This window comes from Aquarana catesbeiana, linkage group LG08 (assembly GCF_042186555.1).
Source record: "Aquarana catesbeiana isolate 2022-GZ linkage group LG08, ASM4218655v1, whole genome shotgun sequence".
In the NCBI taxonomy this organism is placed as follows: domain Eukaryota; kingdom Metazoa; phylum Chordata; class Amphibia; order Anura; family Ranidae; genus Aquarana; species Aquarana catesbeiana.
This window is the reverse complement of record NC_133331.1, coordinates 5,989,437-6,133,615: the sequence shown is the minus strand read 5'-3', so window position 1 is coordinate 6,133,615 and position 144,179 is coordinate 5,989,437. Positions and strand designations below refer to the sequence as shown.

The 144,179-nt window shown below is 45.8% G+C and overlaps 2 protein-coding genes across 2 annotated transcripts; one reads left to right on the top strand and one right to left on the bottom strand.

Annotated features, from left to right (window-relative positions):
- Window positions 1-67,196: 67,196 nt before the first annotated feature.
- Window positions 67,197-114,223, top strand: LOC141105561 (solute carrier family 2, facilitated glucose transporter member 3-like). The gene is made up of 10 exons (XM_073595453.1): window positions 67,197-67,389; window positions 79,242-79,340; window positions 90,801-90,961; window positions 100,311-100,551; window positions 102,059-102,221; window positions 104,944-105,131; window positions 108,165-108,269; window positions 111,022-111,123; window positions 112,917-113,120; window positions 113,832-114,223. The coding sequence occupies exons 1-10, from the start codon at window positions 67,375-67,377 to the stop codon at window positions 114,030-114,032; spliced, it is 1,479 nt and encodes a 492-aa protein (XP_073451554.1). The 5' UTR covers window positions 67,197-67,374; the 3' UTR covers window positions 114,033-114,223.
- Window positions 114,224-136,740: 22,517 nt separating this feature from the next.
- Window positions 136,741-138,008, bottom strand: LOC141105207 (C3a anaphylatoxin chemotactic receptor-like). The gene has a single exon (XM_073595096.1). The coding sequence runs from the start codon at window positions 137,952-137,954 to the stop codon at window positions 137,040-137,042; it is 915 nt and encodes a 304-aa protein (XP_073451197.1). The 5' UTR covers window positions 137,955-138,008; the 3' UTR covers window positions 136,741-137,039.
- Window positions 138,009-144,179: the final 6,171 nt, after the last annotated feature.

Here is a 144,179-nt window from a genome sequence, read left to right as displayed (position 1 = left end):
CCATGTCTTTATGGACCTTCCTTTCCCATAGACACACTCCTAAACTTTCTGGACGGCCTTCCCAGAAGAGTTGAAGCTGTTATAGCTGCAAAAGGTGGAGCCAACTCAATATTGAACCCTACGGACTAAGACTGGGATGTCATTAAAGTTCATGTGTGTGAGAAGGCAGGCGTCCCAATACTTTTGGTAATATAGTGTATATACACACATTGGTACAGGACAGTTCAAGGATGCAGGGCTTGCATACAAAAAGATGCTCAAGGCGTGCTTCCTTAAGCATGTCCCCGAGGCCTCTCAGAGGTGGCTTCTTTGAAAGAGTGATGGCATAGTCCAGTGATGGAGAACCTTGGCACCCCAGATGTTTTGGAACTACATTTCCTATGATGCTCATGCACTCTGCAGTGTAGTGGAGCATCATGGGAAATGTAGTTCCAAAACATCTGGGGTGCCAAGGTTCTCCATCACTGGCATAGTCAATGCAATGAAAAAATGTAATATAGGTGTGGTGGTTATGGCACTGCTCTGTGATAGTGCAATTAAACCTTGAATAAACCAATATATAAAGTGACACATGCAACTTGAGAGACAAATAATTAATGAATTATGTGGTACAATTGGCATTGCTGAGCTGATAGTAATAAAATAATTGCTTTTGTTTTTGTTTATATGGACTAATATTTTATTGCTATCAGCTCCGCAATGTCAGTTGTACCACATCATTAATTAATTATTTGTCACTGAAGGTCCATAATTATAATACTGATTAAGGTCCATTAGCATGTGTCACTATATATATTGGTTTATTCAAGGTTTAATTGCTCTATCGCAGAGCAGTGCCATAACCACCACACCTATATTACAATTTTACATACCTACACCCTACTTAGGTAGGTGTCACAGTGAAGGCAGCAGCTAGCATTATGAGTAGGGTGGCCACCTTTTCTTCAAGCCAAACCCGAACACTTTTGTGGCACAGGGCAATTTTTTAAATTTTTTTTTTTTGGCAATAACACTATAGGATTATAAAAGACCTGGGACACATTTGGGTGCCAGAGGCGTAACTAGAATCTTCAGGGCCCCGGTGCAAGAAACCATGAAGGGCCCCCACCAGTGGCATTGCTAGGTCTACAAAAGATCTCGGGCTAGAGCCCATAGCAGCTAAGTAAGAAAAGTCATACACTTTGGCGGGCATACACACACATATACATATATATATATATATATATATATCTCTATCGTTACATATCTGAATGCAGATCCCCCACTTAGATCAGGGTCCCCAGGGATCCACCACCTACATCAGGGTCCCCAGAGAGCCCCCCCTTACATCAGGGTCCTTAGAGAGCCTCCCTCCTTACATAAGGGTCCCCAGGGATCCCCCCCCTTACATCAGGGTACCCAGAGAGCCCCACTTACATCAGGGTCCCCAGAGAGCCCCCCCTTACATCAGGGTCCTTAGAAAGCCTCCCCCTATATTATGGTCCCCAGAGATTCTCCCCTTAGATCAGGGTCCCCAGAGAACCCTCCTTACATCAGGGTCCCCAGGGACCCCTACTTACATCAGAGTCCCCAGAGAGCCCCCCCCTACATTAGGGTCCCTAGAGAGCCTCCCCTTACATCAGGGTCCCAAGAGAGCCTCCCTACTTATATTAGGGTCCTCAGAGCCCCCCTCATTACATCAGGGTCCCCAGAGAGCTCCCCTTAACATCAAGGTCCCCAGAGAGCTCCCCTTAACATCAAGGTCCCCAGAGAGCCCCTCCTTGCATCAGGGTCCCCAGAGAGCCTCCCCCTACATAAGGGTCCCTAGAAAGCTTACCCTTGCATAAGGGTCCCCAGAGATCCTCCCCTTACATCAGGGTCCTTAGAGAGCCTCCCCCTATATTAGGGTCCCCAGAGAGCCTCCCTCCTTACATCAGGGTCCCCAGGGATCCCCCCCTTACATCAGGGTCCCCAGGGATCCCCCCTTACATCAGGGTCCCCAGAGAGCCCCACTTACATCAGGGTCCCCAGAGAGCCCCACTTACATCAGGGTCCCCAGAGAGCCCCCCTACCTTAGGGTCCCCAGAGAGCCCCCCTACATTAGGGTCCCCAGAGAGCCCCCCTACCTTAGGGTCCCCAGAGAGCCCCCCTACATTAGGGTCCCCAGGGAGCCTCCCTCCTTACATCAGGGTCCCCAGGGATCCCCCCTTACATCAGGGTACCCAGAGAGCCCCCCCCAAGACATCAGGGTACCCAGAGAGCCCCCCCCCAAGACATCAGGGTCCCCAGAGAGCCCCTTCTTACATTAATGTAACCAGAAAGGCCCCCCCCTTACATCAGGGTCCCCAGACTGCTGCCCCCCCCTCCTTCAAGAAGTTCCCCATGTACCTGGCTTGTGGAGGTGGGAGGCGGCGACCAGCAGCTCTATGGTGTCCACAGGCAGGGAATCTCCATGTGGCTTGTAGTTCTCCTGAGTATACAGTGGAGAGGGGAGGGGCCTCTGACCCGGTGTCTTGTCGAATACAGTCCCCTATCCAAAAGTGTCCGCCCTGTACTGCGCAGGCGCAGTACGGAGGACAAACGAGACGCCGAAAGTCTCCGAAGTTCAACAGCTGATCGTCAGCTGTACACGGCGCCTGCGCATTTATTCTTACCCTGTGTCCAGGATCATTCCCTACTATCCAAGTGGACATAGAGTTAGAATAAATAGTTGCCGAGCGCAGTGAGGCCGTGCCCGAAGCATGGCGAGCGCAGTGAGGCCGTGCCCGAAGCGTGGCGAGCGAAGCGAGCCCGCGAGGGGCCCTCTTGCAAAGCCATCACTAACAAGTGCCGAGCGCCGTGTACAGCTGATGGTCAGCTGATCAACTTCGGACATTTTTGACATCTCCTTCTCCTCCGTACTGCGCAGGCGCTGCGCCTGCGCAGTACGGAGCGGACACTATATGATAGGAGGACAGTATATGTCAGAACACCGGGATGTATCAGCAGCACAAGCAGAGCCGACTCACTGAAAGTGAAACTAATACCTGCCCGGGCCCCTCCCCTCTTCTCTCCACTGTTTACACTGACACTGGGAAGAGAGATCCCACCGCATACAGGCACAATAGAGCTGCCGATCGCTGCCTCCCACCTCCCCCCCACTGCATTACAAATGGCAAGCCAGAGGTGCAGGGAGAAATGCCAGGTCTTGGGCCCCCCCACAGCGGCAGAATGGAAGGGCCCAATCGCAAGTGCGACTGCAGCGACCCCTATAGTTCCGCCACTGTTGGGTGCCCCAAGGGGAGTAGCAATGTAGCGCACAGAGCGCGCCAGTGGGTGAGCATTTGCAAGAGCAATTTGGCCAATAATCTTTAATTATGTAAAAAAAATAATAATAATAATTATCGCAGTAAAGTGTCAAAATTGCATTCTAATTTGAAGCGGAAGTGGTGAAGGGAAATACTTATACTAGAACAAGCCTTTGATGTTCCTCTCTAGACCAGTGTTCTCAACCACCAGGATGTGGCCCACTGCCAGGCCACATCCTCCCTCAGCTTTGGCTCCCAGCCACCTTCAGATACCCAAGCCTCCTTCAGATACCCTAGCCTCCAACAGTGCCTCCCAGCTCCCATAGTGACACCCAATCATCTGTAGTGGTCCACCTTGTCCTTCAACCTCCCACAGTCCCCCTGGGAGCCTCCAGTGCCCACAGTTTCCCCCAACCTCCCACAGTGCCCCCCCAGTCCCCTGCAGTGAATCTAGCTTGACGCAGAGCCTCCAGCCCCCCTCCCCCACAATGCCCCCAATTTCCAATGGTGTCCCATAGTGCCCCCCAGTCCCTTCAGTGCACTCCAGTCAACTACAAAGCCACCTGGAGGGAGACGCTCAGAGCCTTCTCCAGGGATCCCATCCCCCACAGTTGCCACCAGCTCCCTCCAGAATCCCTTACAAAGCCACCAAGTTTGATGCAGAGTCCCCAAACCCCATCCCCCCACAGTGACTAAAGCCCTCTAGACTTTTAATACATATTTTGTATCCCCATACATTTATTGTCTTAGTGTAAACTTTGTCTTTTACTGTCGGGACATGGAGGTTTTTGGCAGAATTTACCATTCTCAGTAAGTTTGGGAACCACTGCTGTAGAAGTTGTGTCTGAGGGACATTTGGCATGGACAAACCATTTGCACAGACTGTGCAGCCCCATCAGGATCCTCTGGAACTTAAGGGGCCATTTAAACTAGATAAACTAGGTGCTGGGACCCCTCCAACTTTAATGTAGACTTGGTCATCGCTTATTTCTAGGAAGGATGAGAAGTGGAAGGCATTGTACATGATGTCCTTATCCTGCTTTTATGTAGTATTGGACAGAGAGAACCATCTTCATTCCATGCCTACTAAGAGTCATGCAGAAAACTCCACACATGTCCTATTTACTCTAGTTAGATGGTAAGAAGAAGTTTTTGCTCCATCAGATCAGAGCCCCCCTCCCCCTCTTCGCATCAGAGGCCCCTCATTATATCAGAGGTCCTCCATTATGTTAAGAGGTCCCCCCATCACATCTGAATTCCCCTGTCTTGGTCAGGGGTCAGGCTCGGAGACCAGTAGCTGTAGCAGAGGCTCCCACCGACCAGCTGGAAAAGTACAGAAGCAGGTCACCCTAGTGGATGATGTAGGCTCACCTGAGATGCGGGGTCTAAGCACTAACCGGTGTTCACCAGAGCTCCTGATGGTGGAGATGGGCCTTGCTCTGTGTTAGTACCAGGTCGTGGTCCTCAGGGTCTCCCCACCAGGAGGTAAGCAAGCCGGGATCCATTAGCAGATATAACAGGAAGTGATCAAGCAGAAGCGTAGTCAGTAAACAAGACAACGGTTGGAAAAAAGTGGTTGCAGGTTGGGATCAAGCAGAAGTGTAGTCAAGGAATAAGCCAAAGGTTGGTAACGAGTGGTAGCGAAGATATGGACGGCACAGGGAGTGACAAGAGCAAGATATTTCAAGCAGTGTAGCGCTATATCAACTATACCTGCAAAAAACGCAGATTTTGAAAGTACAAATAATACAAATAATGCAAATTCATATAACCTATTAAAGTGCTATTAGTGAATTTTGAATTCATAAAATATATACCCACTTTATTAGATACACCTGTTCATTTGCTTGGTAACACAAATTGCTAATCAGCCAATAACAGGGCAGCAACTCAATGAATTTAGGCATCTAGATGTGGTGAAGAAGACTTGCTGAAGTTCAAACCGAGCATCAGAATGGGGGAAGAAAGGGGATTGAAGTGACTTTGAACGTGGCATGGTTGTTGGTGGTAGACAGGCTGTTCTGAGTATTTCTGGGACTTTCACACACAGCCATCTCTCGGGTTTACAGAGAATAGTGGGAAAAAGAGAAAATATCCAGTGAGCGGCAGTTGTGTGGAGGAAAATGCCTTGTTGGGGTCAGAGGAGAATGGGCAGATTGGTTCCAGATGATAGAAAGTCAACAGTAACTCAAATAATCACTTGTTACACCCAAGGTGTAATGGAAATTTGTAAGTTCTGTATATAATTGTATTCTATTTTGTATATATTGCACACTTCCCTCACTGTGCACACGGCACTAATAATGTTTTCAGTAAATGTTTACATTCTTTTGAGTCCTGATTAGAATAAGCCTGTCTATGTAACGCCCCTTGTTACCATAAACGTACAATTGTAATATTAATGCGATACCTACGTAATCATGTGCATAAAAACCTTCAATTGCGTCATAATGAAGCAGAACAGTTATTTGGAAAGATGCTGAGCGTATCTTTTGTGTCTGTTCCCTACTGCAGTAGTTATTATTAATTTGGAACCACTAATCAATATGAGGATAGGAGTTGCCTATCATCAATTTAACCGAGTCAAAGGTATGCAGAATACCATCTCTGAACGCACAACACATTCAACCTTGAAAAAGATGGGCTACAGCAGCAGAAGACCACACCGGGTGCCACTCCTGTCAGCTAAGAACAGGAAACTGAGGCTACAATTGACACAGGATCACCAAAATTGGACAATCGAAGATTGGAAAAACGTTGCCTGGTCTGATGAGTCTGGATTTCAGCTGCAACTTCAGCTGGATTCAGATGGTGGGGTCAAGATTTGGCACATGGATCCATCCTGCCTTGTATCACCGGTTCAGGCTGGTGGTGGGGGTGTAATGGTGTGGGGGATGGGATATCACCGGTTCAGGCTGGTGGTGGGGGTGTAATGGTGTGGGGGATGGGATATCACCGGTTCAGGCTGGTGTTGGGGGTGTAATGGTGTGGAGGATGGGGTATCACCGGTTCAGGCTGGTGGTGGGGGTGTAATGGTGTGGGGAATGGGTATCACCGGTTCAGGCTGGTGGTGGGGGTGTAATGGTGTGGAGGATGGGGTATCACCGGTTTAGGCTGGTGGTGGGGGTGTAATGGTGTGGAGGATGGGGTATCACCGGTTTAGGCTGGTGGTGGGGGTGTAATGGTGTGGGGAATGGGTATCACCGGTTCAGGCTGGTGGTGGGGGTGTAATGGTGTGGGGGATATTTTCTTGGCACACTTTGGGCCCCTTAGTACCAATTGAGCATGGTATAAACACCACAGCCTACCTGAGTATTGTTGCTGACCATGTCCATCCCTTTATGATGCTCTATCCACGGCCAGCGGCTGCTATTTTGCAGGACACCACCACCCCTATTCATGCATCTGGCCCCTTTCAGGACGCCAGGCTTTAATAGGCTTTAAAATGGGGTGAGCTTGTGGCGCAGAGAATTATGCCAGGAGCCCACCCAGGTGTTACAACAGCGAATGAACATTTGCTATTGAAACACTAATCCTCAATCTGGATTTCTGGATTTCAACTGCGACATTCAGATGGTGGGGTCAGAATTTGGCGCATGGATACATCCTGCCTTGTATCACCGGTTCAGGCTGGTGGTGAGGGTGTAATGGTGTGGGGGATGGGCACACTTTGGGCCCCTTAGTACCAAGTGAGAATGGTTTAAACACCACAACCTACCTGAGTATTGTTGCTGACCATGTCCGTCCCTTTATGACTACGGTGTCCCCATCTTCTGATGGCTCCTTCCAGCAGGATAATGCACCATGTCACAAAGCTCCAATCATCTCACCACTGGACAATGAGGTCCCTGTCCTCCAATGGCCTCCACACTCACCACATCTCATCCAATAGAGCACCTTTGGCACGGGAGATTGGCATCATGGATGTGCAGCCGACAAATCTGCAGCAACTACGTGATGCTATCATGTCACTATGGAGCAAAATCTCTGAGGGATGTTGTATCTATACCATGAAGAATGAAGGCAAAAGGGGGTCCAACCCGATACTAGCAAGGTGGACCTAATAAAGTGCCTGGGTATATATAGTGCAGATGAAATCCATACATATATCAATTCATAAATAAATTTATAAGGAGGTTTCCGATATACCAGTTCGAAGTGAATGTCCCAATGTGTCAACCTAAAATAACTTATCCAACAAAGCAAGAACTTCTTTCGGTGCTAAAACTTCACCGTGCACCGGTATTATTTCTCTAACATAAGAAGATAATGGACAATTCAAACATAATGGTCAAATGTGCTAATTAAGTGCCCACACATGTAAGGAAAAGCTTCCACCATCCAGTGTTCTAATCAGATTTAATACTGGTGTCAACACCACATGAAAAAGATGAAACTGTCCCAAAGGATTTGGTTAAACTACAAGATCTAAATTACTTTCCAGTGTTCCGTAAAGTTCTAAAATCACTTCAAGGATATGATAAAGTGATACATTCATGGATGGGGAGAATTAACGTAGTAAAAATGGATATAATACCAAAACTGCTATTCAGGCAATACCTATAGTTCCCCCAACTAATTTAATGACACAATTACGTAGAGCATTGGGAAGTTTTATTTGGGAACAAAAATTCCACAAATAAAAAGAGAAATCCTAATTAGAACAAAAGAGAATGGAGGTCTAGCACTCCCAGATTTTATAAAATACTTGAGGGATTATTAATTGGTTTCATCATGCAAAATTACCCTTTTTCCGACAGACCGAGCGGGATCTGGGAAGGGTAGGGGTTTTAGGGTGGGGGAGTCACAAAGTGGAGATGCACTTAGAGTTATGCCGTGTACACACGGGCGGACTTTTCGACCGGACTGGTCCGACGGACTGAGTCCGGCGGACAATTCGACCATGTGTGGGCTTCATCGGACCTGCAGCAGACTTTTTCGGTCGAAAATCTGACGGACTTTAGATTTGGAACATGTTTCAAATCTTTACGTCGGAAGACCCAGTTCCTATCGAAAAGTCCGCTTGTCTGTATGCTAGTCCGACGGACGAAAACCGACGCTAGGGCAGCTATTGGACTGGCTGTCAACTTCCTTATTTTAGTCCGGTCGTACGTCATCACGTACGAATCCGTCGGACTTTGGTGTGATCGTGTGTAGGCAAGTCCGTCCATTCGGAAAGACCATCGGAAGTCCGCCGAAAGGCCGTCGGATAGACTGTCGGACCAGTCTGGTCGGAAAGTCCATTTGTGTGTACGCGGCACAAGGGTTAAAGTTCATGGGTCAAAGGGTTAGGGTTAGGGGTTAGGATAGGGGCGGACTGACAACTCATGGGGCCCCCGGGCAAAAGGAGATTATGGGGCCCCCGGGCAATAGGAGAAGATTATGGGGCCCCCGGGCAATAGGAGAAGATTATGGGGCCCCTGGGCAATAGGAGATTATGGGGCCACACAGTATGCACACACACACATACAGTATACACACACAGACACACAATATACACACACAGTATACACACACACACACACAGAATACATATACACACACTGAAAAGGTACTGGAGAGGCGGGGCAGCTATAGTCTTGGGATTTTTAAAAAAACACAGGTTTTTACATACTGTCCCTGGTTTTATTGAGGCTGGCAACCCTGATGGGGCCCCTTAGTGGCATGGGGCCCTCGGGCAGTGCCCGAGTGCCCGAATGGTCAGTCCGCCCCTGGGTTAGGATTGGGGTTAGGGTTTAGGGTTAGGGGGTTAGGGTTTCCCCTTGAAGAACAAGGTTAGGACTCAGGGATTGGAATAAGGACGTCCGTCAAAGGTCAGCAGGCGTGTCCCCAGAGGTCAAAGGTCAAGAGGCGTGGCTGACCCACCCCCACCAAAGTGTTTTGCCTACCCCAACTAACTCAGGGAATGAAAAAGTCGGGGAATGATCAAGTTGGGGAAAGCGCTTTGCTTTGTGGGTAACCCTTGAAGAAGATATTATTTCTTTACAGCTTAGATCACTTCCATGGATTAAACCCCCTGGGTAAAAAAGAACAAACAATTTTCGTTACATCAACACTAAAGATATGGGATACCGTGATGAAAAAGAAACGTCTGTCCACATTGGACGGGCCAATGATCCCATTATTTTCTAATCCTGAATTTCCACCTGCATCCAAAGCCATACACTATATGAAATGGAAGAGGTCAGATAATATAAGGATAGTACAGACTTTAATAGATGGCAAGATTCCTGGTTTAGCTGAACTGGGTTATGAGCAGGGACAAAAATCGATACAATACTATCAACTGTATACATATATTGGAACAAGGCTACAAATTCCCTTAATGGTTAGACCATTGATGGATTTTGAGCAAATTCTAAGACCCCTTTCACACTGGAGTGGGAGGTGCGTCAGCGGTAAAGCACTGCTATTTTTAGCGGCGCTTTACCGTCGTTTTAGCAGCGGTATTTGGCCGCTAGCGGCCGAGAAAGGGTTAAAAACCACCGCAAAGCGCCTCTGCAGAGGCTCTTTGCTGGCGGTATAGCCGCGCTGCCCCATTAATTTCAATGGGCAGGAGCGGTGAAGGAGCGGTATACACACCGCTCCTTCACCACTCCAAAGATGCTGCTAGCAGGACTCTTTTTCTCGTCCTGCCAGCGCACCGCCCTCGGGGGCTTTCACATTGGAGACAAAGCAGCGGCACTTTCAGGGTGCTTTGCAGGCGTTATTTTTAGCGCTGTAGCGTCTGCAAAGCACCCAAGTGTGAAAGGGGTCTAATACAGGAACAGAAACCGACTCATAATTTATCAGCTATATATAAGCTCCTACTTCCTTCTGTAGCAACGGGAGAAATAATACATATGAAAAAATGGGAAACCGGCCAATCTTGCTGTCAGAATGGAAGAAAGCATTTCAGGTAATACACAATCTATCGGTAGCGACTAAGCATAAGGAAAGAAATTATAAAATTATGATGAGATGGTAAACAGTTCAATCTCTGTATTTGCAGACGATACAAACCTAAGCAGGGCAATAACTTCTCCGCAGGATGTGGAAATCTTGCAAAAAGATCTGAACAAATTAATGGGGTGGGCGACTACATGGCAAATGAGGTTCAATGTAGAAAAATGTAAAATAATGGGTGGCAAAAATATGAATGCAATCTATAGACTGGGGGGAGAACCTCTGGAGGAATCTAGGATTGAAAAGGACCTGGGGGTCCTAGTAGATGATAGGCTCAGCAATGACATGCAATGCCAAGCTACTGCTAACAAAGCAAACAGAATATTGGCATTAAAAAGGGATCATCTCCAGAGATAAAACGTTAATTCTCCCGCTCTACAAGACTCTGGTCCGGCCGCACCTAGAGTATGCTGTCCAGTTCTGGGCACCAGTCCTCAGGAAGGATGTACTGGAAATGGAGCGAGTACAAAGAAGGGCAACAAAGCTAATAAAGGGTCTGGAGGATCTTAGTTATGAGGAAAGGTTGTGAGCTCTGAACTTATTCTCTCTGGAGAAGAGACGCTTGAGAGGGGATATAATTTCAATGTATAAATACCGTACTGGTGACCCTACAATAGGGAGAAAACTTTTACGCGGAGGGGGGTTTAACAAGACTCGTGGCCACTCATTAAAATTAGAAGAAAAGAGGTTTAACCTTAAACTACGTAGAGGGTTCTTTACTTTAAGAGCGGCAAGGATGTGGCAATCCCTTCCACAGGCGGTGGTCTCAGCGTGGGGCATCGATAGCTTCAAACAACTATTAGATAATAACCTGAACAACATACAGGGATATTTTGGACTTGATGGACTTGTGTCTTTTTTTCGACCTCACCTACTATGTAACTATGTATTGGAGCCCAGTTGATCTACATAAAATAAATGGAGAAAATTTGGAAACATGTTGGAGATGTCTTAAAGAAATAGGAACAATGATACATATATGGTATGAATGCCCATTGGTGAAGGACTTCCAGCTTAAAGTATTTAATATATACCAGCGGGTATCAGGAAAAGAGGTACAACCAAGTATAGGCATTTCATTGTTATTGATTTTTCCTGGGTCAATCAAAGCCAGGGGAGCAGATATTCTTCGCCATATGATCACAGCCGCTAGAACAATAATAGCTCGTAACTGAAGAAAAGCAAAACGTCCGACAATTATAGAATGGGTATGTGAGATGAACAAAATGCATTCAATAGAACAAATGTATAACTTTGAAGAGAGCCTAAATAAGCTAAACTTAAAAACATGGCAACAATGGGAAAAATTTCAGGCCTCATTATATGTCAAACGATATTTATCGATGGGACCGTGTCCTTTCATCCCCCCCCCCCCTTTTTTTTTTTTTTATGGTTGAAGTGGATAGATGTTTGAAGTATGAATGTGAGCAAATATGGATAAAATAAAGTAGAGATAGAAATAGATATGAATAAGCAAAAATTATGATGAATAAGATATGAACAATTTTAATCTGGATATATAGATCGAGATCGAAATTTTTTGCTTGTGTAGAATTCACATGTATGTATTTGTATGAATGTATTTGTTTTTTTTTAATGAATAAAAAGAGATTGAAACAAAAGATGAACCTGCAAGCCTCTTACCAAGTGTAGTGGACCGTTTCGGTTAAAAATGGTTAACAGCGCTTTAATTACACGCGCCGAGCAGCTCTCAGGATCACGGCTCCTCCGATGGCCCCCCCCCTCCCGTATGTGACTGGCAGTAAACAAAAAAGTAGTAAGTGCAGACCATAGTGTAGTCAGTCGTCTTTTATTTATATATATATATACAGTTCACATACACATGAATAACACATAATGCCGCTCACCTACATAAGTTTGAAACCAAGCAGTTTGGAACACTGGACCCACCTTGCGTTTGGCAAACAGCAAAGTGCAGAGACATGGCTTAAATCAGGAAGCTCATGGGAGGAGCAAAGGGGTAAAGGTTCAAGAGAAACAGGGTTCAAGGCAAGATCAAACCCCCACCCCCTTTCTGTGATGTAGACTTTATACCATTTGGACTGGAAATGAAGAGGATGCTGTTGCCCAACTCCACTTTCATATTAATTACTGTGAAAGAGTTCACGGTGTCACAGAATACCTTAATGCGGGGGTCAGCGCAATTGACCAGTCGACCATGGGGGGGGTCCGACAGGTGGATCGTGACCATAGCTCTGCCTCCCCCAACGCTCTCCTGTTAACTGCAGATGGAGTTGGGGGTGATGGATGGAGGGCGGGGGTGGGAGCTGCTAAGTGATTGGTTGCTAGGACCAGCTTGCTATTATGAACTCTGGCAGCTCCCGTTCCCGCCTTCCACCCAACACTAGGCTATCTCCTGATCTCCACTCTGATGAACACACGCCTGCAGGTAAGTGCTACCTACACAGCGCTGTGTGTGGGGGGCAGGGGACACTACAGGATGGGGGGGCTTAATGTGAAGGGGGGTCAGATGACACTCTTTTGGGTGGGTACAGGTCACTGCTGGTGGGGGAAGGGGGCAGAAGACACTACAGTGGGGGGTGATGTGAAGGAGGCAGAGGACACAGCATTGGGGGTATAGGACACTACAGTGGGGGGAGAGGTGATGTGAAGGGGGCAGAGGACACAGCATTGTGGGGGTACAGGCAGGGCCGCTATCAGGAGGGGGGGCAACCCATGCATATGTAAGGGGGCCGGGCATCCCAAGGGGCTCAGCATCCTGAGTGGCTCGGGCTCCGGAGGTATTTCTATCTGCTGCCTGAAGGCTGGATGATTGACAGCCACAGTTTCTACTCATTTCCGCCCACCTCCCCCTCCTCCAATCGCAGCAGGAGTGCATCCCAAGGCATCTAACCGGCGGTGCCTGTGAGGAGTGAGCTTGGCGATGCCCCGCTAACCAGGGAGTGTGGCGGAGTGACTGAAAGGAGAGTCTCACGGCCATGACAACAACATGGAGGAAAGCAAAGGGCCTGGGGGGGAGGGTCTACCACACGGTGCCCTTAAAAAAAAAAAAAAAAACTATCAAGCTTCTAATAAAAAGTCAGCATCACAGTAATTAGCTCTGTTCCCTTCACATCACCCCCCACTGTAGTGTCCTCTGCCCCCCTCCCCCCACAGTAGTGTTCTGTACCCCCCAACACAGTGCCCCCTGCCCCTTCACACCACCCCCCCCCCCCCACTGTAGTGTCCAGGGCCGCAATCAGGGGGAGGACAACCCACACACATGTAGGGGGCCCGGGCATCCCAAGGGGCCCGGCTTCCCGAGCTATCTGCTGCCTGAAGGCTAGATGATTGACAGCCACAGTAGCTACTCATTTCCACCTCCCTCCCCCTCCACCAATCGCAGCAGGAGTGCATCCCAAGGCATCTAATCGGCGGTGCCTGTGAGGAGTAAGCTTGGCATTTCCCCACTCACCAGGAAGTGTTCTTCTCCTCCTGCTGCTCCCCCGGCGCCCAATCTCCTTCACATCACAAGTGGTAGAGGTAAGCTGCAGACATTGAGGAGATTGAGCACGGGGGGAGCGGCAGGAGGAGAAGATCATAAGATGAAACAATCAGCGCCACAAGTAAACAAAATTTTGTGATGTTTAAATAAGATAACCAAATAATAAACGTGCACAGCTGCTAAACATTCCAAGTGGTACACCACACTAGTTTTAAAATGGATAGTATTTAAATAAATGTAGCGCTATGTGTAAAATTATAAATATAAACTGCAAATCTCTAAAATAAATCAATCCTACATATAAATGAATAGTCCATAAAATGAAAAAATGAAGAAATAAAACATGAAAAACTCTTCTTGTGATCAGTGTATCCACACAGTTCCACCACAGTGATTGTTCATCCTCAAAAGGAGTGCACACCACCACCAGTAAAAATGCGCGCTCACCTCCCAGATTAGTCAAAACTCATATGCGGATCTCCCCACGAGCTCTTTGCTCTCACTTCCTCTTCCCAATCAATGGTGGGTAATCCAGATGGCTCTTTTCTTAATGGTAACGGATGAGACCGGCAGATGCCCCACCCCCTCCCCTTAGTCCTGTTCCCGGGCACCAGGAGCTGCCTCATGGCTGTGAGACCCTCTATCCTTTTAGCCACTCCACCACACTTCCTGGTTAGCGGGGAAATGCCAAGCTCACTCCTCACAGGCACCGCCGATTGGATGCCTTGGGATGCACTCCGATTGGTGGAGGGGGAGGTGGGTGGAAATGAGTAGCTACTGTGGCTGTCAATCATCCAGTCTTCAGGCAGCAGATAGCTCGGGAAGCCGGGCCCCTTGGGATGCCCGGGCCCCCTACATGTGTGTGGGTTGTCCTCCCCCTGATTGCGGCCCTGGACACTACAGTGGGGGGGTGATGTGAAGGGGCAGGGGGCACTGTGTTGGGGGGTACAGAACACTACTGTGGGGGGAGAGGACACTGCTATGGAGGGCAGAGGACACTACAGGGGGGGGTGATGTGAAGGGGCAGGGGGCACTGTTTTAGGGGGTACAGAACACTACTGTGGGGGGAGAGGACACTGCTATGGAGGGCAGAGGACACTACAGTGGGGGGGGGTGATGTGAAGGGGCAGGGGGCACTGTGTTGGGGGGTGCAGAACACTACTGTGGGGGTAGAGAACACTGCTATGGAGGGCAGAGGACACTACAGTGGGGGGGGGGTGATGTGAAGGGGCAGGGGGCACTGTGTTGGGGGGTACAGAACATTACTGTGGGGGGAGGGAGGGCAGAGGACACTGCTATGGAGGGCAAAGGACTGTGGAGGGGCAGGGGGCACTGTGTTGGGGGGTACAGAACACTACTGTGGGGGGAGAGGACACTGCTATGGAGGGCAGAGGACACTACAGTGGGGGGGTGATGTGAAGGGGCAGGGGGCACTGTGTTGGGGGGTACAGAACACTACTGTGGGGGGAGGGAGGGCAGAGGACACTACAATGGAGGGCAGAGGACTGTGGAGGGGCAGGGGGCACTGTGTTGGGGGGTACAGAACACTACTGTGGGGGTAGAAGACACTGCTATGGAGGGCAGAGGACACTACAGTGGGGGGGGGGTGATGTGAAGGGGCAGGGGGCACTGTGTTGGGGGGTATAGAACACTACTGTGGGGGGAGGGAGGGCAGAGGACTCTGCTATGGAGGACAGAGGACTGTGGAGGGGCAAGGGGCACTGTGTTGGGGGGGGAGCGGACACTGCTATGGAGGGTAGAGGACACTACAGTGGGGGGGGTGATGTGAAGGGGCAGGGGGCGCTGTGTTGGGGGGTATAGAACACTACTGTGGGGGGAGGGAGGGCAGAGGACACTGCTATGGAGGGCAGAGGACACTACAGTGGGGGGTGATGTGAAGGGGACAAAGGTAATTACTGGGATGCTGACTTTTTATTGGAAGCTTAGTAGTTTGTTTTTTTAGGGGCACCGCGTAGTAGACCCCCCCTTTCCCGGGATCTTTGCTTTCCTCCATGTTGTTGCCCAGGTGGATCTCAACCTCTGAAAAGGTTGCCTCCCCCTGCCTTAATAGATGATAAAACATGTTACAGCGCATGTGTTGCTGCAACACAACATAATAAGGTATCGGAGCTTCGTCTGCATACAGTAGCTGCTACACTTTCTATTTTCCATGTCCTCGGTTATCGGGGAGCTGGTTTTTGTATTGCCCCCCCCCAAGTCAATACTTTGTAGAACCCCCTTTCTCTGCAATTACAGCTGCAAGACTTTTTGGGGATGTCTCTACCAGCTTTGCCCATCTAGAGAGGGACATTTTTGCCCATTCTTCTTTGCATAATATCTAAAGCTCTGTCAGATTGGATGGAGAGCGTCTGTGAACAGCAATTTTTGAAGTCTTGCTACAGATTCTCAATTGGATTTAGGTCTGGACTGTCAGAAACCATGAATCAGACTGAGACATAAGTTCAGTTAAATCTCACTTGTTTAATAATAATAATAAAAAAGGTAAACGGAGTAAACGTAGTCAAAACATAGCCAGAGTTCAGGAACCGGAACAGATAGTCAGACAAGCTAAAACATCGGGGAGTCAGAGATGAGCGTAGTAGAACAGCAAGCAGGATCTGGAGCCAGAAGGAATGTCAGCCAAGCAAGTCTTTAACAGGAACACAGGAGAGTGTCTCTAGAGATGTGACCAAGGCGAAGGCAGAGATCATCTGGGCTGGACGGCTTAAGTAGGCAGGACTGATGAGCAGGAAATCATCAATAGGTGAGTCACTGTGGAGAGATAGGAGCTGGCAATTAGCTGACAGCTGAGTGGCCAGCTTTGAGAAGGAAGGGCTGAGCCCAGCCCTGACATGGACTGTGACTGGGCCATTCTAAGACATGAATATACTTTGATCTAAACCATTCCATTGTAGCTCTGGCTGTATGTTTCGGGTCGTTGTCCTGCTGGAAGGTGAACCTCCGCCCCAGTCTCAAGTCTTTTGCAGACCCTAACAGGTTTTCTTCTAAGATTGTCCTGTATTTGGCTCCATCCATCTTCCCATCAACTCTGACCAGCTTCCCTGTCCCTGTTGAAGAAAAGCATCCCCACCGTGAAGCATGGTGGTGGCAGCTCACACCCAAGGGTCCCGGTATCTGACTTTTCTTAAAGCGGAGTTCCAGACACATTTTTTTTTTCCAGGTATCCGAGCATAAGGCATTATTAACATAAAGAACGATTTTATATGTGTGCTAATGGATGTTGATAATATATTTATTTTATACTCGCAACTTAGTAAATTCTCTTCTGGCCGTTGCCATAATGATTGTGGGCATGTGAAGCCCAATCGCAATCTCTTCCTGGATTCTCAATGGAGAGGTGCGTGCTGGGTAACCAGCACGCACCTCTCGATATCACGCATGCGCGATGCTCCAGCGGCCATAGTGCCGATTGTTTAGCAAGTTGCCATAACAGGCAGCGACGGAGGAAGGTCCCGACCGCGTTATTATGGCAACCACCATAAATCGCGTCATTTCCTGACGGGAAATAGCGCGATTTTTGCTCACAGTACTGCCCACTTACTCCTGGGAAATTATGGCTCACATTTCCCAGGAGCACAGGCGAGGGAGGAATTGGCAAAGAGCTCCGTGGACCAGGATGTGGCAGATTAGGAGCCACTACATAGCAACAGGGCGTTTCCGGTAAGTAAAAAAAACATTTTCCCCCAAATGTTTCTTAATACTATTAAAGGTCTGTGAATATGCAAAAAAAATTTCAGGGTCGAACTCCGCTTTAAATAGATAGATGTAGGAAGACTTCTGAGTCTTGACCTGTAGATGTGTCCTCCTACGTTGGACCATTAATTTTTTGAGAGGTTGTTTCTTCTCCCCAATGTACAATTCTTTTCATGCCTCATTCACCACTTAAGTTGTACATCAGGGTAGAGCTGCACAATTAATCGTTAAAAAATCGTGATCTCGATTCACCTCCCCTGACGATCTCTCCTGCTGAGTTTGCCGATTCTTTCATATAAACAAGTGGAGAGATTATCTGCTCACTCAGCTGTCAAAAGAAAGCATCAGGCAGTCTGCCAAGTTTAGAACTTGAAACATTGTAACCAACTTCCTTCTTAGATCAAAGATGTAGAACTTCTCTGTGTAAACAAATTACCTGGGCAATCTGCCAAGTTTTAAACCACATGTAAATGCAGGAAGTTTAACCACTTAAAGTCTAAATCTTTTTCTGACACATCTTTCTCAAGTTAAAATCAATATTTTTTGCTAAAAAAAAAATTACTTGGAACCCCCAAATATTATATAAAATGGCAATTGCTGCAATATTTTATGTCACACTGTATTTGCCCAGCTTTCAAATGCAATTTTTGGGGAAAAAATACACTTCAATAAATAAAAAAAGCAAAACCGTAAAGTTAGCACAATTTTTTTTTTTTTTTTGTTTTGTTTTGTTTTAATGTGAAAGAATCGTGAGAGAATCGTGATCTATCCTCTAAGCAAAAAAATCGTGATTCTCATTTTAGCCAGAATCGTGCAGCTCTACATCAGGGTATATGGAAGAAGAGAGACAGTGTTGAAGGTCTCCCACCCCTGTTCAGGGATGATTGTTCCAGGTTGATGTAAATGGTCTCTTTCACGCACCTTGTGACCCAGTTGTCCCCTTTTTCCAAGATGTGCACCTCACCGTCCTCAAAAGAATGTCCCTTTTCCTTGAGGTGTAGGAAGACTTGACCTGTGGATTTGTCCTCCTACGTTGGGCCATTAATTTTTTGTGAGGTTGTTTCTTCTCCCCAATGTACAATTCTTTACATGCCTCATTCACCATGTTGTATATACTAAGTTACGTTGCTTGGGTTTAGGTGTTCTGTGTTGGCTTATTTGCAACCTTCTGAGTATATTGCTGAGTTTGAAGGACACCGTGATGCAATGTTTGATTGCAGAACCTTCTGAGTTTTTTTCAAGACTCCATATGGGATGGATTTATTACTCCACGTGTTCTGCTCCTCCCCTCTGTTTGATGGCTCCCCTCTGTAATCAGTTTGTTGTGAAATGGTGAGCCCACCTCAAAAGGACATTTGACTTATCGGTTGAGTCTTGTGGGCTCAATCAGGTCTCACACATTTGAAGGTGTGGGGTGCAGCATGGTACGGCGGCAATAACACACACAGTCCCAGTTTGATGAAAGAACTTGTATTGAAATAATGCTCTTGATTATTTCCCACCTTGACTACTGAAACTCTCTCCTTAATGGTCTACCCTTACACAGGCTATCCCCCTTCAGTCTATTATGAATGCTGCTGCTAGACTAATACACCTCACTAATCGTTCCATGACTGCTGCCCCTCTCTGCCAATCCCTTCACTGGCTTCCCCTACCCCACTGTATAAAATTCAAAATGCTAACCACAACATCGCCCCCCAGATACATCACCAACCTCATCTGCAGATATCGCCCAAATCGTCCCCTCCGCTCCCCCCCGGGACCTCCTGCTCTCTAGCTCCCTTGTTACCTCCTCCCATGCTTGCCTTTAGGACTTCTCCAGAGCCTCTCCCATCCTCTGGAATTCCCTGCCCCGGTATATCCAATCAGCCCCTACCCTGTCCACCTCCAGGACTTCTCCAGAGCCTCTCCCATCTTCTGGAATTCCCTGCCCCGGTATATCCGATCAGCCCCTAACCTGTCCACCTTTAGGAGATCCCTGAAAACTCACTTATTCGGGGAAGCCTATCCCACACCCACCTAACTGTCCCTGAACCACCCCCATCAAATCATCCCTTGCATCTATAACCTTTTGTACCACCACCCCCTCCCTTTAGAATGTAAGCTCTACGAGCCAAACCCTGCTGTCCCTTCTGTATTGAACTGTACTGTAATTGTGCCATCCCCCCACTACATTGTAAAGCGCTGCGTAAACTGTTGGCGCTATATAAATCCTGTATAATAATAATAATGCAGGGACAGTCTTCCTGCCACCCGGCAACCTCACGTGGTGGCCCCCATGACGTCGGGGGTCCCAGCATCCAGCAGTCAATGACGTCACAAACCCTTTTTAAAAACGCACCAGCCGAAAAAAAGCATAGGTGTGAACGTGTGGCACTGCAAGGCAGGAAGCAGAGCCTGAGTATGTAATGAGGACACACAAATACACATCGATATGATCACTTACATCAAACTTTTCTTTTGCATTCATTGCTAAAAACCATTTGAGAAGAGCGTGGAATACAAATACAAACCGCATAGAACTGACACAGAGCTTTGTGGCTTTGTAGGACTGCAGTGATTGTATATTATTAGGTTAGTATGGCGGTTGTCTCCTGCGGTGTCATTCTTTTTATTACTATGCTAATGATGAGGTTTCTGTTGGTTTGGTTGTTTGCATTGCTCCAGTGATTGCTCGTGTCTATACTTTGGATTCCAGCCCATTTCATTTTTTTTTTTTGCAGCAGCAGCAGCCTGAACTTGAGGCTAAACAGATTGAAGGCAAATGAACAGATAAGATAAACTAACTCAATATAAGTCTCTATATTATAGGTTTTATAACTAATCTCTGAGCCTCCCTGGCTCGCCCTTGGTTGATGAGATATTGCTGGACATCAAATAAACTATATGCAATCCTGTTTTGATAGAAAATTATTTGTTTAGTTTCTATTATATTTTCTATTAGTTTCACTTCCCAAGAAATGCGTAGGCCATATGTTTGATCCATGGTCCCAGGATCAGCATGTCCCGGACCCAATTAACAGTAACTGTATTTTTACAACTGTAATATGTTCTTAACTAATAGATGAAAAATAAAGTTTAAATACGCTTTTTAAATTTGTGGTATATCTCTTTATTCAAACCCTACAATGGCACATACAAAGTCCCACCCCACTCTACTTTGACTCTTGATTCTATATCCAAAGAAATAAATGGACGCAGTTATGGCTGACAGGCATAGTCTGGGGGCTCAGGTAACTAAAAACCCATGCAATTTCATCCTTAGGTTGAGCATATACAGACGTGCCTGTGTAGGCAGGTGCAGTCTACTTTCAGCACTGCAGGTGGCGCTCTTCCGCAGCGGCACTGCAGATGAAGAGGAAGTCAGGAGGAACACAATTCCTCTATGGTTTTCTGGGTCACTGGGGAAGCATCCAATTGGATGCTGCTGCCACCCCATGTGACTCTGGCAGCCATCTTGGGTCAGGCAGAGTTTATTTAAGGCCCCGGATCCCAGGATTGGCTGCATTTATGAGTTGGTAGAGTAGGGACAGGTACTCTGTCTGGCAGGGACAGAACTGGCGGCAGGGAAAGGTTCCTAACGAAGAGGGAAAGCGGATTCACAACCTCACTGGACATCTGCCTACTTGGGCTCAAGAAGGTCAGGCTGCATTCTGCCCCTCTCTACAGAAGCCGTCAGTTTGGCTGAAACCTGCTTTCTGCAGGCTGTTGGAACTGTGAGTGTTCCCAGCTGAGCTGCTTTCCCGCCGAGTGTTTGTGAACTGTCTGCATTATTTCAATACAAGTTATTTCCTTGCATTGGGACTGTGTGTGTTATTGCCGCCGTATCATGCTGCATCCCACCTTCAAATGTATGAGACCTGATTGAGCCCACAAGACTCAACCTATAAGTCAAATATCCTTTTGAGGCGGGCTCACCATTTCACAACAAACTGATTACAGAGGAGAGCCATCAAACAGAGGGGAGGAGCAGAACACGCGGAGTAATAAAAGCCATCCCATATGGAGTCTTGCAAAAAACTCAGAAGGTTCTGCAGACAAACATTACATCCTGGTGTCCTTCAAACTCGGCAATATACTCAGACAGAAGCTTGCAAATAAGCCAACTTAGAACACCTAAACCCAAGCGACGTAACTTAGTACATGCAATGTGATGAATGAGGCATGCAAAGAATTGTACATTGGAGAGAAGAAACAACCTCACAAAAAATCAATGGCCCAACGTAGGAGGCCAAATCTACAGGACAAGTCTTCCTACACCTCAAGGAAAAGGGACATTCTTTTGAGGACGGTGAGGTGCACATCTTGCAAAAAGAGGACAACTGGGTCACAAGGTGCGTGAAAGAGACCATTTACATCAACCTGGAACAATCATCCCTGAACAGGGGTGGGAGACCTTCAACACCATCTCTCTTCTTCCATATCGACTATCTATACCCTGATGTACAACTTAAGCCTTGTAAATTGATGGATTAACACTAGGGATCGACCGATTATCAGTGCCCAGGTCTTTCCAGAAATTCATGCTCAGCACAACAAGCACTGCTGGGTTACATAGTTACATAGTAGGTGAGGTTGAAAAAAGACACAAGTCCATCAAGTCCAACCTATGTGTGTGATTATATGTCAGTATTACATTGTATATCCCTGTAAGTTGCGGTCGTTCAGGTGATTATCTAATAGTTTTTTTTTTAAAACTATCGATGCCCCCCCACTGAGACCACCACCTGTGGAAGGGAATTCCACATTCTTGCTGCATTTACAGTAAAGAACCCTCTACGTAGTTTAAGGTTAAACCTCTTTTCTTCTAATTTTAATGAGTGGCCACGAGTCTAGTTAAACTCCCTTCCGCAGAAACGTTTTCTCCCTATTGTGGGGTCACCAGTACGGTATTTATACATTGAAATCATATCCCCTCTTAAGCGTCTCTTCTCCAGAGAGAATAAGTTCAGAGCTCGCAACCTTTCTTCATAACTAATATTCTCCAGACCCTTTATTAGCTTTGTTGCCCTTCTTTGTACTCGCTCCATTTCCAGTACATCCTTCCTGAGAACACACAGGGGATAGTGGCGCTGACACTTAGTATGAAATGATAAAAATAATTGTCCATTTAAACAAATCCTTGTCATATAATTCTTGGTGCAAGATGAAGAAGGAAAAAACTGTGGGGAAATGGGGAAGGAAGTGGAAAAAACAACAACCTGTATATTTCGAGCAACAAGTCCTTGCACCAGGGCAAGCCTTCAGGGGGAAGTTGAAAGCAGACTCCAGAACATGCAAAAGAAACAAAAGTGGCGCCTCCAGATTAGAGCCAGTTGCATTTAATATATGTACAGGTGCATACATCCACTTACATGTAATAAAGGAGATATCCAGCACAATGTCCTCTTTGTGTGGCGTCCGTCCAGTGTTTTTAGCCTGTTAACAGCCTGCTAACAGGATGGATAGATTATTGGCCGCTCTGAGGGACAGCCAGCAGGGGTCTAACTGTTTTTGCGCTTCAAATCTCTGCACATAAAAATCATACTCCATGACCGTGACCTCCAATCTGGTGTCAATCAGGCATGGGACTTGTTGCCCGTTGACTAAGGCAGCTACCACTGGGCTTGGTGGGACCATGTCCTCTGACTTGTTGGGGCTTTGGGTTGTTGATCGCAGGGGTTCTCCCTCTGCCCTAGGATTCAGTAGTTTAATGATGGCCTGGAGGGGTTTCTGAATCCAGACCGCCCACAATTCCTGGATATTTCCCTGTGGCGGCCGCATCACCAGCTTTTTTGGTCATTCTCAGGGTCCCTGTGCAGTGGGTTCTCACCCCTATGGGGTTGGGGTAAACTCTTCTTGGAGGAAGCTACCGTAACCTCCTGTTTCAAGGTGACCATATCCTGAGCTAGATTTGTCAGCGTGCTTTGCATGGCTGACAGGGGTGAAGGTACAAGGGCTTTCTCTTTGAAATTTGAAGGTTCAAATTTCTTGGTCACTGCAAACTGTTCCCTTGCAACCGCATCCACTACTGCATTGTGGAAGGAGGTGGCGGGTTGCAAGGCTCTCCGGACTGGGCCAGCCATAAACTGGTTCCTTAGTATATGATCTGAATCAGTGATGTCACTGCAGCCGCACACATTCCTCTTTTTCCAGAAGCCTCCAGAGGTTCTGCATGGCTACCACGTAATCTCGCTCTCCTGATATTTCCTTAAAAAGAACCTTCTGGAAGAGGTATCTTCTCCTCAAACAGGCCCTTGAGGTGTGACCAGTGGCGTCACTAGGGTTGGTGTCACCTGGTGCGGTAAAACATGGTGTCACCCCCCTCCTGTCTAGGCTGCCCAGCACCCTGCAGGCAGCGTACAGTCACGGGGCGCACCCCAAACTGGCCCTTGTAAATGATAGTATAGGGTGGTATAGTGACAGGTTAGGCTAGGTTGGGGAGGTATAGTGGCAGGTTGGGATGGTATAGGGCAGGTTAGGGTATTATAGAGTGGTATAGTGGCAGTTTGGGGTGGTACAGGGCAGGTTGGGGTGGTACAGGGCAGGTTGGGGTGGCACAGGAAAGGTTGGGGGTGATACCGGGCAGGTTGGGGTGGCACAGGGCAGGTTGGGGGTGGTACAGGGCAGGTTGGGGGTGGTACAAGGCAGGTTGGGGTGGTACAGGGCAGGTTGGGGTGGCACAGGGCAAGTTGGAGTGGCACAGGAAAGGTTGGGGGTGATACCGGGCAGGTTGGGGTGGCACAGGGCAGGTTGGGGGTGGTACAGGGCAGGTTGGGGGTGGTACAAGGCAGGTTAGGGGTGGTACAGGGCAGGTTAGGGGTGGTACAGGGCAGGTTTGGACTCTATGTAGTGACAGTGTGCTGTGCAGTAACTTATAGCATACCTCATGCTTGCAGATGAAGACCCCGGCGGGTGGGAGGGGCTGCTGTGTCCTCACCTCTATCTCCTTCAGTTGTGGGATCAGCATGAACGGGTCTGTGGGAGGGGTGGATGAGGCGGCCACACCCCCAGCTCCGCCCACCTACTCCGGCTGCCTCGGGAGATATTGGAGATCGGACCCTGAGTGACAGCTGGGGAGTGTTATAGGCAGCCTGAGCCTCTCCTGCACGGCTGAATGCCCTCCTCTCACTGCTCCGCTGCAAGCTAAAGTGTTTAGCGGCGGCCCAGGTGTCACCCCTCTGGCGAGTGTCACCCGGTGCAGGCCGCACCCCCCGCACCCCCATAGCAATGCCACTGGGTGTGAAACAATCTGTTCTAAAGTAGCTTGCTCGTACTCTGGCAGGGCCAACACCGCATGGCGGGTGTTATCCTCTAAGGCAGGGGTCTCTAAACTTTCCAAACAAAGGGCCAGTTCACTGTCCTTCAGACTTTTGGGGGTGCTAGATTGTGGCCAGTGGGGGTAGAAGATGTCCCATGCCCAGCATCTGTGAGAGTATACAGTGTCTCAGGTGTGGTGTTCAGTTGCATAGTGCCTGTGGTCAGTAGGAGGAGCAATAGTGCCCCATAAATGATAATAGTGAGAGGAATAGTGCCCCATTGTTGGTGTCAGTTGGGGGAATTATACCCCACTGTTGGTGTCAGTGTTAGGAATAATGCCTCAAATCATCAGGAGGAATAGTGCCTCAAGGGCTGTAAAAGGCTAGCAAAGGGCCACAGTTTGAAGACAACTGCTCTAAGGCATTAATAGTCAGCTGCGCTGCTAATAAATTGATACCTAACATGTCTTGCTTTAAAATTGTGCACACTCATGAAATGGCAACAAACTACAGTCCTTAAAAATCTCCACAGGCGAGACATTAACATTTTTTTTAGCTTACCAGTTTAGGGTTACAGAGGAGGTCTAGTGCTAGAATTATTGCTCTCACTATAACGTACACAGCGATATTTCACATGTTCGGTGCGAAGACCATTTACATATGCGTGCGCGATTTACGTATGCATTCACTTCTGCGCACGAGCACAGAGGGATGGGGGCTCTTTAAAAAAATATGTCTTATTTTTTTTTCTTATTTATTTTTACACTGTTCCTTTAATTTTTTTTAAATCATTTTTGTTCCTATTACAAGGAATGTAAACATCCCTTACAGGTCCTCCTTATGGAGAGATCTGGGGTCAAAAAGACCCCAAATCTCTCCTTTACCTTTAAAAGATCCCAAAAATGTTTTTTTGATCTTTTGCTTTAAAAAAAAAGAAAAAAAATAGTTTACTTCCACCCTGGACGTGAAGTTGTGACGTTGCTATGGTCCTCCAAGGCCATAGAGGTGACCAAAAATGATCTAGTCTATTATCGCCTCTGTGATCAGCCGGCCACACCATCGGATCTTTTTTTAGGCGCACCGGTGAAAATGGTAGCCCAAGAAACACTGGCTTCTGAAAGCGTTTCAGCGGTTCATGAGCCGCTTTCCATAGGAAAGCCAGCCACCGGCTGAAAAAGAAAATGCTGGGGTTATGATGATAGCTTCATTCATAACCCCGGTCAACCACTTCAAAGCCGCAACGTACAGTGTATATATATGTATTGCGGTCTTGAAGTGGATATTTAATTGGCCAATCCCTGGGAAAGGATGCCCAGAAGGTGGCTGGAGAGTGCATAAATAGCCTGGGGTTTGGAGCTGCCCAGTTCTTGTCCAGGAGGAAAATTCCCAGCCTGAAGGGTTTCTGAACTTCCAGGCAGCCCAGCTGAAATTCTACCTTTGCTCATCGAGGTCCCAGCAATGCTAAAGCTGGGGGGTCTGTTTGCTGAGAATCTCTGAAGCTAAGCCAGGGATTTCATTGAGGATCCGGTCTGAGGAGGTCAGTGGAGAAATGTCCATCTGATATTGGAAGGAGGCATCCAAGTTTTCAAGGACAGTGTGAGTACAGACCTGAGTGCGGGATCCTGGTGACTGTTGCTTCTGCCATCCCTTGTGTATCAGTACTAGTGCTTGCCTGGCACTAGAAAAAGCAACCTCTAGACCAGGGTCTCCCAACCAGGGTTCCGTGGAACTGTAGGGTTCCTTCAGAATTGGCCAGAGGTTCCTTGAGCAATGGTCAATTTCTGCCTCTCAGATAAGTTCCCACTGACACCATTGATCTTTTTAACTATCTGTAAGGGGTAATTCTTCCCAATGACCACAGTTATAAGGAGCATTCTTCCCACTGACCATCACACTCATGTATCGTGAGTTATAGATTTTTAATTTTTAGCAGAGGTTCCCCGAGCCTGAAGAATTATTTCAAGGGTTCCTCAGTGTTGAAAAGGTTGAGAAAGGCTGCTCTAGACTGTTCGTTGAGCCAGAAAGGACAGCCCTAAGCAAATATAAAAAAAAAAAAAATTAGCGTAGGGCTAGCATGACTAGGGGGACAGTGGAATCAGGCAAAGAGAGGGTTAAGGTTAAAATATAAGAAAAGGTTGGGTCATTAATGGGATTGGTGGGTTTACTATGGAGGGAGGGGTTGCAGTAGGTCAGGTAGGTGGGTCTCTATGCTTCCTGCATCCAGTGAAGAAGACACGTGGCTTTATATTGTAAAGCGCTGCGTAAACTGTTGGCGCTATATAAATCCTGTATAATAATAATTATAATCAGGTTGATGATTGTGGCCTGTAGAATGTTGGTCCATTCCTCTTCAATGGCTGTGCCAAGTTGCTGGATATTGGCAGGAATTGAAACACGCTGTCGTATGCGCCGATCCAAAGCATCCCAAACATGCTCAATGGGTGACATGTCCGGTGAGTATGCTGGCCATGCAAGAACTGGGATGTTTTAAGCTGTCAAGAATTTTGTACAGATCCTTGCACCATGGGGCCGTGCATTATCATGCTGCAACACGAGGTGATGGTTGTGGATGAACAATGGGCCTCAGGATCTTGTCACGGTATCTCCATTAATAAAATACACCTGTGTTCGTTGTTCATAGCATACGCCTGCCCATACCATAACCCCTCCGCCACCATGGGTCACCCCATCCATAACGTTGACATCTGCAAACCGCTCACCCACACGATGCCATACACGCTGTCTGCCAACTGCCCTGTACAGTAAAAACCCGGATTCATCCATGAAGAGAACACCTCTCCAAAGTGCCAGATGCCATCGAATGTGAGCATTTGCCCACTCGTGTCGGTTACGACGACGAACTGCAGTCAGGTGGAGACCCCGATGAGGATGACGTGCAGATGAGCTTCCCTGAGACGGTTTCTGACAGTTTGGGCAGAAATTCTTTGGTTATGCAAACCGATTGTCGTAGCAGCTGTCCGGGTGGCTGGCCTCAGACGATCTTGGAGGTGAAGATGATGGATGTGGAGCTCCTTGGCTGGTGTGGTTACACGTGGTCTGCGGTTTTGAGGCCGGTTGGATGTACTGCCAAATTCTCTGAAACGCCTTAGTAGACGGCTTATGGTAGAGAAATGAACATTCAATTCAAGGGCAACAGCTCTGGTCCACATTCCTGCAGTCAGCATGCCAATTGCACGCTCCCTCAGAACTTGCGACCTCTGTGTGATAAAACTGCAGATTTTAGAGTGGCCTTTTATTGTGGCCAGCCTAAGGCACACCTGTGCAATAATCATGCTGTCTAATCAGCGTCTGGATATGCCACACCTGTGAGGTGGATAGATTATGTCGACCAAAGGAGAAGTGCTCACTAACACAGATTTAGACAGATTTGTGAACAATATTTGAGAGAAATAGGTCTTTCGTGTACATAGAAAAAGTCGTAGCTCTTTGGGCTCAGCTCATGATAAATGGGGGAAAACACAAAAGTGTTGCGTTTATAATTTTGCTCAGTGTAGTTACGCGGATACTGAAGTGGATACTTGATAATTGGCGCCTCCAAAGATCGGCAACCTTATGTTTATTGTTATGTTTGTAGCGGACTACTCCCATGGGAGCTGCTAAGTGTGTTCAAGCCTTTCTGATAATGGCTTCCGTTCTTCTACCCCTGCATGAATTCACAACCAGTAGACAGCCCAGTAACTTTTAGAAAGAAGCTTTTATTCACTTACTTGCAGTATGTTACATGCTGATTATGGGAATACGAGCTGCCTCTTACCTTACTTCTTGGTTCCTGATGATAGTCAATGTCCTCTCCTATAGTGAAGTGACCAATGCCCCTCTGAAAGACACTGTGGGTTGTAGATATTTAGAAGCTCCAGGCCATCACCGCCCTAATCTCTGACTTCTGTAATCCTCCCGGCGTCAGTTCAGGAAACAAACAGACCAAAAATCACTGCTGGGTTGCACTCCCCTGCTCTCTCCTATCGACGGCCCATGATTGCCACAGAAGGTCGATCCCAGTTTGCTACGTCCTCTTTGCAGCTACTTACCGCTCCTCATGATCGGATGCATCCCAGGCTGGGAATGGGATGTCTGGCCCACTCTCCAGATCACATAGTTGCTGTACTTGTGGACTATCCAGCACTGAGGACTCTGAACCCTCATTCCTTCAAGTCCCCTCTTGCTATCCAGCACTGAGGTCTCTGAACCCTCAGGCCTTCAAGTCCCCTCTTGCTATCCAGCGTTGGGGTCTCTGAACCCTCAGGCCTTCAAGTACCCTCCTGCTATCCAGCGTTGGGGTCTCTGAACCCTCAGGCCTTCAAGTCCCCTCCTGCTATCCAGCGCTGGGGTCTCTGAACCCTCAGGCCTTCAAGTACCCTCCTGCTATCCAGCGTTGGGGTCTCTGAACCCTCAGGCCATCAAGTCCGCTCCTGCTATCCAGCGCTGGGGTCTCTGAACCCCCAGGCCTTCAAGTCCCCTCCTGCTATCCAGCGCTGGAGTCTCTGAACCCCCAGGCCTTCAAGCCTGCGGCTCCTCTCCTCACATCATAAGTGCCCCTTTCCAGCTCTATCTCCTCCCTACGGAAGCATGTGACCTCAGTTTAAGTAGTGTAACCGCCCCTGCCCAACCAAATTAATGATTGGATCAAGACGGCCTCCTCAAACTGCCCATCACTCTGACCTCAAATCCAGCCCTCCCTAGAACATGATCCCAGAAGGATAGGGGAACTTACTTGAACCAGAGTGCAGGTGATCACACCCCCCCTCTATTCTGTCACTCCTCCACACCCGAACAGACAACCAGACCTGAAATGGAAGGTCCTGGCCGAATTTACCTAACATCTACCTATCTAAAAACCCTATCTAGCACCCACCTAAATGGGGTGGGCGCTACATGTTTATTTTATTATTATTTTTGTTCCTGTTTTAAGGAATGTTTGTTTTATTAAGGTTATCGGTTAATAAACGGACGCTACGGCCAATTTTTACTCCAAAAGCGGTGTCATGGTGGTTATTGCAGTAATTTGGGGTAAAAGGATCCGGGGGGGGGCAGGTTAGCGGTGTTTATTTCTGTGGGTGCTGATTACATCCGTGGCGCCTTAGTCAAGAGTGACTGTAGCTGTGTGTCTGGCTGCACTCATTTGGGAGAGAAACCTGTGGCTTTACAGGGGGTGAGCACAGTGTGTATGGCGTCGTGCTCACCCCCTGTGAGCCACAGGTTCCTCTCCCAAATTAGTGCAGCCAGACACACAGCAACAGTCACTCTTGACTAAGGCGCCACAGATGTCAACGTTTGCTGATGTCCACGTTGTGGATGGAGTGGCCCATGGTGGCGGTGGGGTTATGGTATGGGAAGGCGTATGCTATGGCATGCATTGTAGACCACCAAAAAAACATGGTAACAATGTACCGTGCATTTTGGTGTGGCGGCTTTGAAAAAAAAAAAAAAAAAAAAGGTTGATGCCCTTATTCCACTAAAAGTCAAAATTCTGCACTGAACTTTAGACTTTTTAGAAAAAGCCTCCTCCAGATTCTGTAGGTGATCTCAACATAAAAGCATAATAATTCAACATGTGGATTGGATGCGATATATATATATATATATATATATATATATATATATACAAAGTTATAAATGGCCGGAGAGGGGAAGTGTCTTCTACAACTGAAAAGCGTTATTCTTATCATTGGATCTAATCTGAGTTTCCTGAGTACTGGTAATCCACTTCTCACATCTGAACCCGGCCTTCAACCTTGTACTATACCATGCCAGGAAATCTCATTGCTGTGCTCAGCTCTGGAGGGGGACTTTCTGCACGCCAAGGGACGTGATCACCCAATGGAGGGTTGATTTACTAAAAGCAAATAGACGGTGCACTTTGCAGAGTTCAGTTGCTCCAGAGCTTGGTAAATGAGCAGAAGCTCTGCTGACTTCCATCCTCCAATCATGTGCAAGCAAAAATTCTGGTTTTTTTTTTGGATTCTTCCTGGCACATGGTTGGGTATTCTTTGCAAAGCCGGAGCTTTACCTCATTTACTAAATTCTGGAGCAACTGCTCTTGCAGTGGGCAATTGCGCTTTGCAAAGTGCACAGTCTATTTGGCTTTAGTACATCAACCCCATAGGGTGTAGAATGGTCAATCAACTAGTAAATAAACCCCATTCGGTGTAGACTGGAGAAGAAAGCTAACTGAAAAGCATAGGGTGCCGAGGTTTTCTTTGGCAAACTTACGGTAAGTATTTGAATCAGTTTTTTTTTTTTTGTCTGGCCCAATGGGGTAAAAAGCAATGAAATGAGGACCAGTCCTGTTAATTTTGGAATTTGCGATGGAATGAGACATGTGAATGAATACCCTTTGCTCTATGAAGGCTTTTACTTGTACTCTACACATAGTAGAGAAATGAGAAGGTTTTGTGGTTATGGGCCTGACAGGTATAAAAAGGAACTACAATTTCAGAAGAAATGGCAGGAAGTGTGTGGGGCGTGTGGGATTTACAAAGAGAAATCTATATTGAGACTACTACTGAAGTTGCCAAAAAACAGGGTGCCCAACAGTATGCCAACAGCCCTGATCAAGGCTTGACTAACAATGTTACAAATCTGAAACATGTTTTTAGAAAAAGGAAGATTTGCAATTTCTTGTTTTGAGCAACAAAATTTTTGCAAAAGAAGTGCTAGGTTGAGTCACGAGAGCTTTTCCCGACAAGGGAACCCCCCCTCCCCGCCCCCGCCCCCACCACTTATCGCTCAACTGCGCAAAAGAAATAATTTGCACTGACTTGCAAAATTATGTTGGACCTTCCAGAAATAATAATAATATCTTTTGAAAATTTTTATGCCATGAGAGGAAGGTGAAAGAAGGGTCAAAATTTGTTTTGTTTCGCTCCGTTTTGATTAGTTAATCTAGTTATTTCGTTTAGTTAAATTCGGTTGATTTGTTTAATTCGTTTTCGGAATTCGTATTTGAAACTTTCAAATTTTTCTTCCAATTTACCGTTTTTTTCCGATTCGAAGCGATTTTCAAATCGGTCGCAATGAAAATGTTAAATATTTTTTTCGATTCGAATGCGGCAAAGTGAACAAACAAAAGAAAAATCTTCATCAAATGATTACAATGACTCTTTAACCACCTCCCACCCGGCCACTGCACATATACGGCCGGGTGGGCGCTTCCTCCTTCTGAGTGGACGTTCAGGAACGTCCCTCAGAAGGAGGGGGATCACGTGTGTGTCCGCGCAGCAACGCGATCCTGATGCGCTTGTGTCACCCGGACATGGCGCATCTCCGATCGGCAGGAGGGCTCTTTGATCGGCCCTCCTGATCACATGGCGGCTGTGTCCAATCACAGCCTTCATGTGATATAAATAGAGAGCTGGCTGCTAGGGGATCGGCTCTCCTCTCCTCACACGGAAGTTGTCAGTGAGGAGAGGAGAGCAGGTTGCTGCAGCCAGTCGGTAATCAGTTAGTATGAGCTGTTTTTACAGCTTTTTACACACTGATCACTGGCCCAGTGTCCCCACACATGTCCCCACACAATGTAAAATCACATATAGTGGAAAGAATACAGCGCTATAGTACACAAAGAATATCTTGCAAATCGTGCCACAAAAAATAATGTGAATACCCAGACAAAAAGTGTCAAATCAGTGGTTCCAAAATTCTAAAAAAATTCCTAAAAAAGCAGCCGCTCTATCTTATCTCTATCTATCTTTAATACTTTTATCATCCATCAATTGCCACCACTGTGCCCATCAAACGCAGCCACTGTGCCCATCAAATGCACCACTGTGCACATCAAACGTAGCCATTGTGCCCATCAAACGCAGCCACTGTGCCCATCAATTGTCAGCACTGTGCCATTAAACGCATCCATTGTGCCCCCAAATGCACCACTGTGCCCCCAAACGCAGCCACTGTGCCCACAAACGCAGCCACTGTGTCCCCAAACACAGCCACACTGCCCCCAAACACAGCCACTGTGCCCATCAATAGCTGCCACTGTGCACATCAAACGCACCACTATGCCCATCAATTGTCACCACTGTGCCATCAAATGCAGCCACTGTGCCCATCAAACGCAGCCCCTGTGCCCATCAAATGCACCACTGTGCCCATCAAACGTAGCCATTGTGCCCATCAAACGCAGCCACTGTGCCCATCAATTGTCACCACTGTGCCATCAAACGTGGCCACTGTGACCATCATTTACCACCACTGTGCCATCAAACGCAGCCGCTGTGCCCATCAAACGCAGCCACTGTGCCCATCAAACGCAGCCACTGTGCCCATCAATTGCCACCACTGTGTCATCAAACGCAGCCACTGTGCCCATTAATTGCAGCCACTGTGTCCATCAAACGCAGCCACTGTGTACATCAAACGTAGCCATTGTGCCCATCAAACGCAGCCACTGTGCCCATCAATTGTCAGCACTGTGCCATTAAACGCATCCATTGTGCCCCCAAATGCACCACTGTGCCCCCAAACGCAGCCACTGTGCCCACAAACGCAGCCACTGTGCCCCCAAATACAGCCACACTGCCCCCAAACACAGCCACTGTGCCCATCAATAGCTGCCACTGTGCACATCAAACGCACCACTATGCCCATCAATTGTCACCACTGTGCCATCAAATGCAGCCACTGTGCCCATCAAACGCAGCCCCTGTGCCCATCAAATGCACCACTGTGCCCATCAAACGTAGCCATTGTGCCTATCAAACGCAGCCACTGTGCCCATCAATTGTCACCACTGTGCCATCAAACGTGGCCACTGTGACCATCATTTACCACCACTGTGCCATCAAACGCAGCCGCTGTGCCCATCAAACGCAGCCACTGTGCCCATCAAACGCAGCCACTGTGCCCATCAATTGCCACCACTGTGTCATCAAACGCAGCCACTGTGCCCATTAATTGCAGCCACTGTGCCCATCAAATGCACCACTGTGCACATCAAACGTAGCCATTGTGCCCATCAAACGCAGCCACTGTGCCCATCAATTGTCAGCACTGTGCCATTAAACGCATCCATTGTGCCCCCAAATGCACCACTGTGCCCCCAAACGCAGCCACTGTGCCCACAAACGCAGCCACTGTGCCCCCAAACACAGCCACACTGCCCCCAAACACAGCCACTGTGCCCATCAATAGCTGCCACTGTGCACATCAAACGCACCACTATGCCCATCAATTGTCACCACTGTGCCATCAAATGCAACCACTGTGCCCATCAAACGCAGCCCCTGTGCCCATCAAATGCACCACTGTGCTCATCAAACGTAGCCATTGTGCCCATCAAACGCAGCCACTGTGCCCATCAATTGTCACCACTGTGCCATCAAACGTGGCCACTGTGACCATCATTTACCACCACTGTGCCATCAAACGCAGCCGCTGTGCCCATCAAATGCAGCCAGTGTGCCCATCAATTGCCACCACTGTGCCATCAATTGCCACCACTGTGCCATCAAACGCAGCCACTGTGCCCATTAATTGCAGCCACTGTGTCCATCAAACGCAGCCACTGTGCCCATAAAACGCAGCCACTGTGCCCATTAATTGCCGCCACTGTGCTATCAAATGCCGCCACTGTTCCCATCAAATGCCGCCACTGTGCCCATCAAACACAACCACTGTGCCCATCAATTGAAAGAGGAAGGGGTGTGGTTTACAGGGCGTGTCTTAAATAGGAAGGGGTGTGGCCTTGACAGGAAGGGGTGGGTCATATTTAAATGAGGGGGCGTGAGTTAAGTCAGGCCTAGGGCAGCACAAAACCTAAATACACCACTGCCTGGGCCTGGAACTGCCATCGACCCTGCGCTGCTTGATCTTGAAAGTGAGCTCCCCAACCGCTCTGACAGGCATCCGAAGTGACTATTTCAGGGTCTGGAGGAACTATCAGCCTGTATCTTCTGAGGTTGATCGGGTGTGTCCACCACCATACCGATTACTTCATTGGTCTGGAAATGGGAATGGTCTGACGCATCGATACTCCAACCCACTGCCTTAGAAAGGAGTTTTGCAGGACTCTCATGTGCCATTGTGACCACTGCACCATGGGTAGAGTTGCAGACATGGAGCCTAGCACCGTGGAATATGCTTTTTTCAGTTCTAGATCCAATTTCCGATCAAGAACGTCCCGAAAGGAAACTGCGACCTCAATAGGCAGAGTGACATGGCGTGCAAGAGGCATCAAGGAGGAGTCGACGACGGGGGCGTTCATCAATTAATTGATTTTCGACTCTTTCAAAGCATACATCTTTGCCAGTCTGTTGGTGAGACTGGACCGCTTATCAGATCTTTCCCACTCATCTTTAATTAGATCTTCCAGTTCACCTATAAAAGGGAAGTTTTCTGGATCTTTTCTTAAATTTGGGAAATATTTCCGAACTTTCTGCGGTTCCACTTTATCTTCTTCCCAGCCGATCGCTTCCTTAACTGATTTTGCAAAAGGTTCAACTAGGGAAAAATCAAAGCCTGCTGACATCCCCTGGTCCTCATCTTCGGAGAAAGATTCTGATGCCTGGGGTTGATGGACATCTGCTTCCGATGTGCTGGGAGTAGGCCTATCCATTAGTGGTGCCGTTGTCTCCATTATGGATTCTCCTACAGATTCTCTTATGAGCTCCGTAGCCACTCTTGCGTCTAATTCTTTTTCCTTTGTTGCCTCATTGAAGCATGAGTGGCAGGCTATTTTATCTGGCAAGGCCGGCGCGCTGCATACCCAGCAAGCGTTTGCTGCAGGACGGGTGTGGCGGCTCTGGCGGTGTGATGAAGGTGACCGTCTGCGGTGTGACCGACTATGACGTGAGCGGCTGTGACCTGAGCGGCTATGTCTTTGGTGGCGGGAGGAACATCTTAAACGGCTTCTGCGGGACCTCCTGCTTGACGCATGACTTGATCTTCTTCCATGCCTTGAACTTGTGGCTCTTAACCTGGTAGGGCTGCCAAAAACGCAGCGTTAGTGGTCCGACTCTCTTTTTCTCTACCCTTCTTCAATACTTACCAATGACGGACGGCCTCTTACCTAGTTTGCTGATGGTGGTCTGCGCGGGCAGTGGTCTCCATAGCAATAGTGACAGGAAGTCTGAAGAGGAATAAGGGAAAACATTTTTATTTATTTATATATATTTTTTTAAAGAAGGCTGGAGAGAGTCTGGAGCAGTTGATTAGACTTACCTGAGTTTGTTGAGTTAGTTCTGGCAAAGCAGGTGAAACAGACAGTGAAATTCAGCTTTTTTGGTTAACTCCAGCAAAAACACAAAGACTCGACCTACCCTGTTCCGTCGCGGTATAACAGGGCCCTGTGTTTTGAGGTGTCGTAATAGGGGATTGCTCCCTCTACTGGGGGGGGGTCCTCATGACTAGCTCTTAGAAGCAGTAGTCCTTTCTGTCCTGACCATTTTGGCTCACCCATAGGACCTACCCCGTTCCGTCGCGGTACACCAGGGCCCCCGTGGCTTTATGGATATCAAGAGCATAATAATGTATGAATTCAACCCAACATCATTATTGCAAAATGTGAAATACTGTTTTCTGTTGGGTTGAGGCTTTAAGAGTTGGCCAGCAGTCCCATAATCATGATGAAAGGAGAGTGGGGGGGGTGCTGCAACAATACTGACAGCAATCAATGGTGTCAGATACCAGGAAATGTGCCAACAGGAAACCAACCCTGTGTACATGCCACATTACACAGCATCATTCAGACACCTATGAACAAAAAGAGTCAATGTTACTTGCAGCAGCCAATGAGACGTCTGCTTTCATATTCGTAACTGCACTGGAAAAAAAGACAGCTGGAATCTGGTTGGTACAGGCAGGACGGTTACCTTTCTCCTGTTGTATGCGGCCAATAACATGCTGACCACTCGCAGTACAATCAGATGGTGCAACCCCCGCTGCTTCAGTGCAAAAAAATCAACGTGGTCACAGAATTCGATCGAAACAATGGGACGAGGTGTATAAACATGTAACATGTATGATTCCAATTACATCTCTGCAGACTGTAGCAGATGTGTGGTGACCAGGAGCGAGCGGAAGGATTTTGGCTACATTTTGGTAAAGCTGAAACTTTAAATGGTAATTCCACTTTGGTGAGGAAAAAAATAGCAATTACATTTTTTATTTTTTATATAGCGGTATAGATGTACAGTATCTCACAAAAGTAAGTACACCCCTCACATTTTTATAAATCTTTTCTTCTATCTTTTCATGTGACAACACTGAAGAAATGACACTTGTCTACAATGTAAAGTAGTGAGTGTACAGCTTGTATAACAGTGTAAATTTGCTGTCCCCTCAAAATAACTCAACACACAGCCATTAATGTCTAAACCGCTGGCAACAAAAGTCAGTACACCCCTAAGTGAAAATCTCCAAACATGGCCCAAAGTGTCAATATTTTGTGTGGCCACCATTATTTTCCAGCACTGCCTTAACCCTCTTGGACATGGAGGTCACCAGAGCTTCACAGGTTGTCACTGGAGTCCTCTTCCCCTCCTCCATGATGACATCACAGAGCTGGTGGATGTTGGAGACCTTGCGCTCCTCCACCTTCCGTTTGAGGATGTCCCACAGATGATCAATAGGGTTTAGGTTTGGAGACACGCTTGGCCAGTCCATCACCTTTACCCTCAGCTTCTTTAGCAAGGCAGTGGTCATCTTGGAAGTGTGTTTGGGGTGGTTATCATGTTGGAATACTGCCCTGCGGCCCAGTCTCTGAAGGGAGGGGATCATGCTCTGCTTCAGTATGTCACAGTGCATGTTGGCATTCATGGTCCCCTCAATGATCTGTAGCCCCCCAGTGCCGGCAGCACTCATGCAGCCCCAGATCATGACACTCCCACCACCATGCTTGACTGTAGACAAGACACACTTGTCTTTGTCCTCCTCACCTGGTTGCCTCCACACACGCTTGTCACCATCTGAACCAAATAAGTTTATCTTGGTCTCATCAGACCACAGGACATGGTTCCAGTAATCCATGTCCTTAGTCTGCTTGTCTTCAGCAAACTGCAGGTTTTCTTGTACATCATCTTTTTTTTTTTTTTAGCCACTTCAGTTAACTTTATCCAGAGACAGCTTTCAGATTGATACTCATATAGGTCTCTTATCCAGTCACATCATTATGGCCTTTCAAGCTTTTTTCTTTTTTTTTTTTTTTCTTCCCTTTTTTTTTTTTCTTTATATATTGTGTTACGATATCTGTTTCAATATATAAATAATAACAATAGTGCCAAAATATAGAACGTATAACACACAACCTATACCTCGAGACCAGTTAACCACATATCCTCTTATTGCTATTATACATATTTATATATTATTACTTTTCTCTCTAGTAAGCCCACCCCCCCCCTCACCCCACCCCCCATAATTCCAAGGCACGCCCAATAGCTTGGCATCGGTACTGTGCATTGTTCTCTCTTGACTTCTAAACTCTGAGCTGCACCTAACTCAGCCTCTCCCCCTTAGAAGAAGGCAGTTATTCTCAACGCTAATGTAGCACAGGTAGCGGACATGGCATTGCTTGGACCCACAGGTTCCATAATCTCACAAACTTATTATAGTTGCCTGACCTAGTGTAGAATGTCCTTTCACTCCACACTGTGGAGTTGACAGTTCCAATCCAATCTTCCGGGGTCGGGGGAGTTCTTGATTGCCAAGACTGTGCTATTAGTTTTCTAGCTTGAAACAAGCATCTTGCTGCCGCTACAGCTGTACTCCTGTCTCTCAACCCATTGTTAACATATCCCAACACACAAGTCTTAGGATCAAACTCTAAATTAATTTTAAACGTGGTGTTTATTTTCTTTAAAATCTCGGACCAGTACCTAACTAATTTTGGACACCTCCAGACCATATGGATTAAATCGCCTGTTCTACTGCATCTAGGGCACTCATCGTTGGTTCTACGACCAAACATAAACAGCTTTTTAGGTGTGTGGTAAGATCTGTGCAGCAACATCAGGTGGGAGGCTTTTTGTGAAGGAGAGACCGACACCTCTGGTCCAAATTCCAGGATCCTTTTCCACTGTGCGTCCGTTATCTCCCCCACATCAGCCGCCCATCTGTCCCTACCCCCGGGAAAGCCTACTTGCCTGTTTACTTTATTTGTTAATTGGGTGTATATCTCTGTGATTAACCCCTTGGAAGTCTCTGATTTAATTATTGTTTGTAATAGTGGGATCCTGCACCATGTGGGGGGTTGCCTACTAAGCTGCTTACTCAAGGCATGCCTAATCTGTGGGTAGCTATAGAATGCTCGATTTGGTAACCCGTACTCATGCCTCAATTCCTCAAAAGATTTCAGAGTATCCCCCTCATATAACTGTATCAGCCGACTTATCCCACAACTTTCCCACAGCTTGTTCCTATCAACTGATAGTAGTTCCTGCAAGTACTTGTTGTTCCAGATTGGCGAGTATTCTGAGGTTCCTTTGTACCCCATTATTCTCTTAGTTGCCTGCCAAACCCTAGTGATCATTTTAAATGTCGGGATCTCTCCTTGTAGTGAGTCTGCCTCCAGTGCTTCCACTAATGAACTATGTGGGCTTCCCTGTAGAATAATTTGGACACTCTTACTTCCCCCTCCATCCATGGCGCATCCCCCTAGTTGTTGTAACTGGGCTGCCAGGAAATAGGTAGACGGATGGGGAACCCCTAGTCCCCCCTCCGTGACGGGGCACTGCAGTTTTTGTAGTCCAATCCTGGCCTGCCCTTTTTTCCATATTATAGACAAAAGTAATTCTGCGTTGCCAAAGTAAAAATAAGCAGCTAACGCAACCAACAAGGGTGATAACAATAAAATACAAAATAAGTGTAGCGCTATGAAAATATAAAAAAGTCCAATGTCATAAACATTAAACTGGCAGTTCAAAGTAGAGCTGACAAAGAAGAGACTTCCTGAGGAATAGGACGGAAAATCTTCAGGAGCTAGACACTTCAAATACATACATCATCTGGAGTGAAAATATACACAACACCACCAAAAGTAAAGAGGGTTACCGGATAGAATGGACCCGCCAGGGCATACGCCGAGAGGGGTCAGATAGGCTTAGGTGGTGAGTGTCTGCAGACGGTCCGAAGGAGCGATGAGGTGGCTCTCACGTTGCTGTGTCAACCAAACCGATGCCAGAACCGAGGAGTGTGGAACAACCGACACGTAGATTGGGTCCCTCGGAACGGTGTTGAAAGCCAAATGGTGATGATGACAAACAGGAAAAGAAAGGAAGGGCCAAATAGTGTAAATCCTTATAAAACTGGAAATTTTATTAAAATGGGTATACACTCACATGCAGATCCATTAAAAAACAGCGCTGTGATAAAAGTGGCGACAGTGGGGTCCTACCCGATGCGTTTCGTCTTCATAGACGTCGTCTGGGGGGTTACACTGTAGCCACCAAAATATATATAGAGGATCAATCAAAATACATGAAAATCACCTGCACGGCTGCAAAACCATCACTTCCGGTTTTGAGGCAAAATGGCCGACTGGCGTGCGTTCCACGCCTCACATTGATAGAAACCGGAAGTGAGGAAAGGAGATGTAATCATAAAGACCAAAAAACTAAACCTGTTGATGGATATACAAAAATTGATGGATATACAAAACATAATGATGCCCAAAGGGTGTAATGTGTGAGGAGGTGAATGTTGTGCGGGTATTAATTAGTCCGTAGTAAGGGATGTGTAAAGCGCAACGATGTGCGCGCGCATCAAGGTGTGATAGTGAGTATGGCACATGCGTGTGCGGCGCATGAGCCGTACGAGAATAGAACGTCTTGATGACGCCTAAGGTGGGGCGGGACTACGGCTGTGAGAAGAAAACGTCTCGATGGTGACAGTGTGGGGGCGGAACCTAGGCTGCATAGGTAAAGACAATATCCTGCAGCCTGGAGAAATGACGTGTCATGTGAACACGTAAGGGGAGAATCCTCGTACAAAGGCGGACGGAAGCCGAGGGTTAGACATATGCAGACCCAAGACGCACAGACCCGGACACGCAAATAGCGGCACGGACGTGCATATAGTGACCCCGGATGGGGAAAAAAGATAAACAAAGAGGACAAATGAAATGCAAAACGTCAAACATATAACACTAGCCATGTGACCAGAGTGACAAATAAAAGATACGTCACTCAAAAGTGTGACTAGCAATGTGACTACTAATTGGAGTGAAAATGTAATATAAGAAATAAAGCTAGGTATATATGCATATATAATGTAAATAATATTCATATTAAATGGGCCTAGTTTTAAGCAGACTCACATGGTGATATGTGTTAAAAATGCACCAAATGTGTACATAAAATAGAACTCATGTACTAATGCATGGGGCAAATACAGGTATATACATTAAAAGCTATTATAGCTATGAAGGAAAAGGGGGTGGGAATAATAAAAAAAATTGAAAAATAAGAAGTTAATATGTCAAACATAAAAAGGAGAAAAGGAGACACAACTGGGACAGGGGGACGTCCCGCTATCATAGATGGAAACATTTATAACCATATTGACTTAAACACATATAAAAAAGGTGGAGACACGACCAAAGCCAAAAAAGTCAAGCCTTATTGATAAAGGCATTGACGTCTAATTCAACATTGATACCCAAAGGGAAGAGTGTGCAGAGCTCGTGGATCCAGAAGGTCTCTAGACGGGACACACCCCTGGTCATAGCACCCCCCCTCCAGGGAGGAACATATCGATCAATTACCACAAAACGTGTCCAAAACGTGTCACTCCAGATGATGTATGAATTTGAAGTGTCTAGCTCCTGAAGATTTTCCGTCCTATTCCTCAGGAAGTCTCTTCTTTGTCAGCTCTACTTTGAACTGCCAGTTTAATGTTTATGACATTGGACTTTTTTATATTTTCATAGCGCTACACTTATTTTGTATTTTACTTTTTTCCATATTAACTCCCTAAAAAAGTGATTGAATTCTTTGAAACCACTTATCCCCAATCCAAACTGGGGAGTTGTGGAGCAAGTATAACAGCTGAGGCATCCATACCATTTTAATCAGGTTGGCCCGACCCGCCACGGATAAGGGGAGTCTACTCCAAATATCACATTTTTAAAAAAATTTTGATAGGAGAGGGATCAGATTGTCCTCAATAAACGCACTGGAATCCTTGGACAACACAACACCGAGATACTTCATTTTCCCCATAACTTTCAATTGGGGTAGACACATCGAGATAGAATTGGCCAATGAATCAACCGGCAGGAGCGATGATTTCCCAGTTGATAGTCAATCCTGAGAACTTTCCAAAGTCCTCCACTAGATGCATCACTTTCTCCAAAGAAGAGGTCGTGTCCCCCAGAAAAAATAGGACATCGTCCGCAAAAAGCGCTATTCTCTCTTCCACCCCTTTTCTGTGAAATCCCTGCAGTTTGGATGATGATCTCACCACTCCTGCCAGTGGCTCCATGGCCAAAACAAACAGCAAAGGAGACAAGGGGCACCCCTGTCTTGTTCCTCTTTCGAGGGGGAAACTTTCCGAATAATCGTTGTTTATCTTGAGCCTTGCCTTTGGATGATTGTATAGGATTTTTAACCAGCTGATAAATACGGGGCCAAATCCAAACCTCTCTAGCACCCACCAGAGATATTCCCACTCCAGGCTATCGAAGGCTTTGGCAGTATCCAAAGACAATATAGCTCTAGAACAGTGGTTCTCAACTCCAGTCCTCAGGACCCACCAACAGGCCAGGTTTGCAAGATAGCTGAAATACATCACACGTGATATCACTTGCTGCTCAGTGATTGCAGTATTCTAGTCTGCAACTCCCCAAGGTAATACTTAAAATCTGGCCTGTTGGTGGGTCCCGAGGACTGGAGTTGAGAACCACTGCTCAAGACCCTGCATTATCTGTTGGTACCTGAAGATTCAAGTAGGCCCTTCTAATATTAGTACTGGTAGACCGACCAGGGATAAACCCCGATTGGTCCGGATGCACAAGTTTTGCGATACATTTATTTAATCTGGATGCCAACACCCTTGCAACAATCTTGGCATCTGAACACAGTAATGAGATCGGTCTGTATGAGGTGACTTCCAAATGGTCTTTCCCCTCCTTTGGTATCACTATTATATCGGCCTCCGACATTGATGAGGGTAGCCTTCCATCCTTAGTCGTCTGCTCCAGCACTTTTAAAAGCTCCGGGAGCAGAACCTCCCCATACTCTCCAATGGCAGCCTGTCCGGGCCTGGAGATTTCTGGCCTGACAACTCCGCGACTGCCTTTTGCAGCTCCTCCAAGGTCAGAGGAGACTCCATCTCGCTCCTATCCCTTTCTGAGAGTACGGGCAGGTCTACCCCTTCTAGGAACCCGTCCATATCACACCAGTCTGAACCCCGTACAGGTCTCTATAGAACGTAGAGAAAGTCTCTAGGACCTCGGCAGGATCGGAAGTGATCTCTCCAGCCGGTGTCTTAATTGAGAAGATGGCCGATGGGGATAGATTGGACTTAGTTATAAGTGCGAGCATCCGGCCTACTTTCTCCCCTTCGCCAAAATAATTTTGTTTCTGGAAAAGTCTTTTGTTCTCTACTCTTCTGTTAATTACTTCTTTATACTCTTGTTGTCTGTTAAGCCAAATCTCCTGTTTTTCAGGGGTTGGGTCCACCACGTATTGCGCTTCAGATTCCATGGCTTCCCTACTAGCCCTCGCCTCCAATTCCCTTGACGTTTTCTTTACTATGGCAACCTGCTGGTATAATAGTCCCCTAAGGAACGCTTTTAGGGTATCCCACACTACCCCTGCTGGTGCTGTGCCTGAATTAAATGTTACAAACTCTTTTAGTTTAGAGGTTACTTCTGCTGGGCTGCTTATCAAATCCAACCATAGTGGTTTTATTGTCCACCTTTTCTGGCTAGGTCTAGTGTTTAAGTTTAAAGTCAAGGTCAAGGGTGAGTGATCTGATATTCCCCTCGGCTTGTACTCTATGTTTCCTATTAATTGCAGAGCTTCACTGTTACCCACTGCCATATCTATGCGCGAGAGAGTAGAATATGACCCTGAATAACAGGAGTACTGCCGGGTGTTTGGATTGTGAGATCTCCATAGGTCGCACCACCCAACTTCTTCAAGAAGTTGGCCTAGGCGCCCCTCTGATATCCTTTCCGCCCGGTGCACGGGTGGAAACCGATCCATATTGTTGTCCAAAACTGCGTTAAAATCCCCCACCAGTATTATCGGAACATCTACCTTACTGTCCACAAACTCCAACAGATCCAAAATGGTCTCTGTTTTAAATGGAGGAGGAATGTAAATATTTGCTATCACCAGAGGTTTATTTTCCACAACACAACTCAAGAAGACATAGCGTCCCAGCGCGTCTATCCTGGCTTCCCTGCAGGAAAATGAGATACGTCTCCTCACCAATATGCTCACCCCTCTTGAATACGAAGTGTGGACTGAGTGATACTGTTCTTGAAATTTGTGGTTCCGAACATGTAGTTTGGTAACATTAGTGAGATGAGTTTCCTGCAGACAAGGCAGTTGAATGCCATAAGCTTCCATCGCCAAGAACACTGCTGCCCTTTTGGCAGGATCGCCCATGCCCCTAATATTCCAGGAACCTATTTTTAGCATTTTAAAAAGCATCTAAGGAAAATGAAAGAACAAAATGAAAAAAAGAAAAGAAAAATAACAATAATAAAGAGAAAGAAATGCCCAAAAAGGAGGAGCAATTCATTTGTGCATTTGTGTATACAAGACTTGCCATCAACTCTGTGGTTGTGTCAACCAAAAAAAGAAAGAAAGGAAGAAAGGAAGAGGGGGGAAGGGCAAGTGGGCCCCATATCCAGGGACCACTCCCACCCCTCCCTACCTTTCCTAGCTGCAAATAAAAACCGCATTATCTTTAGAAGAAGCTTCCTTCTGGGACGACAGCAATGCAGACCAATTTGATGCAGCGTGCAGCGTATGGTCTGAGCACTGACAGGCTGACCCCCCACCCTTACAACCTCTGCAGCAATGCTGTCAGCACTCATACGTTTATTTCCCAAAGACAACCTCTGGATATGATGCTGAGCACGTGACCTCAACTTCTTTGGTGGACCATGGTGAGGCCTGTTCTGAGTGCAACCTGTCCTGTTATACCGCTGTATGGTCTTGGCCACCGTGCTGCAGCTCAGTTTCAGGGTCTTGGCAATCTTCTTATAGCCTAGGCCATCTTTATGTAGAGCAACTATTCTTTTTTTCAGATCCTCAGAGAGTTCTTTGCCATGAGGTGCCATGTTGAACTTCCAGTGACCAGTATGAGAGAGTGAGAGTGATAACACCAAATTTAACACACCTGCTCGCCATTCACTCCTGAGACCTTGTAACACTAACGAGTCACATGACACCGGGGAGGGAAAATGGCTAATTGGCCCCAATTTGGAGATTTTCACTTAGGGGTGTACTGACTTTTGTTGCCAGTGGTTTAGACATTAATGGCTGTGTGTTGAGTTATTTTGAGGGGACAGCAAATTGACACTGTTATACAAGCTGTACAATCACTACTTTACATTGTAGACAAGTGTCATTTCTTCAGTGTTGTCACATGAAAAGATAGAAGAAAAGATTTACAAAAATGTGACTGAGGGGTGTACTTACTTTTGTGAGATACTGTATATAAACATGTAACATGTATGATTTCCGTTACATCTCTGCAGACTGTAGCAGGTGTGTTGTGACCAGGAGTGAGCGGAAGGATTTTGGCTACATTTTGGTAAAGCTCAAACTTTAAATGGTAATTCCACTTTGGTGGGGAAAAAAATAGCAAATTACATTTTTTATTTTTTATATAGCGGTATTGATGTAGATCCCGACATGTTTTGTCCTGATATTGAAGGATGTGATCCTAAGCGGATAACGTCCCCTGAGGAAGCCCAATATAAGGGCGAAACATGTCAGGATCTACATCCTATACCGCTAATGTTAATAAATATTTAAGTTTTTAATTCAAACTTTGTTTAGTTTTCACATTGCACCAAGAAAGTCCCATTAAATTCACTATTGTTTCCTACAAATCCAGGGATGAGGCGCTTAAATCTAATGGTGATCTATCCACAGTAAACTATACTCCTCTGTACACAGATGGTATACAGAATACCCCCTAGAAACGTTATTTCCTGCTTGTGTGATTGGCTTACGGATTTTCCCAGAAGTCTGCACTCTGAGTCTGCAGAAGGAATTTCCGTTTTGGTGAGATATTCCCCAAGGGTTAAAATACTTCTAAAGGGATGCTGACACTGCAGCTTTCCTCATTAGAAAACTGAGAGTGCACCAGGTTATTGTAATGAACCAGACCCTCTCATTCAGAATCAGTTTGCACAGGACATAGTGAAACAAACAGCTACTTTCTTTTGGAAACAAAAATCTGCTACAAAACGTGTTAAAGTGGAGCTCACCCCAAAATGGGAAGCTCTGCTTGTCTGCCCCCACCCCCCACTGCCACATTTGGCCCCTTGTGGGGGGGGGGGGGGGTAGGGGGGAGCGGGTACCTGGTTTTGACAGGTACCTGCTTCCACTTCCGGCTCAGTTCGCTGCAGTGAACTAGACCACAAGTCCAGCCCCTCCTCTTTCGCTTCACTGCCGGTTTCCCTTAGTCAAGATGGCGGCGCCATCTTCAAATGAAGGATCGGCCCGGGTGAGGACATCGCTGGATGTCTGGACAGGTAAGTGCCCTAATAGAGTGTTTGAAGCTGCTGACTTTTCATTTTTTGACCTATAGACAAATGACAGCCGAGCGGGAGAACTGTTATTCTGGGAGGAAGTCACATGATATCCTGGCAGTTGCGCCTCCTGTGTGAACTAGGTATTCCTCCGAACACAGGGGATGACAGATCATGGTACCAAATTTCTTCATCAGTTTAGGCCAATATGTATTCCGCTACATATTTTTTGGTAACAAAAAATCCCAATAAGCGTATAATGATTGGTTTGCGCAAAAATTATAGTGTCTACAAACCACGGGATATATTTTTAATTTTTTATTTTTACTAGTAATGGCGGCAATCAACGATTTATAGAGGGACTGCCATATTACGGTGGACATTCTGACACTGACTGATACTTTTTGGGGACCAGTGACACTAATACAGTGATCAGTGCTAAAAATATGCACTGTCACTGTACCAATGACACTGGCTGGGAAAGGGTTAACATCAGGGGCGATCAAAGGGTTAAATGTGTTCCTAGCCAATGTTTTACTATACTGTGGGAGGTGCTTTTACTAGGGGAAGGCATAGAAAGCAGAGACACAAATTGCATCCCTTCCCTCCTGTCAGAATGGTGATCTGCCTTGTTTATATAGGCAGATCGCTGTTCTCTCGCTTTGCCTAACAATCGGCGGGTGCTGGCAGACGTCGGGTACCTGACGATCGGCTTCTGCTGTGTGTAATTTATGTGATCCTGCGGGAGGTTTCGCCCTGTAGCAGTAAAACTGCTATAGGATGGACCTTAAAGTGTTACTAAATCCAGGAGCCTGCATTCACTATATCTGGTCTCCCCAGGAGCCTGCATTCTCTATATCTGGTCTCCCCAGGAGCCTGCAGTCACTATATCTGATCTCCCCAGGACTCTGCAGTCACTATATCTGGTCTCCCCAGGAGCCTGCAGTCACTATATCTGATCTCCCCAGGACTCTGCATTCACTATATCTGGTCTCCCCAGGAGCCTGCACTCACTATATCTGATCTCCCCAGGAGCCTGCACTCATTATATCTGGTCTCCCCAGGACCCTGCATTCACTATATCTGATCTCCCCAGGACTCTGCAGTCACTATATCTGATCTCCCCAGGACTCTGCATTCACTATATCTGCTCTCCCCAGGACTCTGCAGTCACTATATCTGGTCTCCCCAGGAGCCTGCAGTCACTATATTTTATCTCCCCAGGACTCTGCAGTCACTATATCTGGTCTCCCCAGGAGCCTGCAGATACTATATCTGCTCTCCCCAGGAGCCTGTATTCACTATATCTGATCTCCCCAGGAGCCTGCATTCTCTATATCTGTTCTCCCCAGGAGCCTGCAGTCACTATATCTGATCTCCCCAAGACTCTGCATTCACTATATCTGGTCTCCCCAGGAGCCTGCAGTCACTATATCTGATCTCCCCAGGACTCTGCATTCACTATATCTGGTCTCCCCAGGAGCCTGCATTCTCTATATCTGGTCTCCCCAGGAGCCTGCAGTCACTATATCTGATCTCCCCAGGACTCTGCAGTCACTATATCTGGTCTCCCCAGGAGCCTGCAGTCACTATATCTGATCTCCCCAGGACTCTGCATTCACTATATCTGGTCTCCCCAGGAGCCTGCACTCACTATATCTGATCTCCCCAGGAGCCTGCACTCATTATATCTGGTCTCCCCAGGACCCTGCATTCACTATATCTGATCTCCCCAGGACTCTGCAGTCACTATATCTGATCTCCCCAGGACTCTGCATTCACTATATCTGCTCTCCCCAGGACTCTGCAGTCACTATATCTGGTCTCCCCAGGAGCCTGCAGTCACTATATTTTATCTCCCCAGGACTCTGCAGTCACTATATCTGGTCTCCCCAGGAGCCTGCAGATACTATATCTGCTCTCCCCAGGAGCCTGTATTCACTATATCTGATCTCCCCAGGAGCCTGCATTCTCTATATCTGTTCTCCCCAGGAGCCTGCAGTCACTATATCTGATCTCCCCAAGACTCTGCATTCACTATATCTGGTCTCCCCAGGAGCCTGCAGTCACTATATCTGATCTCCCCAGGAGCCTGCAGTCACTATATCTGATCTCCCCAGTAGCCTGCATTCACTATATCTGGTCTCCCCGGGAGCCTGCATTCATTATATCTGGTCTCCCCAGGAGCCTGCATTCACTATATCTGATCTCCCCAGGACTCTGCATTCACTATATCTGCTCTCCTCAGGAGCCTGCATTCACTATATCTGGTCTCCCCAGGAGCCTGCAGGCACTATTTCTGATCTCCCCAGGAGCCTGCGTTCACTATATCTGATCTCCCCAGGAGCCTGCAGTCACTATATCTGGTCTCCCCAGGACCCTGCAGTCACTATTTCTGATCTCCCCAGGAGCCTGCATTCACTATATCTGGTCTCCCCAGGACCCTGTAGTCACTATTTCTGATCTCTCCAGGAGCCTGCATTCACTATATCTGATCTCCCCAGGAGCCTTCAGTCACTATATCTGGTCTCCCCAGGAGCCTGCAGTCACTATATCTGATCTCCCCAGGAGCCTGCATTCACTATATCTAATCTCCCCAGGAGCCTGCAGTCACTAAATCTGATCTCCCCAGGAGCCTACAGTCACTATATCTGCTCTCCCCAGGACCCTGCAGTCACTAAATCTGATCTCCCCAGGAGCCTGCAGTCACTAAATCTGATCTCCCCAGGAGCCTACAGTCACTATATCTGCTCTCCCCAGGACCCTGCAGTCACTAAATCTGATCTCCCCAGGACCCTGCAGTCACTAAATCTGATCTCCCCAGGAGCCTGCATTCACTATATCTGCTCTCCCCAGGACCCTGCACTCACTATATCTGGTCTCCCCAGGAGCCTGCATTCTCTATATCTGGTCTCCCCAGGAGCCTGCAGTCACTATATCTGATCTCCCCAGGACTCTGCAGTCACTATATCTGGTCTCCCCAGGAGCCTGCAGTCACTATATCTGATCTCCCCAGGACTCTGCATTCACTATATCTGGTCTCCCCAGGAGCCTGCACTCACTATATCTGATCTCCCCAGGATCCTGCACTCATTATATCTGATCTCCCCAGGACTCTGCAGTCACTATATCTGGTCTCCCCAGGAGCCTACAGTCACTATATCTGATCTCCCCAGGACTCTGCATTCACTATATCTGGTCTCCCCAGGAGCCTGCACTCACTATATCTGATCTCCCCAGGACTCTGCAGTCACTATATCTGGTCTCCCCAGGAGCCTACAGTCACTATATCTGATCTCCCCAGGACTCTGCATTCACTATATCTGGTCTCCCCAGGAGCCTGCACTCACTATATCTGATCTCCCCAGGACTCTGCAGTCACTATATCTGGTCTCCCCAGGAGCCTGCAGATACTATATCTTCTCTCCCCAGGAGCCTGCACTCACTATATCTGATCTCCCCAGGACTCTGCATTCACTATATCTGGTCTCCCCAGGAGCCTGCAGTCACTATATCTGATCTCCCCAGGAGCCTGCAGTCACTATATCTGATCTCCCCAGTAGCCTGCATTCACTATATCTGGTCTCCCCAGGAGCCTGCATTCACTATATCTGATCTCCCCAGGACTCTGCATTCACTATATCTGCTCTCCCCAGGAGCCTGCATTCACTATATCTGGTCTCCCCAGGAGCCTGCAGGCACTATATCTGGTCTCCTCAGGACCCTGCAGTCACTATATCTGATCTCCCCAGGAGCCTGCATTCACTATTTTTGATCTCCCCAGGAGCCTGCATTCACTATATCTGGTCTCCCCAGGAGCCTGCAGTCACTATTTCTGATCTCCCCAGGAGCCTGCATTCCCTATATCTGATCTCCCCAGGAGCCTGCAGTCACTATATCTGGTCTCCCCAGGACCCTGCAGTCACTATTTCTGATCTCCCCAGGAGCCTGCAGTCACTAAATCTGATCTCCCCAGGAGACTGCATTCACTATATCTGCTCTCCCCAGGACCCTGCAGTCACTATTTCTGCTCTCCCCAGGAGCCTGCAGTCACTATATTTGATCTCCCCAGGAGCCTGCATTCACTATATCTGCTCTCCCCAGGAGCCTGCATTCACTATATCTGATCTCCCCAGGACTCTGCATTCCCTATATCTGGTCACCCCAGGAGCCTGCAGTCACTATATGTGATCTCCCCAGGAGCCTGCATTCACTGTATCTGTCTCCACAGGACCCACATTCACTATTTCTGCTCTCCCCAGGAGCCTGCAGTCCAGTGAGGGTGCGTCCATAAAGGAGCACGGGCGCCGCCCCCTCTCTCCAGCCACCCCCTCTATCACCAATAGATATATTCATGCATTGCATGAATATATCCATGGCCGCCGCTGCCACCCCCTATTCAGGCGCCCGGCCCCTTTTCGGGCGCCGGCTGCCTGGATTACAGCAGCAGGGGTGTTTTTGAAGCATTTGATAAGAGCCATAGGCCATAGGCTCTAATAGGAGTCAAAAAAGGTAAACAGCGAGCGTCATGCTTGGCCCTCGCAGTAGACCCAGCTGTGATAGAAAAGCGAATGAGTACTCACTTTCCTATCACTGAAACTCCTCTTCGTCAATCAGGTGCTCGGGTCTGTTACCCATCACCTGATTGGCTGAAACGACAGGCGCTGTGATTGGATGCCCATCAGGCATCCAATCATAGGAGAGGACAGGAGGAGAGGTCGGGAGAAGAAGACATTGAGGACATCGCCCGCCGCCGTCACCCGCTGCCCCATCAAGACAGGGTAAGTGCTGGGCAGACGGCGGGCAGGGGGCACAGTGGCAGCATTCGATGGGCACAGTGGCAGCATTTGATGGCACAGTGGCAGCGTTTGATGGGCACAGTGGGGGCGTTTTATGGCACAGTGTCTGCATTTGATGGCACGGTGGCTGCGTTTGATGGCACAGTGGTTGCGTTTGATGGCACAGTGGTTGCGTTTGATGGTACAGTGGCTGCGTTTGATGGCACAGTGGTTGCGTTTGATGGTACAGTGGCTGCGTTTGATGGTACAGTGGCTGCGTTTGATGGTACAGTGGTTGCGTTTGATGGTACAGTGGTTGCATTCGATGGTATAGTGGCTGCGTTTGATGGCACAGTGGTTGCGTTTGATGGTACAGTGGCTGCGTTTGATGGTACAGTGGCTGCGTTTGATGGTACAGTGGTTGCGTTTGATGGTACAGTGGTTGCATTTGATGGTATAGTGGCTGCGTTTGATGGCACAGTGGTTGCGTTTGATGGTACAGTGGCTGCATTTGATGGGCACAGTGGTTGCGTTTGATGGCACAGTGGCTGCGTTTGATGGCACAGTGGCTGCGTTTGCTGGGCACAGTGAGGCTGCAATTGATGGGTTTTTTTTCTGAATTTTTCAGTTTGTTTGTGCCCCTCCAAAAATATTGAACAGCCACCACTGCTGCAGTCACTATATCTGCTCTTCCACAGTACACAGAATATGGAAATGCAATTTTCCTGACAGACTCCATGGCAGCAACGTGTGGGTTAAGTCCCGCCTCCACTACCCTATAGGACACTACTCCCATAAATCTTTGCTCCCTGCCCACGGCCGTGTTCTTTTTTTGTCCTCCTCCGTAGGACCTAGGTTGGTCTTTCTACCTGAAGATTTGCTCCCACACATTTCCACGCTCTGATGGCCGAGTGGCGACTTGGGACTGGAATGTCGCTAGACTCCGTTAAGCCCTAGCTACTAGCGGGGTATGGAGCAGGCACTGGAAGAAGCGCTGGAGGAAGCCAGGAACCTAGCCACTGGCAGGCAGGCTGCGCATTGGTCTAATAGCCCAGCTAACTAGCAGGTGACCTTGTTTGCCCACGAGAAGTCAGTGATCTTCTTACCTTCGGCCTTGGTGATGATCGTGTGGGGGTGGTAAGATTATTGCTCTTTTTTCATGGCAGCAGTGTTTGTTCATCCTTTGGACATCTATAGGTTCTGTGTTTTTTGTCTCCTTCGTTTGTTGTGGCTGGGTAGGCATGGCGGCTGGTTCCTCTTTCGTTCCAGTCGCCGTTTACTTTCGTTTTCGTCCGCGCAGCCGTACTGCGCATGCCCGAGTACGGCGTGAGAGTGAGGCTTGGTTTGCGCATGCGCGGTAGTAGCAAAATGCCGCTAATCGCGCATGCGCACTAGCGCCGCACTCGCTGCGGCGATGATGTCACAGGGGCGCCTTATTTAAACAGGGGAATAGCCTACAAGCCTTGGGAATGCTTGTGGGCTATTGCGACGACTTCCCCTAGTCCCTAGTGATCATTATCATGGTAGGTGGCTTTCTGTGGCTGGTGGGGAAAATACTTTTCTACATCTGGCTTCATTGTGACTATTGTTACAGCTCTGATGGAGGCATCTAGAGATATGGACTCTCCACCGCCTGCTTGTGGCCAGCCCTCTCACAAAAGGTATTGCGGGCCGGGGGGGGAGAAGGGGGGGGGAACCTGTCTTGGTCATCCTAGATTACTTTTATCTGTATCTTTTTGTTCCTTGTATTTCTTTTATGCAGCCCATCCAGGTTGGAACAGCGACGCAGCTCTCACAGGGGAAGCGACTCTTCAAAATCGCATCACCAGCGTTCCTCTTCCAGGTCTAAACACCACGGCTCACCTTCAAGATCTGGGCGCCATAGCGAGGATCGGTCTCGCTCCTCCAAGGCTCACTCCAGCCGTTCACCTGCTAGTGCTTGCTGGGGATGTAGATCACAAGTACCTCCTGGAAGATCTCTTTGTGATCTTTGTTTTTCCAAGGCTTCCAATGAAAGAGGGAGCACGGACCAGCAGCTCAAATCCCTGGTCGAAAGGGCTGTTAAAGAGTCTCTTAAAGGTATCGGGTCTAGCCAGACCCCCGTCCCTCAAGCAGAGTCTCCACAGTCGCCAGTAAGGGACTCACAAGTTCAAGACACCTGGGAGTCGTCTCTACCAAGTCATCCTTCAGCTGCGGCATCAGACAGTGAGTCTGAGGAAGATACTTCCTGTGTGGGGTTTGACTTTGCTTTACTCTCCCCCTTGGTAAAGGCTATTAGAGAGGCCTTGAATTGGGAGGATCCTGTGGCCTCTCCTTCTAAGCAAAGAAAGTATTTTAAGCAACTAAAGAAGGAACGTCTCAACTTTCCATTTCTCGCTGAACTTGGTGAGGTCATTACGGATGAATGGGGCAAGGTGGAGAAAAAGAATTCTTTGCTTTCTAAAATTCTTAAGCTATACCCCTTCAAGGAAGAGGAAGTCAAGCATTTGGAATCGGCCCCTCTGGTGGACGCAGCTGTGATGAGGCTAGTAAAACATGTTACACTCCCCTTAGAGGATTCTTTTAAAGATGCCTTAGATAGGAGGATTGACTCTGACCTAAAGAGAGTCTACCTCACGGCTGGTATGGCCTGTAAGCCAGCTTTGGCTCTGGCCGCAATGTCCAAGGCAATGGAAGTCTGGTCGGACAGTGTGGATGATACTCTCAAGAGCATTTCGGAGGAAGTTGCAAAGAGCTCTCCTATCCAGGAGTTACGGCTAGCATCCTCCTTTTTGGGGGAGGCATCGATTGATATCATCCGGCTGGTGGCTCGGGTCATGCTCTCTGCAGTTACGGCCAAGCGAGCCCTTTGGATTCGCCACTGGCTGGCTGATCCAGCCTCTAAGCAGGTCTGGTGCCGAATTCCTTTTGATGGGTCTTCCCTCTTCGGCAACAAATTGGATTCTGCCATAACCCGAGCCACTGGGGGGAAGTCGGGGTACCTTCCTCAAGATCGGCGTTTGCAAAGCCAGAGAAAATTTTTTTCTAAAAAACAATACCAGGAACGAGCCAGGGAGGCCCGTAACTACAGGCCGGGCCGTGAATTCTCCAGGACATGGAAGTCAAGGCAGTCATCCTTCAAAAAAGCTGCTAAGAGCAGTTCGACAAGGGAAAGAGAGCCGACCAAGTCTTTTTGAGATTGGGCCCGCTCAGACTGGCCAAGTGGGAGCTCGTCTCCTACGTTTTCGGCATGTCTGGGCGGCCTCAATCCAGGACTTCTGGACCGTCAGGACGGTCTCTGCAGGCCATACCCGGACTTTCAGCAGATCTCCCAGACTCAGGTGTGTTCCCACCTCCCTTCCGGCCTCAGAAGAAAAAAGGTTGATTCTTCTAACCTACGTGAAATCTTTATTGGTTCAAGGCGCTGCCGTTCCCGTCCCAGACGAACAAAGAGGTATGGGAATTTACTCTCCTCTCTTTATGGTCCAAAAGAAAAATGGATCTTGGAGACGTGTCATAGATCTTACCCATCTGAATCGGTTCATCAAAAAAGAAAGGTTCAAGATGGAGACACTGTCAACAATCCAGCAGCCGGTCCAATCAGGAGATTGGATGATCTCTATAGATCTAAAGGACGCTTATTTTCATGTCCCTGTGGCAGAAGATTTTCAGCAATTCCTTCGCTTCTCCGTGTGCAAATTGCATCTACAGTTCACATGCCTACCATTCGGGCTATCGACATCTCCCCGTGTCTTTTTGAAGGTATTGTTAGCAGTAGTGGCCCTCTTGAGGACCAAGGGGATCCGTCTCCATCATTACTTGGACGATCTTCTACTACTAGCCCAAAACAGAGACCGATTATTAATGCACAAGAGTCAGTTTATGTCCACCCTCCAGGAATTCGGTTGGAGCCCGAACCTAGAGAAGAGTCAGTTAATACCATCTCAAACTCTCGTATTCCTAGGAGCCTTTTTCGATACAGTGAAAGGCACCATCTCGCTCCCCGAGGAGAAAGTTTCAATAATTCGGGACAGAATTCATCCGGCCATTTCAGCCACCCATCTCCAGGCCCTCCAGTGTCTGAGGATCATCGGCACTATGGTGGCCATGATTCCAATGGTGAAGTGGGCTCAATGGAGGATGAGACCCTTCCAAAAAGGGTTTCTTCATCAGTGGTCAGGCAGCAAGACTCAGCTCATTCGTGTCACCTCTTCAATGAGGAGCTCCCTGCCCTGGTGGCTCCAGCGGGAAAATCTTTACAATTGTCATTCCATTCTTCCCATCTCGTGGATAACGGTAACAACGGATGCCAGCAACAAGGGCTGGGGCGCCCACTGTCTGACAGAAGTGGCACAGAGTACCTGGGATTTTCCCTCCAGAAGAACGGTGTCGAACCATCTGGAATTGAGGGCAGCATTCAAGGCGCTACTAGCTTTTCGTCATCTGCTTTTCAGAACCTCGGTCCATCTCAGGTTAGACAACACGACGGCTGTGGCGTACATAAGGAGACAAGGAGGTACTAGGAGTCTGTCCTTACTTCAGGAGGTAGAGCCAATTATGACTTGGGCTCAGAGGAACCTGGTCAATATAACAGCAACATACGTACCAGGGATGCAGAATGTTCAGGCAGACTTTCTATCTCGAGTTCGTTTAGACAACAACGAATGGTCCCTCAACGAGGAAGTATTCAGTTGGATTCTGACCTTAGGAATCTCTCCAGAAATCGACTTATTCGCCTCCCCTTGCAACAAGAAACTGGCGAGATATTATTAGAAGGTTCCGGGATCCTCAGGCTTATGGGGTGGATGCCCCGACGGAGCGATGGTGGTTCCGCAGAGCTTATGCCTTTCCCCCAACCCCCATCATTATGACTTGGGCTCAGAGGAACCTGGTCAATATAACAGCAACATACGTACCAGGGATGCAGAATGTTCAGGCAGACTTTCTATCTCGAGTTCGTTTAGATAACAACGAATGGTCCCTCAACGAGGAAGTATTCAGTTGGATTCTGACCTTAGGAATCTCTCCAGAAATCGACTTATTCGCCTCCCCTTGCAACAAGAAACTGGTGAGATATTATTCGAGGTTCCAGGATCCTCAGGCTTATGGGGTGGATGCCCCGACGGAGCGATGGTGGTTCCGCAGAGCTTATGCCTTTCCCCCAACCCCCATCATTCTTCAGTTCCTGCAGAGACTCAGGTCAGAAGCAGTAGAAGTGGTAGCCATAATACCTTACTGGCCCAACAGACCCTGGGTCCCCCTGCTAATGCTTCTCAGTGTCAAGGATCCGATTCCCTTACCCCTCAGACCCGACCTTCTGTCCCAAGGCTCGAAGCTACATCCTTGCCCAGCTCATCTGCACCTGAGGGTCTGGTTTTTGAGAGGGGAAGGTTAGAAGCTCTTGGATGTCCCAAGGAGGTTATCCCTACTCTTATGAGTGCGAGGAGAAGAAGTACCAACCGAGTATATGAAAGAATCTGGGCTAGATTTACAAACTACATGTCCTCCGGGTCCAACTCTGACTGTAATCCGACAGTTTAAGATGTCTTAAGTTTCTTACAATCTGGACTAGATGTTCCTTTATCTGTGAGCGCTCTCCGTGTGCAAGTCTCAGCAATTTCAGCTTTTTCTGGAATATCATGGGCTAAACATCTCTTGGTTCAACAATTCTTCAAGGGAGCAGTTAGGCTCAGACCTCAGAGGAAACCTAGATTCCCTAAATGGGATCTACCACTAGTCCTTGACTTCTTCTCCCAACTGGACAAGCCTCTTTCGGTTAGAGATCTCACCCTCAGGACTTCCTTTTTGATAGCCATTTCCTCGGCAAAAAGAGTCTCTGAAATCCAGTCTCTAGGATCAAAGGAGCCCTTTCTCACTTTTTTCCCAGACAGAGTGGTCCTTATTCCGATGCTAGGATCAAATCCCAAGGTCACTTCAGTCTTCCACGAAAATCAGGATATCACACTCCCTACGTTTAATTCTGCTGGAAGTCTGGAGACACATCCCCTCGACATGGGAGTTATCTTGAAGCAATACTTGGAGGCTACAGCTTCTTTTCGACAAACAGACTACCTTTTTGTCTTGTTTCACGGGAAAAGCAGGGGTCTCAGAGCTTCCGTCAGATCCATCGCAGCGTGGATTGTTCAGGCTATCCAATGGGCTTACAGAGAGAAGGGCTTGGCTCCTCCTGTGGCGGTTACAACGCATTCCACAAGAAGTCTTTCTACTTCCTGGGCGGCTTTGCGTCATGTGGCACCTGAAGTTATCTGCAAGGCAGCCTCCTGGTCAACGATTCATACCTTTATGTCTCATTATTGCGTTGAACCAGCGACCTTATCTTCTGTTGACTTTGGCTTAAAAGTGCTGTCAGTGGACAGTGTTAAATAAATCTTTTTGTTCAGCATTTATGCCCACCCGGGTGTGTATGGCGAGTTATTTCCCACACGTTGCTGCCATGGAGTCTGTCAGGAAAACGGAAAATTCCTATCAAAATACTTACTGTAATTTTCCTTTCCTGATGGACTCCATGGCAGCAGGAGTTCCCTCAAAAAAGGCTGGAGTAGGCTAGTCATCGAACACGGCCGTGGGCAGGGAGCAAAGATTTATGGAAGTAGTGTCCTATAGGGTAGTGGAGGCGGGACTTAACCCACACGTTGCTGCCATGGAGTCCATCAGGAAAGGAAAATTACGGTAAGTATTTTGATAGGAATTTTCCGTTATTTTAGTATATACTTTTTCTCATCAGTAGTATATAGCAGACTTGTGATTTCTATCAGTGTCTGGTTTAAGCTTGTAGGAGGATTTTTCATCCTCCCTTGATTGTCCTATGAGGCTGCAGGACCCCTGACCTTCTGTCTGGACAGGGCTGATTAGCCCTGTGCTGATCACATGCACTCTCCCAAGAAAAAAAAAAACTCTCTAGCAATACACACCAAACTGAGCCTGTGTAGAGTGCCCCCAAGGCTCTCTACTATCAGGAGTTGGATTGGGGACAGTGGAAAAAGGGGAGGATTAGAGAAGACAGGATCAAACAGCCTTTTCTTCACAATGCGGAGGATTAACCCCTTAGGTTCCACAGTGAGTTTAACAAGCATGCTTTACTGCATATAGAGACTGATTTTACTGTTGTGGGTTTAATAACACTTTAAGTGCTTACATTTCTGGAATTAAATTTGGTATAGATAGGAGAACATATAGACCAGTACATATGTGGGGTTAGGGCTCCTGCACACAGGCCCCCCTGAACCCATTCAATGTTTATTCCGATGTAAAAAAATATATAACATTTTTTATTTTTTCCTCACTTTAGGCCGATACGTATTCTTCTACATATTTTTGGTAAAAAAAATTGCAATAAGCGTTTATTGATTGGTTTGCGCAAAAGTTATAGCGTCTACAAAATAGGGCATAGTGCTTGGCATTTTTATTAATCTTTTTTTTTACTAGTAATGGCGGCGATCTACGATTTATATCATGACTGCGACATTATGGCGGACAGATTGGACACTTTTGGCGCTATTTTGGGACCATTCACATTTATACAGCGATCAGTGCGATTAAAAATGCACTGCTTACTCTGTAAAGACAGTGAAGGGGTTAACCAGAAGGGGGCGCTGCAGGGGTTAAGTGTGTCCTAGGGAGTGATTCTAACCGTGGGGGGGAGGGGCTACGTGTGACTCAACACTGATCACCGCCCCCGATTACAAGGAGATCAGTGTCCTGTCACTAGGCAGAACGGGAAAAAGCTGATTTACATCGGCATTTCCCCGTTCTTCCTCCCCGTGAGACGATCGCGATTATCCCCGCAGAAATCGAGTTTGCGGGACCCGCGATCACACTCGCGGCAGCCGCGCATGCCCACAATGCCGCGTCTTAAAGGGCAACATACAGGTACGTTAATATGCCTGTAGGTGCCCTTCTGCCGACGTATATCGGCGTGAGCCGGTCGGCAAGGGGTTAAGGATGGGCAAATGGTAAGGCCCGACCATGAGTTCTGGCCAAACATTTGCCTGTTCCGACGTTCGCTGAACACCCCGAATTTGCAGGGTGTTCGTCCCGAAGAGTGATGCACGGTGCATTCTGTGCCCTGGGAAGCCAGCCGCCGCGTCCTTAACAACCGATGAGTCATCAGTTGTCAGTGGGATTCCCCGCTGACAGCTGAATAAAAAAAAGTGCCACTAAAAAAAAAAATAAAGAAAAAAACGGAGGAGTGTTTTCCATTTTCCCTATTTTTCAGGTCCGTCTGGGGGCGTCGTGATTGATGGTGGATTTACATTGCGGGACACTTTTTTTGTTTATTAATAAAGGATTTGTCAAAAACTGTCCTTTGTGGTTTTCACTTTTTAACACTTTTTTGGTAAGTGGGTACCCGATACCCATTCATATAGGGGGGGGGACTGGATCTAGGTACCCCCTTGTCAAAGGGAGCTTCCAGATTCCGATAAGCCACCCCACCCGCAGACCCCAGCAACCACAATCCAGGGTTGTCGGGAAGAGGCCCTTGTCCCCATGCACCTCCTGCCCCAAAGCACTAACCCTCCCATGTTGGGGGCATATGGCCTGGTATGGTAAAGGAGGGGGGGGGAGAGAGTGCCCCCCCCTTTTTCTGACCTGCCAGGCTGCATGCTGAGATAAGGGTCTAGTATGGATTTGAGGGGGGACCCCACATCGTGTTTTTTTTTTAATTCTGGCATGGGGTTCCCCTTAAAATCCATACCAGACCTGAAAGGGCCTGGTATGGACTGAGCGGGGGGGGGACACCAAGCCATTTTCTCTTTATTTTTTAATAACAGGCAATTGTAACTGCGAATCATTTTAAATTGGATTTTTTTCTTTGTCAGTTTTGCTGTAGCATGTTCTGTATAAGCTACAAATGTGTCACTTTACAGGCACACTAAGGGGGGCCCCCAGGGACGATATTTAAAGGAATTTTTCATTTTCATTATTGCACTTTAAGCATCATTAAAATCACTGCTCCTGAAAAAAACAGACCCCCATACCCCTTTTATGGCCAATTACTTGCATATAAGCCTTCAGAATGAGCACTCTAGATTTTTCCTGTTCGACTCCCATAGACTTCAATGGGGTTTGCTGTTCGGGTTCGAACATTTCCCTTGTTTGGGTGTTCTGTTGCCAATTGAACAGGGGGGTGTTCGGCCCATCCCTACTGTGGATGTTGGACAGCCTGCACATCTCCTTCATCAAGAACTCAATGACGGCACATTGCTTCTGCTTGGAATCCATTATTTACCTGCAATGAAAAAGAATGCTCTATAGTAACTCTTCTTCTTTCTCAACCTTTTTACCCCAGAGGACCCCTTGGAATAATCCTCAGGCTCTCAAGGAACCCTTGAAGATTAGTCTATCAGGCATCATTGGTCGAAAATGTTGCTTACTTTGGTGGGGGTCTGTGAGAGGAATGCTCAACTTCAGTGGTGGCCACAATGTTCCCCCTACTGGCTCTTCCAAGTGCCACCAGACCTGGAACTATGAAGGCACCATCAGGTGGGAGGTCATTTAGTCACAGCTTGAGGAACCCTGGCCACCTCTGGAGGAACCCTGGCTGAGAATGACTACGATAGAGGAAGAGTTAATTTATTAACATGTGAAGTTTGAATGACCTATATAAGTTAATAAAAAGGTTATGCTCACTTTTGCATAATTTTTGGTGCAGCCCATATATACTGTGTATATATATATATATATATATATATATATATATATATATATATATATATATACACACACACTACTTTATTGGGTACATCTGTTCAATTGCTTGGCAACACAAATTGCTAATCAGCCAATCACATGGCAGCAACTCAATACATTTATACATTTAGGCATCTAGAAGTGGTGAAGACAACTTGCTGAGGTTCAAACCGAGCATCAGAATGGGGAAGAAAGGGGATTAAAGTGACTTTGAATGTGGCATGGTGGTTGGTGCCAGACGGACTGGTCTGAGTATTTCTGGGATTTTCACGCACAACCATCTCTTGGGTTTACAGAGAATGGTGGGGGAAAGAGAAAATATCCAGTGAGCGGCAGTTGTGTGGAGGAAAATGCCTTGTTGATGTCAGAGGAGCACGGACAGGCTGACCCCCCCACCCCTTCAACCTCTGCAGCAATGCTGGCAGCAATCATACGTCTATTTCCCAAAGACAACCTCTGGATATGACGCTGAGCACGTGACCTCAACTTCTTTGGTGGACCATGGCGAGGCCTGTTCTGAGTGGAACCTGTCCAGTTAAGACGATGTATGGTCTTGGCCACCGTGCTGCAGCTCAGTTCCAGGGTCTTGGCAATCTTCTTATAGCCTAGGCCAGCCATTTTCAACCAGGGTTCCGTTAAACCCTGTGGTTAGTCCAGAGGTCACTAGGGGTTCCCTGAGCTGTGGCTGATGAACCACCTATTTGATGACGTCTACAGAGTTTAAGGTTCAGCATCACTTAGCAAAGCCAGCAGCATCTATTTAGCTGTCTTTAAGGGTGGTATTCTGAAGAGCACTTTAAGAGGGACATTCTTTCTATTGACCACCAATATAAGAAGCATTGTTCCTATTGAGCCCTAAAACAGAAAGGTGATAAGGGCGATTTACTAAACAGAATAGTAATTTCAGCCATAACCACCCTGCAAGAAATACATCTACCACACTAGAATCAAATAGTACAGTCTCCCCATCTACCTCACACCAGACTATCCCAAATTTCCATACGAGTATGTCACATACATCTCATAACCCTACCTCCAGCAATTCCACTATTCCATCCACTCCCAGCTCCAGGGGCACCATTGACTATTCCACTGTAACTGGTGCTCAACTTACTTCAGACGCAGCACTACCTGCGGTCTCTTTTTTAGGGCCCAGCCTCTTCCCCACCAGGCCGTCAAAAAGAAAATACACCGAAGAGGTTGTAGGGGACGAGGAGGAAAACTTAAACCCAAGCCCACACAGCAGAAAACAACGCCTACGGTAAAGATTTTCAACTTATCTTCACACACACTCACAACGCAGGAAACTATCTTACTCACACGAGGACTTACTTTCGCACCAACTAATTTGCCTAACGCCTTCCAGTTGTTCAAAGATTTGAACAAGTTTATCCGAGACCTTACCCTCAAAAGATTTTATAATATAAAAGCAGCTAAAGATGCATCTATCATTTCAATTGACACAACCTCCCCCTCTTCAGCCTATAGCAACATCCTAGATGAAAAAATAGCCTTGGATATATTAGAAGAATTATATCACGAAGGAACTGGACCGCTCCTTAACCCTGATAATCCTGAATCAGATGCCCTTTTATATACCCAACATCTAAATTGTTCTCCTGCAGTTAAACACACCAATTTTCGTCCCCTGTCTAATTTTTATCCCACACAATCTAAAGGCCCATGCCTTGAAACATTTTACCGCATGGTATACTCTGAATTATTGATGATGTGCCAACAGCAACACAACCCCTATAAAAATCACAATTTAACATACCCAGAAAGATTAGCCCTCAATTTATTGAAAACCAATGAGAATGTTATCATTAAATCAGCAGATAAGGGCGGTAGCATTGTGTTGCAAAACCGGGTAGACTACATCAAAGAGGCCATTAGACTACTCGGAGACTCACAAACCTATACAAAATTGCAAGAGGACCCCCTACCTAGTTTCACTATTGATGCTACAATTTTAGTTAACCAAGCCACCAAAGATAATGTAATTACCAAAAACGAAGCTTCATTCTTAGTTAAAAAATATCATCAAACTCCGTATTTCTATCATTTACCAAAAGTACATAAAAGCACTACCAACCCCCCTGGCAGACCCATAGTTGCCTCTATGAACAGTATTACTAGTGGTTTTTCCCAGTATATAGACCTTTTTCTACAACCCTTTGTTTCCAATTTACAATCCCATATCAAAAATGGAATACACCTGCTTGAATTATTAGGTCCATACCAATGGGAGCCCAACTACATCTGGCTCTCACTGGATGTCCAGTCATTATACACATCCATCCCCCATAATGTCGGCATGCAGGCCATACAACACTTTCTGTCAGAAGACCCATCTATTCATCCAAACCAAGTTAAATTCATTCTAGATGCCACATTCTTCTGCCTGACTCATAATTATTTAATATTTGAAGACCATTACTACCTTCAAACCCATGGCACTGCCATGGGCACCAATTTTGCACCTTCATATGCCAACTTAACTATGGGTCTTTGGGAAACACGATACATATGGGCGAATAACCCTTTCATGGCCAAAATTATATTTTACGGTCGTTATATTGATGACATCATTATTATCTGGGACGGTAATACCGATGATATTGAATCTTTCATTTCCCATTGTAATAATAACAACATGGGCCTATGCTTTACATCTGTTCACGATAAAACACATCTAGCATTCTTAGACCTTGATCTATTTCATGATACTGGTCGCATCCATGCAAAAAATTATTGCAAACCCACTGCTGGGAATTCCTATCTGCACTTCAGTAGTTGCCATCACCCTCGTTGGTTAAAAAACATTCCAAAAAGTCAATTCTGCCGTCTCAGACATAATTGCACCATGCAGTCAGACTATCAGACACAAAGCATAAATCTCAAACAAAAATTTATTGAAAAAGGCTACCCTCCTTCACTCATCGAACAAGCCTACACCACATACGTCAATCCTGATACTCATACCCATAAAATGAATTCATCAAAGGACATTCGGTTCACGACTCAATTTCATAACAAATACAAAAATATGGAGCACATAGTTAATAAACATTGGCCAATACTACTGCAGGATCCCCATCTCAAAGACAGTAGACCAAATAAACCTAAATTTTCATATAGGAAAGCACCTAACATTAAAGGAAAGATTGCCCCAAGCAAACTCAAAAAGAAAACAAATACGTCATCTTCACTCCAACTCTTTTTTATGATTGGGATGTATCAATACCGCAAACCCCTTTGCCTTACATGCAGTTTTGTACAACATGGTCAAAAAACATTCACGATTAAAAATAAAACATACAAAATTTCAGAATTCTACACCTGTTCTACAGACCATGTAGTATACTGCCTGACCTGCCCCTGCGGCCTCCACTATGTAGGTCGAACTATACGCCCCCTACGCCAGCGTTTTTGGAGAGCACCGCCGATTCATCGAGGCTGGTAAAGACCATCATAGCGTCCCACGACATTTCACCCAACATCACCCTAAATCTACCGTAGGCCTAAAAGTATGGATCATCGAATCCATACCAGCCACTCTCCCTGCGGCAGAGAGATTTAAACGTCTCTGCCAACGGGAGACTTATTGGATATACGCTCTTGACGTACTTTCGCCTGGAGGTATCAATGAAGAATTGGAAATTAGCACCTTACTCTAGATGATACCACATTTAACATACAGACTGTAATATTATGGTTCATTTATCATTCATCCCTCCTTATTATCATATCCATACGTCATGGTGTTTGCCTGTTATACATGTACATATCTGCCATCTGTCACAATCAAATACTATTTGTAGAGCATCCATTACATCTTATTACCTATTCCTATAAGTTAATTCCTTATAGTAGATTTGTGACCTTATTTGCGGGTGTGTAAATGCCCGGCCGCCCCTGTAACACACTCGCATACTTATTTACAGTCTATTATTATCTATTATCGTCAGAGTATTGCTACAGGCATAATCTGCACTATTTGCATAAGTATCCACCACCGCCTATTATCCTTCTGTAGTTTATAGACGCCCAGCCGCCCCTGTAACACTTCTATATACTAGTACACAGTTGAGTAATACCTCTCACTGTGAGATTATTGCTACAGGCATAATCTGCACAATTCGTACAACTTGTATAAGCATCCACTATTTTCCTCTATCTGTCTTTAGTGTATAGACGCCCGGCCGCCCTTGTAACACATCTATACACTTATTCATAGTAAAGTAATATTCATCACTGTTTTATCATTGTTACAGACATAATTAGTAATTGCTTATTCCTTTTTTTTTTTTTTTTTATCCCCTCACAACAGATTTATTACTTCATTTGCATGGGTACAAATGCCTGGCCGCCCCTGTAACACAGGTGTATAGCTCCCCGGCTGCCCTTGTAACACGGCTACATATTTATTTATTATTTATTCATTGTTAATTCAACATTAGACTTACGACCTTATTTGCATGTGTACAAACGCCCGGCTGCCTTCGTAACACGTGCACATAGATGCCTGGCTGCCCCGGTAACACATGTGTATATACGCCTGGCCGCCCTTGTAACACGGCTGTAGATTTATTCATTGTCAACTCAACATTAGACTTACGACCCTATTTGCATGTGTACAAATGCCTGGCCGCCTTTATAACACATGCATATAGACACCCGGCCGACCATGTAACACACCTGTATATTAATTCAATATCAACCTTATGTTTGTATATTTATTTATTTATTATTGTTCATTTAACCCCTGCCATCTGTGCCCTGTACCCCTGTGTCAAATTCCTTCAGGACTTCATTGTATATAGCACTGATGTTAATAATCCATTTTGCGAGTGCACGGTCCTCTTGGCCGTCCTCATAATACATCTGTCACTTCCCTTATCATTGTGTATTTAGTATCTGCCCACACTCCTCCCCTTGCTCCTCCCCCTCACCATTTATAAGCCAGCTTGAGGAGTATGGGCGTAGGTCTGATGAAGGAGCTGCACATGCTCCGAAACGCGTTACCACCCCCTTCTCTACACTGACACCATCAGCCTTGTGTGTCCCGCAGTGAATACAGGCTTCCCTGCTGCCTCCTCTTTCCAACACGCATGAGAACGCTTTACAGCTGCTGAATGGCTCTACACTGCTCTCTACCGCCGTGCTGAGGATGGACACATGCCACAGATGAGGACTCCTGATTTTATCATGTCTTTTAACACTCAACAATCTTGTAAGTGCTTTTAACCCTTTGTGCACTCTATTAAATTTTACATACTGCACTTAGAGGCGCCTTTCTTTTCCTTTTTTTCCTATTGACCCCTGATGATTTGGTTTTAGTCAGGGTTCCTCGAGACATGAAAATTATTTTTGGGGTTCCTCTAGGGTTAAAAGGTTGAGAAAGCTGCTGTATGGTCTTGGCCACCGTGCTGCAGCTCAGTTTCATGGTCTTGGCAATCTTCTTATAGCCTAGGCCAGCCATTCTCAACCAGGGTTCTGTGGAACCCTGGGGTTCCTCCAGAGGTTGCTAGGGGTTCCTTGAGCTGTGGCTGATGAACCACCTATTTGATGGCATCTACAGAGTTTAAGGTTCAGCATCGCTTATCAAAGCCAGCAGCATGACACCAAATATCTTTTTAGCGGTCTTTAAGGGTGGTATTCTGAAGAGCACTTTAAGAGGGACATTCTTCCTATTGACCACCAATATAAGGAGCATTGTTCCTATTGAGCCCTGATGATTTGGTTTTAGTAAGGGTTCCTCGAGACATGAAAATTATTTTTGGGGTTCCTCTAGGGTTAAAAAAGGTTGAGAAAGCCTGGCCTAGGCCATCTTTATGTGGAGCAACAATTCTTTTTTTTTTTAGATCCTCAGAGAGTTCTTTGCCATGAGGTGCCATGTTGAACTTCCAGTGACCAGTATGAGAGAGTGAGAGCGATAACACCAAATTCAACACACCTGCTCCCCATTCACACCTGAGACCTTGTAACACTAACGAGTCACATGACACCGGGGAGGGAAAATGGCTAATTGGGCCCAATTTGGACATTTTCACTTAGGGGTGTACTGACTTTTGTTGCCAGCGGTTTAGACATTAACGGCTGTGTGTTGAGTTATTTTGAGGGGACAGCAAATTTACACTGTTATACAAGCTGTACACTCACTACTTTACATTGTAGACAAGTGTCACTTCTTCAGTGTTGTCACATGAAAAGATAGAAGAAAAGATTTACACAAATGTGAGGGGTGTACTTACTTTTGTGAGATACTGTACTTGTGGTCTTGTGGTCTTGGTGTGACGTGTCTGGGGGGGAGTGTTAGTGGAAGTGATGACTGACAAGTGATTGGAGAGGCGATTGCAATCTTCATAGTGTTGAAATAAGCGAGGTTGGGTTGGCAGATATAAAGCTCAGGTTTATAGTCAGTCAGAAGACAACACAGGAGAACGTTCTCCAGAGATCGAAGGATCACAAATAATACAGAAGAAGGTTGTTGGGAAACATCTGGGATTGCCGGGGACAGGACACGACTTGCCGACACATTTTACTGGATTGCTCTGCAAGATTGTGAGTGAACCCTCCGAGGGCATCGATCGGCACGATGGAACCCACAAAGGTACGCGACGTTCTTCTGACCCCCATTACAGAACATTTCAGAGTGATTTAGGGCCACACTTTTCTGGTGACCTGCATGGCGGGATCACTACAAACACCAATGTAACTCTTTGTTACATTATAAATGACACATATTTACTTCCATTCGGTTTTCGTTGTTTGTCGCGGGGCTCCGCGCTCCAGACTACCGACCAGGGGCCACAGATGGCCCTCCGCAAGATTGTATCCGGCCCTCAGATGTAATAGGTGGGGGGACTCTGATGGGGACTCTGATGTAAAGGGGTCTTGATAGGATATAGTGGGGGGATCTGATGGGAACCCTGATGTAAAGGGGTCTTTGATGGGTCCCCTGATATAGTGGGGGAGTCTGATGGAGGCCCCAATGTAAAGGGGTCTTTGATGGGTCCCCTGATATAGTGGGGGAGTCTGTTGGAGGCCCCAATGTAAAGGGATCTTTGACGAGTCCCCTGATATAGTGGTGGGGGGATCTAATGGGTCCTCTGATATAGTGGGGGGGATCTGATGGGAACCCTGTTGTAAAGGCGTCTTTGATGGGTCCCCTGATATAGTGGGGGAGTCTGATGGAGGCCCCAATGTAAAGGGATCTTTGATGGGTCCCCTGATATAGTGGGGGGGGGGGGGGTCTGATGGGTCCCCTGTAGATATGTGCAGGATGAAAAAAATCGTTTAGTTTAGTTTTGTTTCGATTCGATTCGTTATTTAACTAAATTCGTTTAGTTAAATTCGTTGCATTCGTTACATTAGTTTTCGGAATTCGTTTCGTTTCAAATTCGAAAAAATTCTACCATATTAGAAAAAAACATTAACTGAATTTGAAAAAGTAAACTATATATAACCATTTTGCGAAATTTGAAATTCGTATAGAATGAATTCCAATAGAAAAGATTAGGATAGAATAGAAAATATAAAAGAATAGCATAGAAAAACAATAGAACAGAATAGAAAAAAATATAATATATTCTATTCTAATCTTTTCTATTCGAATTCGAATTCATTCTGTACCAAATTCCAATTTTGGAAGATGGTTAAATACATATATTATATTTTTTTTCTATTCTGTTCCATTGTTTTTCTATGCTATTCTTTTCTATTCTATTCTAAACTTTTCTATTCGAATTTGAATTAATTCTATACGAAATTCGAATTTCAGAAGATGGCTTCTAAAATTAGAATTTTGTATAGAATGAATTTGAATTCGAATAGAAAAGATTAGAATAGAGTAGAAAGAATAGACTAGAAAAACAATAGAACAGAACAGAATAAAATATAATATATATATTATATCTTATTCTATTCTGTTCTATTGTTTTTCTAGTCTATTCTTTCTACTCTATTCTAATCTTTTCTATTCGAATTCAAATTCATTTTATACGAAATTAGAATTTCGGAAGATGGATTTATATATATATATTTTTCTATTCTGTTCTATTGTTTTTCTATTATTTTCTATTATATTCTAATCTTTTCTATTTGAATTCAAATTCATTCTATACAAAATTCGAATTTCGGAAAATGGTTATATAGAAATAGAATGAAATCAAATTCTAATAGAAAAGAATAGAATAGAAAAACAATAGAACAGTAGAACAGAATATTGTTTTTCTATTCTATTCTTTTCTATTAGAATGTGTGTGTATATATACATATATATATATATATATATATATATATATATATATATATATATATATATATATATATATATATATATATATATAATAAAATCATCTTCCGAAATTGGAATTTGGTACAGAATGAATTCGAATAGAAAAGATTAGAATAGAACAGAAAATAATATAAAAGAATAGCATAGAAAAACAATAGAACAGAATAGTATAGAATAGAATTCATTCTGTACCAAATTCCAATTTCGGAAGATGGTTTTATATTTATATAATTTTTTTCTATTCTGTTCTATTGTTTTTCTGTTCTGGTCTTTTCTATTAGAATTCGATTTCATTCTATTTAATTCTGTTTCTGTATAACCATTTTCAGAAATTCAAATTTCGTATAGAATGAATTCGCATTCAAATAGAAAATAGAGAATAAAATAGAAAATAATAGAAAAGAATAGAAAAACAATAGACCAGCATAGAAAAAAAAAAAAAAATATATATATATATATATATATATATATATATATATATATATATATATATATATATATATATATATATATATATATATATATATATATATATATAATATATAAAAACCCATCTTCCAAAATTTGAATTTCTTATAAAATGAATTTGAAGTTCAATAGAAAAGATTAGAATAGAGTAGAAGAGAAAAGACTAGAAAAACAATAGAACAGAATAGAATAAAATATATATATTATATTTTATTCTGTTCTGTTCTATTGTTTTCTATTCTAATCTTTTCTATTCAAATTCGAATTCATTCTATACGAAATTCCACTTTCAGAAGCCATCTTCCGAAATTCGAATTTTGTATAGAATGAATTCAAATTCGAATAGGAAAGTTTAGAATAGAATAGAAAAGAATAGCTTAGAAAAACAATGAAACAGAATAGAAATTTTATATATATATATATATATATATATATATATATATATATATATATATATAAAACATCTTCCAAAATTCAAATTTCATTAGACCGAAATCAAATTTGAATATAAAAGATTAGAATAGAATAGAAAATAATAGAAAAGAATAGACTAGAAAAACAATAGAACAGAATAGAAGAATATATATATAAAAAAAATTTCTATTCTGTTTCATTGTTTTTCTAAGCTATTCTTTTCTATTCTATTCTAAACTTTCCTACTTTGCACACCACCCTAGGATTGTACAGCAGATCCCTACAGGTAGCTGCAGTAATAAAGATTTCCACAGGCGCCGCCCCCTCCCTATCCATGCGTCCAGCCCCCTGATCTACATACAGGGCGCCGGACGCATGGATTCCAATGGTTTTTTTTTTTTTAACCACATAATTAGAGCCAGAGGCTCTAATGGGCTTCAAAAAAGGGGGGTCTCGGCCCGCAGAACACTGCGCCCCGAAGCCCACCCAGTTGTGTGACAATAGCCAATGAATATTCTCTATTGGAACACTGATTCTCCTCCTGGCCAATCAGGAAGCGGGTCCTGAGACCCGACACCCAATTGGCTTTAAAGTGGTCAGAAATCGAGGAATTTATTGACAGAGGAAGGATGAGAGCGACTATTTATCACAAGATCCATCTGTGTGTATTAGGAGCGAAGATAGAAGACTTCTCAATGGAGTGACAGGTCCTCTTTATTATGTAGGAGTGAAAACCAACACATTTCAGGGGCTGCAGAGACCTCCTTCATCACATTGTGGAAACACTTGTATGGGGTTTGGGGTCCTCCAATAAAAGTCATGAAGCAATCACAGAGGACCAATAAGGAGCTTGTACACTCCCCGGACACTTTATTAGATCCACCTTGCTAGTAGTGGGTTGGACCTCCTTTGGCCTTCATTCTTCATGGCATAGATCCAACAAGGTGTTGGAAACGTTCCTCAGAGATTTTCCTCCATAGTGACCTGATAACATCACACAGTTGCTGCAGATTTGTCGGCTGCACATCCATGATGCCAATCTCCCGTTCCACCACATCCCAAAGGTGCTCTATTGGATGAGATGTGGTGAGTGTGGAGGCCATTGGAGTACAGAGACCTCATTGTCCAGTGGTGAGATGATTGGAGCTTTGTGACATGGTGCATTATCCTGCAGGAAGGAGCCATCAGAAGATGGGGACACTGTAGTCATAAAGGGATGGACATGGTCAGCAACAATACTCAGGTACCCCATCCCCCACACCATTACACCCCCACCACCAGCCTGAACCGGTGATATCCCATCCCCCACACCATTACACCCCCACCACCAGCCTGAACCGGTGATATCCCATCCCCCACACCATTACACCCCCACCACCAGCCTGAACCGGTGATACCCCATCCCCCACACCATTACACCCCCACCACCAGCCTGAACCGGTGATATCCCATCCCCCACACCATTACACCCCCACCACCAACCTGAACCGGTGATATCCCATCCCCCACACCATTACACCCCCACCACCAGCCTGAACCGGTGATATCCCATCCCCCACACCATTACACCCCCACCACCAGCCTGAACCAGTGATATCCCATCCCCCACACCATTACACCCCACCACCAGCCTGAACCGGTGATACCCCATCCCCCACACCATTACACCTCCACCACCAGCCTGAACCAGTGATATCCCATCCCCCACACCATTACACCTCCCACCACCAGCCTGAACCGGTGATACCCCATCCCCCACACCATTACACCTCCCACCACCAGCCTGAACCGGTGATACCCCATCCCCCACACCATTACACCTCCCACCACCAGCCTGAACCGGTGATACCCCATCCCCCACACCATTACACCCCCACCACCAGCCTGAACCGGTGATATCCCATCCCCCACACCATTACACCCCCACCACTAGCCTGAACCGGTGATACCCCATCCCCCACACCATTACACCCCCCACCACTAGCCTGAACCGGTGATATCCCATCCCCCACACCATTACACCCTCCACCACCAGCTTGAACCGGTGATATCCCATCCCCCACACCATTACACCCCCACCACCAGCCTGAACCGGTGATACCCCATCCCCCACACCATTACACCCCCACCACCAGCCTGAACCGGTGATATCCCATCCCCCACACCATTACACCCCACCACCAGCCTGAACCGGTGATATCCCATCCCCCACACCATTACACCCCCCACCACTAGCCTGAACCGGTGATATCCCATCCCCCACACCATTACACCCCCACCACCAGCCTGAAACAGTGATACCCCATCCCCCACACCATTACACCCCCCACCACTAGCCTGAACCGGTGATATCCCATCCCCCACACCATTACACCCCCACCACCAGCCTGAACCGGTGATATCCCATCCCCCACACCATTACACCCCCACCACCAGCCTGAACTGGTGATATCCCATCCCCCACACCATTACACCCCCACCACCAGCCTGAACCGGTGATATCCCATCCCCCACACCATTACACCCCCCACCACTAGCCTGAACCGGTGATATCCCATCCCCCACACCATTACACCCCCACCACCAGCCTGAAACAGTGATACCCCATCCCCCACACCATTACACCCCCCACCACTAGCCTGAACCGGTGATATCCCATCCCCCACACCATTACACCCCCACCACCAGCCTGAACCGGTGATATCCCATCCCCCACACCATTACACCCCCACCACCAGCCTGAACCGGTGATACCCCATCCCCCACACCATTACACCCTCCACCACCAGCCTGAACTGGTGATATCCCATCCCCCACACCATTACACCCCCACCACCAGCCTGAACCGGTGATATCCCATCCCCCACACCATTACACCCCCACCACCAGCCTGAACCGGTGATACCCCATCCCCCACACCATTACACCCCCACCACCAGCCTGAACCGGTGATACAAGGCAGGATGGATCCATGCGCCAAATTCTGACCCCACCATCTGAATGTCGGAGCTGAAATCCAGACTCATCAGACCAGGTAACGTTTTTCCAATCTTCTATTGTCCACTTTTGGTGATCCTGTGCCAATTGTAGCCTCAGTTTCCTGTTCTTAGCTGACAGGAGTGACACCCGGTGTGGTCTTCTGCTGCTGTAGCCCATCTGCTCCAAGGTTGGATGTGTTGCGCGTTCAGAGATGGTATTCTGCATACCTTGGGTGTAACGAGAGGTTATTTGAGTTCCTGTTCCCTTTCTATCATCTGGAACCAGTCTGCCCATTCTCCTCTGAGCTCAACAAGGCATTTTCCTCCACACAACTGCCGCTCACTGGATATTTTCTCTTTTTCCCACCATTCTCTGTAAACCCCGAGAGATGGTTGTGTGTGAAAATCCCAGAAATACTCAGACCGGCCCGTCTGCCACCAACAACCAACAACCATGCCACGTTCAAAAGTCACTTCAATCCCCTTTCTTCCACCATTCTGATGCTCAGTTTGAACTTCAGCAAGTCATCTTCACCACGTCTAGACGCCTAAATGCATTGAGTTGCTGCCGTGTGATTGGCTGATTAGCGATTTGTGTTACCAAACAACTGACCAGGTGTACCTAATAAAGTGGGCGGTGATTGTATATACAATATGGGAAGATTGAGCCAAGTGATTACACGCAGCTATAAGGGTCCCACAATTCCCTCCTGTGTGGGGTTGGACGGTGAAATGGGCTGTACCCCAAAACTAGGTGCAGCAAAACACTCCCAATGTGCATCTAGCAGTGCATTAGATTGTGAGCTCCTATGTGAGTGATTTCATGTTCTCTGTGCCAGGGCTCCATAAATGAGTAATGAAAGGTAAATAGGGGTAACAATGGGATCTGTAGTAGGGATCTCGCTGGGTCCAGAAATATGCCCATTGCTGCTCATGGCGACATTCGCAATCCGACCGGCAAAACAAATATTGAATTGTAATCCTAATAGAGACTTTCACATACTTCATGATGTGCCAAACTTCCCAGATTTGAAATGTACACCTATAGCGCCACCTAGTGGTGGGAATACATAATATAAATCTACGTGAATGTTGTTGAATTGATTGGTCTGGTGACAGGTTCTCTTTAACCCCTTCAATACCGGGGCACCATTACCCCCTTCCTGCCCAGGCCAGTTTTTCAGCTTTCAGCTCTCTCACACTTTGAATGACAATTACCCGGTCATGTAACACTGTACACAGAGGACATTTTTATGATTTTGTTCCCACAAATAGAGCTTTATTTTGGTGATATTTGATCACTGCTGGGTTTTTTTTTTTTGGGGGGGGGGCAAAAAACCAAAATGAAAACTTTGAAAAAAAAAAAGTTTTTCTTTGTTTCTGTTATAAAATTTTGTAAATACGTACGTTTTCTTCTTCACTGATGGGCGCTGACGAGGCGGCACTGATGGGCACTGATATTTATAAAGAAATACTTGGTTAAAAATCTTTTATAATGGCAAAAAATTGATTCAAATACACAATGAATTTAAATTATAAGCTCTGGTTGGCGACACAAAACAACAACGTGAACCATCAGTCATGGCAAACAATACACCAAGGAGAACAAGGTTTGCAAATGACATAACAACACTGCTATCCACATGAATACCCCAACGCATCTCGACCCTTTCATTCATGGTCTTCTTCAGGGGGATTTGTTATTCTAGGGAAATATATAAAAATATTCAAATTTTACAGTATACAAAGCACTGGGCACTGATAGGTGGCACTGATGGGCAGGCATTACTGATAAGGCAGGCATTATTACTGGGCACTGATTGGCATCGATTTTGGGCACAGATTGGCATCCCTGGTGGCCATGGGTGGCATACCTGGTGGTCACCAGTGGTGGCGATCCCTGGTGGTCCTGGTGGCACCCCTGGTGGTCCTTGGCGGGGCATCCTCAGGGGGGCTGCGCTGATAATCAATCAGCGCAGACCCCCCCCATGTCAGGAAAGCAGCTGATTGGCTCTCCTCTACTCCTGTCTGACAGATGCAAGTGATGAAAAGCCGATACACGGCTCTTCCTGTTTACATCGTGATCAGCTGTGATTGGACATGGCTGATCACATGGCTGATCACATGGTAAAGAGTCACCATCAGAGGCTCTTTACCGGGATCGGTGTTGCGGTGTGTCAGACTGACATGCTGCACCACCGATCGGGGGCGTGTGCCGGCTGTTATCCTGAAAGACGGCATATGACGTCCAGTCTGGATAACGGAAAACAACTTCAAACGATGCGGTTTTATCGTGCGACAATCGACCTGCACCGCGTTTTTAGGTGGCATTCAAATGAATGGCATCTGAAATGTGCGATTTGTCATTCACACCTGGGCGTTTTGAAATCACAGGCAGAAGTGCGGCTTTTCTGACCGCGATTAGAAACGCCCAGGTGTGAATGCAGCCTAAAAAAAAAAAGTCCCCGACCCTTTTCGAAAAACGCAGCGTCTGTCCCATAGGATACCATGCTATATTGGACTGTAGAGCGTTTCTGCAAAAAGCAAAAAAAAAAAAACGCATAGGTGTGAACCGAGGCGGATTACAGCTTTGGTTCTGTTCCTCTAGCACAGCATTCTCTCCATGGATATTGCAGTCTGTGCCGATATATAGGAAAAGGAATCTGCACGTTACAAGCACAGATGGATAGAGGTTCTAAGATCTCCTTTTTTTAAACTGAGTACCGTTGCCATGGTTGCAAGATAATGACGTTTCGGGGTTTTTGGGCATTTATAGTGGCAGTTTTTGACATTTTTTTTTTTATAAAGAAAAAATGTCCCCCCCCCCCCCAGCTCCTGCTCCTAGCAACTCTGATTGGAATACTCACCTCCTATCCGGAGCTGCCCCCCTACAGACTCCCCTGCTTAAAGATCCAGCACAGGGGCGGCCCGCCTCTTGTGGACGCATGGGCGCCGCCCCCCCCCCCCATACATGCGCCTGGCCCCTTTCAAGATGCCGGTCGCATAAATTCCTATGGTGGGGGGTGTTTTTTGAAGCACCCGATTAGAGCCAGAGGCTCTAATAAGCTTCAAAAATAGGGTGGGCTCGGGGGGGCGCAGAGCATTGCGTCCGGAGCCCGCCCGGGTGTGAATGAATATTAAAACACTGATCCTCCTCCCGGCCAATCTGGAAGCGGGTCTGATAGCCGTCACCTGGCTGAAAGGACAGGCGATCCTATTGGACGCCTAGGAGAAGAAGGGAGGGGCCACACACAGAAGACACAGGAGCCCGCCCACCGTCCATAGAAGCCCGGAGCCTGTTACCCGCCAAAGTCCGCTTGGGGGGGGGGGGGGCTGACTGAGATGCCACCGACCAATGGGGGTGGGGGGGTTGTAAAAAACATCGGCCGCCACTGATCCAGCACCTTTTGTCTATAAAGCTGGAGAAAGGCCCACCATCATTCCACACCCACTACCTGTGAGCCCAGGTTGTCAGAGACCCGCCCCCTGGTGGCGCCCTAGGGGATTGCAGCAGGAAGCGTAAAAACGTGACACCGCCCTCGTCGACTTTTTAGGATCCGCCCCCCCTCCTGGAGAAAGGAATGGAGGAGGAGGAACGAAGACGTCCTGCGACACCCCTGTACGATACGTAGGAAGATATAAGAAAACCCCTAGCCCATTGGCTGGGATACCCCACATACCCATAAATCTGACCCTGCAGTGCCCATATCTAATGCCACCAAGTACCCCGCCACCTAGCGGCAGAAGAGAAAAGTGCAGCAAGTGCAGACTTAGCGTGAAAATCAATTGATCCCCAACAATGGGCCAAAGGTAGCTTTACCTGACAGGTGAATTTAGGAGCAACCCGGCCTGGACACCGAGGTGCTACATCTCTTCATTTCAGGGACTTATATAGCGCCATCCATTTACGCAGCGCTTTACATATACCCGATAATACCAAAAGTATTGGGACGCCTGCCCGCATCAACTTTAATGGCATCCCAGCCTCAGGCTCCATTCACATCTAACGCGTTTTCTGATGCATTTTGCACTTTGCAGAAATGCCGGGAAATTTTTGTAACATGGGTTCCTATGGAACGCGTTCACATCAATGCATTTTTGTGCCTCTGCGTTTTTGGAAAAGGGTCGGGGACTTTTTTTTTTAATGCAGAATGCAGCGTTTCCCATGTAATTGAATTCAATGGACCCGCATCCGAAACGCAAGTACCGCGTTTTTACCGCAATTTTACCGTGATTTGCGGGGTTTTTTTTTTATTTCTTTTTTTTTTTTACGCTGTATATAACTGGTTGCTAAGCAACCACCGTGTAAAAAAAGTGTAAAAAAAGTGTAAAAAAAAAAAAAAATTCAAATCGCGGCAAAAACGCGGCAAGCACTGCAGAAACGCTCAAAAGCAACATGCATAGATGTGAAAGGAGCCTGACACGCACATGAACTTTAATGGCTTCCCAGCCTGAGGCCTGCTTCACACCTGATGGCATTTTTAGTGCTTTTTGCATTTCGCAGATTTGCACTACAGGACGTGTTCCAGAGGAATCCATGTTTAAATGTTCTGTAGTGCAAAATCTGCAAAATGCAAAAAGCACTAAAAATGCCATAAGTGTGAACCAGGCCTTACTCCGTAGGGTTCAATATTGAGTTGGCTCCGCCCTTTGCAGCTATAACAGCTTCAACTCTTCTGGGAAGGCCGTCCACAAGGTTTAGGAGGGTGTCTATGGGAATGTTTGACCATTCTTCCTGAAGAGCATTTGTGAGGTCAGGCACTGATGTTGGACGAGAAGGTCTGGCTCGCAGTCTCCGCTCTAATTCATCCCGAAGGTGTTCTATCGGGTTGAGGTCAGGACTCTGTGCAGGCCAGTCAAGTTCCTCCACCCCAAACTCGCCCATCCATGTCTTTATGGACCTTGCTTTGTGCACTGGTCCAAATCATTTGGTGGAGGGGGGGATTATGGTGTGGGAGTTGTTTTTCAGGGGTTGGGTTTGGCCCCTTAGTTCCAGTGAAGGGAACTCTTAAGGCGTCAGCATACCAAGACATTTTGGACAATTTCATACTCCCAACTTTGTGGGAACAGTTTGGGGACGGCCCCTTCCTGTTCCAACATGACTGCCCACCAGTGCACAAAGCAAGGTCCATAAAGACATGGATGAGCGAGTTTGGGGTGGAGGAACTTGACTGACCTGCACAGAGTCCTGACCTCAACCCGATAGACCACCTTTGAGATGAATTAGAGCGGAGACTGCGAGCCAGGCCTTCTCGTCCAACATCAGTACCTGACCTCACAAATGCTCTTCTGGAAGAATGGTCAAACATTCCCATAGACACCCTCCTAAACCTTGTGGACGGCCTTCCCAGAAGAGGTGAAGCTGTTATAGCTGCAAAGGGCGGAGCCAACTCAATATTGAACCCTACGGACTAAGACTGGGATGTCATTAAAGTTCACATGTGTGTAAAGGCAGGCGTCACAATACTTTTGGTAACATAGTGGATATGTTGTACAGTCACATTAGTCCCCGCCTTCAAGGAGCTTACAGTCTAAGGTCCCTCACTCACATTCATACATACAGTATCTCACAAAAGTAAGTACACCCCTCAGTCACTTTCCTTCTATCTTTTCATGTGACAACACTGAAGAAATGACACTTGTCTACAATGTAAAGTAGTGAGTGTACAGCTTGTATAACAGTGTAAATTTGCTGTCCCCTCAAAATAGCTCAACACACAGCCATTAATGTCTAAACCACTGGCAACAAAAGTCAGTACACCCCTAAGTGAAAATGTCCAAATTGGGCCCAATCAGCCATTTTCCCTCCCCGGTGTCATGTGACTCGTCAGTCACATGACTAACATTCTAGGGTCACGTTAGACAGGAGCCAGTTGGCCTCCCAGCAGATCTTTGGAGTCCGAAAAACAAAGTTTATTGGAACTAGAAATGATGTCTATGTGGATGTCGGTCCTTCTTTGCTCCTCTTGCAGTAGGAATAGCTGTGAACAGGTCTATTTATTAAAAAAAAAAAATTCTTGAGCATTCGTACAGCCGTCATAAATAATCCCGAAAATTGTGTCTAATACGTGGATTTTCTATGACTGTCAGACGCCATCTAGTGGTTATAATGCAGTATTTTCCTGACCGCAGAATATCAGGAAGATACCGCGTCATGGCCACTAGATGGAGCTATAGGAAATATAGAAATGACACGCATTATGGGGATTCATCGCGTCGGCTGTGCGAATGCCGAGACATTTGTGTGTTGGCTTTTCTTTAAAGTATAAACAGATTCCTAAATGTCTCTTCTATCTCTCTCTACAGGGCAGGCTCACGAGCTCGCTGGTCTTCGCGGTCTTGGTGGCGGCCATCGGCTCCCTGCAGTTCGGGTACAACAGCGGAGTGATCAATGCCCCTGAAAAGGTGATGATTTCTGATATTTCCTTCTTCATAAGCCACTAAAGCACAGAGAAATTGCGATAAGGAGTGCGACGGACCTCGGGGGGGGGGGGGGGGTTTACTAAAGGCAAATAGACTGTGCACTTTGCATGTGCAGTTGCTCCAGAGCTTAGGCAATGAGATGAAGCTTCACTTTGCAAAAAATACCCAATCACAAGCAAGGAGAATTAAAAAAAAAAAAACAGAATTTTTGCTTGCACGTGATTGGATGATGGAAGTCAGCAGAGCTTCTTCTCATTTACTAAGCTTCTTTATATCACAGTTTATTACAGAGGCATGCAGAGGAACTCTCCCAATGACTTTAATGCCGGGGGCAAGACATCAACTACTACAGTGATACATCGGATTGCGAGCGTAATTCGTTCCAGAAGAATGCTTGTAATCCAAAGCGAGTTTTCCCATAGGAATCAATGGAAACTCAGACAATCCGTTCCAGTGGCACTGCTAGTGTACGCAGTACCGCATGTGGCCAGAGGTGGGGGGGCGCCGGAGACATTCAGAAACACTCGGAGCCGCTCGGATGCACTCGGAGAGGCTCAGAGACGCTCGGGAACGGAGTGTTTCCGAGTGTTACCGAACGGCTCAGAGTGTCACCGGCGCCCCCCCCGCATCTCTGGCCAAATGCGGTACTGCACCACCCCAGAGGCTTAAATCCTGCTCATTTTGCTAAACGACGCTCGCAAACCGAGTCAGGGTTTAAAAAAAAAATAAAAGCTTGTATTGCGAAACGCTCGTAAACCGCATTGATTGCGATCCGAGGTGTTACTGTATCGGGAAATGTTACATGTGGAGCCTTTAAGAGATAGAAATGGGGGGCTGATTTACTAAAACTGGAGAGTGTAAAATCTGGTGCAGCTCTACATAGGAACCAATCAGATTCTAGTTTTTGTCCTCAAAGCTTAATGGAAGAAGCCGAAGTTTAGAAGCCGATTGGCCGATGTATTTTTTGCTAGAAAATTACTTAGAACCTCCAAACGTTATATTTATTTATTTATTTATTTTTTAAGCAAAGGCCATAGAGAATGAAATGGTGGGTTATGCAATTTTTGATGTCACACGGTATTTGCGCAGCTGTTTTTCAAACTCTTTTTTTTTTCTAAAAATAAAATACACTTTAATTAATTTTTATGCAAAAAAAAAAATTAAAAAAAATACACAATATATAACTTTGTTTTTTGGTAAAATAAAAAAAAAAAAAAAAAAAAAAAAGACCATGTCATGCCGAGTAAGTAGATACCAAACATGTCACGCTTTTAAAATTGCGCACACTTGTGGAATGGTGACAAACTACTGTACTTAAAAATCTCCATAGGCTGGATGTGTTTCCTCCTCCCATGGGGGGGAGGGGAAGAGAGATTTTTTTTATTATTTATTTGTTTTTTTAATTTTTTTTATTTTTTTGTGGGGGGGGGGGGGGGAAGTAAGGGATTGGTTTGATAACTCCTGTGGGTTCTGATCGCGCCCGGTCTTGGATCTGGGGGTATGCGCTTCTTCATGACCGAGACTAGATAGCGGTTTGAACGTTTCACTGATATACTTTTATTATGTTATCCCAGATTGGCTCTAATTTAATCGTTATGTGGCATTTGATCTGATGGTTTGCTGTTTGTTATTTGTATATCAGTCTTAGGTGTCAATCATGGAAGATGCTCTTTCTTTTTTACCTTTGTTAAAATAAAGAAATAAAAATCCCCATAGGCAATGTTTTAAAAAAAAGTTGACAGGTTTCCAGTTTAGAGGTACAGAGGGGGGTCTAGGGTGGAAGTAAACCATTTTTTCTTTTTTTAAGCAAAAGATCAAAAAAAAATTGATCTTTTGCTTAAAAAAAAAAATGGTTTACTTCCACCCTAGACCGGGAGTGGCACCATGACATCGCTCCGGTCCCCCTAGATCAGGGTCATGCTATGATCAAGCACCTGCTATAAGGGTGTGAAACGCGTCAGTGGTCTTATCCCTGCTGTGTGGATTTATCATTACAATAAAGAAATCGTTTTCACTGGAGTGCGGCCATCCGGACCTTTTTGTCCAGTTCCCCCTAGATCGGGGGGTAGGCAACCTCGGCCCTCCAGCTGTGGTGAAACTACAAATCCCATCATGCCTCTGCCTCTAGGAGTCATGCCTGTGATTGTCGGGGTCTTGCGATGTCTCATGGGACTTGTAGTTTCACCAGAGCTGGAGGGCCGAGGTTGCCTACCCCTGCCCTAGATCATAGAGGTGATCAGAGATGACCTGGCCTCTGTTCACCTCTATGGCCAGCTGCACGAATCGTCGGATCGTTTCCCGGGCTCGTCGGTAAAAGTGGTAAGCCCGAGAAACACCGGTGAGCAGTGGAGGGGGGGAGGGGGGTTGACTCCTCCCACTGCTTCTTAAAGTGATCCAGTGGCTAATTAGCCTCTCAGACCACTTTCATTAGAAAGAAAATCGCCGGCTGAAAAAAAAAAAAAAATACTGGGGTTATGATGATATCTTCAGCCATAATCCCAGTAAACCACTTGCAAGCCGCAAGGTATATAAACCTATTGTGATCTTGAAGTGGTTAAAGTACTGTATATATATAAACCCTCACCAACCCATTCAGTTTAAAAGAGAGATAAAAGGCAAAAAATTTGTATATAGATATAAAAAAAAACAAACAAAAAAACATTTTTGTTCCCCTTTTTTTATAAGTGATCACATTGTCTCTCTTCTCAGCTGTATAAGAGCTGGGGGAGGGGGGGGGGAGGAGAAACAACAGCACACTGAGCTTCCCAGTGAATGTCTGTGCAGGGAGGGGGAGGTTATCAGGACAAGTCTGATCATTGGAGGAGAGCAGGCTGAGTTCCCAGCACAGCTAGAGAACTGACCACACTGTGTTCTCCTGCTTAGTGTGGTCAGTTTTTAATAGGGAAGCAGAAGGGATTGGCAGGATCACCAGGGAATTTCACACAAAGGAAGCGATACAAAGAGAACGGGAGACTTTCTCATACCAGTATAGGATATTCTGTTCTATTGTCTATTCTTTTCTAATTTTTTCTATTCTAATCATTTATATTCAAATTTGATTTTGGTCTATATGAAATTCGAATTTTGGAAAATGTTTTATATATATATATAATTTTTTTCTATTCTGTTTCATTGTTTTCGTATGCTATTCTTTTCTATTCTATTCTAAACTTTTCTATTCGAATTTGAATTCATTCTATACGAAATTCGAATTTGAATAGAAAAGATTAGAATAGAAAATAATAGACTAGACAAACAATAGAACAGAATCAAATATAATATATATATTTTATTTTATTCTATTCTGTTCTATTGTTTTTCTAGTCTTTTCTCTTCTACTCTATTCTAATCTTTTCTATTCAAATTCGAATTAAATTTATAAGAAATTCAAATTTCGGAAGATGGTTTTATATATATATATATTTTTTTCTATGCTGGTCTATTGTTTTTCTATTCTTTTCTATTATGTTCTATTTTATTCTAAATTCGAAATTATTATTATTCGAAATTTGAATTTCTGAAAATGGTTATACAGAAACAGAATGAAATAGAATTAAAGCGAATTCTAATAGAAAAGACTAGAACAGAAAAACAATAGAACAGAATAGAAAAAAAAAAAAAATATATATATATATATGCATCTTCCGAAATTGGAATTTGGTACAGAATGAATTCAAATAGAAAAGATTAGAATAGAACAGAAAATAATATAAAAGAATATTATAGAAAAACAATAGAACAGAATAGAAAAAAATATAAAATAATCTATTCGAATTCATTCTGTACCAAATTCCAATTTCGGAAGATGGTTCTATACACACACACATATATATATATAATATTTCTTTCTATTCTGTTCTACTGTTCTATTGTTTTTCTATTCTATTCTTTTCTATTAGAATTTGATTTCATTCTATTTCTATATAACCATTTTCCGAAATTCAAATTTTGTATAGAATGAATTTGAATTCAAATAGAAAAGATTAGAATATAATAGAAAATAATAGAAAAACAATAGAACAGAATAGAAAAAATATATATACCGTATTTATCGGCATATAACACGCACTTTTTTCCCCTTAAAATAAGGGGAAAATCGTGGGTGCGTGTTATACGCCAATCCTCGCTATTTTGTGATCTGTCGGAGCGATCGCCGCCGACATTCACATAGCTTGTATTTTTAAACATGGCGCCGCGGAGTTCGGAGGGACTCGGCGGCGCTCGTTCAGCTGAACGAGCGCCGCCGAGGACACAGTGACTGGGCGGAGCCGAGATACACATAGCCGAGGGTTCTCGGCTTTTCTCGGCGCCGTTCACAGTCACGCCCAGTACCGCCATTGGACCTGTGTTATGTCCATCATGGGGACTGGGCGTGACTGTGAACGGCGCCGAGAATAGCCGAGAACCCTCGGCTATGTGTATCTCGGCTCCGCCCAGTCACTGTGTCCTCGGCGGCGCTCGTTCAGCTGAACGAGCGCCGCCGAGTCCCTCCGAACTCCGCGGCACCATGTTTAAAAATACAAACTAAACGTTTGTATGTCGGCGGTGACAAGGCTGCACTGACCACTGGGGCAAAGCTGCACTGGGGCAAAGCTGCAATGGGGACAAGGCTGCACTGGGGCAAAGCTGCACTGGGGCAAAGCTGCACTGGGGACAAGGCTGCACTGGGGACAAGGCTGCACTGGGGCAAAGCTGCAATGGGGACAAGGCTGCACTGGGGCAAAGCTGCACTGGGGCAAAGCTGCACTTGGGACAAGGCTGCACTGGGGACAAGGCTGCACTGGGGACAAGGCTGCACTGGAGCAAGGCTGCACTGGGGCAAAGCTGCACTGGGGACAAGGCTGCACTGGGACAAGGCTGCACTGGGGACAAGGCTGCACTGGGGACAAGGCTGCACTGGGGACAAGGCTGCACTGGGGCAAAGCTGCAATGGGGACAAGGCTGCACTGGGGCAAAGCTGCACTGGGGACAAGGCTGCACTGGGGACAAGGCTGCACTGGGGACAAGGCTGCACTGGGGCAAAGCTGCAATGGGGACAAGGCTGCACTGGGGCAAAGCTGCACTGGGGCAAAGCTGCACTTGGGACAAGGCTGCACTGGGGACAAGGCTGCACTGGGGACAAGGCTGCACTGGGGACAAGGCTGCACTGGAGCAAGGCTGCACTGGGGCAAAGCTGCACTGGGGACAAGGCTGCACTGGGACAAGGCTGCACTGGGGACAAGGCTGCACTGGGGCAAAGCTGCACTGGGGACAAGGCTGCACTGGGGACAAGGCTGCACTGGGGACAAGGCTGCACTGGGGCAAAGCTGCAATGGGGACAAGGCTGCACTGGGGCAAAGCTGCACTGGGGCAAAGCTGCACTGGGGACAAGGCTGCACTGGGGACAAGGCTGCACTGGGGCAAAGCTGCACTGGGGACAAGGCTGCACTGGGGACAAGGCTGCACTGGGGACAAGGCTGCACTGGGGACAAGGCTGCACTGGGGCAAAGCTGCAATGGGGACAAGGCTGCACTGGGGCAAAGCTGCACTGGGGCAAAGCTGCACTGGGGACAAGGCTGCACTGGGGACAAGGCTGCACTGGGGACAAGGCTGCACTGGAGCAAGGCTGCACTGGGGCAAAGCTGCACTGGGGACAAGGCTGCACTGGGGACAAGGCTGCACTGGGGACAAGGCTGCACTGGGACAAAGCTGCACTGGGGACAAGGCTGCACTGGGGACAAGGCTGCACTGGGGACAAGGCTGCACTGGGACAAGGCTGCACTGGGGACAAGGCTGCACTGGAGCAAAGCTGCACTGGGGACAAGGCTGCACTGGGGACAAGGCTGCACTGGGGACAAGGCTGCACTGGGGCAAAGCTGCACTGGGGCAAAGCTGCACTGGGGACAAGGCTGCACTGGGGACAAGGCTGCACTGGGGACAAGGCTGCACTGGAGCAAGGCTGCACTGGGGCAAAGCTGCACTGGGGACAAGGCTGCACTGGGGCAAAGCTGCACTGGGGACAAGGCTGCACTGGGGCAAAGCTGCACTGGGGACAAGGCTGCACTGGGGACAAGGCTGCACTGGGGCAAAGCTGCACTGGGACAAGGCTGCACTGGGGCAAGGCTGCACTGGGGACAAGGCTGCACTGGGGCAAAGCTGCACTGGGGACAAGGCTGCACTGGGGCAAAGCTGCACTGGGGACAAGGCTGCACTGGAGCAAAGCTGCACTGGGGACAAGGCTGCACTGGGGCAAAGCTGCACTGGGGACAAGGCTGCACTGGGGCAAAGCTGCACTGGGGACAAGGCTGCACTGGGGCAAAGCTGCACTGGGGACAAGGCTGCACTGGAGCAAAGCTGCACTGGGGACAAGGCTGCACTGGGGACAAGGCTGCACTGGGGCAAGGCTGCACTGGGGACAAGGCTGCACTGGGGCAAAGCTGCACTGGGGACAAGGCTGCACTGGGGAAAAGGCTGCACTGGGGCAAAGCTGCACTGGGGACAAGGCTGCACTGGGGCAAAGCTGCACTGGGGACAAGGCTGCACTGGGGCAAAGCTGCACTGGGGACAAGGCTGCACTGGGGACAAGGCTGCACTGGGGCAAAGCTGGACTGGGGACAAGGCTGCACTGGGGCAAAGCTGCACTGGGGACAAGGCTGCACTGGGGACAAGGCTGCACTGGGGCAAGGCTGCACTGGGGACAAGGCTGCACTGGGGCAAAGCTGCACTGGGGCAAAGCTGCACTGGGGGCAAGGCTGCACTGGGGACAAGGCTGCACTGGGGCAAAGCTGCACTGGGGACAAGACTGCACTGGGGCAAGGCTGCAGTGGGGCAAAGCTGCACTGGGACAAGGCTGCACTGGGGCAAAGCTGCACTGGGGCAAAGCTGCACTGGGGACAAGGCTGCACTGGGGCAAAGCTGCACTGGGGCAAAGCTGCACTGGGGACAAGGCTGCACTGGGGACAAGGCTGCACTGGGGCAAAGCTGCACTGGGGACAAGGCTGCACTGGAGACAAGGCTGCACTGGGGCAAAGCTGCACTGGGGACAAGGCTGCACTGGGGCAAAGCTGCACTGGGGACAAGGCTGCACTGGGGACAAGGCTGCACTGGGGACAAGGCTGCACTGGGGCAAAGCTGCACTGGGGGCAAGGCTGCACTGGGGCAAAGCTGCACTGGGGACAAGGCTGCACTGGGGCAAGGCTGCACTGGACACTGGGGAAAGGCTGCAGATGAACACTGATGAGGCTGCATTGATGGGCATTTAAATGTAAGTTTTTTTTCCTTAAACTTCCCTCCTAAAAGTTTTTTTCCTTAAAATTCCCTCCTAAACTTGGGGTGTGTGTTATACGCCAGCGCGTGTTATACGCCGATAAATACGGTATATATAAATAACCATCTTCCGAAATTCGAATTTCGTAAAATGAATTTGAATAGAATAGATTAGAATAGAGTAGAAAGAATAGACTAGAAAAACAATAGAACAGAATAGAATAAGATATAATATATATATATATATTATATTTTATTCTGTTCTGTTCTATTGTTTTTCTAGTCTATTCTTTTCTATTATTTTCTATTCAAATTCAAATTTCGTATAGAATGAATTCAAATTCGAATAGAAAAGTTTAGAATAGAATAAAAAAAGAATAGCTTAGAAAAACAATGAAACAGAAGAGAATAAAATATAATATATATATTATATTTTATTCTCTTCTGTTCTATTGTTTTTCTAGTCTACTCTATTTCTATTATTTTCTATTCTAATCTTTTCTATTCAAATTCGAATTCATTCTATACGAAATTCTAATTTTAGAAGCCATCTTCCGAAATTCGAATTTCGCATAGAATTAATTCAAATTCGAATAGAAAAGTTTAGAATAGGATAGAAAAGAATAGCATAGAAAAACAATGGAACAGAATAGAAAAAAAAATATAATATATATATAACCATCTTCCGAAATTGGAATTTGGTACAGAATGAATTCGAATTCGAATAGAAAAGATTAGAATACAATATATTATATTTTTTTCTATTCTGTTCTATTGTTTTTCTATGCTATTCTTTTATATTTTCTATTCTATCCTAATCTTTTCTATTGGAATTCATTCTATACGAATTTCAAATTTCGCAAAATGGTTATATATAGTTACTTTTTCAAATTCAGTTAATGTTTTTTTTCGAATGCGGTAGAATTTTTTCGAATTTTATAGTTTTTTTCGAATGTGGTAGAATTTTTTCGAATTTTATAGTTTTTTTTCGAATGTGGTAGAATTTTTTCGAATTTTATAGTTTTTTTTCAAATGTGGTAGAATTTTTTCAAATTTGACAGTTTTTTTCGAATGTGGTAGAATTTTTTCGAATTTTATAGTTTTTTTTCGAATGTGGTAGAATTTTTTCGAATTTGATAGTTTTTTTCGAATACGGTCGAAATTTTTTCGAATGCGGTCGAATTTTTCGAATTCGAATTTGAATACGAAACGAAACGAATTCCGAAAACGAATGTAACGAATGCAACAAATTTAACTAAACGAATTTAGTTAAATAATGAATCGAAACTAAACTAAACAAATTTTTTCATCCTGCACATGTCTACCCTCCATACATTTTCTATAGAATTAAGGTCTGGAGACTGACTGGGGCACTCCATGATCTTAATGTGCTTCTTCTTGAGCCACTCCTTTGTTGCCTTGGCGGTATGTTTTGGGTGATTGTCATGCTGGAAGACCCATCCATGACCCATCTTCAGTGTTCTGGCTGAGGGAAGAAGGTTCTCATCCAAGATTTTACAATACATGGTCCCATCCATGCCTTGTCCTCAATGCGGCAAAGTCAGTCTGTACCTTTAGCAGAGAAGCAGCCCCAAAGCATCATGTTTCCACCTCCATGTGTGACTGTAGGGATGATGTGTGACTGTAGGGATGATGTTCTTAGGGTCATAGTCATCATTTTTCTTCCTCCAAACACGGCGAGTCAAGTTAATGCCAAAGAGCTCAATTTTGGTCTCATCTGACCACAGAACTTTCTCCCAATCCTTCTCTGAATCATTTAGATGTTCATTGGCAAATCTCAGACGGTCCTGTACATGTGTCTTCCTGAGGAGGGGGACCTTGCAGGATTTCAATCCATGGTGGTGTATTGTGTTACCAATGGTTTGTTTGGTGACTGTGGTCCCAACTGCCTTGAGATCCTTCATAAGCTCCTCCCGTGTAGTTCTGGGCTGAACCCCTTACTTTTCTCCTGACCATCCTCACCCCATGAGGAGAAATCTTGCACGGAGCTCCAGACCGAGGGCGATTGATGGTTATTTTGTATTTCTCCCATTTGTGAATAATCGCTCCAATAGTTGTCTCCTTCTCACCAAGCTTCTTGCTGATGGTCTTGTAGCCCATTCCAGCATTGTGCAGGTCTACAATCTTCTCCCTGACGTCCTCTGACAGCTCTTTGGTCTTCCCCATGATGGTGAGGATTGGATGGAAGAGATTCTGTGGACAGGTGTCTTTTATACACATAACGAGTTGTCGTTAGGAGAACCTTCTTACATTGACAGGACTAATCTGTGTACCACATGAGCTCCTACTGGAGCCAGTCTGTGGGGGGGCAGAACTATTGTTGGTTGGTAGGGAATCAAATACTTATTTTACTCCATTTATAACATTTGTTTCATTTTTTCTGGATTTTTGGTTGATATTCTGTCTCTATCATATAAAATACACCTCTGATAAAAATGATAGATCCTTCATTTCTTTGTAAGTGGGCAAAACTTACACAATCTGCAGGGGAGACAATCACTATTTTCCCCCCACTGTAAAGTCATTAATTCCTTGGTGCCCAAGTGCCACATGTGGCCCTTTGGTACATGTTGGGTAGCCCTTGGACCCCCTACAGTCTATATTGAGAGAACTTATTTGTAAAAGGGATTACCAGGATTTCTACCAGCCTCACTTAGCATGTTCCCAGTCTCTGGATCAGGTCTCCATTTCTCCATCCAAACCTGTAGCAGATCCTCCTCAGTCTTCTACAATTCAGTAGGACCGTTACTAACATTGCATATGCTAAACATCATGGGGCTGATTTACTAAAGGCAGATAGACTGTGCACTGTGCAAGTGCAGGCACTAGAGCTTAGTAAATGAGGCAAAGCTTCACTTTGCAAAAAAAACACCCAACCACACGCAAGGAAAATAAATCACATAATTTACCACAAGACATTTGTTTTTCCCAAACCATCATTTAAAAAATAATAAATTCCACTTACATAAAAATATACGAAAAAGTCAGAAAAATTCCCTAAAAAGGAAGACGTTGTTGTCATCACTCACAGTACCAAATTGCTCCAACAAACCTCTTTCCGAACATCAGAGCTTAATAGGATTACAGAAGGAACCACAAATGTGTAGGTTGGCAGACTTGTAGGCAGGTGCAGTCTACTTTCTCCACTGCAGGTGGCACTCTTCCACAACGGTACTGCAGTTTTAAGAGGAATTCAAGAGGAACATGGTTCCCCTATGGTTTACTGGGTCACCAGGGAAGCTATCCCATTGGATGCTGCCATGTGACTCTAGCAGCCATCTTGGGTCAGGCAGAGCCTTTTTAAGGCCCTGGCTCCCAGGTTTGGCACGCATATTGCGTAGTTGGTAGAGTAGGGACAGGAACCATGTCTTATAGGGACAGAACTAGCGGAAGGGAAAGGTTCCTGACAAGGAGGGAAGGCTTACGGCACGCAAATTCTCTGGACATCTTCCTGCTTGGGCACAAGACGGCCAGGGCGCATTCTTCCCCTCTCTACAGGAGCTGTCAGTTCAGCTGAACCCTGCTCTCTACATGCTGTTGGACCTATGAGTGTTCCCAGCTGGGCTACCTCCCCCTGGGTTATCTGTGAACTGTCTTTGCATTATTTCAATGCAAGTTCTTTCATCACACTGGGCCTGTGTGTGGTATTGCCGCCACACCACACTTCAATTAGCCAAATTCACATAAAAGGTTCACCAAGTCCTGTATTTTTTTGTCTTTGAGTATGCCAAAGGGTCCTCTGGTGTCTGCTGGCCACGGAGGATTGGACAAACCGCTTTGTGGCTTGTTTCCTTGCCCCAACATTATACCACCCTCCAAGTCAGCCATTGCCAACCACAGTTCTGCGGAACTTTAGGGTTCCTCCAGAGGTTGAGCTGTGGCTGATTGACCTCCCTTCTGATGGTGCCTGCAAAGTTCTGGGACCAATGCCACTTGGCAGAGCCAGCTGCAGGACACCATTGGTCTTTTTAGCTGCCTGAAAGGCCGCTGCAAGAGGGAGGGCATTTTTACCACTGACCCCCAAAGAATAGGTCTTAGCAAGGGTTCCTCGAGGCCCAAAACTTATTTCAAGATTGCCTCTGGGGTATAAACATGGAGAAAGGCTTCTCCCGGGTATTGTTTTTTTTTTTTTTTTTTTTTTTACTAAACTATGCAACTGGCGTTTCCTTTTTTCAGATCATCAGGTCGTTCTATAATGAGACGTACGTCCGTCGCTACAAAGAGTCTATTTCTGAAAGCCTTCTGACATCACTGTGGTCCCTCTCTGTGGCCATATTCTCCGTAGGTGGGATGGTGGGCTCCCTCTCTGTGGGGTACGTCGCCAACCGTTTTGGCAGGTAAGGATGCCGCATTCTCTTTTAAGGTTATAGTTTGAGGACAATCTACCGTCTTTTTTTAGACCTCATGCACACGGGCACAGGAGGCCATATGATGTAAACTGTGGGCATATTTCTACACCTGGGAGACACAGCTGCCATGTAAACCCAAATGGATGGTATAGTACACCCAGCTACAAATAGTAACGAATGGCTTAATGCCGCTATGTATGAGTTTACGCCCAGTGGCTGCCTGTCCATTAGGAGCGCAGGGGCGCCGCCCCCCAATCCATGCGCCCAGCCCCCTAATCTACATCCAGGGAGCCAGATGCATTGATTCCAATGGGGGTTTTTTTTTAAGCACGCAATTAGAGCCTAAGGCTTTGTGCTCTGGTGCGCAATCATGTTGGAACAGGAAGGGGCCGTCCCCAAACTGTTCCCACAAAGTTGGGAGCATGAAATTGTCCAAAATGTCTTGGTATGCTGACGCCTTAAGAGTTCCCTTCACTGGAACTAAGGGGGCCAAACCCAACCCCTGAAAAACAACCCCCCACCATAATCCCCCCTCCACCAAATGATTTGGACCAGTGCACAAAGCAAGGTCCATAAAGACATGGAGGAGCGAGTTTGGGGTGGAGGAACTTGACTGGCCTGCACAGACTCCTGACCTCAATGTGTGTTTATTATTTAGAAAATTATGATAGTAGTTGCATAATACTTACTGCATAATACTTACTGGATTATTGTAGTGTAATACAACTGTATCATTACATACAGTATGCTTAAGGCTGGGTTTACCATTAAGCACACTAGCCTTGTGCCTATAGGCAACAGAAGGAAAGAGTTGGCTTTTACTTGGATATTTATTAGCCACGCATTTTGTTCAGAAATGGTAGAAGTACAATCATCTGCTACAATATTCTAAGTCAGCATAGGAGTACAAAAAAAAAAAATATCTGAGTAAAAGAGGAGATTCTTGCAGAGGGTTGAGGGTTTGGGTACCAAAAATGGCGTGCCTACAGGCTGTAGATATGGAGATCCGGCCCTGAGGAAGCTGCCCCTGCTTCCTACTTAATGGTTGCTACTTTGTCATAGCTATATTACCTGCCTAAAGGGGAAATTGAGGGAGTGTGGCATAGGTTCTGTGGAATCCCAAGGTTTCTCTAGAGCACCCTTAGACTGGGGATCAATGGGAAGAAGCAATCCTTACAGTGGTAGTCAGAACGCTTCCCCTGCAGACGGCTTAAAAGATAGTTTGTGTCTTTCTGCTGGCCCTGCCAAGTGGCATTGGCCCCAGAACTATGCAGCCACCACCAAATGGGAGGTCAATCAGCCACAGCTCACGGAACCCCCTAGCAACCTCTTGAGAAACCCTGCTTGAAATTGGGTGATCAAATGTCTATGGAGCACCTACAGCAGCCTTTCTTAACCTTTTCAACACAGAAGCACCCTTGAAATAACTTTCTGCTAAAATTTACTATACCTACAACTCATGGTACCTTAAGGTCAGTGGGAAGAATCCTCCTTGCACTTGTGGTCATTGGGCAGAATCCCCCCCCTTACAGATAGCTAAAAAGACCAATAGTGTCAATAGGAAGTTATCTGAGACTGAGAGGCAGAAATTGACCATAGCTCAAGGAACCCCTAGCAACCTGTAGAGGAACCCTAGAGATACATGGTACCCTGGTTGAGAAACCCTGCTCTAAAGGTTGCTAGGGGTTCCCTGAGCAATGCTGGATCTTGATCTCCCATCTACACTGACCACCAATGTTAGGGGCCAATTGTTCACTGGCATCCAATGTAATGCCCCGTACACGCGGTCTCATTTTCCAATGGAAAATGTCCGATCGGAGCGTGTTGTCGGAAATTCCGACCGTGTGTGGGCGCCATCGGACATTTTCCATCGGATTTTCCGACACACAAAGTTGGAGAGCAGGAGATAAAATTTTCCGACAACAAAATCGGATTGCGTCAATTCCGACCGTATGTGGCCTGTTCCGACGCACAAAGTGCCACGCATGCTCGGAAGAAATTCCGGCACAGAACAGCTCGTTCTGGGAAACTTAGCGTTCGCAATGGATACAGCACTTTCGTCACGCTGCAATGTTAAAAATGGTTTAATACAGCGCACTCTCTTCTTCTTTATAATGTGACAAGAATGAAGTAGTTTTGCTGCTCATATTCACACACACTTCTCACAAACTTATTTCGTTACTATTTATCGTGATTCCCTCAATATATTTTGATTTCTCACATCTGACAACATATTTTTGTATATTTTTTATATGTTTTTTGGCTTTAATGTAGATTCTTTTTTTGTGTTTGTATTTTATTTTTTATTTTTTTTGCGATTTTGATTTGTACTCCCGAAAATGTTTGTGTGTGTTTTTTGTGACAGGTTCCCACAACACCACTGATATGTTGTTCTATTTAATCTGTAGGAGATTGTTTGGTGTTGTTGTCTCTTGTTAATTTCACATTTTATGTTAGAAATGTACCTGAATCGTCACCAACAAACTGTCTTTTTTGGATGAAAACACACACAGGAGAGTAGAATTTCCCCAAAATTTTTTTATTAAGGGCTCACAAATAAACAAAGAGGGAGGCAACGCTGGAGAAACTGCAGAAGTGGGCGAAGCCTTGGACCCCCAGGGCAGACATCAACTTTTTTTAAGCAAAATTGGTGGCCTGAGGAGTCCATATCTAAGGGAGGGCAGTCTGGTCCAGAAGTCCCAGAGATCCGGAAAGCAGCAGATGACATCTGTGTCCCCAGGCTGTGGTCATACAAGAGACTGCATCTTCTGTCAGACCAAACTGAACCCAGGGCAATCACTCTTTGGTCTTCCTTCCACGCTTCCTTCCACGCGGTGGCTGTGGTGGTGGAGTTGTGGCAGCAGGAGGAGGAGGAGGAGGATGGTCCAACTCAATGACATCCGTCTTGGGTGTTAGTTCCCCACTCTCCCCCTTACGTAGGACTTTGTACAGAAGGTCCTCACAGAGCCTGCGTTGGCCCTCCTGCATGCCCTGCAATTTTGTGGCAGCCATGCAGGCAAAGGCCTCTTCAGGAGTGGGGAAGGCTCTGAGGGACGCAGAAGCCTCCTGGATCAGCCTGAACGCTGAATCCTGCACGAGACTCGGAGTGGCCTTCCTGGCTCGTTTATATGGCAGGCGGAGGGGAGGGACCTGAGACTCAGTCAGGCTGCGACTTGTCCCAGGCTTCTCTTGGCTGACACTTAGCCCCGCCTCCTCCTGGCTGCAACTAATCCCCGCCTCCTCCTGACTGCCACATTCCAAAACCTCCTCCTGGCTGAGGTCTTCCTGTGTATGAAAAAGGGACATAGTTTTAGTTTTTTCTTCATCAATCACACACAATTTTCACCTCCTGACTGCTGCAAATTGAATGTTAACAAATATAACAGACTATCCTTCTGAGCCCAGCATTTTGCATTTTTGTCACAATTTTGGGTGCCCACTACTGTCTATTGATATGTAAAACACTTTTTTTAATCAGCAAATAGTGATCAATAATAACATCTAGTAAACATCATTTATTTATTGACCAGAAATTTGTAGAACAATGCTATACCTGACTCCAGCTGGGCTCCCCCACTTCTTCCTGGCTGGAAGGCCCAGGTTGGACATCAGAAGCCTCAGCTGGGGTGGAAGGAAGAGTGGAAGGAAGAGTGGAGAGGGATTCCCTGACTTCAGTGTGGTCTGACAGAAATCGCAGTCTCTCATAGTACCACAGCCTGGGGACATAAACGTCATCTGCTGCAGATCCGGATCTCTGGGAATCTGTGACCTTCTTGCGCTCCCTAAGATATGTGCTCCTCAGGCCACCAATTTTGGCTTTTAAATAAGGGATGGTTGCTGTGGGGACCACCGGCTTCACCAACTCCAGCAGTTTCTCCAGCGCTGCCTGCCTCTTCTGTTTGTGATTATAGTGGGGGTGTCTCACCTGCCACAGACAGGGCAGCTCCCTGTATTTGTCAATGAACAGGGGCAGGAAATTGTGGTCGTTGAACCCATCCATTTTCTCTGCAAAACACAACACAAGACAAACCCTAATGTCAGGCCAAACTCCCCTAATCTTGTTACAATATAGGCTTCCATTTCGAAGCAGTATAGGCGCAAGTTTAGATCTTACCTTAGTTATTACGATCGGCGTCTCCGATGCTCCTTCCTCCGCTCACAGATCGTATGTAATACGCACGTGTGTTACGCTTTATACACACTGCGCATGCGTATCTCTCCGCCCGCCCCTGACGTTCTTTCTAGTCTATTCCCCGCCCCTTTTCGTTCGGCGCAGTGGGGGAAGAGCACATGGCGGATAGACAGCAGGTGCGTGCTAATTGTAGCAACGAGGAGGAGGAGGAAAGGCCAGAGCCTGAAACGTCCCGATCCAGAAGGAGATTTAAGGACTCAAATATGTCCTTTGGGGAGATGTTGGAGATGGTGGACATCCTTAAGAGGGTTGACTATGATGGAAAGTATGTACCTTACCCCAACCCCAATGTCAGAAAGGCCAAGATCATGGCGAAAGTGGTCAGGAGTCTGCACCGGAATTTTGGGGTACGACGATTGAAAGATCAGCTCAGGAAGCGGTGGTCGAACCTGAAATTATGAGAACATGAGCAGTACAGAAAGATCCGGAGAGTGCTGCAAAAAAGTAAGTAGTTGTGCTGTGTTCCTATTCTTTTTGTGTTTATTACGTTCGTGCTGCTCCATGTGCTTTTAGGAACTGTTGTACAGTTTAAAAGGGCAACTTTCATGTTCATGGGCACATTATTCGTTCGGATCAAACATTTTTCGTTCCAACTATAAAATACCATTGTTTAGCCCATATGCATTTGGCCACCATTTTGACGCCCTATACTTGTCTTCAAAGAATTGGGTTGTGTAGATGGCTTTGTTACTAGAATGAAATGCAAACTAGATTCTGTGTAAGGAGAGGACACTCAGCAGCTGTTTACACATCTGGACACTGGAGCACTAGTGTGGGACACAAGAACACCCTTTTTATTAGGGGGGGCACACAGGTACTCCAGTGTATACTATAGGGGGGTCTCCATCTGTGAAGCTTGTACCAAACAGGTAAAGTATTGCAGGTTGACAAAGGACACTAAAAAGCTACATATTGGAACTCGGCTAAAATTGACAATTGTACCTCACTTCCAAGCAATGTTTCCTATTTATAGTTCTGACATTAAATATCTGTGTGCTAAGTATACCATTTTTGTTTTACATAGGGGATAAAAGACTCGGAGGACACCCCTCATCTGAGGAGACCAGAACCCCCCCCCCCCTCTGGAAGAAGGGGAAATCCCCCCAACACAAGCTGAGCAGGAGGATGAAGACGTGGTGGAACTAGTTACCACAACAGGTGAGTGTCTGCGACCACAGGCTCAGATAAGAGATGGATGGCGGTATTTTTTTTAAACCAAATTTATTTTGGGGTTCCTCTCTTTTTAGGTGATCGTGAGGTTGTGGATGAAGATCCTTTCACATCCGAAAGTGCCCAGATCCTGATCGGGGAGATCATGGGGTGTAATTTACAATTGGAAATCATCAAGCAAAACATCAATGATGTTATTCCAAAATATAAAAACATCGTTGATGTTTTGGGGCGAGTTTAAAACCCCTCCAAATCACTTTCTTCTTTTGTGTGCTACAATGTGCGAAATGTTTTTGTGATTTTCCCCAAAGCCAAATTTGGAGGATGCACACAGTGTGTCAACATGTGCTATCTGCCATCACGGGAGATCAATGGACGCGTTTTGGGGGTGCAACCCCTTCCTCAATAATAAAGTAGCGGTGAGGAAGGGGTTTCTCCCCCAAAACACGTCCCTTGATCCCCCGTGATGGCAGATAGCACATGTTGACATTGGGAAATTTGTGTGCATCTTCCAAATTTGGCTTTTCCAGGGGTGATTTTCCCCCATCTGAACGCAATATCAAACACAGTTCCTAAATACTCATGTCTGATATTGCCTTCAAATTCGACCAAATGTGACGTTTGTAAGTTCAAGATTTGTGTCTTTTCTTGTTGGTTTTACACAGACCTGTTTTCTATAAAATGGACATTTTGATTTTGGATAATGCCACCACAAAAATTGTTATACAACAAACATGTTGGTTTGTTTGAAAAACCTTTGGTAAATGCACATGTGATTGTGCAGGTATTAAAAAGATTGTTAATCAAGAATGTGTGGATTATTGTCTCAACGCTACAACACTTTTGGGGTGATGTAATTGTTGTTTTATGAGAAAATGGGGGTTATTTCCTAAGGGCAAATCCACTTTGCACTACAAGTGCAGTTTCAGTGCAGTTGCAAGTGCACTTGTAGTGAAATGTGTTTTTGCATTTAGTAAATAACAGCCAACAGTGCTTTGTATAAGGTTACACAATCACGACATTTTCGGGACTCTACACATTTCTGTCAGGGTCAGCTAAAACAAACACAAGCAGTAAATGTCCACAAAGAATTTATTATTTTTTTTATTATAAAAAGGCTTCACAGATTGTTTGGCATATTGATAGCCCCCCTACCCGCAAAGAACTCCAGATAGCGTAACCGGACATCACGGGCACTCAGGGAGGGCAAGCCAGGACGGCCACTTTCAAGCGCCGTCAGTGTGGTTTAATGTATGATTCCGGCCTCAGGCCCAACTGAGCCAGCATAGTTGGCCGAATGTTTCCTTAAAAAGTTATGGAGAACACAGCACGCAAGTATTATATGGTTCAGTTTATACTCCGCCATATGGATGGGTTTAATAAATAGGCGGAACCGGCTGGCCAGGATTCCAAATGTGTTCTCCACCACTCTTTGGGCTCTGGCCAGCCGGTAATTAAAAACCCTCTGTTCCGGGGTGAGGGTCCTCATTGGGAATGGCCGCATCAGGTGGTCCCCCAGCGCAAACGCTTCATCAGCAACGAACACAAATGGGAGTCCTTCAACATTGTCCTCTGGAGCTGACAAGTCCAAGATGCCATTCTGGAGACGCCTGTAGAACTCCGTCTGGGCGATGACTCCACCATCGGACATCCGGCTATTCTTCCCCACGTCCACATACAAGAAGTCGTAATTAGCCGACACCACCGCCAACATCACTATACTATTGAACTACTTGTAATTATAATAGTACGACCCCGAGTTGGGTGGTGGGACGATGTGGACGTGTTTCCCATCAATTGCCCCTCCGCAGTTAGGAAAGTCCCACCGCTGGGCAAAGTGGGAGGCCACAGTCTGCCATTCCTGTGGCGTGGAAGGAAACTGTTGAGGAAAAAACAATAAACATTACTATTTTTTCACAGAAACATGGCAAGCAGATTAGGCACAAACATTATGTGGCAACCTCCAGATAGCATTTAGTAAGGAGAATTTAACAAGGCCAAAGTATAAGGTACACCTATCAAATTCCCCCTCCCCCCCTCTCATGGGCCATTTCTAACATTATAGGGGGGGGGGTGAATCTTGGACAGGTAACCCTCTTCACTTCATTGAGAGGTGAATGCCTAAATAATGGGTATTACTTGGAACAGCCCCTCCTTAGTTACACTATTGGCAGCCCACTGGACAGGTAAGAAGTGTCATAATACAAAGATATAAATACACATTGTACACATTTGAGGACATTTGGACATTCTGCTATTACCTGTCAAGATAATAATAGGATACAAAAACTTTAAACAGTACCATTTGAAAGTATACAGGCCCTTGCACTACATGCTTTGGGGAATTCATCCATAAATCTGACCAGTAAAGAGGTGGGTATAGTGTGTATGGGTTTGGCAAAGTCAGCAGATAGTTGATTGAGGATAGAGAATTGGGATCAGCTGACTTAGCAGTTGGGGGAGGGAGGGTTACTAAAAATTATTTGGGGACACCACAAAAAAAAGCCTCTGCCACTCTGCCTGAATTTAAATCAAAAATAACATTTCCAAACATTTTAGGGGGTGTTTGGGGTAAAGCACTACTATGGAGCTGATAAAATACATTGTTAAGTGACTACATGAGGTGAATATAGGGGCAGGAGACACCATGCTAGGGAGGTTAGTGAAGGGCAAATATGTATGAAGGACCTAAAATAATAATTACATAAAAATCCAGCATGCATGAGGACAAAGGGGACATTCACAGCATATTACAATCATGGTAATTAGGGAATGAGGAAAGAAATACAATATATTAGCAAACATTCAATACAATAAAATGTGATATTAAAGGATAAAAATCTTACCTTCATATACTCCTTCTGCAGGACCTGTATGATGGCAGAACAGGTCTCTGGGATAATGATCCCCAGAGCCTGGGGGAGATGCCTGTCGAGAACTTCAAGTCCTGCAGACTTCTCCCTGTCGCCAAATACCGCAAGGTAGCAACGAGCCTCTGCTCCGGAGTGATGGCTTGCCTCATGCAGGTATCCTGCCTGCTGATATAGGGGGTCAGCAAAGCCAACAGACGGTGAAACACGGGGTCCGTCATCCTGAGAAAGTTCCTGAAATCATCAGGATTATTCTCACGGATCTCACGGAGCAAAGGCATATGAGAGAACTGGCCACGCTGAAGCAACCAATTCTTGGTCCATGAACTCCTCCCCACCCTGTTCATGGACTGGACTTGTGTCAAGGTCAGGACCCCAACACCAAGCCCCCGCACAGCACGAACTCTATGAGGAGTATGCATACGAAACATGGCTAGAAAACGGTCGGCTGCTCAGAACGAAGTAACAGAACGCACTGAAGAACAGCAAGGCCTGTGAAGAGCGACCTGAAAACCAGTAACGAACGAACAAGAATACAATGACTACCTAAAGTCACGCGGAACTTGCTGCACGCACTGAAGAGCAGATACAAACCCACAAGCACAAACTGAACGGCAGAAAACGATCTGAAAGCCACGAGTCTGAAAAAGCGCGAATCGTCTCTCACCAAACTTTTACTAACACGAGATTAGCAAAAGGAGCCCAAAGGGTGCCGCGCTTGGTTCTAAACCGGCCTTTTCTAGTCTCGTCGTACGTGGTGTACGTGACCGCGTGGTTGGCGATCGGAAATTCCGACAACTTTGTGCGACCGTGTGTAGACAAAAAAAGTTTGAGCCAACATCCGTCGGAAAAAATCCTAGGATTTTGTTGTCGGAATGTCCGAACAAAGTCCGACTGTGTGTACGTCCTATAAGAGTTCACTTCTACACTGACCAACAATGTAAGAAGTAACTTTTCAATGGACAACTAACGTAAGAGGTTCTTCTCTAAGGCCTTTAGTGTTAGGGGACACTAAACTTTTCACAGTGTATGTTTTTGGAAAATATCATTATTCATTTGGTTTGATATTTATATATAACCATGGTTCTCATTTGCCCATTTCCAGGAGGAATGCCATGCTACTAGTCAATGTTTTTGCTCTGGTCGGAGGTGCCTTAATGGCACTTTCTAAGATTGCCTGGGCCATAGAGATGCTGATTATTGGAAGATTCGTCATTGGAGTTTTCTCTGGGTTCTGCACTGGTCTAGTGCCGATGTACATTGGGGAACTGGCGCCCACTGCTTACCGAGGAGCTTTGGGGACACTCAACCAGCTTGGCATCGTGATTGGAACATTGATAGCACAGGTGAGTACATGAAATGGCCTGTGTCAGACAAAGTACACCTTATTTGATAAAGAAATAGAGTCTAATGTTAAATCTTGTAGTAGTTGGTCACATTCAACCGGGCTTGTTCTGTAATGTTGAAAACGTCTTCAAGCTGCTCTTCAATTCTAATGCACTTCAGGAACATAGGAAATGACAGAAAGTGGGGGAGGAGGGTGAAGCTCTGCTTTAATGATTGTGGCTCAAATGTGTCCCATATAGCATCAAAAAAACCAAACCACTTATTGTTGCCACATCATGGGACTCCCTACTATCGAATCATCAGTGGTTTGCTTCTTTTAGGGGCTACATTTCAGTGCAATGCTCATCTATGTGTTCTGTGGCCTAAGTCTTTATCAGTCTTTCTCAACCTTTTTACCCCAGAAACATTTTTGAGATTCTGGGAACCCCTGCTAAGATTAGTCTATTGAAGGTCATAAGGAAAATGCTCCTTTCCATTGGAAAGACCCCTCACAGTGCTGGTTAGACTGTAACCCTTAGAGTCAGCTGAAAATATCTTTGGTGTCATGCTACAGGCTCTGCCAAGTGGCAATGGACCTGGAAATATGAAAGCACCATCAGATGGAAGGTTAACTAGCCACAGCTCAAGGAACCCCTAGCAACCTTGGGAGGGACCCTAGGGTTCCACAAAACCCTGGTTGAAAATGCCTGGTCTAAGTAGTTAAAAATGGCAACTGCCAAGTTTAAGACAGGCTTTCCATTGGTGTGGATGTTGCGTATGTTGGATGGGTCTTAGAAATTACAAGTTTTCAGGATAGTGGCTATGGTGCTTGGATAGGCTACACAGTCATGATCTCAGAAGAGCGGAGTTTGAAGTAAGAACAGTCTATAATGGAAGTGGTAGAGATGTTCTGTGGCCTCAGTCTACGTTAGTCTTTCTCAACCTTTTTCCCCAGAAGAACCCTTGAAATAATTTTTGGGTTTCTGGGAACCCCTGCTAAGATTAGTCCCTTGGAGGTCATAAGGAAAATGCTCCTTACATTAGTAGTCAGTGGAAGGAAGGACCCCTATAGTGCCGGTTAGACTGTCACCCTTAGAGTCAGCTGAAAATATCTTTGGTGTCACGCTACTGGCTCTGCCAAGTGGCAATGGACCTGAAGATATGAAGGCACCATCAGATGGAAGGTTAACTAGCCACAGCTCAAGGAGCCCCTAGCAACCTTGGGAGGAACCCTAGGGTTCCATGAAACCCTGGTTGAAAATGCCTGGTCAATTGCCAAGCTTAAGACGGGCTTTCCATTGACATGGATGGTGCGCATGTTGGATGGGTCTCAAAAATCACATGTTTTCAGGATATTGGCTACGGTGCTGGATAGGCTGCACAGTCATAATCTCAGAAGAGCAGAGTTTGAAGTAAGAACAGTCTATAATGTAGGTGGTGAGAAGGGGAGCAGAAAAGAAGAGCACTTATCCTTTATTTGTGTTATTCCCCTTTTAACTGACTCTTGTTTCTTGCTGCTGTTTCCAGGTTTTTGGTCTTGACGTCATCTTGGGTTCAGCGACCCTCTGGCCCCTGTTGTTGGGTCTCACAGTCCTCCTGGCAATCATTCAGTGTGTCCTGCTGCCATTCTGTCCTGAAAGCCCCCGCTTCCTGCTGATCATCAAGCATGAACCGGACAGAGCTGAAAAAAGTGAGTACTGTGCAGTTATTATTACTACAGGAGGTGCCGAGGGGTCCACTTAGGGTTGCCAACTTTTCTTCAAGCCAAACCTGAACACTTTAGCAGCCTGGGATACCTTTGGGTGCACCAAGAAGAGTAGTAATGTGGTGCGCATAGCATGCCATAGCAAACAGTGGCTGTGGCCAAATTGCTATACCCTGCATCCCAGTGATGCCGAACCTGCCCCCAGACAGCCACCCGCAGCTTCCAGACGGCAACAGATTTGTGTGTGACTATCTTGGTTACAGCCCATTCTGAATAAAGTGTCCGGATTTCAGACCACCTAAAACCACACGTGATTCAAAACCCGAACTGTCCGGGTGAATCCTGGACAGGTGCAAACCCTAGGTCCACTGTCCTGGGGACCATATGAGGTCAGGGTACCAAAGTCATGACCGGCGGATGGGAAGGCGGTGATCGCCGCAAGCACCACACCCTGCACGGGAGATGGACGGGAAGGCAGCGAGACTAACCTTAATATAGGAGGCCGACCATTCTCCTCTCCGTTCTCCTCTGGGCTGAACAGGAAGTGTGTCCTGAGACACGATTGGGAGTCCTAAGACTCCCTGGCCAATCTGGTCTCAGGAGCTGCTTCCTGATTGGCCAGGAGGAGAATCAGGAAGACAATTGGGAATATTAATTCGCTATTATCACACAACTGGGTGGGCTCAGGGCGCAGTCCTCTGTGCCCCGAGCCTACCCTTTTTTGAAGCCAATTAGAGCCTCAGGCTCTAATCATGTGCTTAAAAAAAACAAAAACCAATTGGAATCCATGCGTCCGGTGCCCTCCATGAAGATTAGGGACCAGGGGCATGGATTAGGGGGGCGGCGCCCCTGTGCCCCGTGTAGACGTGCCGCCACTGGTTCCCACTCTGGTCCTGATGACCATTGTCAACAGAAAGAGATGGGAGATCCAAAATGTTACAGGTGTTAGTGATGCAGGAATAGAGGGGAAATCTTCCAATAGGAACACCTGTTTCAGCGACAATCTCGTAAGATCTCTCACTTTGGAAAGATGTCCTCCCATTTTCTTTGTCAGGTCACCAACCTGGCTGATTTGTTCGGCAGGGCTGTATAAATCCCAGGATTTCATTGACAGAAATACAATTTATTTTGATTGATAGACAGTATATACTGTATATATTTACCGTCTATTTTGCTTTAAAGAAGTCTCACTTCTATTTTTTTTAATGTGTCCTGTTCCACAGGGGACAAAGAACATGTAGTACTTTGTCCCATCTTTCTACGTACCTAATAAGGCTAGCTACAAAGCTTGAAAGGGTACCCCTCCTCTCTTCCATGGCTGTGCAACAACGCAGCTAGCAAGGAGATAGCAGCTTTGAATAATGGCCCTTTCCTCCATCTCCAAGCACAGTGCAGCTCACAAGCCCCCCTTCCCTTGCATACCTTAGAGAAATATTTGTCTTAGGCAAGTACTTGGAGATGGAGAAAAGTGCTGTTTGCCAAAGCAGTCAACTCCGTGCTAGCTACGCTACATGGGTACATAGTTGGTGAGGTTGAAAAAAAGACACAAGTCCATCCAGTCCAACGTTGTTGGATGGGCATGGAGGGAGGAGGTGTAAGGTATCCTACCCCACGACTGGCCTTAGCAAACATTTAGGAAGATGGTGAACAGAACACATGAACTCCTTTATGACCACCCAACATATATGTGTTGGCAAAAGGGCGGGCAACACACTATATATATATATATATATATATATATATATATGTCGCTGGGCTGCCGTGATCACTGTGGTCTCCCAGCACAATGGACGAGTCGTCAAAGACAGCTCTTGGTTCAGACTAAAGATCAGTAGGCAGCTGGACCGGCTTCCTGTAGGCAGGTGCAGTCTGTTGTCTCCACTGCAGGTGGCGCTCAACCGCAGAGGCAATGTAAAGGGAGGGGAAGTCATGAGGAACATGGCTCCTCTATGGTTTCCTGAGTGACTGGGGCAGTGATCCGATTGGATGCTGGTCGCCCATGTGACTCTGGCGGCCACCTTGGGTGTGGCAGAATCTATTTAAGACCCTGGCCCCTGGGTTTGGCGTGCATTCATGTGTGGGTCTTGTAGGGACGTGTCACCCATCTGTCAGGGACAGTATTAGCGGCGGGGAGAAGTTCCAGTTGAGCAGGGAAAGCTTAGGGATCCGCACACTCCTTGGACACCTGCCCGTTTGGGCTCGGATTGGCCAGGCTGCATTCTGCCCCTCCAGACAGTTCGGCTGAAGCCTGCTCGGCTACACGCTGTTGGTATCGGTGAGTGTTCCGGTTGGGCCTCCTACCACTGGGCTGTTGTGAACTATTTGCCTTATTTCAATACAAATTCTACATTTTGCACCTGGACTGTGTGTGTTTTATTGTCACCGCACCACGCTGCACCCAACCACATTCCAACCATGTGACAGTAGTCACATGATCACCATCTTTTCCACCTCCCGGGCTTTCAGAACCGTTTAAAGGGAAGCCAGGGTGGGAGGGGTTAAAAAGTATAAATGCAAGTGAGAGTAATTTTTCTCTTGTGAAAGACATAATTGACCACAAACAGTCTACGGAAAAAGTGCCGGGCCCTGAAAGGTTAAATCCCTAAACCTATTGGCCAGATTACCCTATAGTAAACCGCCACCGATTTGTGTTATTTATGAGCCCCATATTGGCTCTCCATGTGTTTCATACAATATTTGGTGTTAGTTTTACAGAAACTTCGACAATCCCACAACGTGTCCTCAGAAATTACAGAAATGAAGGAGGAAGGGGAGCGGATGTCGCAGGAGAAGCCCGTGTCCTTTATTGAATTATTCCGCTCCAGCCAGTATCGCCAGCCCATCATTATCGCCATCGTTCTGCAGCTGTCACAGCAACTCTCCGGAATCAATGCCGTGCGTATCCTCCCTGTCTATCTTCTGAGCCTTTTCTCAGCTTCCTCCTACCGGGGCGGATCCAGAGTCTAGTCTCGGGAGGGGCACTGCCAGAAAATCCATTTTTTTTGTGGGCAATTTATCGGGGAAATGGCTGGTGTTGGCGCTTCAATCATCCTGGCACCATGGTTGTTACAGTGTCAGATTAGTAGCGCATTATTTCTATAATTACATTGTAAAATAAAATGAAATAGTTCAACTCACCATAATGCAGAATCAGTGGGAGCCCTGCGGATTGTCACTTGCCACGTCACCTGCCACACGTTTTGGATTGTCACTTGCCACGTCACCTGCCACACGTTGCGGATTGTCACTTGCCACGTCGCCTGCCACACCTTGTGTATTGTCACTTGCCACGTCGCCTGCCACACCTTGTGTAGTGTCACTTGCCACGTCACCTGCCACAACTTGCGGATTGTCACTTGCCTGCCACCAGATGCAGATTGTCACTTGCCACGTCACCTGCCACACCTTGCAGATTGCCACATCACCTGCCACACCTTGTGGATTGTCAGTTGCCACGTCGCCTGCCACACCTTGTGGATTGTCACTTGCCATGTCACCTGCCACACCTTGTGGATTGTCACTTGCCACATCGCCTGCCACACCTTGTGTATTGTCACTTGCCATGTCACCTGCCACACCTTGTGGATTGTCACTTGCCACGTCACCTGCCACACCTTGTGTATTGCCACTTGCCTGCCACCAGATGCAGATTGTCACTTGCCACGTCACCTGCCACACCTTGCAGATTGCCACATCACCTGCCACACCTTGTGGATTGTCACTTGCCTGTTAAGTGGGTGTTTTAGTTGTCTCTTGCTGTGACCCCGAATTCCCAGACTCAGGCAGCTGGGATAATGTAATCTCTTTGCTGCCTGCCCAGTGAAGTTACTGCAGGGATGCAGGGCTGGCAGTGAGAGATGATCTCATCTCTCTGCTCCCCCGCCCCTGGCTAACTGATTGGCCAGCTGACACACTGAGCCTGCTCTCTCTCTCTCTCACCTGCCAACACACTGAGACACCTGGCAGCTCAGCCCGTCCACAAACCAGTCCGCCCGCTATCGGAGCCGCCCGCTATCTCATCCGCCCGCTCAGCCGCCCGATATGTCAGCCGCTCGCAGAGCCGCCCGATATGTGAGCCGCCCGATATGTCAGCTGCTCGCAGAGCCGCCTGCTTTCTCACCCGCCCGCAGAGCCACCCGCTATCTCACCCGTCCGGCTAGCAACAGATTTCTCGGGGGTAGCAATTGCCCCGTTGCCCCCCCCCCCTGGATCCGCCCCTGCCTCTTACTATGCAGGCCAGCCAGGCTAAAGCGCAAGAGAGGGCAGATCAGAGCGGGGCTAGGCTCCATTCACACTTGTACGACTCCAAAGTTGCGCTGACTTTGCAGTGCAACTTTCCTGCAACTTTGGCACAACTTTGGATGGGTGCAACTTGGATACACCTTTGGCTTTGACCAGTGTTAATGGCCAAGTGTTGCACAATTGTTGCATTGTATAACATTCAGGTACGACTTTCATGCGACTTTTGAGGGCTAACATTGAGTTCTATGGCCCTCAAGTTGCATGAAAGTCGGACCAAAGTATTGCATGAACTACTTTAGAAGTCGCTGCAACTTGCACATACTGTATATGAATGGTTATCATTGGAAAACATGGGGAAAGACTTGTCTTGCGAGTTCGATGTCCAAAGCTGCATGACAAGTCGCATAAGCGTGAATGAAGCCTAAATGTTTAGGGCTCAGATAGTACTACTCAGGGGAGGACTGGTCACATGTGACCTGCAAGCAAATACAATCAACTGGATTTTTCATGGTGGGGACAGTTTTTTGGGGGGGGCTAAACACAAAGAGGAGTATTTTTGGAAAAAAAAATGTGCAGAGCTATTTGTTCTGTGCAAATATTGGCAGAATCGAATGTTAGTGGACTATTTTATCTGCAGGTCAGATGTTCCTCATTCATACAGCATAGAATGAATCAGGAAAATACAGCCTGGATAGGAGGGGCGGCAGAGCGGCACGTAGAGAAACCGATCCCCTCCATTTTCCTCTTGAAAGCCTGCTTCTCCTCCTCTCCCTCCCTCCCTGCAGGAGGAAGATGGAAGTGATTGGTTCCTCCGTATGCCACCCCGCCGTCCCTCCTATGCAGGTATACAGAGGGGGGGGGGCACACGGGTCTCCTGCAGCATGGGGCCGGGTCGCAATCACGACCCCTGTAGTCACCCGGCCACCCCTCCTATGCAGGTTCTGCTGCCCCCCTATGTGCTCTCCTGTCATCCTACCCCCCCACCCCATGTCAGGTTCCCCCCCTCCCCTCTCCCGCTGGCTGCATGCAGGGGATGTATCAGGATGGAGAGCGGGGAAGTGGCTGGTAAAAATTTAATTTATCAGTCGCTTCTTTTTTTCTGTCATTGTTCCGTACTGATCGCTTCTGTGTCCATTCATAGCTTAAGGATAGTAAACAACAGTGTTTACTATGCTACAGTTTGTGAATGGAGGGGAAGCTCTGTACAGAGCTATACTTGTTCATTCCGAGGCTGCAGGGAAGGAGATTGAGGGCTGTGTCATCAATCAATTTCTCTGTCTCAAAAGTGAGACATCAGGGGTTCCTAAATAAAAATTGTGAAAAATAAAATTGTGAAAAAATATTTTTTTCATAATATAAAATTATAAAATAACAATAAACAAAAAAAAATAAATAAAAAAAAACACTGACACCAGTGGCAGAACTACCAGGGTCGCAAAGGTTGTACTTGCGACCAGGCTTTGGCGTTCCATCAGATGGAAGGGCCACAGCCAGGGGGTCGGGGGCGGGGGGCCTTCATGGTTTCTTGCACAGAGGCCCTGAAGGTTCTAGTTACGCCTCTGCTGTTTATGTTCCATGGAACTGGGCTAGATGCAGAATTTGATAGGTTGTTATTCTACTGCCCACCTCGATACTTCACCTCTTGCCTATTCCTATTGAATAGCATGTGTCATTTTCTTCTTGCAGGTCATAAACTACTCTACCAGTATTTTCGAGAGTGCCAAAGTCCCCAATCCAATCTACGCCACCATCGGCGCTGGTATTGTGAATGTGGTGTTCACAGTTGTATCGGTGAGTATGTTACACGTGTCACTGTGTAGCCCATAGGCTGTTTGCCATGGTAAAGTCCTCTAAAATATGTTTTTTTTCTGCAGCACTATTGTCCATGAATGGTTCTGACCTCCTCCATGGTTTGAGATTATTTACACTAATGTATATCTAAGGCCATTTTCTTTATTTTAGTCTTGGATGGAAAAGGTTAAAGGTTTTCAAATTCCCAGATGGCTACATTGGTTGGCATGGGCAGCAGAAGATAATCATCAAAGGAGTGTAGCTGGAGAAGATAATAGTCAAAGGAGTGTAGGGGGACCTAAGGTGTGGGGAGGGTGTGGTGAGCTAGTTCATCTTTTCGTTTTTTGTGAACTAACTCAACCTCCCACCTAACACCCTCCCCACACCCCGGGTCCCGCTACACTTGGCTCCTGCCACATGCCAACCAGTGTTGCAGTCAGGGCATCTGAAAAAATGCAAATACACAACCTGGAGACTGCTTAGCATCATCATGCTAGCAATGGTGATTGGGCATTGGTCAGCACTGACTCATGACCATGCTGACCAATAAGAAGCTCTCTGAGCCCTCTTTGTTTCAGGACAGCGTCCCATTTCAAATGCTCAGACTGTATCTGTGTCCAGTGGTAGATTTCCATCTCCTTCCTATCATTGAGTCCGAAGAGGAAGTGAATGGAATTTTCCCCAAATTGCAGGCATTTTTTTGTTTTTCTCGAATGGATGATTTCCGCTCACTTCCTACTTTGGTGACAACTGTAAAATGTTGGATTTCCTATCACTTTGACACTGGTCACCAAGAAAATTAGTGTGAGTCTCCCTAGCAGGGACACAGAAAGCAATAAATAGCTAGTGTGTAATAAAAGCAGCACTATAAGTTGTAGAGTCCAGAGAAAATGTGAATCAATTTACGTTGAGCAGTATTGGTAGTATTAGCAAGTTGCATATCATGCCTCTGGTATGTGTCCTGCTAATACTGCTCTTGAGTATAAGCATAGTGTGCAAGTGTTAAAAGGACCCTACTGAGTCCAGTCACAGCAGTTGTAAAGCCTTGATGAAAGGAGAAAGCCTCAAAACGCACTGGGTATCTTGTACAACTCTATCGTGACTTGATTCAAATTTTCCTGGTGTGGTGTGGCACTCACCCTTGGACTCTCTTAGAAACCCATGTGGAGCACTATGTTACATGTGAGCAGGCCTACTAACGTTAGCCAGCTTCATTGATTGAACAAGTCAAGAGATCTAGCACCTTCTTCTGAAAGTGGATCATACCCTTACCTACTCTACCCAAAACAATAGAAAACAGTTTTAGCTTAGAACCTGTGTCAATGAGCTTTTCATTTCTCCTGAATTGCTTCTCACCCAATACAAGTTTATAGGTATGCCAACGCAACTGAATCAGCTCAAGTGCAGGTCAGCTGCACCTGCATTGAATTCTGAATGATCTTGGAAGCATCTTAAACTGGTATCAAATGCACAAGAATACAAAACGGCCGCACACCCAACGAGGGCACTTCTTCATAAAAGCTTTACTGAATTGGCCAGAAAGTAAACCAACAACCCCACCTGAAAACTGGTCTTCTTTTCATATTTCGATGCTTATTCAGTCATCTACAAGTCCAGAAGGGTAAAACATGTTGGAGGGATGGTGTCCAGGTGGAGATGTCATTGTGTTTTCTAGATAGTTCAGTAAAGCTTTTCTGAAGAAGTGACCTCATCAATAAGCGATCATTTGGCTTCTTGGGCTTGAATGCATGAAGCGAGGGTGGACTTGTTGGCCAGCACCTGAGACACCTGTTACTGTTTTATCCTTCGATGCCTAATTATTTATCTACTATTAAGCCTTGAAGGGTGAAACACATTAGAGGGGGCGTCTTCAGGTGGGGATGTCACTGTGTTTTCTGGTTGGTTCAAGAAAGTATTTCTCAAGAGGTGACCTCTTCAGTGTGCGGCCATTAGTCTTCTTGGGCTCGAGTGTATGTAGCAAGGATGGACTTGTTGGCCAGCACCTGGGACACCCATAGCTGGAGGGGGAAAAAACACGGACGTCCCTACCTGAAGACTGACGTTCTAATGTGTTTCATCCTTTGATGCCCAATCATTCATCTATGATTAAGCCTGGAAGGGTGAAACACATTAAAGGGGTGGTCTTCAGGTGGGGATCTCAGTGTGTTTTCTGGATAGTTCAATAAAGCTTTTCTGAATAAGTGTCCTTATTGGTGTGTGGGCATTTGTCTTCTTGGGCTTGAGTGCATGGAGCGAGGATGGACTCCTTGGCCGGGACCTGGGACACCCATAGTCGGAGTATAAAAACACACTGACGTCACCACCTGAAGACTGGCCTACTAATGCATTTCCCGGAAGAGTGAAACACGTTAGAGGGGTGGTCTTCAGGTAGAGACATCAATGTGCTTTATAGATGGTTCAATAAAGTTACCTCATCGGTGTGCAGCCATTTGTCTTCTTGGGCTTGAGTGCACAGTGTGAGGATGGACTCTTTGGCTGGCATCTGAGACACCCATAACTGGAGGTCGATGTGTGAGTTTGGAACGGTGCAAGCTTCTATTGTTTCATTAATCGTGATGTCGAAAGCTTGCATTGCCCATCAACACAGGCCCAAAATCAATCTACATGGGCGCCTAATCTACTTATGACTCCCATCTTTCTCTGGAAACAGTTTCACTATTTTATTTGTGAATGAGTGAATTCATAAAAAAGGATTAGCTAAATGAACGCTCTCGACTTTTGTCTCTTTCAGCTTTTGGTTGTAGAACGGGCCGGTCGGCGGACACTACACCTCACTGGCCTTGGTGGAATGGCCGTATTCGCTCTCATATTGACAATTGCTCTTAAGCTTACGGTGAAAACTCACTATTTTATAATTCTTAATCAAATTATCTTTCCTATTCTGCTTCTTCTTTTACTCTTCTCAATATTCACCTTACCATGAGGTCTTATCGAACCCTGGTCTGAAGACCTAAATACAGTACAGTATTTTTATGTGTGAATTTAATTGAAAATATCTTTTTTTTTTTTTGTTACTGGATGAATTTGATTATTTTCCCTAATGGTATATGATACAATACCAGGGTGCATAAAAAAAACACCCCAGTTTCCAATAATTGTTTCTCTTTCCTCAAGGAAATCAGTTCTTTCACTAGTTATAAGAGATGAGTGATGATGGTGTGATTTGGCCTAAACTATTTTTTTTCAGCTAAATAACGAATTTAGCCTTTGCTAAAATTTTGGTAAATGTAACCTCAATGTTTGCCATACAGACAGCTCCGGTAAAGTTTTGGGTTTTCTAACAAAGTCATGTGATCAACATGCCAGCGGTCTAATGGCGACCATTGATAAACAAACGGTTAGGGTCAAGGTTAGTTTTTGGATTTGCATTAGCAATAGGTTAGGGTTCTTCCGCTTCTCGATAGACATGTGTGTTTTGTTTTTCGAATTAAAATTGAATTTTCAGAGATTTGGATGTATATGAATCTCCGAATGGACATAGTAATGAATGTCAACAAATTCCAAAAAAAATTGTATCGAAATTAACAAATGCTTTTGCTTCGTTCTGATGACGTCACATGATGCAATAGTAGTTCGGGTTTGTGGGGAATTTAATTAAATTTTTTTGAATTTGTTCAATAATTCGGATTCGGATAACGAATGGATCCGAAATTTTGTTCCATTGGTTAATTCGGATGCGCATGATGCCGATCAATATTGTCCAATCAGCTCATGACATTTCTCTTGGTGGTTTGCACTAGCGCCTGAAAATATAGAATCCTTCTGATTCAAATCCGTCCCTTTCGATAAAAAATCGAATATACTGTATATCAATCTTCTGGAAAAACTGCAACATTTTTCAAATCCACCAGGACCAACGAATTTAATAAACGGATGCCGAAAATGAATTGGGTCAACATAATGAATATAGCAAAACAACATTTTTTCAATGAACAGATGCACCTGAAACTAAACAAAATGAAAATTTCCAGTGTGCAGATGTGTAATTCTCAATATCTAACATCATGTTTTCTAGCTAACAAGGGCTATTTGTTGGCACAGCTAGAGCTCCTGAATTTCCCTAACCAAAAACAGCCATTCAATGCCTATTGTACCCTAAAGCCACCTTAATTAAGCTTTCTTTACTGACACCAATGCATTTGGTGATATAGTCAATATTTAATAAAATGTCTTGATTTTCTCCAAAAGAGTCTACTGACTATGGTATGTATATGTGAAAATTGATCAATTCTGATGTACTGATGGCTGATCTCATTTCTTGAAGCCCTAAAATTCCAGGACAGTACAAATACCCCCCCCCCCCTTAAATGACCCCCCTGAGGTATTTAGTAAGAGGCATCGCAAGTTTTTTGATGTTTCATTTTTTGTCACAATTTTTCGGTTACCAACAGCGGTCACTGGAGGGGCATGCTGTGCGGCCCTAACCCTGAACAGGCTGGATGATGTACAGGCGGCAACTGATTACGTTTGATTACACCTCTAATATTTTCATGGGTTTGCTTCCCTTTCTTCCCTTGCTAACCAAAGTTGTGCACTAAATCCCATTCTCTCTTATAGTCTGTACCTTTCTGACCATTTTTCCATTTTTTGTGTCTAACTCTTATCTCGTTATGTGGTTCTCTTTAGGAACAAGCCTTTGGGTGGAGTTACGTGAGCATTATATCCATCTACCTCTTTGTGGCTTTCTTTGAGATTGGCCCAGGACCTATCCCTTGGTTCATCGTGGCTGAGCTTTTCAGCCAAGGACCACGACCAGCAGCTATGGCCGTATCAGGATGCTCAAACTGGACAGCCAACTTCCTTGTTTCTATGTTATTCCCCTATGCAGCGGTAAGTGGATCAGGATTATGCATGATTTGGTTTGAGGGGAAGCATGTTAACTATAGTAGTCAACTATATTTCCTAAGGTCATCTTGAGTTCATTTTGACTCACGGTTTCCTAAGGTCATCTTGAGTTCATCTTGACTCAAGGTTTCCTAAGGCCATCTTGAGTTCATCTTAGCTCAAGGTTTCCTAAGGCCATCTTGACTCAAGGTTTCCTAATGCCATCTTGACTCAAGGTTTCCTAAGGTCACCTTGAGTTCATTTTGACTCAAGGTTTCCTAAGGTCATCTTGAGTTTATTTTGACTCAAGGTTTCCTAAGGTCATCTTGACTAAAGATTTCCTAAGGTCATCTTGACTAAAGATTTCCTAAGGTCATCTTGAATCAAGGTTTCCTAAGGTCATCTTGACACAAGGATTCCTATGGTCATCTTGACTCAAGGTTTCCTATGGTCATCTTGACTAAAGATTTCCTAAGGTCATCTTGAATTCTTCTTGACACAAGGTTTCCTAAGGTCATCTTGACTCAAGGTTTCCCAAGGTCATCTTGAGTTCAACATCTTGACTCAAGGTTTCTTGAGTTGTGGAGGTTCACATCTCAACTTCAAGTTATTTTCTTTAGATCAGTTGTAGCAGCTCATGCCAGTATACATTATGTTAATCATTTCTTCCCTTTTTGTTTTGTTTTATTCTACTGTTCTGCGCTTTCTCACAAAAAGAATGGATTCGGTCCATATGTCTTCCTCATCTTCGTGATACTTCTGATATTGTTCTTCATCTACACATTCTTCAAAGTTCCCGAGACGCGAGGACGGACATTCGAGGAAATCTCCAAGGTTTTCCAAAAGTCTAAGGGCCTGGGTCATGGCGGCCCAAGTGGCAGCGTGGAGTTGACTGGAGTGAAAGTGCCTTCAGAATAGATGGAGTAGGAGGAAAGTGATGGACCTGCATAAAAACTATACTGTAAATAACAGAGAGGACCTTATTTTGGGGACAACTGGTGCATCAGAGATTAGCAGCAAGTTTTAATGAGGACACAAAGCCGGTTTCTCAAACCGTAAAGTTATTTTCCCCCTTTCTTTCAATATGAAGCAACTCTCTGATGTATTGCGATAAAGGAACTTTGATTAGCATGGCTTGGGAAGATGGACCGCCAAAACTCTGAGAACTTCTAAAAAAAACTGTTGCAACTTTGGAAAACCAAGCCCTTGAAAGAACCTCTCTTGTATTTGACTGCAGCAGTGGTGCGGTAAAATAGATGATACCAGGCACAGTTAGGGGTGTAATCAGTCCAGTAACAGGTCAAGGCAAGGCTACGTTTTTCTCAAAAGCTGGATTGTTTCTTAGGTAGATTACAAAAATGAGTCAAGGTATTACAGTTCCAGTCATGAATCCTTTATCAGGCTAAAGAGGTATTCCAAATTTAACCCACTGGAGGGCAACTTCTTCAGACGTCATGGCTCAGCAACATGCTCATGGCTGATAAGAGAATGCAGGTCAAAGACTGTCCATACCAGTGGTATGAGACTCTTGTTCTCATTGGTACATTGATATTGAATTAGCTAATGAAAACTGTAGCAGGACAAGAATTCCACCACTGTTTATAAGACGTTACTTCATGTTGCTATGGGATTCAGTAAGGGAGTGATGGTATGCCAGGTGAAGTAACCCATACCCTTCCATGGGTGCTCAAGCTGGGGCCCTCCAGCTGTTGCTGAATGCCTTTGGGAGTCATGCAGGTAACTGTCAGCTTTGCAATGCCTCATGGGACTTGTAGTTTCAGCTGGAGGGCCACAGGTTGAGCACCTATGAGTCACCATCCAATCAGAATTCATCTGCCACTGATTTACAACAAAAAATAGTATTATGATGGTGCAAACAGGTATAAATACACCATCCACACAAACCCCCTCTAAAATGTAGAAAAAAGGGACTACTGATGGAGATTAGTAAGAACAAAATAAAAATATAGTCTCTGGATTGAGGTAAAAGTCCACCAATGTAACATATGAAGTTCATGGAATCCCGCAGGATAGGTGAATGTTTAAGACTCCAGTAGGCAGCTCCACCTGTGACAGGTACATTCATTAATTAATGCTCCACTTAGTTGGCACCCCTTGTGTTCCTCATTGTGTTTCCAGAGTTCTGATCCTGTCTCAAGCTTTAAAATAGTATTGGGGCGGGGCACGCATGGAGGAAGCAGCGTGCTAGCGTGCTGTGTCCTGTGAAGGATCAGCAAGCTGAAGACATGCTGAGAGCAGCCGTAAGCAGTGTATGGTAGCATGTGGTATTCGGCGGCACTCAGCAGTATTCACTCTCACACAGCCTCACACAGCTAATCATTCAACAGTCGGCTGCCAGTCTAAAAACGTGAGCGTGAGCTGTAATATGTGAACTTTGTGTAGATGAGGAGCTGAGAATCAGGGGCGGGGTTCTGGGAGACTGGGAGTGTCATTGCTTCAAAACAGCCTGCCGAGGAGAGGTAGCCAGCAGCCGGGAAGCAGGGTGTCTGTCATCCACAGTGAAACAGCAGGGAGCCGTGCTGTGTCAGCTGCTGTATCAGCTGTGAAATAATGGGTCTGTCGTCTGCAGTGAGTCAGCAGGGAGCCGGGCAGTGCCAGCCGTGAGTTGTGTGCAGAGATGGGATGTGCGGCTTCCCAGCATTTCAGCATAACCTGCATACCTTGCTCAACCTCTGCTCGTCTGCTTGTCGCTGCTATCACCACTGCTGCCACCCCTGCTGTCCCCACTTACATTGTGCTGCATTAACATTGCATTGTGTCTTACCAACACGGCTTATCAACACCGCCTGGAGTTTGTATTTGTGCTCCATTTTTTATTTTTATTTTTTTTTTGCCCTCTGCTTAATCCGGAACCCGGAATCCTCTGGTATCTAAGGACTATCCTGCTATTTTCCTACAGTGGTCCCCTTAGGTTCAGTATTGGCATTAATACTGGCATTAATATTGGCACAGATCCCTCCCGCCAACCTGGATTCCCTGGTTTGTCCCTGGTTCTCATGGGAAGGAGGAGACGAGGTGCTCCTAGTGGTTTTCCATCTGTATCCCCGCAAACTGGTATTCAGGACTTTTTTTCAGCCGGTAGACGGACTCGCTCCTCTAGTATAATAGCAAAGATGTCAACAGAGCAACAGATGGCTCCACAGAGGGCCCAGCAAGCGAGTCAACCTAATCAGTCTACTAGTCAGGATACAGACCAGCATATAGGGGTTGTTCCCACTCCATCTCTTACTCCATCTTGCTCACCAGTATATAGCCCTGCTCTCCAACAATCCGAGTTTGCTATTACAGCTGCTCTACAAGAATCGCAGGACATCTCGCAGAGTGTTTCACCTTCACCTCACCCCCTCTCCATCTCTGCCCCCCCTCCGCCTTTGCCCTCCGGGCCTATACAAACGCCCCCCCCCTCCGCCTCTGCCCTCCCGGCCTATACAAACGCCAGGTATGGGCCAGGGAGTGGATGGGGGAGAAGGGGGGGGACTTGCGAGAATTCCTAAAAGCTTTACCAACACGGAGTGAAATGGAGGCATTTGTACAGCGCCTGGAGCAAGGTTATCGCACTGATATCCAGGCGGTTAAGACAGATCTACAAGCAACTCAGGTTAAAACATCAGCGTTAGAGGGCTCTGTTACAATTTTGGCTGATGCTATCCATGTGCAAGACCAACGATTAGATACGCATGAATCTCAAATACAAACACTGTACTCCCTTATAGAGGATCAAGATAATCGCAATCGGCGGAATAATATTCGGATTCGAGGGTTACCAGAAGCAATGGGGGTCGAGGATTTTCCAGAAATGGTAAAAGGCATTTTCATCTCTATATTGGGGACAATTGAGTCGGTTAATCTGGAAATCGATAGGGTTCACCGGGCTTTGGGGCCACGGAACCCCGACCCAGCCAAACCAAGGGACATTATATGCCGAATACACTACTTCCGTGTAAAAGAGGACATTATGAGAAAGGCGCGAACAAAAGGCCTAACTGAATATAAAGGGAATACGATACAACTGTTGTCAGACCTGTGCCATTTCACCCTAGAAAAGAGGAAGGCATTAAAACCTCTCCTGGTTTTGTTACAAGACCGAAATATTTCTTATCGATGGAACTTTCCATTCCAACTACAGATCCGGAAGGAGGGAAAGTGGTTAAGTATCCGTGGTCCATCGGATATCCCAGCAGTAGTAACAGCCTTGGAGCTACCAGAGCTCCCACCGTTGGAGTGGCCACAGTCATATTCTTTGTTTCGGGGTGAAGGGCGTCGAGCCCCTGTATTGGGGAAATACCCCGGCAGATCAGGAACCTTCCCCCCCATAGCCTAATCAAGGGTTTTCAGTAGCGATAACATTGGTGGAATTTTTTTTCTACAAACTTTTTGTTGCTTGTTCCCCCCCCCCCCCCTCCTTTTTTTTTTTTCTCTCCTTTATCAATTCCTGATTAAAATATGCCTTTGTATATTATACTATGCCAGCGATGAAATATTGATGTATATATGCGTTTATATATGCATATTTGTATGGAATATATATTTATGCTAAATGACACCCGATGATATTTGTCAGAAGTTTTTGGGGGCGGAGAGGTACACCCTATAAAAGGCATTAGTACCAATTTTTTTTTTCTTTTCCTTCATCTTCTTTAGAGTGCAGAAATAGTTTGAGTTTATTTTCCTATATATTATAGATCGCAATAAAAGCAGGTTTTTCTCTCGGGTCTCACTTGGAGACCTTCCCTGTGTGTATCCACTTCCCCCTCGTAGGTATACCAGCCCTCTGGTAGGGATTGGTTTTAGGTGTGTTTTGTTTTTGTTTTTTTTTTGTTTTTTTGTTTTTTTTCTAGTTATGGTGGTGTGCTATTTGTAAAGCATACTAATTTAATTTTTTTGTTGGATTAGGTATCGGACCAGATCCAAAGAGAGAGTTATCTCTCTCATTATTTTATTTTTTGTCTCTTTCTTTCACCTTTTTTTCCTCCTTTCTCCTTCTTTTTTTTTTTTTTTCTTTTCTCTTCTTCACAAGCCAGGAAATGACGACCAAACAATCTTCGCCAGTCTCATTGAAACTCTGTTCATATAACGTTAAGGGTATCAATAAACAATCAAAAAGAGGTCAAATTTTATATGCTCTACATAAAGCTAGGGTAGATATTATACTTTTCCAAGAGACCCATTTTAAAGCAAATTGTATCCCAGCATGTTCACGAAGATACTATTCAAGTTGGTTTCATAGTACCTTGTCCTCGTTCAGGAGTAGGGGAGTCTCCATCGCTATCCATAAACGTCTACCAGTATCGGTCTTGGAGCATGTGACTGACCCCAATGGCCGGTATCTTTTTCTCAAATTCAGGCTGTGGAATAGAGTCTATACAATCGCCAATTTCTATATTCCTAATTATGATCAAATAACGGCAATTACACAATATCTTCATCTCTTGACAGAATTTGCAGAAGGTACAATCCTTGTAGGAGGAGATTTTAATATGGTTCTAGAACCCCAACTGGACACCTCCTCTCAGCGATCAAATATCTCCTACAGTCGGTTGAGAGCCCTGAAAAAAGAGTTGTTTGGACACCGATTGTTGGACTTATGGCGTATTTTAAATCCTAAAAAGCGGGACTATACATACTATTCCCCAGTCCACCAATCCTATTGTAGGCTAGATTATTTTTTCACGGGAACACAACTATTGGAATGGAACCCAATAATGGACATTGGGTCTTTCATCTGGTCTGATCACTCACCTCTTTTTTTGACAGTACAACCTCCCCAGATCCCACGGTCTGATTGGTCATGGCGTTTAAATGAAACCCTTATGCAAGACCCATTATGTCATCAGGCAGTTTTGGCAGCGATTAAGAATTTTATCGCTGACCATGAACATGATGAGACCCCATTACCTATACAGTGGGAGGCCTTGAAAGCAGTAGTAAGAGGACTATTTATCCAACATGGAGCTCGCTTAAAAAAAGAAAGATCAGCAACTATACAGGACGACCTGTCAAAACTTCGGGTGTTGGAGATCTCACACAAAAAGACCCCAACTCCGGAGCTATTGGCTGATGTATCTTTGGTACGATCATCTTTGCTGCAGTCTTTGGAGGTTTCCCACTGTAAAAGTCAATATAGATATGCCCTGGGAAAGTACCGGTATGGAGACAAGGCTGGGAGATCACTTTCAAGGTCTTTGCATCCCCGACCCCCAGTAACTTTTATACCTAGCATTGCGTTACCATCTGGAGAAATTACTTCAGATCCAATCCTTCTTCAAAAGGCATTCTGTGATTATTTCACAGCGTTGTACAATCTAACTCCCCCATCATCCTGCGACCCAGATTCTCTTGGTCGTCGTATACAGGAATATGTGTCCGAAACTGCTATACCAATATTAGATGAAAATAGTGGGAATTCTTTGGACTCCCCGTTTTTACTCGAGGAATTACTGGAAGTGATTAAGAATACACCATCAGGTAAAAGTCCCAGCCCCCGATGGTTTTACATCGAAATTTTATAAGACCTACAAGGATTCTATTACACCATTTATGCTTCGAGTGTTTAATAGCATATCTGATATTAATGGGTTTGTACCCCAGACATTAGAAGCGCACATCTCACTACTTCCTAAACCTGATAAGGATTTAAACTTGTGTTCTAGTTATCGTCCTATATCCTTAATTGGGGTAGATATCAAGATATATGCCAAATTGATTGCCTCACGTCTTCAATCCCATATTCCCAATTTGGTACATACAGACCAAGTTGGGTTTGTACAGGGGAGAGAAGCACGCGATAACACGCTTAAATCCCTTTTACTCATCAAATATACCCAATCAGCAAAGATACCAGCTTGCCTTCTCTCTGTGGATGCTGAGAAGGCATTTGACCGTGTTGGGTGGCCGTTTTTGGAACAAACTTTGATTCAAATAGGATTAGGACCAATTCTGTTGAGAAAAATTATGGCACTCTATACCAAGCCAAGAGCAAGAATACGGATTAATCAATCATTATCCCCTAACTTTCCTATTCAAAATGGTACACGTCAGGGATGTCCGCTGTCTCCCCTCTTGTTTGTTTTAGTAATGGAACATTTGGTAACTGCTCTTAGACAAAATCCTTGTATCTCAGGCATACCATTAGACGGACAGGAGGTGAAGCTGGCAGTATTTGCTGACGATCTGCTACTCTGTATTACCAACCCACATGTCTCCATGCCATCTATTCTGTAAGAATTTCAGCGTTTTGGAGCTCTGAACAATTTTAAAGTAAATTTGTCCAAATCAGAAATTCTTAATGTCTCTCTATCACCACGTCAAGTTCAAGCACTAGGGAATAATTTCCCATTTAAGATCTGTACTTCAATACTTGGGCATAAAAATTCCACAAGATCTTACTAAGCTATATATAGAAAATTATTTTCCTCTTATGCAGCGTACAATACAGGACATTAAGAAGTACGAGCGAGCCCATTACTCATGGTTTGGGAGGATCAATATATTAAAAATGGATATAATACCACGCTTTCTCTACCTTTTCCAAACCATACCTATAGCGGTCCCCCGTTCCTTTTTTACCATTCTACAATCTACCTTTACAAGGTTTATCTGGGGATGTAATAGACCTAGATTGCAAAGGAGAATTTTATCTCTCCCCAAAACAAAGGGGGGCGCAGGGGCACCCGACTTATATTACTACCACGCTGCAGCAGTGTTAACTAGACTAGTAAATTGGTTCCATCACTCCCATCTCAAACAATGGGTACACATAGAACAGTCAATTGCTCCCTTGGATCTCCAGGCGCTTCCCTGGCTAGATATCTCTGCCCGGGGCCCACCTTCCTCGGTATCCTTTCTTACAGCACATTTATTGCGTACCTGGGATAAACTACAAACCCAATTAGGACTTTCGCCTAAAGTGGGATTAATGACACCCCTGTTTGGTAACCCAGGGTTCTTACCGGCAATGGCACGGAGACATTTTCTGGTATGGAGTAGGGAGTCAAATCGTCGAATATCCCAAATTATTCATCAGGGAGATCTCCCGTTGCTTTCAGATTTGATCCCTACTCAGCAACAATCAATTAAACATTGGTTGGAATATCGGCAAATAACGTCTTTTCTTTCTTCTTTTCCTTCTATAGATGTGTTTAATAGAGAGCCAGATACCTTTGAGTCTCTTCTGTTACAACAAAATACACCAGAACATATTCTGTCTGCAGTGTATGGGGTTCTTATTCTTAGACTCCATACATGTCTCCCGGAGTTCACAAATAAGTGGAAAATGGACTTGAATGTTGAAATTAAGCCAGAGGAATGGGAAAAAGCATTTATTCTTACACATAGTATGTCGTTAGCAATCAAGGCCCACGAGACGAATTTTCTCTCTCGGTGGTATAGATGTCTGTTGTTGCTTCACCGGATATATCCAAATGTTTCAGACCTGTGTTGGCGCTGTCATTTTGCCAAAGGTTCTTCATTACATATTTGGTGGGAATGTCCTTCGGTACATCATTTTTGGGACAAGATACTGCAGCTTCATACCCGTGCAACTGGGGTGACTATTCCCAACATACCTCAAATTACTTTGTTATCCATCTTACCTGGCTCGTACAAAAGCATTAAAAAAGGCCTTTTAAGACACTGGTTGACAGCTGCAAGGGCAGTAATACCGCGCCACTGGCGGTCAGCACATGCTCCATTGTTGACTGATTGGATTCTAGAGATGGACCATATTGAGAGGATGGAGACTCTTCTATCACAGGAATTGGACACGTACGAACAATGTCGTCAAACTTGGCTTCCTTGGAAAGTGCTAAGGGAGTCCCCTGAACTACGGAATCTGTATGTGGTTTGGAGGTAGGATATGAAACTGGTGGAGAGGTGGTTTGAGTGAGGCGATCCTGGTTTGAGTAACTACTTCGGGTAGTGTATTTAATCAGAACATTACGGTCTCTTTTTTTTTTTTTTTTTTAAGAAGAAAAAAAAAAAAAATAGTATTATAATACTTATCAATACTACACTTAGTTGGCGCCCCCTTGTGTTCCTGTTTGTATCTGTCACTGATTTGACCACGACAAACTAAAAAAAAAAGGCTTCCTGCCTGCCTCCGTAGCAACCCACCAGCAATCATATTCCATTATTTGGAGTACTTACAATCTATATTAACTGGTTGGTATGGGGAACTGCACATCCTTGGTGTTTTTATTTTACTTAATAAGCCTATATACTGTATATAGTGCAGGTTCTGTAATAATAAAAGGGATATATTATTATATTTATTACAGGTGTAATGTTAAAATATATTTTTCTACATTTTAGATTCTTTTATGTTACTAAAGATTCCTGTGTTACATAGTCTTAATGTATTTCTTTTCCACACCATATCACGTCCTAGGTGTTGTGTTTACATTATTATTATACAGGATTTATATTATTATTACTATATAGGATTTATATAGCGCCAACAGTTTCCACAGCGCTTTACAACTTGAGAGTAGACAGTACAATTACAATACACTTTAATACAGGAGGAATCAGAGGGCCCTGCTCCTTAGAGCTTACAATCTAAGAGGGAGGGTCAAGAGATACAACTGTGGGGTGATGTGCTGATGGAGAAAATAAATGTACAGTTCTTAGGTGGGGGCCAGATAGGCTTCTCAGAAGAGATGAGTTTTCAGGGATCGTCTGAAAGTGGACCGAGTAGGAGAAAGTCGGACAGATTGGGGTAGGGAGTTCCAGAGGGTGGGAGAGGCTCTGGAGAAGTTCTGGAGGTGAGCATGGGAGGAGGTGACAAGGGAGCTTGGAGAGCAGGAAGTCTTGGGAGGAGCGAAGAGAACGAGTTGGTTGGTATTTTGAGGCCAGGTTAGTGACGTAGCTGGGGGGGCAGGTTGTGGATGGCTTTGTAAGTTGTTAGTATCTTGAATTGAATTCATTGGTTGAGTGGCAGCCAATGGAGGGATCGGCAGAGAGGGGTAGCAGACGCCGAGCAGTTTGTAAGGTGGATGAGCCTGGCAGCAGCGATCATGATGGACTGAAGGAGGGAGAGCCTATTTAAAGCGGAAGTAGACCCATAGATTTAACAGTTAAAAACGGTTACATTTCCAGCATGTAACTCTCACATTGGTTGTGCTCTCAACCAAACTGTCTAACTATCCAATGGCTGGTGTCATAACTGATCACATGTGCAGCTTTATGGCAGTTAAGGATTAAACAGAGGCCAAGATGGCAGCTTCCTTGGCTGAAAACGATAGGAGGGTTTACTTCCACTTTTTAAAGGTAAGCCAATGAGGAGGAGGTTGCAGTAGTCAAGGCGAGAGATGACCAGTGGATTAGAAGCTTTGTGGTGTCATTGGTTAGGAAGGGACGTATCTTGGAGATGTTGCGGAGGTTGAGGTGGCAAGCTTTGGACAGCCATTGGATGTGGGGCCAAAAGGAGAGTTCAGAGTCTAGGATTACACCTAGGACCTTGGGGTGGGGGGGACGGGTTGATAGCTGAGCCATTAATTTTGAGAAAATCACGGGGAAGAGGCACATGGGGGAGAAAATATCATGAGCTCAGTTTTGGATAGATCGAGTTTGAGGAAGAGGTGAGACATCCAGACAGATATGTCTGTTAGTACAATTGGTGACACGTGAGGAGACTGATGGAGAGAGCTGGGGGGGTGGGGAGGTAGATTTGGGTGTCATCAGCGTAGAGATGATATTGAAAGCCATGGGAGGCAATCAGCTGACCCAGGGAGGAGGTGTAGATTGAGAAAAGGAGAGGTCCAAGAACAGAACCTTGGGGGACCCCGATGGAGAAAAGAAGAGAAGACGAGGAGGTAGAGTTGTAAGTGACACTGAAGGAGCGGTGGGATAGGTAGGAGGAGAACCAGCGAAGAGTACAGTCACGGAGATCAAAGGAGTGGAGTTTTTTGAGGAGGAGGTTGTGGTCCATTGTGTTGAAGGCAGTAGAGAGGTCCAGAAGTAGTTCAGAATAGTGTGCGTTGGTTTTAGCCGTTGGTAGGTCATGTGTGAGTTTAAGGAGAGCAGTTTCCGTATAGTGTTGAGGGCGAAATCCAGACTGAAGGGGATCACGAAGTTTGTTCATGGTCAGATGGTCGCTCAGTTGGTTGTAGGCCATTATTATAATGGTGTATAATGGATGAGCGAGTTTGGGGTGGAGGAACTTGACTGGCCTGCACAGAGTCCTGCCCTAACCCGATAGAACACCTTTGGGATGAATTAGAGTGGAGACTGCGAGCCAGGCCTTCTCATCCAACATCAGTGCCTGACCTCACAAATGCTCTTCTGGAAGAATGGTCAAACATTCCCATAGACACCCTCCTAAACCTTGTGGAAAGCCTTCTCAGAAGAGTTGAAGCTGTTATAGCTGCAAAGGGCGGAGCCAACTCAATATTGAACCCTACAGACTAAGACTGGGATGTCTTTAAAGTTCATGTGTGTGTAAAGGCAGGCGTCCCAATACTTTTGGTAATATAGTGTATGTGTGATTCTGCATTTCCAGGTAGGGGGGTAGCCCCCATGGCTGTGCTGTGATTCGTCACAGTACATGCCGATCACCGGGTCCCGGCCAATGACTGACCGCCGGAACAGCTCTGTCAATGTAAACAACACAGAGCTGCACTCAGTGACAGGGAATCTCATTGGCTAAGCAGGGAGTGAAAACAACCAGATCCCCTGTAAAAGCAGCACACACATAAACACTGGCTAGGCAAACATTTACCCCTTGATGTTAACCTCTTCCTTCCCAGTGTTATTAGTGCAGTGACAGTTAGTGGCAGATTGGCCGCCTCACAATAAGTCGCTGATCGTCGCCATTACTTGTATAAAATAAATACATAAAAATGCCAGTATATATCCCATAAGTTTCACACAAACCATTCAATATACACTTATTGGGATTTTTTTTTTTTTTTTTTTACCAAAGTCATGTAACAGATTTGATTTTTTTTATTGGATATGTTTTATAGCAGAAAGTGAAAAATATTGTATTTTTTTTTTAATTGTCGGTCTTTTTTTGTTTCTAAAAATAAAAAAAAATAAAAAAGAGGTGATCAAATTCCAGCGAAAGTAAGCTCTATTTGTGTGAAAAAAAAATGATATAAATGTTTTTGTTTGGGTACAGCAGGGGCGGACTGACCATTCGGGCACTCGGGCACTGCCCGAGGGCCACGTGCCACTAAGGGGCCCCATCAGGGTTGCCAGCCTCAATAAAACCAGGGACAGTATGTAAAAATCTTTTTTTTTTTTTTAAATCCCAAGACTATAGCTGCCCTGCAGTAACTTTTTAGTGTGTATATGTGTATTCTGTGTGTGTATATTGTGTGTCTGTGTGTGTATACTGTATGTGTGTGTATACTGTCTGTGTGTGTATACTGTATGTGTGTGTATACTGTATGTGTGTGTATACTGTGTGTCCTATAATCTATTGACTGGGGGCCCCATAATCTCCTACTGCCCGGGGGGCCCACAATCTTCTCCTATTGCCCGGAGGCCCCATAATCTCCTATCGCGCGGGGGCCCCATGAGTTGTCAGTCCACCCCTGGGGTACAGCGTTGCATGACCGCGCAATTACCAGTTCAAATAGCAGGGTGCCGCTAAGCAACAAATGGCTTGGTCATGAAGGGGGGGTAAAACATTCCAAAGCTGGTGGATACTGCACCCCCATAGTGATGTATCAGCCGGAGGAAGGAGCCACAGCATGCAGCGGGGGGAGCCGGCAAGTATCAGTGGCATGGGCACTGGGTGGGGGGGAAATATTAACCTTTACTTTGCAGGGAGGAATTTCTTTTCCAAATGTAAAAAAAAAAGTCGCTTTGAGGTACCAATAAACTTTAGACGACCGACTTCCAGTATGACCCTTGTGGCGGGATTGATGGGATTGATGGGATTGATGGGAGTTGATCTAATGCAAAAAGGTTCAAAATTATGACGCTGCTGGGTCCCCAAAAAAAGGGGGGGGGTGTCGGGAATAAATACAGCCACAGCTGAAGATGGTTGCATCCCCCTGAACCAGGTCCTGAGCAAACCTAATGCACATAAAGAAGGAAGCAGGAGAGGGCGCCACCATCTAAGTGTAAGAAAATAAGGTAACGCACTCACAGGATGGTAGATGGAATCAGCGTGTTTTCAACGTACTGTAAATCATCTGTGGAGTGGCCTTGTGTTGCAGAGCTCAGGAGGAATACGGCTGGTGGTGCTTCTACTCCTTCTGTCCACAGTCTGGCCCCCCTCAAAGTCATTGTTTACAAAGTTTGGAGACCCCTGATCTAGAGGATCCCGCTATAAATATCCTAATTTAACAGCACAATAGTTTGGGGCTTAGTTATAAAATTTTTAAAAAATCACAGAGCAATTCATCCCTAAAGAAACGGCATGTACATTTGTTCTATGTGGGGCAAAATCAAATGTTATCAGGAGATTTTCTCTCCAGGTTAAATGTTATTAATTCGTACAGAATATAGGAAGTCAGGATAATACCACATTATGGCCACTAGATGGAGCCGATGAGCATAAGAAATAAGTATTTGATTCTTATGATCATCAGCCCCATCTAGTGGCCACAATGTGGTATTTTCCTGGCATATGGTGTTATTTAATAACTGTACAAAGAACAGTCCAGTGCAGTACTGCAGAAATAAGTTTTTATGTTCATTATTGGATGTCTGATTATTACAAGCTGCATTCTTATTGGTCTCTGTTGGCTGCTTCGCATATTTTAATTCCTAATAATGGCCTTGGAGTTCAGTTTTCTCTACGAACATTACAGGATACAATCTCATCTTCAGACGTTTTCAACAGGTCAAGTCATTTTCTATGTGAGGGGTCTCCAAACCCTCTAAACACGGGGCCAGTTTACTGTCCTTCACACTTTAAGGGGGGCGGAGTGTGGGAAGTGGAAGTAAACAATGCACCTTTGGCATTAGGGGGGCAGATTTGTGCCCCATCATTGGTATCAGTGGGAGGAATAGTGCCCCATCATTTGTATCAGTGGGAGGAATAGTGCCCCATCATTGGTGTCAGTGGGAAAAATAGTGTCCCCATCATTGGTATCAGTGGGAGGAATAGTGTCCCATCATTGGTATCAGTGGGAGGAATAGTGCCCCATCATTGGTATCAGTGGGAAAAATAGTGTCCCCATCATTGGTATCAGTGGGAGGAATAGTGTCCCATCATTGGTATCAGTGGGAAAAATAGTGTCCCCATCATTGGTATCAGTGGGAGGAATAGTGTCCCATTATTGGTATCAGTGGGAAGAATAGTGTCCCATCATTGGTGTCAGTGGGAGGAATAGTGCCCCATCATTGGTATCAGTGGGAGGAATAGTGCCCCATCATTGGTGTCAGTGGGAAAAATAGTGTCCCCATCATTGGTGTCAGTGGGAAAAAGAGTGTCCCCATCATTGGTATCAGTGGGAGGAATAGTGTCCCATCATTGGTATCAGTGGGAGGAATAGTGCCCCATCACTGGTGTCAGTGGGAGGAATAGTGTCCCATCATTGGTGTCAGTGGGAGGAATAGTGCCCCATCATTGGTATCAGTGGGAGGAATAGTGTCCCATCATTGGTGTCAGTGGGAGGAATAGTGTCCCATCATTGGTATCAGTGGGAGGAATAGTGTCCCATCATTGGTGTCAGTGGGAGGAATAGTGCCCCATCATTGGTGTCAGTGGGAGGAATAGTGCCCCATCATTGGTATCAGTGGAAGGAATAGCATCTTGAATCAGTGGGAGAAAAAGTGCCCCAAAGGGCAGGTAAAGACAAGCAAATTTATTTTGAGTTTTTAGGTGGAGTGGGGGAAGGGTTGTACCCTCCCTCTAAATTGTATCGCTCCCGGTGTCCCCAGTGGGGAGATTTGCCCTTCTATTTGTCTTGGGGACAGAAAAACAGAAAGCGAGGGCGAATCCAAAACTTAAGGATTGTCACCAAACCAAACGGTGAGGATAAATCATCCAATGGGAACACATGTTCAGGAAAGAGCTGTTTAAAATGGCAATCCTGCTTCCGTTTGGGAGATTTCTTCTCATTTCCTGTTGTGTCTCCAGGACAGGAAGTGACAGGAAATCTCTGCAGCAGAACACAGATGGCAAACAAAAACCTGGCAGGGGTTCAACTGTGCCTATCATTATCCAAAAAAAAATAAAGCTTTGTCTGTGCATACACTTCATTGTATCAAGAAATATTTTGCAGAATAAAAATCTTCAGCAGAAGCTTCAAAAAAACACGACGTGTATTGGAAGAAAGTCTGTCGGTTTTTCTTTCTATTTGATTACAATTTAACACTTATGCCCCGTACACACGGTCGGATTTTCCGACGGAAAATGTGTGATAGGACCTTGTTGTCGGAAATTCCGACCGTGTGTGGGCTCCATCACACATTTTCCATCGGATTTTCCGACACACAAAGTTTGAGATCAGGCTATAAAATTTTCCGACAACAAAATCCGTTGTCGGAAATTCCGATCGTGTGTACACAAATCCGACGGACAAAGTGCCACGCATGCTCAGAATAAATAAAGAGATGAAAGCTATTGGCCACTGCCCCGTTTATAGTCCCGACGTACGTGTTTTACGTCATCGCGTTCAGAACGATCGGATTTTCCGACAACTTTGTGTGACCGTGTGTATGCAAGACAAGTTTGAGCCAACATCCGTCGGAAAAAATCCTAGGATTTTGTTGTCGGAATGTCCGATCAACGTCCGACCGTGTGTACGGGGCATTAGAGTGGGAGAAATAACAATTGGCTCCCCTGCAGGTGGTGTAGGTTTGCCCACTTACAAAGAAATGAAGGGTCTATAGTTTGTATCATAGATGTATTTTATATGATGGAGACAGAATATCAACCAAAAATCCAGAAAAACAACACGATACAAATGTTATAAATGGAGTAAAATAAGTATTTGATTCCCTACCAACCAACAATAATTCTGCCCCCCACAGACTGGCTACAGTAGGTGCTCATGTGGTGCACAGATTAGTCCTGTCAATGTAAGAAGGTTCTCCTAACGACAACTCGTTATGTGTATAAAAGACACCTGTCCACAGAATCTCTTTCTTCCATCCAATCCTCACCATCATGGGGAAGACCAAAGATCTGTCAGAGGACGTCGGGGAGAAGATTGTAGACCTGCACAAGGCTGGGATGGGCTACATGACCATCAGCAAGAAGCTTGGTGAGAAGGAGACAACTGTTGGAGTGATTATTCGCAAATGGGAGAAATACAAAATAACCATCAATCGTCCTCGGTCTGGAGCTCCATGCAAGATTTCTCCTCATGGGGTGAGGATGGACATGAAAAAAGTGAGGGATCAGCCCAGAACTACACAGGAGGAGCTTGTGAAGGATCTCAAGGCAGTTGGGACCACAGTCACCAAACAAACCATTGGTGACACAATACACCACCATGGATTGAAATCCTGCAGCGCCCGCAAGGTCCCCCTCCTCAGGAAGACACATGTACAGGTCCATCTGAAGTCTTCAATGAACATCTAAAAGATTCAGAGAAGGATTGGGAGAAAGTTCTGTGGTCAGATGAGACCAAAATTGAGCATTACCTCGACTCGCCGTGTATGGATGATTTGGGGCCGTTTCTCTGCTAAAGGTACAGGCCACATTGAGGGGCCAATGGACGGGGGCCATGTATTGTAAAAAACGGATTTTTAAAACGGCTTACCTGTAAAATCCTTTTCTTGGAGTACATCACGGGACACAGAGCACCATAATAATGACTATGTGGGTTATACCCTTACCTTCAGTTGATTGGACACTGGCAACCAATAGTAAGACGGTTCCTCCCATATAACCCCTCCTATACAGGAAGTTCCTCAGTTTTGTAGCAAGCAATGATGATCCCCAGCAGCCTGCAACACGCTGTGGCCAAAAACAGGTCTCATTTTGAGATCTCACATCCACCTGGTAAAACCTGGTGAACGTATGAACTGAAGACCAAACGGCTGCTTTGCAAACCTGAGCCATAGACACCTGCTGGCGTACTACCCATGATGCACTAACCCCTCTAGTGGACTGTGCTTATAAATCCCGGGGTGGAACCTTGCGCCTTAATCCATACGCCTGGACAATAGTCTGGCGAATCCACCTGGATATAGATCAACTTGTTGCCGGCTGTCCTCTTTTAGGACCCTCAGGCAAGACAAAAAAGCAGTCAGTTTTCCAAAAGGGAGCTGACATTTCCAAGTAAACCTTTATTGCTCTCACCAGATCCAGTGAGTGAAGCGACCTTTCCTCCCTAGTTTTAGGGTTTGGAAAAAAGAAAGGTAAAATGATATCCTGATTCAAATGACATTTGGAAACTACCTTCGGTAGGAAATCCGGACGAGGTCGCATGACTACTCTGTCCTGATGAAGAATCATAAACGGTTCCTTGCAAGAAAGGGCGGCTAATTCTGACACCCTTCTAGCCAATGTATTAGCCACTAGGAAAGCTAATTTCCTGGTCAATAGGACAAAAGGAATATGCCTAATAGGTTCAAAGGGCTGACTCTGTAAGGCTGACAGTACCAAATTTAGGTCCCAAGGACATAAAGGTGGTTTAAGCGGTGGCCTCAGGTGTGTTACTCCCTTGACAAAGGTTCGCACCAAGGAATGGGATGCAATTGGTCTTTGGAAAAAAAGCGATAAGGCGATAATCTGTCCCTTAATTGTCCCTAAAGCGAGCTGCAAGTCTACTCCTATTTGGAGAAAGGCGAGAACTCTTCCAATCGTATACCTACGAGGGTTCCATTTCCTTTTCTCACACCAAGAAATGTATGACTTCCATACTCTATAATAGATAGCTCTAGAAACTGACTTTCTAGCGTTTATCAAAGTAGACAAGATTAAACCCATAACACCACGGTCTTTCAATAGTCTGGTCTCAATAGCCAGGCCATCAAATTCAGCAACCGTAAAGAAGGATGGAATATGGGCCCTTGAGACAACAGGTCTGGACGGCAAGGAAGGACCAACGGGTCCCCTACTGCCAATTTCACAATCTCCGAGTACCATGATCTCCTGGGCCACGCTGGGGCCACTAAGATCACCGGCTTCTGTTCCTCCCGTATTCTGCGTAGTAAGTGCGGCAGAATTTGGATCGGAGGGAAGGCATATATCAGAGAATACTGATCCCAAGGAACTACTAATGCGTCTACTTTGACAGCAAGCGGATCCTTGGTCCTGGATACAAACCTGTCCAGCTTGGCATTGAATTTGGATGCCATCAGATCCACATCTGGGGTCCCCCAGTATTGGCAGATATGTAGAAACACCTAGGGATGCAGAGACCATTCCCCTGGTAACAATATTTGGCGACTTAGGAAATCCGCCTGCCAATTGTCCACCGCCGGAATAAACACTGCCGACAGAAATGGCACATGTTTTTCTGCCCAGGTCAGTATATGATCTACCTCTCTTTGGGCTGCCCGACTCCTGGTACCTCCCTCGTGGTTGATATATGCCACTACTGTGGAGTTGTCGGACTGGACTCTGACAGGAAGACCCCGCAACCTGGACGTCCAGAATCGCAGGGCCAGACGGGCTGCCCGACTCTCCAGTAGATTGATGGGCAGAGGCTTTTCTATCTGGGACCATACTCCCTGGACAGATGCTTCCTCTAGGACTGCTCCCCAGCCGAGAAGACTGGCATCCATGGTCACCATTCTCCAGGCTACTGGTGGGAAAGACTTCCCTCTTTTTAAGTTGCTGGTTCTTAACCACCAAGAGAGGTTCCATAGAACCTGTGGAGATAGAACCATAGGTTGATCCAAGGTTCGAGCAGACTTGTCCCAGGCTTTCAGGATACTGTTCTGGAACACTCTGGAGTGGAACTGTGCATATGGCACTGCGCTGAAAGATGACACCATCTTGCCCAATAACCTTATGCACAGCCGAACAGAAGGTGTTGGTTCTTTTTTCACCTTCTGTACCAGTTCCACTATGGAGGCGACCTTTAAGGGCGGAAGAAACACTTTTTCTTGGGCGGATACGACCCAGATACACCAAGGTTTGGGTCGGACAAAGAGCTGACTTGTCCAAATTTAGTACCCAATCTAAGCGTTGTAAGACCCGCACTGTACTTGACACGTTTAGAACTAGTGTAGGGCGAGAGCATTCCCTTAGAAGTAGATCGTCCAGGTATCCTATTATGGAGACTTCTTGAGATCTTAGGGAAGCCAACACTGGGGCCAGAACCTTTGCGAAGACCCTGGGGGCCGTGGCTAGACCGAAAGGCAATGCCACAAACTGGAAATGACTGCCCTCTACAGCGAAGCGTAAAAACCTTTGGTGTGGACCGAAGATCGGCACATGAAGGTACGCATCCTTGATATCTATGGATGCTAAATAGTCTCTCCTTCTCAGGGACCTTATGACCGAACGAACCGACTCCATGCGGAAAGATCGGACGTCTACAAAGAAGTTGAGAGCCTTGAGGTCCAAAATGGGCCTTAACTTCCCCATTTGGTTTTGGCAAGGGGAATAGGTTTGAGTAAAACCCCTTGAATCTTTCCTCGTGCGGAACCTTTACAATTACTCCCTGCATCAGCAGATGGTGTAAAGCTAGGAGTAGGCCACTTCTTTTCTCTGGATCCGCCGGGACCCTTGAGTGTAGAAAGCGGTTCGGGGGAACCTCCCGGAATTCTATTCTGTAACCGTTCTTTACAGTGGAAATGACCCATCTGTCTTGAACCAGTTCCTCCCAGGCCTCCCCAAACAGCCGAAGCCTGCCCCCCACCCGTGAGAGCGGGGGGCGCCCCTTCACAAGGTAGACTTGGAGTTGGGCTTGGGTGGCTTTTGGGTCCAGGGTTTTTTCTGACCCTGTGGTCTTTTAAACCCAGACAGATGAGGCCGTCGATACCGCTTAGGGGAAGAGGCACCAGGCCCTGGGGGATTAGGAATTTAATAAGTGGGCTGCTTCCCCTTCTTTTTAATAGGAAGCAGAGCACTCTTTCCTCCATAGATCTTTTGGATGTACTTATCCAGATCTTCGCCAAACAGGCACTCTCCATGAAATGGAAAAGCAGCAAGTAGCCTTTTACATGGCGTCTCAGCAGACCAGTTCTTTAGCCACAATACTCGGCGCATATGAACTGATAGTAACGCAAAACGAGACATCTGTTGGATTGAGTCTTTTAAAGCGTCCACCACAAAACACAAGGCATGAGGGATCTCTGATAGCTCCTCAGCAGATTCCTCCTGGCAAGGTATGTTCTTTACTATCCTCTTAAAGCGATCCTTTTGGGATTGACAAATCCCAATAGCTGCAATAGCAGGCTGAACTGCTGCACTGGCAACTGAGAAGGAGGCCTTTAATAAGGACTCTAAATTTTTATTCACAGAAGATATGGCAGCGTCTACCAAAGGTGTGCTCCAATTCTTCCTAAACTTCTCCTCCATAGGGTATAACACAGAAAACCTTTTCGGAGGTAAGTATATCCTGTCAGGATGCTCCCAGTCTGCATAAATCACCTGCTCCAGTAACGGATGCAAGGGAAAAGCTTGGGAAATTTGTTTAGGTCGCAAAGATCCCAAAGTAGAACAGGAGAGTGCAGACTCCTGAAACGGGGGTAACTTAAACCCAATTCGTACCATCTCCATTAGAGATTGGATAAACAATTTCTGGGAATGGGAGGCTGAATTTGGTTCTTCAGAGCCAGAGTCCTCAGCCGAGGAATCTTCAGCCTCCCCTACGTCTTGGTCCTTTATGACCAACTCCTCCGGATCCTCTGACCATTCTGGTTCCAGGTCACCTGGACCCATCTGGCTATAAGGGTCCTGGGGCTCTAGTGACTCTCCACTTGGCCCAGGCTCTGGGGAGGGAGATCTATTACGCTTCCTTCCCCCCTGTGTTACAGAGGCAATCATGCCAGCTATTTTGCCTTCAAGGCCTGCTAAGGCAGATGCCAAATCATCCTTTGTAACATAAGCCGAGGCAGGTACATTGGTAGTGGCCACTATGCCTGACAAGTGCAATGGCTCAGCCAGGTCAGAAGCCGCATGTCCTTCAGTAGAGACTGAGGCTGCATCAGCATGGGGTTGGTCTCCTGCTTTTTGTGGAGGGACTCTTACCCCTGGGCTTGCCTTGTTCCCTGTTCCTCGTTTTTTGGAAGACATTGCTTACACACGAGAAACAACCAAGGAGTACTCCCCACAAGCTACAACCAGTCTTTAACCTGTCACCGTTGTGTCCAAGACCATCAGACTCACGTGCCCACCATTCGCTCCGCTTCCTCCATGCGCACGCCAGGAGCTCCATGGCTATAAGCCCTAGCATGGGAGCAAGCGCGCGCATCAGCGGCCGGCGACCCGCCTACCGCATGGCGTATGCGCTGTCCTGACGTACGCGGCGCTGTGATATGGACAGTAGCGGCACATGCGCACACTGGCGGCACACTCACACGCCGGCGGCGCGCACGCGATGGACAAAAATGCGTGCCAACCGGCCTCTGTAACCCTGGATACCGGATCAAGGCTTACTCTGGCAGTTTGAAAAAGAAAAGAGGGAAATACATTTATATATATATATATATATATATATATATATATATATATATATATATATAAAAGACCCCAAAGGGGAGTACCCACCATCCCAAGCAGCAGGGCCTGTCTTGCCAGGCCCAATCTTGACCCAAAACATTAGCGCCTCTAAGGACCTTCAGGGACCGGGTCCCCCATATATTGGGGTCCACACCCCTGGACCTGTAAAGCACCCTTTGTGGTTTCCTTGGGCAAGGTTGACCAGGAATACCAACTTTAACAAGGGTCCAGCGCCTAAATAGGACACATTACAAGCAATACCTCGTTCTTGAGCCGAGGTTCGGGTACCATCCACTTTAGCTTAGTAAGCCATCCGAATGGATCCGATTATAATGTCCTCAGTGGGACATTCTTTTGAAGAAACTGAAGAGCTTCAACAGCCATGACCATCACCTTCAAGACACTGGCGAAAAAACTGAGGCACTTCCTGTATGGGAGGGGTTATATGGGAGGAACCGTCTTACTATTGGTTGCCAGTGTCCAATCACCTGAAGGTAAGCGTATAACCCATATAGTCATTATTATGGTGCTCTGTGTCCTGTGATGTATGATAAAGAAATCTTGGATTAGAACCTTCTGACCTCAGCCAGAACACTGAAGATGGGTCATGGATGGGTCTTCCAGCATGACATTGACCCAAAACATACCACCAAGGCAACAAGGGAGGGGCTGAAGAAGAAAAACATTAAGGTCATGGAGTGGCCTAGCCAGTCTCCAGACCTTAATCTTATAGAATATATATGGATGGAGCTGAAACTTCGAGTTGCCAAGAGACAGCCAAGAAACCTTAAGGATTTAGAGAAGATCTGTAAAGAAGAGTGGACCAAAATCCCTCCTGATATGTGTGCAAACCTGATCACCAACTACAAGAAACGTCTGACCTCTGTGCTTGCCAACAAAATCTGGTGCAGCTCTACATAGAAACCAATCAGCTTTCAGGTTTTATTGTCAAAGGTTAATTGAAGAATTTGAAGTTAGAAGCTGATTGGATCCCATGTACAGCTGCACCAGATTCTGAGTGCTCCAGTCTTAGTAAATCTCCTCCTTACTGTGACAGACTCCGATCCCAGGCTGCTCCTTTTTTATCACTTTAGTTAGTGCCAGAGGAGTCCAGGGATACAGATCTCCCATACAGATTACCAGGGACTAAAGTCAACCCAGAAGTCAGTGGATTCAGCTTCCTATCCACTGACAGCAGGCTGCCTGCCACTATATACGGCTCCTCTGGGCGGATTGTCTTCCAGCACATTGTACATTGGCTGCAGATAAGCTTTTTTTTTTACTTTTGTCCCTGTGAGTTTGCATTTGACTTTTTTATACTATTAACCACTTGCCAACCAGCTCACGACGATATACCTCAGCAGAATGGCACGGCTGCCTGAGGCGCCGCCCCCCCGCGGTATGGCGGGGGGACCCGATACATGTGGCCGGGGGGGGGGGAGATTGGCGCCGGCCATGAGCGATCGCGGGCACGAGAGCCAGCATGGGGATTTGTTCTGTCAGGGGAGAGGAGACATATTGTGTGTTCCTACTAAGTAGGAACAACGATATGTCTCCTCCCCCGGTCAGTCCCATCCACCCACAGTTAGAAACACTAACTAGGGAACACATTTAACCCCTTGATCGCCCCCCAGTGTTAACCCCTTCCCTACCAGTGACATTTACACAGTAATCAGTGCATTTTTATAGCTTTGATCGCTGTATAAATGTCAGTGGTCCCAAAATTGGGTCAAAAGTGTCTGATGTGTCCACCGCAATGTCACAGTACCGCTAAAAAAAAGCGCAGCTCGCCGCCATTACTAGTTAAAAAAAAAATTAAAAATGCCATAAATCTTTCCCATAGTTTGTAGACGCAATAACGTTTGCACAAACCAATCAATACATGCTTATTGCGATTTTTTAATTTTTTTTTTAACCAAAAATATGTAGGAGAATATATATCGGCCGAAACTGATGAAGAAATTTGTTTTTTAAAAACATTTTTGAGGATGTTTATTATACAAAAAAGTTATTATATTTATTATTGCAAAAAGTAAAAAAATATATAATATAATATGATTGATATATATATACAAAAAAAAAAAAAAAAAACAGAGCCAATCAACTGTCAAAAATGATAGCTCGAGTACAACCAGCCTGCCCATACATGAATCAAATGGTGGCCGGTCCAGCAACTGAATTTGGATCCATGCATGGCCGGCTTTAGATGATGCTGGAGGTCCTCCAGCCAGGAAATGAGGGCGGGGCTCTATCTGACTTGCTGCAGCTTCTAATAAACACTATGAGAAGCTCACAGTGTGCAGTGAAACGTGACAAAGCATTTTCAATACAGAAAAGGAGTCTGTGCTAGTGTGCCACACTGAAGGGACATCTGCAGTTCAGCTTTGATTGAAGGCATTTTCAATGAGCTCACGAAGAGGCCTTCGCACCTTGTTCTTCATATCTCTCCCCATGAAGGCGTACAGTATCGGGTTGATACAACTATTAAAATAGGCCATAGACTGCGCAGGATCATCCAGAGCAACCACAACTTTATCCTGAGTATACAGGAGAAGGGTTGCAAATATATGGAATGGAGCCCAGGTGATGAAGAACGCCATTATTATGGCAAGGGACACCCTGGTGGTTTTTCTGCCCGCCTTTAAAAACCGAACGTTTTGTGCTTTAAAAGACAGACGGATGTAACAACACAAAATGATTAGGAGAGGAATCAGAAATCCAAAAACCATTCGAGTAACAACAATAGGTATTCTATACTCTTCTATGAAGACACATCGAGTATTGTTCTTGACTGTGTCCAGTTTTCGGTAGAGGGCAGAGGGTAGACCCATCGCAGCTGCCAAAATCCAAATAACGAGGCAGATGTTCCATGCTCTCCTTAAAGGGCGTTGATTTTGGGCCCACACAGGCCAGACCACCATGATGCATCGGTCAATACTGATGGCCACCAGGGTGAAGACGCTAGAGAGCATATTGAGGATGATGATGAAGGGTAGAATCTGGCACAAAGCGCTACCATATGGCCATTCAGAAGAAAAGAGGTGAATTATGACAAGTGGGGCTAATGAGCAACAGATGATATCGGCCAGAGCAAGGTTCCAAAACCAAACGGTGCTGACTCTGTGTTTCATCTTTACTCCGGTGACCCAAAGCACCAGAGCGTTGCCGGGGACCCCCACCAGGAAAATGAAGAGTAGAACCAGGGAGGTGAAGACTTTCTCATAGCTCACAGAGCTGGTTGTGTCTGTCAAGTCGCTGACGTTTGACATCTTTATCCCCTGTAAAGAAGACATTGAGAATTATTGGATGTGTGTGATCAGTATCTCCTCTTCTTGAAAGGAAGAATGTGTTCCCATCCGTATGATAGAAGATTGCAAGACACAAAGGAGATCTATAAAAGGAGAAAGCTGTGGGGCAAGGTTCTCCCCACCTCTCTCTTCCACCCCGGGGTCATTCTCCTTTTCTTCTTCTTTCTCTCTCTTTTCATTTCCCCATTTCTCCCTCTGCCTGCCCGCCATGTTTTCCCTCCATCCCTCATTTTTATCTTTCTACACCTCACCTCTATACCCCTTTCTCTTTGTGTCCACCTCACTACCTCTCTATTCATTTCTATCTCTTCTATTCTGTCCTCCTGTCTTTCCATCTCTCTCTCTCTCTCTCTCTGGACACCTTTTTTCTGTTTAGCACTCTTTATTCTTCTCTTTCTCGCTTTTCTTCTCACGTTCTCACCATCTCCCATTCATTTCTCTCCACCTCTTTCTTCTTCTTACTCATTTCTGTCCTCCGCTCCCTCTTCTTCACCTCTCTTTCTTCTTCTCTCTCTCTCTCATTCTTCCCTTACCTCACTTCAAATGTCATTGTTCTCCATTTTTTTTCTCTCTTTCTCTCATTCTTCTCCCACTTTCACCATCTCCCATTCCTCTCTCTTCCTTTCTCTGCACCTCTTCCTTCTCTCTTTTCACCTCTCTGTCCTCCTCTTCCTCACCTCTCATTGTTCTGTTGCTTTCACCATCTCCCATTAATCTTTTTCTTTCTCTCCAACTCTTCTTTCCTGCTTCACCTCTCTGTCTTCTTCTTCCTTCTTCCTTCTTTCTTCTTTCTTCTTTCTTCTTTCTTTTTTCTTTCTTCTTTCTTCTTTTTCTTTCTTCTTTTTCTTTTTTTTTCCTTTTTTTTTCTCCCATCTCCCATTTATCTCTTTTCCTTTCTCTCTCTTTTCACCATGCTGTCCTCCTCTCCCTCCTTTTCACCTCTTTTTGTTCTCCTGTCTCTCTCATTCTTCTCCTCTGACTCACTCATCTCCCATTCATCTTTTTTAATTTCTTTCCACCTTTCTTCTTTCACTTTTCTGTTCTCCTCTTCCTATTCTTCACTTCTCATTGTTCTCTCTCTCATTTTTCTTCTCTCACTCTCACCATCTCCCATTCATCCCTTTGCCTTTTTCATTTTAAATCTCAGTCATCCTCTACCTCTTCTTCACTTCTCATTGTTCTTCTTCTTTCTCTCTCTCTCTATATCTCATTCTTCTAACTCCATCTCCCATTCATCTCTTTTCCTTTCTCTCTTTTTTCATCTATCATTTTTCTCCTTTCTCTCTTTTTCATTCATTTTTTTTTCACCATCTCCCATTCATCTCTTTTCCTATCTCTCCACATCTTCTTTCTTGTTCCACCTCTCTAAACTCCTCTCCCTCTTCTTCACCTCTCATTGTTCTCCTTCTCTCACTCTCACCATCTCTCATGCATCTCTTTCCTTTCTCTCTCTTTTCGCCATTCTGTCCTCATCTTCCTCTTCGTCACCTCTTATTGTTCTTCTTTCTCTTTCTCATTTTTCTTCTCTCACTCTCACCATCTCCCGTTCATCTCTTTTCATTTCTTTCCACCTCTTCTACTTTCTTTTTTCACCATTCTGTCCTCCTCTCCCTCTTCTTCACCTCTCATCATTCTCCTTCTTTCTCTCTCTCACCATCTCCCATTCATCCCTTTTCCTTTCTCTCTCTTTTCACCTCTCTGTCCTCCTCTCCCCCTTCCTCACCTCTTATTGTTGTTCTCCTCTCACTCCTTCTCCCATTCATCTTTTTTCATTCCTTTCCACCTCTTTCTTCTTTCACCTTTCTGTTCTCCTCTCCCTCTTCTTCACTTCTCATTGTTTTCTCTCTCTCTCTCTCTCTCTCTCTCTCTCTCATTCTTCTACTTTTCTCACTCTCACCATCTCCCATTCATCTCTTTTCCTTTCTCTCTCTTTTAACCTCTCTGTCCTCCTCTCCCTTTTCTTCACCTCTCTTTGTTCTCCTTTCTCTCTTTCTCATTCTTTTTCTCTCACCATCTTCCATTCATCTCTTTTCCTTTCTCTCCACCTCTTCTTTCTCTTCTCTGTCCTCCTCTCCCTCTTCTTCACCTCTCCACCACCTTGGAATATTTCAGGTTAAAGTGAAGTTCCACCCACTTTTACAACTCTTCAGCATCCCTCACTAAACTGCGCACTGTAAACGAATTGGATATTTTTTTATTTTTTTTCTCAGCACTTACTGTATATCTGCTGTATTCATTTTTCACTTCCTCCTCCCTGGCCGCGGCCCATCGCATCATTTCCTGTTTGCAATGCCTCCTGGGAAGGGGCGGCAACTTCCTCTGACACTGCCGTTGCAATGGAAACCTGACCTGAAACCTATTACACTGCTTGTGCTGCACTGTGCATGTGTGAGATCTGCAAGGATGAGATCCAGGAAGAAATACAGTCTGGCTTCAGATGCCCACACTTAAGATGGCCACGGCCTGCTGTAAGTTTATAAAATAACAAACTACTGCTATAAACTAACAAAACAGACCTTAGTTTACAGACTAACTTTACTAGAATACATTAAGCTTGTGTATTATAGGGGTATTTTTATTTAAAAAGTATAATTTCGGCCGGAACACCACTTTAACTGACAGTTACAAAATATGTTATGTTTTATACTTACCTTACATAACTTCCTTCCTGTAGAATTCTTTGTAAAACCAGAACAAGGCAGGTAAACAGATGTCCCTCAACTAGACTAAACCCAACAAACGAAATGGGTCTGCAAAAAAGAAATAGCCATGCCCAGAGATCTTTTAACATGCAGTGAAAATGTACTTGGCACTCTTCTGTCTGTCTTGCTGGTATATGATCTGTAATTCCCGTGTCATAGGAGGGTAATTGAAAGCCATAGGGGTAGAAAAGTAATTGTCCTCTGATGGTAAATACTTGGTTGTGCTATTTGCAATGAGTGCAACTGAAGCTTTCCATCTGCTGTTACCAAGATCTCTCCTCTCTCGGGAGAATTTGGTTGACAAAAAATATATTCACACCTCTTTAAAGAAAAAAAAAAACTTCAGGGCCAATTTACTGAAGTATGAAAAAGGGATTTTTGTCCAGTGGCGATGCATCCATTAAGGGCGCACGGGCGCCGCCCCCTCTGTCACGCCACCCCCCTCTATGAATAATGGATAGATTCATCCATGGTCGCCGCTACCACCCCCTATTCAAGAGTCCGGCCCCTTTCTGGCACCTGAATTGCAGAGGGGGGGGGGTTGAAGCACCTGATTAGAGCCATAGGCTTCGATAGGCTTCAAAAAAGGTGGACTTGTGGAGCAGAGCATTGCGCTCGCAGTCCACCCAGATGTGTTAGAAAAGCAAATGAATATTTGCTTTTCTAACACTGAACCGCCTCTCCGCCAATCAGGTATCATGGGTCTGATACTTGTCACCTGATTGGTTGAAGGCACAGGTGCCCCAATCGGACGCCTAGCAGAACGAGAAGAGAGGCATGGAGGACACAGGAGCTGTCCTACAGCTCGCCGCCGTCACCCGATGCCTGACCCGCCACCAAGATGTAGTAAGTGCCGGGCAGACAGCGGGCGGGCGGGGGGCACAATTGGCGGCATTTGATGGGCACAAATGGCTGCATATGATGGGGCACAAGTAGCTGCAAATGCATTTATTGGTGGCACAAGTGGCTGCATATGATGGGCACAAGTGGCTGCATATGATGTGCCCCATCCAATGTAGCCACTTGTGCCCAAGTGTTTGCATATGATGGGCAAAAGTGGCTGCATTTGATGGGCACAGTGGCTGCATTTGATGGGCACAAATTGCTGCATATGATGGGGCATAAGTAGCTGCATATGATGGGCACAAGTGGCTGCATTTGATGGAACACAAGTGGCTGCATTTGATGGGCACAGTGGCAGCATATGATGGGCACAAGTGGCTGCATTGGATGGGGCACAAGTGTTTGCATATGATGGGCAAAATGGGCAAAAGTGGCTGCATATGATGGGGCACAGTGGCTGCATATGATGGGGCACAGTGGCTGCATTTGATGGGGCACAGTGGCTGCATATGATGGGGCACAGTGGCTCCAATTGATGGCACAGTGACTGCATTTGATGGGCTCAGTGAGGATGCATTTGATGTTTTGCTTTGTAGATCTTCTAGAATGCTTTTTGTTTTTTGATGCTTTGGTGATGCTTTTTTGAAGCTTTGATGAAGCTTGGCAAATGCCCTGTGTGTGTTGGTTTTCTATTTGTGTTAATGGGGCCCAGTAGAACCCGTGGCTCAGTAATACCCCCATTCAGCACAACCCCAGCCTATTAGGACTCTTGCTCAGAAGATCCCCTGCCCCCTGCTTAGTAGTAGGCTCAGGCTCCACTTGCCCATCAGCAGACCCGCGACCGACACAGCGGGTGGGGGGGAGGGAGGGACACACGTCCGCTCTCCTCCCCTTCTTGCTGTGGCCCGGAAAGCGACGTGTATGACACTTCCGGGTCAGCCTGTCACCCCCCCCACCAGCTAGCATAGCCGGGACGGGATGTATTGCAGTGCGATGCGTATTGAATTATATTCAGTGGAGACCAGTGGAGACATTGGGGGGGTCTTTTAGACCTTGGATGTCTCATTGAAGAGAACCTGTCACCTAAAAATCATCACCCGGGGGAATTTTTGTCCCTTATGTGATGGGGAAAAAAATGTAAGCAGAAAAAAAAAGTTTTTCTTTTGCATAAAAATAAAGTTACACTCAAGTACAAATTCCCACCCCACCAAAAAAAAATGTTTGAGGCCCCCCACCACCAAATATATGTCCATGTGAACTCAAACGCTTGCGTCGAGGGCACCTACATGTGAAAACGTTGACTGCAATACACATTACATATCACCACGTATGCCGGAGGGAGAGCAATAATTCCAGCACCAGACCTTCTCCGTAACACTAAACTGATGACCTATAAGGGGGCTTTTGAATTGTTGCTTATAGAAAATATCGGGTACTGAACTATGTCGCCATTTCACGGGCGCACACAAATTTAAGGTTTGACATGTTGGGTATCTATTTACTTGGTGCAACCTCGTGTTTTATGTTTTACCAAAGATTTAGGTTGTTTATTGCTTTCTGTTTGCCCTAAGATTCACTTTAGTGAAATTAAGTGTTTCCTAGACCTATGCGGTAATATTGTGACATAAAGAATTGGAAACTACCACTATTTTTTTACATATAACATAGATTGATGCGCTCTGATACAAAGTTCAATCAATGTGAGAAAAGAATTTTTTGTGTGCTAAAAAACCAATGTGAAAAAAAATTTGCTACCAAATCGCTAAAAAATCGCATATATATAAAATCGCAAATATATGAAAAAATCGCAAATATTTAAAAACTGTATAAAAAGGATGCGGCGCTAAAAAATTAAAATTGATATACAAAATAAATATCTCTACAATATTACATATAAGAGTGAACACAAATATCCAGAAAAGTAAATAAATACCAAATGTGAAAAAAATATTAATAGATATGTAAAAGGTGAAGTCACCCCAAAAAATAAAGTCCACAAACTAAGTAAAAAGTCAGTGATTGAAGAGAGAAGTGCCAAAAAGAAAGATAAAAATGCAGATGGGGAAGTCTTCTATATCTCTTCACACCCAGGGTGGAATATCAAATGCGCTTACCAGATCCTGGTGACTGCTATTACGGCAGTCAAAAACAGCACAGGGAATTGGGTCTTCCCACAACCTTGACGTAAGGTATCCGTAAGCAGCAGATGGTTCTCAAGGATAAAAAACAAGAAAACAATCCATAGCATAATATGTCCGAACAGTCAGTTTATTAAAAAAGACCTGGCCAATCCCCAGACGACGTCCTACCGTGACGAAACGCGTAGGGAGGAGCCTACGACGTCACCACATCCGTTCTCGTGTCGGGCTTTACACGAACCTAGGAAGCAGAGGCAACAGACGGAGACGCCGATGTTCGTTTATACCATGGGATTATGCTGGTTTTTCACCAAGTTCCTGTAAGTGCAATTCTTTTTTAATAAACTGACTGTTCGGACATATTACGCTATGGGTTGTCTTCTTGTTTTTTATCCTTAAGAACCATCTGCTGCTTACGGGTACCTTACGTCAAGGTTGTGGGGAGACCCAATTCCCTGTGCTGTTTTTGACTGCCGTAATAGCTTTCACCAGGATCTGGTAAGCGCATTTGATATTCCACCCTGGGT

What these genes read in the sequence shown, in the direction of transcription:
- LOC141105561 (XM_073595453.1), top strand. An exon ending in GTCGCCAACCGTTTTGGCAG is followed by an intron (nt 90,962 to 100,310) that starts GTAAGGATGCCG and finishes GCCCATTTCCAG; the next exon opens with GAGGAATGCCATGCTACTAG. An exon ending in ACCGGACAGAGCTGAAAAAA is followed by an intron (nt 102,222 to 104,943) that starts GTGAGTACTGTG and finishes ATTTGGTGTTAG; the next exon opens with TTTTACAGAAACTTCGACAA.
- LOC141105207 (XM_073595096.1), bottom strand. Translation starts at nt 137,954, where the DNA reads ATGTCTTCTTTACAGGGGATAAAGATGTCAAACGTCAGCGACTTGACA.